At 36.8% G+C, this 125,396-nt stretch overlaps 2 protein-coding genes across 2 annotated transcripts; one reads left to right on the forward strand and one right to left on the reverse strand.

The window, feature by feature from the left end:
• The first annotated feature begins 46,283 nt into the window (after nucleotides 1–46,283).
• On the forward strand, nucleotides 46,284–92,398 carry LOC141406636 (cilia- and flagella-associated protein 61-like). Its single transcript, XM_073992468.1, has 17 exons — nucleotides 46,284–46,428; nucleotides 53,135–53,700; nucleotides 53,766–53,910; nucleotides 53,969–54,101; nucleotides 58,549–58,694; nucleotides 58,752–58,865; nucleotides 60,094–60,170; nucleotides 66,470–66,747; nucleotides 66,806–67,221; nucleotides 67,289–67,478; nucleotides 67,551–67,858; nucleotides 79,055–79,288; nucleotides 79,354–79,928; nucleotides 79,988–80,151; nucleotides 80,225–80,479; nucleotides 91,882–92,094; nucleotides 92,148–92,398. Coding segments are annotated over exons 1-17 (3,990 nt in total). The 5' UTR covers nucleotides 46,284–46,426; the 3' UTR covers nucleotides 92,322–92,398.
• LOC141406639 (uncharacterized) lies at nucleotides 92,337–121,530 on the reverse strand. Its single transcript, XM_073992476.1, has 4 exons — nucleotides 121,331–121,530; nucleotides 121,206–121,253; nucleotides 92,855–92,971; nucleotides 92,337–92,786 (listed from the first exon to the last, which is right to left on the reverse strand). Exons 1-4 carry the CDS (start codon nucleotides 121,409–121,411, stop codon nucleotides 92,430–92,432), a joined length of 603 nt encoding a protein of 200 aa, XP_073848577.1. The 5' UTR covers nucleotides 121,412–121,530; the 3' UTR covers nucleotides 92,337–92,429.
• Between the last annotated feature and the right edge of the window lie 3,866 nt (nucleotides 121,531–125,396).

The raw sequence follows: 125,396 nt of genomic DNA on the forward strand, positions 1-125,396 counted from the left end.
CCATGCTTCGGAGCCATACATTAGCACGTGTAGTATCAGCGTTTTGTATATTGTTATTTTTGTTTGACGAGATGTGGCTTCGTTTTGAAATTGCTTACTTAAACAATAGTAGCATCTGTTGGCCAATACAATTCTTCTTCTTATTTCACAACTGATGTTGTTTGTTGTGTTTATGGCAGTGCCGAGGTAGACGAAGTCTTTAACTACCTCAAAATTATAGGTACCAACTTCCACAGTTGGTCCGAGCTCTATGGACGCTTTGCGCGTCGACACCATCAATTTGGTCTTTCCGGCCTTTACCGCCAGACCCACATTCGCAGATTCTGCTTCGACCTTCCTAAAGGTATCAGTTACTTCCTTTACTGATCGTCTCATGATGTCTTTGTCATCAGCATAAGCAAGTAACATGTGGCTATTGGTGTAAATTGTGCCATTTCTTTTAACATTTGCATCTCATATTACCTTTTCCAGCAAAATGTTGAATAGGTCACACGAAAGGCTGCCTCCTTGTCTGAAATCTCTTTTGGTACTGAACTGTTCGGAGATGTTCTTTCCAATTTTAACTAAGGACCTAGTATCAGTTATAGTCATCCTACAAAGCCGGATGAGCTTTGCGGGGATACCAAATTCAGACATTGCATTGATTGGAGGGGACTGTCGAATGCTGCTTTATAATCGACAAAAATGTGATATGTGTCGATCTGCATCTCTTGGGTCTTCTCCAGGATTTGCCGCAGGGTAAATATCTGGTCAATGGTGGACTTGCCAGGTCTAAAGCCGCATTGGTATGGTCCAATTATTTCGTTGACCATTGACTTTAGTCGTTCGCACAATATCCCTGACACTATCTTATAGGCAATAGGGAGAAGACTTATGCCCCTATAGTTGGAGCATACAGTCTTATCTCCTTTCTTATGGACGGGACACAGGATGCTCAGGTTCCAATCATCGGGTACGCGTTCTTCCTGCCAGATGGTGCTAACTAGCTGATGCATACACCTTATCGGCGCGTCGCCTCCGGTTTTAAACAGCTCGGCTGGTAAGCCATCGGCTCCTGCTGCTTTATTATTCATCAGCCGGTTGATTACTGTTTTTACCTCATCTTTAAATATGAAAAATATTTCCCAGGTAATCTAAGGCGATATACATATGAAAATTAGACGACATTTAAAATAACATTTTCTAAAAAATTTTGTGATAATACTAAAAGTTTTGGATGGGGATTTGATGAGTGGGCTATAAATATAACATTTTAGTACAAAAGCTGACATTAACTGCACATGGGCAATGTACCGTTATCACGAAATCAAAATTTAAATATGATAAAAAAAATTCAAAATTATTAATATTTTGTAGAGCAGATCTTTTGATTGCTACCCATTTCCACCTTGGCTCCTGTTTTCCGTTAATTGGACATCTCTTCCAAATCAAAATGTGTAAATACATTCTGCCCATCCCTGCAACCTTCTGAGATATATCGGTTCAGATTTTGTATAGCCCCCATATATACCTTTTCCCGATTTTGCTACAACTCGTTAAATTTTTATCGAATAGCCTTCAAATTTAGTATGTGTTATTTTCTTAGGCCCCTGAGTAGCTACATCGGTTTTTACAACAATCGGTTCAGATTTAAATATACCTCTGTATATATGTATCTTTCCCCGATTTTGTTATAACTCGGTCAATTTTAATCGAATAGCCTTCAAATTTAATATGTGATATTTTCTAAGGCTCTTGAGTAGTTTCACTGATTTTAGCAAAAATCGGTTCAGATTTGGATACAGCCCCTATATATATCTTTCCCCAATTTTGCTATAATTCGCTCAATTTTTGATGAATAGCCTTCAAATGTAACATGGGATTCCTCAGGCCCCTGTTCAGTTTTACCGTTGACCTGTTCAGTTTTACCGTTGACAAGGCCTAAGAAAACATCCCATGTTAAAATTGAAGGTTATTTTTCAAAAACTGACCGATTTGTACCAAAATCGGTAAAAGATATATATGGAGGCTATATCCAAATCTGTACCGATTTTTGCGAAATCAAAACTGAACAGGGGCCTGGGGAAACGTACCATGTTAAATTTGAAGACTATTCATCAAAAATTGAGCGATTTATAGCAAAATCGGGGAAAGATATATATAGGATTTATATCCAAACCTGAACCGATTTTTACGAAAATTGGTGAAACTACTCAGAAGCCTAAGAAAATGTCACATATTAAATTTGAAGGCTATTCGATTAAACTTGACCGAGTTATAGCAAAATCGGGGAAAGATATATGGGGGCTATATCCAAATCTGAACCGATATGGACCAAAGCTGATATTTTTCATTCCTGCGCCCTCATAAGTACTTGTGCAAAAATTCATCAACCTAGGTCAACGCCTTCTATTTTTGGCGACAGTACAAGTTTCATCAGGGGCAAGTCCATACTTCCTGAGAAAATAGCCTGACACGGTGTGTAGTGGTTGGAGCGCAAGATAACTCTCGAACGAATATGGACTATATTTGTCCAATCCTTCGGGTACCTCCCACGCAAAATTTCGAATAAGTTCACCTGTTCTCGAATCACTTTGACTTTTGTTGAAGCAACTTGCGTTCAGTGCTTTAATTACGACGGTATTTTTTCAGGGGTAAGTCCGTATTTAGTGACTGCAGTGCACGATAACTCTCGAACTGATCAACCGATTTGGTCCAAAATTTGGTCTTCATATTTTTTCCAAACTTAGTTTCAGTTCAAAATGGGCAATACCGGTCCACAACTTCCAGTACTTCCACCCAATATTTAAAAAATTTCACTAAATGCACGATATCTCTTGAACAGGGCAACCAATTTGGTCCAAACTTCGTTGTGGTCCAGTTTACAGCGATATTATGTTTTCCGTGAACAAGTCCATGCTTCCTGACATACTGGTCCAAAAGTTATACGATCACCCACAGAAATGACTAGTGGGCGCGATATTTATCTAAAATATATGACTCGGAAAATAAGATCCACTTCCATAATAGACTATGTCGGTCCATTCCTTTAAGTACGTCCTCCGCAACACTTTTCAACTTTAATTCTGATCCACATTATTGACAGCAAGTTTAAATGTCCAAAAAGGGTCACAAAATTCTGAAAAGACCCTAAATTCATTCGATCTGTCCGTAGATGAAAGTTTCAATTCACATAGGCTGAGGGTATATGTATCTCTGTCGGCAAAGCCGACTGATACTTTTTAAGTTGTTCTTTGTTTTTATTCATAGTATTTTGTTTTGTGGAGATTTGGGTTACTAGCTCAACACCCAAACAAAGATTTTTTTTGTTCTTATGGGTGAACGGTCGGCACATGTTATATTTATATAATTGTTCCACAAACATCCCATACGGTACAAGGGAGACTTCTCTCATACCAATGAGTGCACCCCGATTCATATTAGCTCAATGATAAGGGACCTACTGTTTACTGCCGAGTCCGAACGGCGTGTCCTATGACACCACTTGGCTGAAATACTCAGGAAATGTCGCCAACATTACTGAGGGGTATTTTGCCACCTTTGAAATTTTTGATGTTGCCTGGCCGGGGAATCGAACCCACGACCTTTAGTGTGCAAGGCGGGTGTGCATACCATTGTACCACGGTGGCACCCTACATGTTAGCTTACTGAAATTAACGGATGTTATCCGTAGCTCCCCAGGTGACACCACGGGGAAGTCAGTGTCCACATGAGATTATAGAGGGGCTAATATAAGTCCTGGCCTTTGCCATGTTAAATCCGGTCAGGGCGGTTGCTTGTTATCTTTCATCCTCTACGTCAGCCATAAAGTTATTCGCCAGCAGATGACTTAAGGCTAACTGAACCAAAATAATTACGGTCGCACTACAGAATTTAAGGTATTTTCTATATTCCATATATGGATAACTAGAGTCAAGCTCATGCGACATAGGCCTGTACTGTACTATTTCACGCCAACTTTGCAGAAATTGTGCATTTCGGGTTGCCGAACAACAACATTGAGAAAAGTGGTGGAGATGGATAAGAAGTTCGAGACACTCAGGAAGATGTTCTGTTGGAAAGGTGAAAAAAATGAATAAGAATTAGTCAGTTTTAGTGACAGCTAAATACCTTCAGCTTATGACTGTGTAAAACCCAGTAACGGGTGAAGTGGATCTAAATGTACTATGAAGAGGTCCCTAATGTTAAAATTAAATATCATTTTTGTTTCGTAGGTGGCAATAAAAGTTTGGCAGGCGTACATTTGTAAAGTGACATCTACATTGCACAGCCGCCTCTTAAATATTACCCCTCATCAACACAAAAATATATATTTATACCACATGCATACCCAGCAAAATTTGAAGGAAGGGCTTCCATACGATGACGTTATTTCATGGCATCTTTTGCATTGCTTCACACGAAGTCGTGAAAGATCCGATCTTATCATTAGCATTTGAACCAATGCAAATGAAGTCGTGAAAGATCAGATCTTTTCATCAGCATTTGAACCCATGCAAATGACGTCGTGAAAGATCCGATCTTTTCATCAGCATTTGAACACATGCAAAGGACGTCGTGAAAGATCCGATTTGTGATTTTGTGTTTTTGTTTATACAATTTTTTCTAAATATATTAGATTAGTTGTCGGAGACTCTTGATGTTGTCGGAGACTCGAAATCACAACCAACGTTGTTAAAACTCTCGTCGAAAAGGGTTGGTGAAAATGACATGCCAAAGCATTGGTGGAAATGACATGCCAAAGCATTGGTGAAAATGACATGTCAAAGCATTGGTGTAAATGACATGCTTTGGATCCAAAAATGAATATCATCTTTTGGGGTCCACGCTCATATAATATTCATCGATGAAGATGCTAAAAAGATGACATGCCAGCTCGCTTGCACCCATGATTGAATGGCATCTTTGGCATCGAATATTTTGCTGGGTACATAATTTTTTATTTTATTTATTTATTTATTTCGTCTATGGAGTACAAATTCCTTACAGACTAATGCATTAAAAATAAATTAATTCTAACATATTTTTGAATTTTATAATTGTATCAGAGAAATCTAAGTTTGACTGTACATTAATTCTATTAAATTCACGAAGGATTTTTAAGATTGGCTCATTCATTGCATACATTGTTCTATGATAAGGTATATAAAAATATTCAGTATTCCTCAGAGAACGGATGGGAGTATTAAAACGTATTAATTTTAACTTCAATGCACACTCTATGAGTTATCTTCTGGTGTAATTCTCAATCACTTCAGACAACCAGACGGATATAATATCTGGTTTTGGTCCCCGAATTTGTCGACTGCTGGTATTTACCGAAGTGAAAGAGAAGACGTGTGGCATTGTCCGCAGTCCTATCCGATTCAACCGAAGACTGCATCAGCCATCGAAATTGCGATACCTTCGCTTCTGTCGATCCGTTCGCTCCTGTCGATCCATTCGCTCCTGCCGATTCGTTCGCCTCTGTCGATTCGTTCTCTCCTGCTGATTCGTTCGCTCCTGCCGATTTGTTCGCTCCTGTCGATTCGTTCGCCCCTGTCGATTCGTTCTCTCCTGCTGATTCGTTCGCTTCGGGCGATTCGTTCGCTCCTGCCGATTCGTTTGCTCCTGCCGATTCGTTTGCTCCTGTCGATTCGTTCGCTTCTGTCGATTAGTTCGCTCCTGTCGATTCGTTCGCTCCTGTCGATTTGTTCGCTCCTGTCAATTCGTTCGCTCCTGCCGATTCGTTCGCTCTGTTGTCTAACTATACCCCACTATTTTCTTTACAGAGCAGCACTCCGAACCGAACTCAACACCAGACGACTACCGAACCGAACTCCACACCCGAAGACTACCGAGCCGAACCCAACACCTGAAGACTATCGAGCCGAACCTCACACCCGAAGACTACCGATCCGACAGCAATCCAGATAACAACGAGCCGTGCGATACCCCCAACAACGGGGACTACCGACCCGAGTATTGCCAATCCGAGTATTGCCGAGCGATGATAGCCGATCTCACTATTGCCGAGCCGAGTATTATCGACTGACTCTCAACGACCAACCCCATCTGGTATCAGCCAATTACCGCCTACTTGATACCGATCAATTCGAAGCGATTCCACCCGAGGCAGTTCCCCAGCTTTACCAACATACACTGCAACATCAACTAATCTCCATACTATCTGAAACTTATGTGTCTCATCTTACTTAAGGTTTGTGGGTCCTTGAGTCGACCCTGGCAGAGAAAAAAAAAACAATTGCTTTTATTTAATAACAAGTAAGAACGGCGTTATGTTCGGCCCGGCCGAACTTGTTATACCCTCCACCACGAGTTGTATTGAAGAAAAATTGAACAATTAGTTTCCATTCGTTTATGAAGAAGACTAAATACCAAATACCGATAAAACAATGTGGCTTACTTTGAAAATACCGAAATTCGATACCGATCATTCTATGGGCGCTATTTGAAGGCGTTGACCTGTACGGACAAATTTCGGGGGAAAAGGCGTGGACTTATACCGACATATTTAGAGGGGAAAGTTGAATACACCCAACGAAGACTAAATACCAAATTTCATCCATTTCGATGGATTATTGTATCTCAGTAAGTATTGGTTTCGGTTGCTGCAGAAAAAACGTATATTGTAGTCATGACCACAACGCTGTTCAAATGACAACTCCATTCGAGAGTGGCCCTTAACTGGATTAAAGCGCAAATCTGTTAAACTTTTACGGATGAGGTACTGGAAGGAATGGACTGATATATGTAGATAACCGTAAAACTGGATCTATGTTTTCCTTTCGATAGTTATTGTACCAAAAGGCCATTGTTGTTGGTTACCGTAGGATTTTTAGCTTTTAGGCCAATTAATTCAGGAAGAATGGAGTTGCCCACGAAAAAAGTATATCGTTGTAAATAAAATCAAATGAAATATCTCCGATGAAAATTTCAAAACAATCTTCGAACAGCCTTTAAACTGCAGTTAAGAAAAGTTTTGAACTTTTGTGATGGAGGAACTGGAAGTTGTTTCCGCTATATACTTTCTTCGAGAGAAATATTAGGATGTGCAAAGGTTGAACCAATGTCAGTTATCGTGAACACCAGTCATTTTAATTATTCTCCGCAGAATTTGTACAGTGTTTTGGCAATTATATATGAAATAATGCACTTGCCCAAAAAAATATTATATCGTTGTACTAACAAAACGATCTTTGAACAGCCCTTGAACTTCACTTAAGCGAAAATTTTGAATTTTTGTGAGGAAGATAGCCGAAGGCCTTGTCCCATATAAACTTTCTTGGAACTCATGTAACTTTTGAAGAAATGTTGCAATGTGCAAATTTTGCCCAAAACGGATACTCAATTCATAAGTTTTCGTCCCCATCATTTTAATTCGTGATGGCAGAGTTTTTGGAGCTTTTGAGCCGTAATCTCACGAAGCAGCAAAGGCTGCGATTGTTCTAGTATATTTTAATGCAAAAGTTGTGAGTTTAAATGTCGTTTGCCCACAGTCGGCAAAGTTCAGCCTTCTATGCGTAACATTTAACAACGGATTGAGGCTGCTCGAATTTGAAGCGGCAAAAAACATGGTAGCAGCACCTTATTCCAACACAGCAACATACACAAGGTCAGTCGATTGTCCCCACATGGAAAAACAGACAACATAACGATCTGTATGGATAAACGAAATATATTCTGCCAGGGTGTTACATAACCGATCTAGTCGAGAAGCTAACATCGAATCTTGTCGCACCCAGGTTTGAACTCATCCTAATGTTGCGGCAAAAGTGTTAGATACAAATGACGGAAGCTGGATTTCGAGAAGCTGCAAACCCAACAGATTGTGCAATCCGATGTCAATGATGACTTTTAACGATATCGTAAATGAACGTGAAATAAAATGTTCAAACAGCAGCATGACTCAAACCGCCAAATAAGTCATCAGAAGCACAGTAGGTCCCACATCAATGAGTGGACCTCGACTGATATTAGTCTACCCTAGCGAAGTTTTTCCTATTCTTTCGTGTAATGTAGAGTTCAAAATATTCGTTTTCATCAATTGTAACTATTTGCAATAGTTTTATTTATAGCTTAGAAAAATAAATTACGGTCTAGCTTCCTTTTTGGATATAAATGAATTTAAATCCCTTAACAGCATATGTCTGATAGCGATTTAAACAAGTTTTAATGACTACTGAAAACCATTACCCAAAATGTATGCATGTATACATATTTATATGTTCATATGTATATACATTAGGGTTATGACATTTCGACGTTTTTCTCAAAAATTATTTCTTGTTGCACGAATGAATAAACTTGAGGCTACTAATAACTAAATTAACGTTTATTCCATTCATTTATTGAAAAAGGTCATGCACAAACCACTTTGAAAAAATATTGAACATTTTTATACCCTCCACCATAGTATGGAGGGTATATTAAGTTTGTTTTTCCGTTTGTAACGCATTGAAATACTCATTTGCGACCCTATAAAGTATATATATTCTTGATCAGGTAATCACTCTAGCATCCACAAAAATGGAGATAGGACGCTGAAATTTGAAAAATGCGTCTTTTGTTTACAGGCAGGTCAAGTTCGATGATGGGCTATAAGGGTCCACGTTTTAGTATAGCCCCCATATAACGGTACCCCCCGATTTACGGTATTTTGACGTTTTTAGCTACATTTTCAGACCGATGCAGCTATAATTTGACATTTAGGGTTCTTAAATGTCAATAAACATATATAACAAAAGTTGTGGACATAGGTCCACGTTATGGTATAGCCCCCATATAACGGTACCCCCCCCCCCCATTTCCGGTATTTTGACGTTTTTAGCTACATTTTCAGACCGATGCAGCTATAATTTGACATTTAGGGTTCTTAAATGTCAATAAACTTATATAACAAAAGTTGTGGACATAGGTCCACGTTTTGGTATAGCCCCCATATAACGGTACCCCCCGATTTACGGTATTTTGACGGTTTTAGCTACATTTTCAGACCGATTTGGCTATAATTTGACATTTAGAGTTCTTAAGTGTCAGTAAACATATATAACAAAAGTTGTGGACATAGGTCCACGTTTTGGTATAGCCCCCATATAACGGTACCCCCCGATTTACGGTATTTTGACGTTTTTAGCTACATTTTCAGACCGATATAGCTATAATTTGACATTTAGGGTTCTTAAGTGTAACTAAACTTATATAACAAAAGTTGTGGACCTAGGTCCACGTTTTGGTATAGCCCCCATATAACGGTACCCCCGATTTACGGCATTTTGACGTTTTTATCTACATTTTCAGACCGATTTAGCTATCAATTGACATTTAGGGTTCTTAAATGTCAATAAACTTATATAACTAGTGGACATAGGTCCATGTTTTGGAATAGCCCCCATATAACGTTACCGCCCGATTTCAGGTATTTTGAAAATTTTACCAACAAGTTTTAACCGAATTATCTGTAATTTGACCATTTGACATTTGAAATTCTTTGTGGTCACAACACCTCGCCACCAAAAATTGTCAAGAAAGCCCCCATATAACGGTACCTCCCGATTTTCAGTAATTTGATGATTTTAGCTACAATATAAACCGAATTAGCAGTAATTTGACATTTGAAGTTTTAGTGGTCACAACACTTCTCCATCAAAAATTGTCAACATAGGTCCATGTTCGGATATAGCTCCCATGTAACGGTACCTCCCAATTTTCAGTAATTTGGCAATTTTAGCTACAATTTTTAACAGAACTAACTGTAATTTGACATTTGAAGGTTGTAGTGGTCACCACACATCTGCATCAACAATTTTCAACATAGCCCCAATATAACGATACTTCCCGATTTTCGGTACTTTGAGGATTTTACTTAAAATGTTTAACCGAACGTAGGTCCATGTTTTTGTATAGCCCCAAAACAAACCTCCCGATTTTCCGTACCTTAGCTTTATTTTTTGGACGAACTTTCTGTAATTTGAAATTTAAAAGTCAACAAAAATTCTGCAACAAAAATTGTTCATTTAAGTTCATATTTTCGTATAGCCCAGATACCTCCGAACTAGCTGTTAATGACATTTGAAGTTCCCACGTTATGTACCGATTTTCGATATTTTGAGGATTCTAGCTAAATTTTTTAACCGAATTAGGAGTTATTTGAAATTAAAGGCTCCCATCAAAAACTGTCAACATAGGCCCATGTTTTATTATAACCCCTATATAACAGTAGCTCCCAATTTCTAGCCCACCAAAAATTGTCAACAGTTATATATAGGCACCATAAAAAAGGGCCTCCCGAATGAAGCATTTTATGTACATTATCTGAAATTTTAACGTACTCACTTAAAGTTGGGGACAGGAATGAATATTTCATGGTGGAGGGTATGAAAAGTTCGGCCAGGCCGAACTTAATGCTTTTTTACTTGTTTATTATAAAATTGTATTTTTGGAAAAAGCCTTTACGACATTTTATGATTCTTAGAATTAAAGAAAATAAGTGTATCATGTGAGACCAAAAATAAGAAGACACGTGTCCCGGCGTTTTTCCCTATCAGTTCAACTTTCGCGGTTATGGTCCACAGAGACCTGATGTTGGATGCTTTCTTGAATTTTGAACGGTTCAGTATCTATGGAGTGGAAACCAAGAAAAGAGGATAAAATTCCCTATTGTTTAGCTATTTTGTCCATTAAAACCGTTTCTACAGAGTTCGCATATTCTAGACAGTTGTTTATTGAAATCTAAGGAGCATTTTACTAGTCGGTTGTTTGCTTCAGTTTTGATCGGTTTGATATCTACAGACTAAAATCCGAGAAAAAATATAATGGAAATTGGACCTTGACGATTTTGACCTTGAAGATGATGTCCAATGGATTTTAAGTGTTCACAATTATTATTTTTTAGAGCGCGAGCTACAACTTTGCCCCCACTAGTAATCTCAAATTCCATACGGTTTAGAAGATATGTGCCTGACAAAATGACATCAAAGCCTCAGGACTCTGTGGCCATAACCGCGAAAGTTGAAGTGATAGGAAAAAACGCCGGGGCACGTGTCTTCTTATTTTTGGTCTTCTATCACGCTGCGGTGTCAAAATATGGTTAATAAATTTCGTGTCGCATAGTGTTATATATCTGCTTACAGTGACTTTAAATAATTCCCCATAATTCTGATAAATTCAAATTTTAAATTAATTTTTTGCGTGAGGCTTTTCACCGAATCACATTATAATTAAGATTTAATGTAATCAGATATAGAAACTCATCACGTTATTATACAGGGATATGAGGTTGTAAAGAAGTCATAGCCCTAATGTACATATATGTGTATTCAACATTCACATTACTTCACTTATATTTAATACTGTTTTTGTTGAAGCTTAATTTTGGTATGAAGTTAAACAAAATTTCTAACACCATTCAAAAAATCTGAAATTAAAGAATATTCAAACTTCTGTTTTGAGTTTCGAAGTGTTGCAATATTAAGTTACACTTTCGTCAGCTATATGGGTATACATACATAGTAATCCTGCAAGTAACACAATGGACATCATTTCCTTTAGCCAATAAAACAGCTAACAACAATAATAATATTGCTTAAGCCTCCAAATCATAACCAAACACACCATTAAAGGGTATAAAACAATTTCTTGCAGATTTAAATATACCAATGGGAATAATTTTCATAAGTTATGGAGTTAGAGTTAGAGGAGGATGCGTTAGTGTAGGCGTAGTCTCCACAGACTAAAACTACAAACTTTCAAAACTAATCATAAATTATTGTCTCGTTAGATGCTGTCTAACAATTGGTAGAATGTGGTAGTCGAATCGTTGCAATGGAATAAGAGTCATGTGGGAGGGTAACAATAATAGTTTAGATTCGTTAAAGTTTTTAATATTTCAAATAACTCTAGAGATTAGAATAGAAATAAGACAAGTAATGTTCAGAAACCGAATAATGGCAAAAAGATGAAAATATACAAAGTTATTCATTAAAAATGTGTTTTCACGATAACTACTGTCACGAATTAAGACAAATGGATGGGTGGAGTTAAGCTGTATGTGAATTCAGGAATGTACATAACTTGGTATCCATGTAGATAAAAAAGTTGGAGATAAAACAAACAAAGAAAAAGAAACCCCCTCTAAAAGTTACTACTCCCGTTTTAAGGATCATGATCCGTGATTCTGCACATGGAATGTTTGGATTCTTTATAGAGGAAGATCAGTTTACGGACTGGCAGATACAACGGGCGATCCAAGTAGACGTACTTCTTTCAATAGCCTTTTTTGACAGATCACGTTTGAGTCGTGTCATGTTATTTTTGTTTAGTACACTAAAACCTCGATTTGCTTTGCCTCGATTTGCCCTGTTTCGATTTGCGTTAATAAAGACTAGATTTTGTTCCGATTTGGGTTATAAAAAATAATATATGTGGGATTAAATCTCGTGAAGAGAAGCTCATAACGTGACACGATGAAGCAATTAGCAAACAATTATTCATTTTCTATGCCATCGGAACATGAATTCAAAGAAGAATCACCTGAGTCGTATAACACAGTGCTACAAAAAAATTCTTGAAATCGGACGGTACGGTTATATGGGGGCTATTACAAACCATGGACCTACGTCTAAAATTTTTTGTAGATAAGTTGTATAACCACTAGAAACCTTAAATGGCAAATTATAGCTATAATGTACCTAAAAACGTCAACGGGCGTAACCGTTATATGGGGGCTATTCCAAAATATGGACCGATTTAGTCCATTTTCGAACTTGACCTGCCTAATTTTCTTTTTTAAAATAAATAGTTTTAAATAGTTTTAAATAAATAGTTATACAGTTTATTATCTTCTAATCACCCTAGAACACGAGCAAAAGTATTTTCCTGTTTTTAATGCGTTTAATGGCTTGTTCGAAAAATATTATTTGCCCCTTTAAAATAAAGGAAGTATACACAGTTTATACAGTTGGCCATTCAGCCCAAACTAGTTAGCCCTGACTATTTAGTTTGCTGTCAAATACATTATTGTGACATAAAATACAAAGGAAATCAAATCACAATAATGAACAATCTATTATGTTTGTTGTCAAAAGTTGTTAACAGAACACTGAATGGCCAACTGTATAAACTGTGGAAGTATAGTAGAAATCCTTTGTGAAGAAACGAAGTTATGCCCATTTAAAGTTGAAAATCTAAGAAACCCTGTTTTTATACAATAAAAAAACGTAGTGACTCAAAGAAACCAAAGGAATTTTCGTTTTCCATGGACCCCAACAGGACAGAATTTTTGCATCAGAACCCTTGAATATTTTTCGTGTAGCACAGTGTAATGTTACCGCTGAAAAGGGGGTTTTAAGGTCACTCAAATAACTGAAGCTTATGCAACTTATAGCCAAAGCAATTTATATACTTGTAGACAACAATCCAGATGAAAATCGCAGCAGCCATCAATAAAGAAATGTATTTACCAAAAACAAGCAAAAAAGTATCGGTCGGCTTTGCCGACAGAGATATACCCCCAGCCTATGTGAATTGAAACGTTCACCTACGGACAGATCGAATGTGCTTGGGTCTTTTCAGAATTTTGAGGGCCTTTTTCGACATTTGTACTTGCCAACAAAAATGTGGATTAGGATTAAAGTTCCAAAGTGTTAAGGAGGAGGTTGAAGGAATGGACCGACATATTCCATTATGGAAGTGGATCTTATTTTGGAAGTCATATCTTTTGGATAGATATCGCACCCACTGGAAGCATTGATTGTCCTGTAAAAACATAATAATGCTGCAAACAGGACCACATCGAATAGCAGAGAACCGAAATGGGCCATTTTCGAAGCTAAATTAAATTTGGACAAAATATTTGGAGATCCAAAGTTTGGACCAAATTGGTTGCCGCGTTTAAGAGATGTCGTGCATACAATTTTAGTGCCACTACATATGGTGCCATAGGGTTCTTACACCTTCCGGGATTGTTTCTCAAGAAGTATGGACTTGCCCCTGGAAAAACTTGTACTGTCATAATTGAGGCAGTGAATGCAAGATGCTTTAACGAAAAGCAAAGTGATTCGGGAGCAGGTCTTAATGTGAATTTATCCAAAATTTTGTGTGGGAGGTACCCGAAGGAGTAGACAAATATAGTCCATATTCGAAAATGATCTATATCTGGTAAATATATAAGGATGTGTAAAGTATGGACCAAATCGGTCACTCCCATCAAGAGTTATAGTCTGCACAATTTTCCGAATATTTTTGAACTTTTTTAAGGGAGTTACCTGATGGTGTGGATCGATATGGCTTATTTTCGAACTTAAACTAAGTTTGCACAGAATATTACGAAGACAACATTTTGGACCGAATCGGTAGATTCGTTCGAGAGTTATCTTACGCTACAACCACTACACACGGTGTTATAGGGTTTTTTGCAACTTTCGGGCTATTTTCTCAGGTAGTATGGGCTTGCCCTTAATCAAACTTATACCGTCGTATGGGGGCAGTGAATACAAGTTCCTACAACAAAAATCAAAGCGATTCGAGAGCAGGCCCTAAACTGCAGTTTTCCGAAATTTTGTGTGGGAGGTACCCGATGGAGTGGACCGATTGAGTCCACAATGGAACCTCATCTAAGTCTGGTTCACAATGTGCAAAGTATAGACCAAATCGGTCACTCCCTTCAAGAGTTATCGTGCGCACACATTTTCTGAACATTTTCGAACTTTCGTGGGGGAGGTACCGGTAAACTAAGTTTGGACAAAATATAACGAAAGACAGATTTTGGACTGAATCGGTTGATCCGTTCGAGAGTTATCGTGCGCTCCAGCCAGCCAGACTCCAAATTGTCTGAAACACATTTCGTCCAAACATACTTGGGGTCTAAAACCATTACTTCGATGAGGCATATTTTGCCCCTATGAAAGTATATATACCCCCGTTAGCATAAATGGTGAGGGTATAATTAATTCAACCAAAATAAGAACAAGACTCTCGAAATGCAACACCAATTTCTTGCAAAGTACAAGTACGTCACAACAACGCCTAAAAGTGTATTATAGCTGCCATGGCAAAAGCTATGAGTTTGGTTCCGAACTTTTTCCAATGGAATTCTTGCATGAACATAGAGCTATTAGACCTCTCTTGGCACATTCTTCGACATTCCTTTTCCACGTTAATTGGTGGTCCAGAATAATAACAAGGTAACAGGCTTCTAAAGAGAGCTCCAAGGTGACTCCATTGGTCACCTTGGTAGGGTGAATGATTTGACTTTCCTCTTGTTCGTAAAAAGATCCAGCTCTGTCTTTGATGGGTGCACTCTAAGACCATTGTGGTGTACCCATATCAATAATTTGACTAGAAGGAACTTCACGAGATCGTTTTTAGTCGTATTTTTTCAAAATCTTTAAGTATTTCATTTATCACCAAGAGCCACAGCAGTGGCGATATAACGCAACCTTGTGGTGTGCCCCTGGTGACAGATGGAACCCTCAACGTTTTTTTGAGTTGATTATCTGGCTGCTAAGCATTTCGTCAATACAGTTGATCAGTGTATCCAAAACTAAGGAGGTATACAATGATACAACAGATCCAATTTCAGAATATACACGGTGCTCTTGAACCAACTCTAAATGTAAGGTCCTTACACCTGCGAAGTTTTTGCGGATTCTGAAACTACAATGTTTATAGATTTTATTAGGTTTTCACGATTTTGCTTGGAAACCGATCGAAATGGGATTAGAGAAAATATTGTAGCAAGGAAAAAAAAACAATCTTGTAGAGAATTTTAACAGCTATAATAGTCCCTTTCGATAACACCTACCGTTTTCAAGCCTTACAAAAAAACTAAAAATTTTGCCTGAATTTCTATATCTCAAAAATGGTAAAACCTAGGAACAAATCATTCTGGTCAATCCTCTAGAGAATTTTCACAACTACTAGATTTTCTTTAGTCCATTTCAATAGGTCTTGCGGTTTCCAAGCCAAATCGCGAAAACTTAAAATAAACCTAAAAATGAGAACTTTGACCGCGATTTATTTAAAAATCCCTTTATTGATTTTTTCTTGTTTTTGGATTTTTCTCATCTATGAACATAGCTGTTTCAGAATCCGCAAACACTTCTCAGATGTAAGCGGTTTTTATTTAAAGTTAGTTATTTTTTTTTATAAGGAGGCGAAGCCGTCAGTGAATTGTTTCAATTTGAACTTCTATATCTCAAAAATGGTAAAACCTACGAAAATATCATAAAGGACAATCTTGTACAGAATTTTCTTGTACAGAACCTTAAACAAACCCTAAATATTTGAACTTTGACCACAAATTATTCAAAAAGCGCTCCGGCTCGAGAGCAGACCTTAAACTGCATTTTCCGAAATTGTGTGTGGAACGTACCCGAAGGAGTTGACATATATAGTCCATATTCGATATATAGTCCATATCCATAAAAATATTACTATGTGAAAGTATGGACCAAATTGGTTACTGCGTACGCACCTTTTACCCGAAAGAGTGAATTTGAATTTGTCGGCATCATGCCCAACAGTGTAAAAACGGCCAAAAAGGCACAAAACTTTCATCAAACTGTTCGGCATGATGCCGAAAAATTCAAATACATTTGAAATATATGCCGGCAAACATATCAACGCTGGATTTTAGTGTCGGCGTCGCCCTGTTGTTGTTGTTTTTTCTCAACGCCCAACACAAAACTTTACCCAAACGTTGGATGTGTTTCCAGCTTAATGGCTGAGGGTACGATTGTACTTTGTTGATGATGATCCTACATATTGCAGATTTTAGCAGTTTTTGACGCACACAAATTCATTTTCTTTTTTTAGCCATAGGAAGAACGCTATTGCTTTTGGTGAAATCCGTTAAGATTTAGATATATCGCGCATATATATATTTTCGCCCGATTTCACGTATTTGCTGCACCAAACACGCTATATACGTTCAATTTTGATGAAATTTGGAATGTTTGACTGAATTCGGTCTAGAAATAAGTGTCTCTAATTATATCGAATTCGGTTCAGATTTGGATATAGCTCCCATATATATTTTCGGCCGATTTCACGTATTTTCTGTACCAAACACGCTATATACATAAGTTAGATTTCAATGATATTTGGGATGTGTGACTGAATTCGGTCGGGAAATAAATGTGCCAAATTATATCGAAATCGGTTATGATATGGATATAGCTCCGATTTATATTTTACATATTCACAGTGGTGTAGGGTATCATATAGTCGGCCCCGCCAGACTTTGATCCTTTTCTTACTAGTTTTCTTTATAGAACTGTCAAAATCTGCAACTTTAGTAATAATTATTACTAATTATCACGTAAAAAGACACATCTATTATTTTATCCTCATGTTTAGCAACAAATAACAACATTATGGTGAAGGCAGCGAAACAAATTTCTAATTGGCTTTCAATATATAGTCCACGAAGAAACCCCTGGGCCCAGGATGAGGTAAAGACATTATTAATCATAGTGAAGAGTAAAAAGGCCACAGAAGCCGATGTTTTAACAACCGAGCTGTTCAAAACCTTAAACGACACTCTGATAAGGTGTATTATTATAAGCTAATTAGCACCATCTGGGCGTGTACCCGATGATTGGAACCTGAGCATCCTGTCCACAAGAAAGGAGGTAAGACTGTGTACTCAAATAATATTTAGCTCCCTATTGCCTACAATATTGTGTCCGAACTATGGTCAATGAAATAACTGCTTTAGACTCGACAAATCCAAAAGTAACCAGGTATTCATCTTGCGGCAAATCCTAGAAATGCTTGATAAAAACTAAGGTGTGGGGTATAAAAATAAAGTGGCGAATATTCTACGGTATACAATTTATAGGATGGCTGCTGGCGTTGATTGTTGACAGTCGCTTTACTCGCAGTCTATTGTGTTCGTCCTGAAAATAGATAAAAAGGCGGTAGAAGGGGGAATGGAGAAAGAAAGACAGGAAATATATAGAAGGAGAGAATATATCGACACCTCCAAATAATAGTATGCTAAGTCTAAAAAGTGAGTTTTGCAGGAGAAGCTCTCAAAGTTTGGAAATTTTTTTGAACTTCAGTACTATGCTAAGTCAATATTTGTTTATAACTTCTGTTCGGATTGACCGATCATTACCAAAATTAGACAGAATTTAAGTAAAAGGACGTTCGACACCTCCAAATAATAGTTTGCTAATTCTGAAAAGCGAGTTTTGCAGGACAAGCTCTAAAAGTTTGGAAATTTCTTTGACCTTCAGTACTATGCTAAGTAAATATTTGTTCATAACTTCTGTTCGGATTGTCCGATCATTACCAAAATTTGACAGAATTTAAGTTAAAGGACGTTAAATATAAAAATGTAAAGACCTTGAAAACATGCTAAGTCGACTTAACATACTATTGTTTGGAGGCGTCGATATAACAGAGCGGGGGGATAGAGGAGGTTGTTGGTTGAACTTGCTTAGTCTATGATGATCAGGCCCAGAGCCACTTAAGGCTCCTGCAGAAGTTTAGTAGGGCTTATGAAGGAAAATAAGAGAGAGAGATACCATCTCATGACTTTTGACTGACAGACTCTTCACATAGCTTGTAACACTCAATGTTATTGTCTTCCCACTTACTTGTCCTAGATCTGAGGCAGCAATAACCTGTAATTCGATACCTTACAACCACACGCAAAAAAAAATCGGCCTCTCTAACATATGTCCCAAACATAGTTTGCAGCAAACATATATATGTTTGCAACAGTCCCAAACTAATATATGTTTGGGTCTGCAAACATATATATGTTTGGGTGGAAACAAATATATGTTTGGGTGCAAACATATATATGTTTGTGTGCAAAGATATATATGTTTGGGTGCAAACAAAGATATGTTTGGGTGGAAAAAATTTTATGTTTGGGTGCAAACATTTTATATGTTTGGGTGCAAACATTTTATATGTTTGGGTGCAAAAAAATACAAACCCAAAAGGCACAAAAAAACAAACACATGCACCAGTGGGCGCTTACTGAGAGCAAGGGAGCGTAAAATTCAATGTAAAACACTGTGTGCTCACTTGCTCTCAGTAAGAGCTCACTGGCTATCTCTATAGTATACACACAAATGTTGTGGTTTTTTATTAAAAGGCAAAAGAACAACAAACACATAGATACATACAAAATTCCAAAGAAATACATAACACACTTTAATGAAAGAAAAACTGATTGAAATAATTTGTAGTCACACTTTTGAAAAGGAAAAATATATAGAAACGTAGTTGAACGCTTCCCCTTAGTTGTGAAATAAAACAAATTGTCTTCTTAGTTGAAATCATCAGCAGGGAATCGGCATCTAGAATCAAATGATTATGTAATGTAATAAATAAATATGGATATGCCATATTTCAAATATACAAAAGTATGTATGTAATTACCCATATTAAATGCGATTTCTTCCTTGCCCAATAAAATAATTCCAGTCAACTTTCCGATTCAATTATAAAATGTATTGGGCATTTAATTTACTAAAAACACAATTTCTTTAAGAAAACACAAAACACTGATTTATTCACTCACTTTACCGTCTTGACTCTACAAAGGCAACTAAAACACTGAAGAAAGAAAAAAATAAAATTCATATCATTTCTTCTTTTCTTCTTCGTTGGTTAACAACAACAAAACAAGAAACACACGAGTTTGACGCATACATGCCACCAAAGCCCCCTTCTTCGCTTCTACGTCTTCTATTATACAATGCACACAACTCTTTATTATAAAGCAGCTTCCACAGCCGCGAGAGCACTGTTATTACTCTCGTTGACAAACATCCTCTCTCCACCCATGAAAAAAATGTTCTAACATAAAAAGTATGTTTTACCCAAACATATCAAATTGAGATATGTTACAAAATGTTGCAAACATATATTTGTTTGGACCCAAACATATTATGTTTGAATCCAAACATATATTTGTTTGCAACCGGTCCCAAACATATATTTGTTTGGATCCAAACATATTTCTAACATAAATTTTTCTGCGTGCAGGTATATCTTGCCAACTCCTTACGGTTAGAGCTTACTGACTTTGTAAAGGCAAATGCTAAGCGGAAGAAGTGTAAGTTTTAAAAACAATCTTAGATTTAATAGCGCCTTTAGACCACCCACGTAAACCGAGACTATCCTACCTGCAAGGTCTGTCACATCTTCTAGTAGTTATATGGCTTTCAGCACTGCAAAGATTTTCTTACTTAGGGTGTTCTGTGTGCATACAGAACATTTGCCACGTAATCCTGACTAAGGATAAATTTCCAACTTCCGCGATTTCTATGATTTTGATATCATCTATCACCCGTTCTTTACATCGAAGTCTTGGCCTATGTAACGTGGTTTTCTCGTCGGCTGGGGTATGTTCAGTCGCGTCCAAGGTCTCCATAAGGACCCACTAAACCTTACGAAATGAGAAGACTAGTATTCTCCCTTTCCTGGGGGTTAAATCGGGGATTTATCGATTGAATACTACTTTACAATCTACTTATGTTTAAATGCGATAAGAATGAATTCAGTGGGTATATATTTGGATTAATAGTTGGCGTGAGGATTATGCAGACTCGCTGGGGTTTGGCAGTAGAGGAGCTCGTGTTAAATTAGCGGGTTTTTCTTCGAGGAAAACGGTGTTGCCTGTGTTCGGGTGTGAATACGATGTATTTACAGTTCGGCTGCAGATGATCGGGAAGATGATGTATTCGGTGTTCGGCTGTAGATGATCGGGAAGACGATGTATTCGGTGTTTGGCTGTAGATGATCGGGAAGACGTTGTATTCGGTGTTCGGCTGTAGAGGATTGGGAAGAAGATGTATTTGGTGTTCGGCTGCAGATAATCGGGAAGACGATGAATTCGGTGTTCGGCTGCAGATGATCGGGAAGACGATGAATTCGGTGTTCGGTTACAGATGATCGGGAAGACGATGTTTTCGGTGCTCGGATTCAGATGTTCGGGAACACGGCGTTCGGGTGTTGATCCTCGATGTTTACACTGTGTATTCGTCGCTCGTGTATTATTATAGGGCTACGATTTAGTTTCTACAGGGAAGACGATGAATTCGGTGTTCGCATGCAGATGTTCGGGAACACGGCGTTCGGGTGTTGATGCTCGATGTTTACATGGTGGATTCGTCGCTCGTGTGTTAGTATAGGGCTACGATCAAGTTTCTACAGGGGACACGATAAATTCGGTGTTCGGATGCAGATGTTCGGGAACACGGCGTTCGGCTGTTGACACGATGGATTCGTCGCTCGGGTGTTAGTATAGGGCTAGGGTCTAGTTTCTACAGTATACTACTATTACCCAAACAGTGGAACAGCTGACCCGAAGGACCTATGGAACTGAAAAACCCGAAGGTTCAGTGCCGAATGGAACAGATGACTCGAGAGCACTGTTGAACTGAAAACCCCGAATTTCAGTGCCAAATGAAACAGGTGGTCCGAAGGCCTTGTAGAACTGAAAACCCCGAAGGTACAGTGCAATTTATTAGCCACCAAAATTTAATGGGTCGCTTCCAACAAGTATTCCTAAATCAATAACACCAAGGTGTACGTTGGCGGATTTAGAACAGCCTTTAGTTCCAACCCGTGTAGCTAACTCCCTGCAGTAGCCAGCTCTCCCACCAACAAATAACTTTGAAGTGAATGCGACTTATTCACCCTTAGCACTGACTACAATGGTTGCAAAAACACTAAAGTGAAATTTAGCAGTGTGTGGCTTGTTCTACCACTAGTGTCGTCGATACCATCAATTTCGTCTTATCGTCGTTTACGGTCAGCTCTAGAGTAGAGGTTCTTTTCTACGCTTCAAAGGTATTCACTACTACTTGCTTCGGTCGACCTATGTTATTCTTGTCGAATATTGTGCCATTTTTATTTTCCCCAGCATATCGTATGATCTTCTTCAGAGGATATTGAAGAGATCACACGAGAGAATATCTCCATTGTTAGTGAAATCCTCCTGCGAAGACTCCTACCACACCAGATACCGTGTCTTCTTCCATCTTCGATTCATCAGAGTAAATTAATTGGCTACCAGGAAGCAGTCTGCCCTGCTCCTATGGTAAAAAGTCTCAGTTTTATGTTCCTCATAATATTTTCAAATTTTCGATTACAACAAATTTCAAATCGGCAGCGTCCATTTATTGATACAATAACAATAAACATCTTTCACCGTTTGCATTCTTACAAGAAATTTAAAAACTAATTCGATTTGTGCCGTGAAAAAAAACACACTTCTTTACCATATGAAGTGATTGCCGGTTAGGTAAAGCTACGTTGAATGTTTTCTTGGCAATATTTCTCCTGCTAGACGCCATAAATAACAGCAACACACACTATTTCTTTGGCGATAAAAGAAAAAGAAACTGCTAGCATAACAATCAGCATTTGGGTATTGATATCGGAAGCTGGTAGAAAAAAAATTGTGTATGGCTTCACATTTGTCTTAGCATCACCAAGGAACTTCTTCCAAAAACATACGCACCACACATTCACCCTCAACCCTAAGGTTCATCAAGCAACTCGGTGAAAAACTACGTTTATTTTAAGAAGAAAATAAAGAAGTTAGAGAAATTTAGATAGCTCAGCTAGATGTTCAACTCGTTTTTCTATTTTTTCGGGGTATTTTCACATTTATATTTCGAAGGAGAAAAACTGTAAAACAACAACACCACACAACATGTGAAATTCAAAATTGGTTTTGGCCACCATACAACCAACACATACAACGAGAATGTCTATTCCGGAAATGAAATTGTATCAATTTAAGTGATAAATAAATCTGCTGAAGTTTAGAGAAATTGAAAACATAATTCTTACATCTGCTACATTTGAAGAATTCTTCACGTTCTGCTTGTGAATTCTAAACACCATACACTCCTCACTCATGGTGTGAAATACAGCTGTGATGTGTAGAGTCAAGTCAAACAACCAATGGCCACTTGAACTGTTTGATATCCTTAAGACGACAGCCATAAATTTGACTTTTCTCTGGAAAAAGGAATACCCAAGAAGCAATAGCTTTCAATAGATTTTTGTGCGCTAAGAATCTTATAGTCAATATCATCATTTGTACATGTTTTTTCTTGTTGTTTTTTTTTTTTTACTTCGTTCCTTACTCTGCTGTGTTGAAAAAAGCATTCAATTTTATTACCATTAATGTTGAAAATTATTACAAATGTCGAATATCAAATTTATTGGCAAAATATTTGTATTTCTTTACTGGTTTTCCATTACCTTACGGCCCGGGCGTAAAGTTAAATGGCCCACAAATATTCCTTATAATAATTTTCAATTGGCTGGACTGCTCTCATCGCTTGGCCGCCCTTTACGAAAAACGTTTCTGAAAGGAAGAAAGGTCCAGGCTGTTTCTTCTTTCCATAAACGTTTTTCGAAAAATCTTCTCATAAAAATTGCACATTTTCTTATTGAAAATATAAATTTCTTTTTAAGATGGTCATTTCAGTTTTTTTTTCTATTGAATACCTTGCGCTCTTACCTTTAGTTTTTGGACAACAGCATTGCATTACTTGCAATGATTCTAAGTTACTTTGTAGATTTTTTTCCTCTTCAAAGATTTTGTATATGACCAACAATAAAATAATACACAGATGTTGCATTCCGATAGTAGATGCTACAGTTTTTGAAATGGCAAATTAGGTAGTAGTAATGGTTTTGAAATTACAACGGATATAATTGGTGAAGTAGGACATCATTATTAGTGGCACCGACATATGTATATTTGGGCGGTCGTAATGAATGTAAATTAGGGTTATGACTTTTTGAAATTTTTTCTCAAAAATGATTTCTTGTAATGGGAATGAATGAACTTTTGCCTATTAATGCGTAAAATCACATTCATTCTATTTTCTTATAAAAAAAGATTCCAAACAAACCACTTTGAAAAAAATGAAAAAATATTATGAAATGAAAAAATGTCTTTTTGCACGAATGAATGGTCTTTTGCCTATTAATGACTAAAATTCCTTTTTTTCATTTAAATATTAAAAAAGGTCCCGCGCAAACCACTTTTAATTTTTATGATATATGAAATAAAGTTATATACCGCTACTTCGTACGCGGAAAGAATATAAAAAACAAATAAACAATATTTATTTTACACAGTATTAATCAATATAAACTTTTTTATATATTGTTCGTACCACTTCAGTTCGATTTTCAAAAAATTAGCCGTATCTCACCCTTACGAACAGCGAGACACATTTTTGAGGCATTTTAATTAAGGGTTTTTTGTCATCAGAAGGTAAAACTTTCTTGTAAACAAATAAATCCAAGACCAATTTAAGTACTTTTTGTAGCCTTATAGTAGGTATTTCCAATATCATTTTAGCCAATTTGTAAGCCTTTCAAAAAAACTGCTTATATTATTATTTAGGCAATAACAAAATGGTACCAAATTTACTAGTTTGCGTACACCTGAGTATAACTTAAAAAATTTCCATTTATACCAACCGTGAATCTTATTTCCAGCTCTATAATTTATTCCAAAACCATACAAATACACAAGTATGAATTTTCGAAAACTACTTTACACACAACAAACAAATTATACCAAATTCTGTACCATTTAGTACTTTTGATAGTATGCATTTCCAAAACCATCTTCATATCTTAACCCCACATACCAACAGTTACTTTAAGAAAAAATTTTAGAATTCCAGCTCTGTTCCTACACCCGATACAACATTTACACCGCTCAGGTACTTTTCGTCAATTTATGGTACCTATTTCTTAAATCACGTCAATATACCAACGTCACACTATTACTCACTTCAAAAAATAAAGGTTCCAGCTCTGTCCCTACACCCAACAGCAAATTGAGTACCATTTAGTAATTTTCGTATAATTATGGTACGTATTTCGACAACCACATATCTCAACCCTACACTGACATAAATACAAACTAAAACAGTGATCTTGATTTCAAATCTCAGGATTTCAGCTGTATGTGTTCACGCAATACCAAATTGTACCAAACTTAGAACCATTTAGTATACTTCGTACCCATAAGTACGATTTTCCAAAACTACCTCAATCCTACAGTCCAACAGTAGTCTTATTTCCAAATTTCAGGATTCCAGCTCTATCCGTTCAAAACTAAATAAATCCTACACTCCCACAGTAATCTTAATTCCAAATTTCAGGATTCGATCTCTATCCGTACCATTTAGTACTTCTCGTACCAATAAGTACGAATTTCAAAAACTACATCAATCTTACACCCCAATATCAATCTTTATTCCAAAGTTCAAGATTCCAGCTCTATCCGTTCGCTCAAATCCAAATTGTACCAAATTTAGTACCATTTAGTACGCCATAATTACGATTTTCCAAATCATTCTCAATCCTCTACTCCAACTTTAATCTTAGCTACCTATTGCAGGATTTTAGTTCTATCAGTTCACCCAAATCCAAGTTGTACTAAATTTAGGACCATTTAGTACTTTTCGTACACATAAGTACGACTTTCGAAAGCTACCTCCATATCTGAACTCTACACACCAACATTAATCTTGATTGCAAATTTTAGGTTTCCACCTCCATCCGTTCACGTAAATCCAACAACTAAATTTAGTACCATTCCCAACCTTGGTTCCCATAACCAAATATAAAAATTTTAGCTATATCCGTTGTTGGGAATCGACCCAACCCCTCGATGACATGGATGTGGATCTTATCGAACTCGATAAGTCTTTATCATCGCCGATACTCCCATCTCTTGCAAGGGAAAATTACTCTTCTTCTTGAAGTTTGTAGAGTGCGGATCGTCAGATCGAATTATTTTGTGGAAAATATATTTTGAATTCTTTTTTGAATAAATCATTATAAAATGACCGACTGCGTCAACAAAGTTGAATTTAAAAATCAATTTAAAGTGCGATCAACAAAACGTAAGTATCGTCAGAATAATTGTTGTGTTTATTGTAGTTTGCATATTGTTGTTCGTCTTTGTGCAACAATAATTTCGGTTCAAAATCTACTCTGTAGAATTTGAGCCCCTACAAGTCCTTTCGACAGTATTGGAACTTGTACATCCGTTAAAATACACAATTGATACAAAATTTAGTAAATTTTAGTACTTTTCGTACACTTGCGGTGCGAATTTCCAAAAACCCTTTGGTACTTCTTTTCAACTCTCCATTAGTGACCCTCATTTCAAATTTCAGAATTCTTCCCATTTGCCTAATACAAAGGGTACCATATTTAGTACCTTTTAGTACTTTTCGTACCCTTCCAGTTCGCATTTCCAAAAACCCAGCCTTATCTCACCCCTATACACCAACAGCAATCCACACTCAAAATTTCAAGCTTTTAGCTTCAACCGTTTCGTCTGGGCGATGATGTGTCAGTCAGTCATGAATTTCTAAAACCATTTCCTTTCATAAACACCACTCCTCAACCTTGATTCCATACTAAATTTAAAGATTCTGGCTATAGCTGTTAAAAATATACAATTAGTACTAAATTTTATAACTTTTAATACTTTTTGTACACTTATAGGTCGAAATTCCAAAACCCTTTTGGTACATCTTTCTAACTCTCCATCAGTGACCTTCATTCCAAATTTTAGAATTCGAGCTCTTCCCGTTTTCCTAATACAAAGTGTACCACATTTAGTACCTTTTCGTACCCTTCTAGTTCAAATTTCCAAAAACCAAGAAAAATTAAAACTTTAAAAGTTTTTTGTGCGGAAGTTTTTTTTTTATCGAGTCTCTTTATAATTAAGTTTTTATGTACGAGGATGTAAAAAGGTCATAACCGTAAGAAACCAAATCTATCAGTTTGTAATAGATGACGATACTAATATTGTTAATTCTGTAGCAATGCAGATAAGTTCGTTCGTATATTTGATTCGGTAACACCCGAGCAAGTACTGCAACGAATGTATCTCATTGTGTTGCTGTACTGGAAGAATCTGTACTTCCTCATGTATATGGTCCACTGAACACTTGAGGTGGCACCCTATTGCTGTTCTCAGAGCGGCATTCTGACAAGTTTGAATCTCTTTCCAATGCATATCAGCTAAATTCGGGGACCAAACTGGCGCCGCATAGCATATCACAGACCGAACTATCGCGTTATATGTGGTCAACAATGTTTCTTTATCTGCACCCCAAGTGCTGCCGGCTAAGGACTTGAGGACCGTGTTTCTAAATTTTAGTTGTCGCAGATAGCTGCGGCATGCGCGGACGACCTGAACGTAGTGTCGAATGTGACCCCTGGAATTTTGGGGCAGTTTGTGGTCGGAATTTTGCTACCATCGACCACGACATTCAACCCTCTTCTATACTGCGCCGTCGATGTGATGAACCGAGTGGCCGTAGATTTAGTGGCGGATATTTGCATATTCCTCGGGTGGAAAAAGATGATAAGATTGGCTAAATAGGAATTCAGTATTACTTAATCCACGCTGATGATCGGCAACTAGATAACTATTTCTGACGCTGGGGAGGACTAAGGGCTCAAGGGTCTTTGCTACAGGCGACAAAAGCGAAATCGGCCTGTACGACAAACTTTTGCTGGCATTCTTGCCTGGTTTCAGTAGCGGGACCACCCTGGCAATTTCCAGACTTCGGGGACAATAAGGGTGGCTAGCGACAGGTTGAGAACTTTAGTGATATTCTCCACTCCCGGCTCATCCAGCTTTTTCAGCAATGGAGATTCCATCAGGGCCCAAAGCCTTGGGATGATTTAGCGTTCCTGATGCATTCGCAACATCATCCATTGTAAACTGTGGTGGTTCATCTTCGGCAGGAGTAGATCAGATGCGAAGTAGTACCCTTCTCTTCGCCCTGTCACCCCCGTGGTACTCGTCAAACTGTCGATTGAAATAACTTGCGCACCTCTTCGGGTCAGTCAACGTAACGTCGCCAAACGTGACTGAGGTCCTATCTTTACTCCTTCCGGGTTTCGAGAGTGACTTAACCGTTTGCCACAATTCACTTAAACCGGCACCAATGTTGCAACTCTTCAGATGATTTAACCAATTTTCCGCTTATGCTCGCCGACCAGCCTGTAGACTTCCAGTGTCAGCTCTCTGTCTCTGAGTCACGGGGGTTGGCTCGACGAAGATCATCACGCTCATTTGCTAAACCCGTCGCCTCTGCTGGGAAGTTTCGGGTATTCGACCAGCAGGTATATGGCGAACGACTGCAGCAATGATGATGTCTCGGAACCTACATTCCACTACCGAAGGATTGGGCAGTTCTCTGAAGCGGTGATTAGTGAACTCTCTGAAACCCGGCCAATCAGCTTTCGTTTGATTGGCGAATGTGCGGCGTTCAGAGGTGATGAAAGAGGGTGGTTTGCTTACTTACTTACTTAGTTGGCCCATTGCAGAACATTTGTTCCATAGACCGAACTAAGAAAAGATCTCCATTCCTCTCTGTTTTTCGCTTGACTTTTTGGAATACCGCGCCTCTTCATTTCTTCATCCACTGGTATGCTCCATCGAAGCTTAGGCCTGCCGATTCTGCGTGCACCGCCATGTGGCATGTATTCATACGCCTTTTTAGCGGGTTCATCATCGCTCATTCTCATGATATGGCCAAGCCAACGCAATCGTTGCATCTCGATACGTTTAACTATATGCATGTCTTTGTATAGCTTATATAGCTCGTGGTTCATACGACGTCGATATTCACCGTCAACGCAAATCGGCCCGTAGATCTTTCGAAGAATTTTCCTCTCAAACACACCAAGCACTGCCTTATCTGCTTGTGCAAGTACCCATGCTTCGGAGCCATACATTAGCACGGGTAGTATCAGCGTTTTGTATAGTGTTATTTTTGTTTGACGAGATGCGGCTTTGTTTTTAAATTGCTTACTTAGACCATAGTAGCATCTGTTGGCCAATACAATTCTTCTTCTTATTTCACAACTGATGCTGTTTGTTGTGTTTATGGCAGTGCCGAGGTAGACGAAGTCTTTAACTACCTCAAAATTGTAGGTACCAACTTCCACAGTTGGTCCGAGCTCTATGGACGCTTTGCGCGTCGACATCATCAATTTGGTCTTTTCGCCGTTTACTGCCAGACCCACTTTCGCAGATTCTGCTTCGACCTTCCTAAAGGTATCAGTTACTTCCTTTACTGATCGTCCCATGATGTCTATGTCATCAGCATAGGCAAGTAACATGTGGCTATTGGTGTAAATTGTGTCATTTCTTTTGACATTTGCATCTCGTATTACCTTTTCCAGCAAAATGTTGAGTAGGTCACACGAAAGGCTGTCTCCTTGTCTGAAACCTTTTTTGGTACTGAACTGTTCGGAGAGGTTCTTTCCAATTTTAACTGAAGATCTTGTGTCAGTCAGAGTCATTTTACAAAGCCGAATGAGTTTTTCGGGCATACCAAATTCGGACATTGCTTGGAATACCTTCGAACGTAGCGGGCTGTCAAAGGCTGCTTTATAATCGACAAAAAGGTGAAATGTGTCGATCTGCATCTCTTGGGTCTTCTCTAGGATTTGCCGAAGGGTAAATATCTGGTCAATGGTGGACTTCCCAGGTCTAAAGCCACTTTGGTATGGTCCAAATATTTCGTTGACCATTGGCTTTAGTCGTTCGCACAATATCCCTGACACTATCTTATAGGCAATAGGGAGAAGACTTATGCCCCTATAGTTGGAGCATACAGTCTTATCTCCTTTCTTGTGGACGGGACATAGGATGCTCAGGTTCCAATCGTCGGGTACGCGTTCTTCCTGCCAGATGGTGCTAACTAGCTGATGCATACACCTTATCAGCGCGTCGCCTCCGGTTTTAAACAGCTCGGCTGGTAAGCCATCGGCTCCTGCTGCTTTGTTATTCTTCAGCCGGTTGATTGCTGTTTTTACCTCATCTTGGCCGGGCGGAATACATTCTATACCATCTTCTGGGATTGGGTCTGTGGTATCATCGTCTTCGCTACTATTGGATACCAGCAGATTGGAGAAATGTTCCTTCCATATCCTGAGCACGCTATCTGTATCTGTTACCAGATTACCTTGCTGGTCTCTACAGGAGCATGTGCCTGTACCAAAGCCATCTGTTTGATGTTTCACTCTTTGGTAGAATTTTCGGACTTCATTCTGGCTCCTGTACATCTCGATTTTTTTCACACTCTCGCTTTTCCATTTCTCTCTTTTTCTTGCGGAAAAGACGTTTCTCTTCTCTCCTTTTCTCCCGATATCTCTCTCGTGCGCTACGCGTTGCTACTGATTGTAAAGTAGCCCTATATGCCGCATTTTTCTCTTCGGTAGCAGCACGACACTCCTGGTCATACCATAAATTCCTTTGTGGAGGTCTCTGGAATCCAAGTATGGATTTTGCGGCTGTTTGCATGGAGTGGGCAATATGTTGCCATTGTGTTGTTATGTTATCGGGACAAGGAGTGCTCGCGTTAAGCAATTGGGCTAGTTGAGTGGAATATGCTGTGGCTATCTGTTGTGTTTGCAGCCTATCGATGTCCAACTTCCGCGTTGTGTCTGTTCGTGCTTTATTTGCAACGTTTAGACGGGTACGTACCTTTGTTGCAACAAGGTAATGGTCCGAATCAATGTTTGCGCCTCGTACTTCCAACACGCTGGATGAATGTCTTCCATCTATTACAACATGATCAATTTGATTACTTGTTCTTTGATCTGGAGACAGCCAGGTGCCCTTATGAATATCGAGATTATTAAATCTGGTACTGCTAACTACCATGTTTTTTGCAGCTGCAAAGTCTATCAGCCTCATACCATTGTCAGATGTTTCACTGTGGAGACTGAATTTCCCGACTGTTGGGCCAAAGATATTCTCCTTTCCAATTTTGGCATTAAAATCGCCTAGAATGATTTTAATGTCATGGGCAGGGCAACGGTCACATGTTTCTTCTAAGCGCTCGTAAAATATATCTTTGGTCTGTTCGTCCTTTTCTTCAGTGGGAGCATGAGCGCAAATAAAGTTGATGTTGAAGAATTTAGCTTTTATTCGAATTGCAGCAAGTCTTTCATTCACTGGGGTGAAGCTGGATACCAGATGTTTTAGTCTCCGACTAACTACATCCGCAACCAAACTCATGCTTTACGTCATTGCAGCTATAATACAGTGCGTCACCTTTAGGTGTTGTTGTGACGCCTTTCCCAATCCATCGTATTTCCTGTATGGCAGTAATATCGGCCTTGTACTTTTCAAGTACGTCTGCCAATGCGAAGACTGCACCTTCTCTATAAAGAGTGCGAACATTCCAGGTGCAGATTCGCAGATCATGGTCCTTAAAACGTTTGCGGGGTTCGTCAACTTTAGAGGGGTTTGTTTTTCTTTTCTTTCGTTTTTTCATAGTAGGATGTTTTTCTAGGGGAGGGTTACTAACCCAACGCCCAAACACAAGTTTTTAACGTTCTTATGGGTGAACGCGCGGCACATGTGAGCTCACTACCTTTAATGGGTGTTAAAGGCAGTTCCCCAGGTGATACCACGGGGAGGTCAGTGTCCACGTGAGATGAAAGAGGGACCAAGATAAATCCTGGACTTTGCCATGTTAAAGCCGGTCAAGACCGTTGCTTGGTATCATTCATCCCCTACGTCAGAGACAATATTGCTTACGGAGACAATTATGGGAAGATGGTCTTATTTGACGACGACTCACTGGGACCTGTGTTCGCGCAGCATGCAGCAACATAGTGCTTGTCGTAGTCCCTCGCATGGACAAATCCAGAGAAACCCTTTAGATGCACCCATCCTTAAAACATAAAAAAACTCAAAATGTGACCTTTGTGTGCCTGTGTGTGTTTTTATTTTTCTCATCTATGAACATTGTACTTTCAGAATCTACAAGAACTTCCCAGGTGTAAGCAGATTCCATTTAAAGTTAGTTAAGGCGCACCGTACATGGCATTGTTTTATAAAGAGGCGAGTTAGTAAAATTTGGTAAAACGTAGGAGAAGTTATAAAGATCAATCTTGTAGATAATTTTCGCAGTCGCAACATTTTCTCTAATCCCATTTCGATAGGACTTGCTGTTTCCAAGAAAAATTGTGAAAACCTGATTTTTTAATCTATGAACATTGTAATTTTAGAATCCGCAAAAACTTCCGAGGTGTACACACAGAGAAGAGATGTTGTTGGAACAATCATATTCTAAGAACAAAATAGTGTATTTTAAAAATCTGAAATATATATTGTTGTTTCAACCATATATTTTTTATTAAGAAACATGATGACACAAAATATATTGTTGGGCCAATAATACATATTTTAAGAATTTTAAAATACACTATTTTGTTCTTTGAATATGATTGTTCCAACAATATTTTTTCTCTGCGTGTACGCACCTTCCATTTAAAGTTGGTTCAGGCGCACCGTGTACACTCTTATAGCCTAGCAGTCATAAGGCTCAAGTCGCCCCCCATCTTATGGTGTAGAGCATAACAACTGCTATTGGTTTATAAAACCTTCTATCTGCGAACGAAATTTATTTCAATTTCCCCACCTGATCATTCTATGTAGGTGGTATGTTAAATCAAAAATATTGCATGTAGGGTAACAAATTTCACCATTATTTTATTTTGCTTTATAAGAAATGTTTTCAATTTGCTTTCCTCTTATCAAAAGTTATGGTGCGGAAAGTTTACTTTTTCAATTGACCGAATTTATTTCAAAGTAAAGAAACAATTTTTTTCTGCATTATATTCAGTAGCAGCAGCATCAGCAGCCGTAGTTACTCTCTTTAGATTTCTTGTCGTCGTAAACTTTATTGCGGAAGTATTAATAAATAAATGAATAAAAAGGAATGTAAGGCATGGCAAAACAAAGGGTAGGTAGTGAAGAGCAATGTAAGAAATATTTACGTCCTGAAACAAGAAAATGTGAAATACATTAAAACATCCTTTGGGGATATGCAAAATTAGTGTAGCTGCATATTTAATCCGGTTTCTGATAGATACAGTGGTGATAAAGAGGAATAAATTAATGGATGATAGTCATATGTATGCTAATTTATGTAAATAACATGTAAGTAGAACAAAGAAGGTAGAGTAAATACTACAACAAATACAACTCAACAACAAGCACATAGAAAATTGTTTTTGTTTGTAATGTTAGTGTCACCGGCACATGTAAACAAAACAAGGAAATGTCTATAAATTATTGGAATTTATAAAACTAATATTTTTTCACGTTTGATTGAATATTTTGAAAAACATGAATGAAAATTCGTTACATTTTCAATTTGAAAGTATCCATATCATTCCAATATATGGATAATTTCTCACAGAAAGTATAATTCTTGCAAAAGTGTTTGGGGTCGCTAAAAATTCATTGAAAAAGGAGAAGCTGTTTCAAACTTTTGTTTTTGAAATCAAAGAAGCACATGTTTATTAGGTTTTTTTTTCAAATTTAACAAAATACCACACATATTAACAAATATTGTACTGCTTCTATAAGCGTTGTTATAGTGTGCGGCACGTTGTTCGGACATGGAAGAGGTTACATATCATTGATATGAAGAAGACTTTACGGGAAATAGTTTTTTTCTGAATGATATATTTTTTTCCTCAAAAAAAGTTTGTCCCTAATATAAATACATCGAAAATAGAAATAAAAAAATAAAAGTTCGTGTGGAATTTGACGTTAACATTACATTGACTGTACAATATGAACGGCTAAATTATAGTTTTAATCAAAGATGTTATACTATTTTTATACCCTCCACCATAGGATGGGGGTATATTAAGTTTGTCACTACGTTTGTAACTACTCGAAATAATCATTGTAGACCCCACAAAGTATATATATTCTTGATCAGCTTGCAATTCTACATCGATATAGCCATGTCCGTCCGTCTGTGGTAATCACTCTAGCGTCCGAACGGATTGACGTAGGTTGATGCAATTTTAGGAAAATATGTTATATTTACGTATTACTTTTGGTATTGAAAGCGGGCTATGTAGGTCCACGCTTTCGTATAGCCCCCATACAAAATGACGCGTGACGCGTCGTCGTTTTAAGGAATTTTTAAGATATTTTGCCCATTTTACCACAGAATTGGTTGTAATTTGGTACTTTGTGTCTCCAGAAGCCAAAAAATATTCCTACCAAAGTTGGGTAATATAGGTCGACGTTTTGGTATAGCCCCCATATAAGGCCCCATATAAAGTACGCGTCATTTTAATATATTTTGAATGTATTAGACCCATTTGACCACAGAATTGGTTGTAATTTGGTATTTTGTGTCTTCAGAGGCCAGAAAACATTCCTACCAAAGTTGGGTTATATAGGTCCACGTTTTGGTATAGCCCCTACCTAAGGGCCCTTATAAAGTACGCGTCATTTTAATATATTTTGAATGTATTAGACCCATCGGTTTTAAAGAATCGGTTTTAACTTTGTATTTTGTGTTTCCAGAGGCTAAGAAACATTTCTACCATAAAATGTTTATATAGGTCCACGTGTTGATTTTCGATATTTTGAACGTTTTAGCCTCATTATCACACCGAGATGGCTGAAATTTGGTATTTAGTCTTCTTTAGGCGTATAAAACTTTCCCCCAGAAATTTGTAGGTATAGGTCCACGCCATCATATAGCCCCCATAGAACGGTACCTTCCGAATTTCGGTATTTTGAAGGTTGTGGCCACATTAATCCACCGAAATGGCTGAAATTTGTGGTGGAGGGTATAAAAAGTTCGGCCCGACCGAACTTAACGCTTTTCTTACTTGTTTCTATTTTCTTGGTTCAAATATAACGCAACTTAGAAGGAGCCCTAAATTGTTTAGAGTTTTTAAGAGTTAAGAATGCGACTTAATAATAGTGCACAAAAGAAGACACCGACAGCTGGGTCGACCAAAATACATAATCTGTATATGTATGTATATATCGACGCCTCCAAACAATAGTATGCTAAGTCGACTTAGCATGTTTTCAAGTTCTTTACATTTTTATATTTAACGTCCTTTAACTTAAATTCTGTCAAATCGGACAATCCGAACAGAAGTTATAAACAAATATTGACTTAGCATAGTACTGAAGTTCAAAAAAATTTCACCACTTTGAGAGCTTGTCCTGCAAAACTCACTGTTCAGAATTAGCAAACTATTATTTGGAGGTGTCGAACGTCCTTTAACTTATATTCTGTCAAATTTTGGTAATGATCGGTCAATCCGAACAGAAGTTATAAACAAATATTGACTTAGCATAGTACTGAAATTCAAAAAAATTTCCACACTTTGAGAGCTTGCCCTGCAAAACTCACTTTTTAGACTTAGCATACTATTATTTGGAGGTGTCGATATATGTTGCTTAAAAGTGTCAAAAAACTATCATGAAATGGAAAAACACCTAACTAATATTTTTCTTTAGTTGTTATCTCTTTCTATTACTGTATAAACTATCGAGCAACAACAAAGCAATGTCCCTAACAATTTTTCCATCTTCACCCTGAATTTCAACAAGCAAAAACCATGGAATCTTCTCAAACCTATCAAGTATGAACACTATGTACCAAAGGTATCCGAGTTAAGCGGTCGCTGCTTATTAGGGTTATGACTTGTTGAAATTTTTTCTTAGAAATGATTTCCAGTAGTGAGAATGAATGAACTTTGTCCTTTTAATGCCTAAAATAACATTCATTCCATTTTATCATAAAAAAAGTTCCGCACAAATCACATGGAAATTTTTTTTTACATTCTATAAAATGAAAAAACAAATTCTCAAAAAATTATTTCCTTTTGCACAAATGAATGACCTTTTGCTTATTAATGAATAAAATTACTTTTATTCCATTTAAATATAAAAAAGGTCCGGCACAAACCGCGTTTAATTTTTATGATATATATTATGATATGATAAAGTTATATATAATATTAGATTATATATGTATATGTTATAAAACGATGATAAAATTAGTGAGAAACAAACGGTTGTCATTTTGGTTATGTCATACATTGTTTTCAGTGAAATATCAGCTTATAGTGACTTCGAAATACTGTCAAAAGTTTTGACGTAAGCTTTTTTATCGAATCACTTTTTAATGAAGATTTTATGCAATCTTAGGTAAAAACTCAACAAAATATCATACAGGGATACGAAGTTGCAAAAAAGTCATAACCCTACTGCTTATATGGTGGCTGTATGTACTTGAACCTAAGAGTATAGTGACGTAGTTAAGGCGAGACCAAGTTAGAAGCAAAGGAACGGACCTGATCTGATTCAACATGACGAAGTCCAGTGTCTATCCTTTTTCATGTCCCGTAGTCAGTGGATTCCTGAGGTGTTACCAGGAAAACTAAATCAATTTTACATAAACATCTTGATGAAATCAATTTTACAAACACATTCTGTGATCCTAAACACCACAAATAACAACGTGAAGGTTTATGACCGAGACACGAGTTCGAAGCGCACAGCCATTGAAATCACCGGGTGGTTCCATTATATGGGGTCCATACTAGGGCTATAACCAAAAAATACCACACCAGTACTCGTATCATATGCAGTATATTGTTCTGATAACGAAAACACGTGTTTTCATTCGATTCGGTGAAAAAGTTTCCGAACCGACTAAGATTTCTAAATGCCTTTTGAACAGTTATATAAAGAAAATGTTTGATTTTAGTTCTTTGAACATGTGCTTTGTTTATGTTATGTTATGTTGTTTATGTTAGTTGGCCCTCTACAGAACATTTGTCATATAAGCCGATCTAAGAAAAGAATTCCTCTATATTTGTCGCTTTACTTTTCCAATTTGACATACCGTGTTTTTCGATCTCGTCTTACACTTGTTTAACCCATCGAAGCCTTGGGCTTCCAGTTGTGCGTGCATGCATGCGCCTCGTACTTATACGCGTTTTTAACGGGCTCATCATCGCCGATTTTTATGACAGTGCTTAGCCAACGCAATTGTTAAAACTCGACACGATTAACTGTACCGATGTCGTTGTATATCAGGTATAGCTAGAGGTTCATACTACGTCGATATTTTCCTTTAACGCATATTTGCCCGTGAATCTTTCGAAGAATTTTTCTCTCAACTACACCAAACACTACATTATCTGCTTGCGCAAGTACCCAGGCTTCGGAACCATACATTAGGGCGGGTATTATTAGTGTGTTGTAGAGTGTTATTTTTGTTTTAGGAGCCAAAGTAGCATCTGTTGACCAATACTATCCTCCTTCTAATCCCACAACTGATCTTGTTTGCTGTGTTTATAGCGGTGCAGAGATAGACGAAGACTTTAACTACCTTAAAATTGTAGGAACCAACTTCCACAGTTTGTCCGAGTTGCCGGTCTTGTCGCCGTTTACTGCCAGACTCCTTTTAGCAAAATCTCCTTCGACCTTCATAAATGTTTCAGTTAATTCCTTTACTTATCGACCCATGATGTCTATATCATCATTTCTTTTGTCGTTTACAACTCGTATAACCTTTTCCAGCGGGATGTTGAAGAGTTCACATGAAAGGCTGTCTGTCTCCTTGTCTAAAACCGCACGACTGGAAAGCCATCGGCTCCTGCTGCTTTATTATTCTTCAGCCGGTTTAATGCTGTCTTTACCTCATCTGGGCTGGGCGGTACACATTCAATACCATCTTCGGGGATTGGATCTGTGATATCTTCGTCGTCTTTGCTAGTATTGGATACCGAAAGTTTGGAAAAATTCACTTTCCATATTCTGAGCACACTATCTGTATAAGTTACCAAATTACCTTCCTCTCTCGACAGCAATTTTCGTTTTGGCACATCTCGATTTTTCACACTGCCGCTTTTCCATTTCCATTGGGCCAGTAGATTGGAATATATTGTGGCTATCTGATGATGATTACAGCATACCGATATCCAAGTTCCGTGTTGTGTATTTATTTGTTACGTTTAATCGGGCAAGTTTCTTTGCTGTAACAAGACGGTGATCCGAGTCTGCACTCAACACGCTCGACGAATGTCTTCCATCTATCACAACGTGATCAAATTGATTTTTTGTCTGGAGACACCCAGGATCACTTATAAATGTCGTGATGCTTTAATCTGGTACTGCTAACTACCATGTTCAACGGCCCGGAAATGCACCATTCCTGCAATTCAATTGCAACGGTCTCCGCAATAAGGTCAGCAAAATTGTGGATTTTTTGAGTCGGAAAACATCATGGTCACCGCGATCCTGGAAACAAAGCTCACCCCACCTGTAGCTTGCAACGTTGTGATGGTTACAACGTTTTGCGGAAGGATCGCACAAGAAGCGGAGGAGGAGGACTTGCCTTCCTAATACATCAGTCTAGCAGTAAAGTGTGGTACTGTCGAGAAAGAGCTGCTTAATGTGTACATACCGCCGATGAATAGCTGTACCCGGCGTTATATACCCGATATTAGTTCGCTTTTAGGGGGCAATAACAATCTGGTGCTAGGGGACTTCAATGCTCATCATGAGCTTTGGAATTCTGACCTAGGCAATGGCCACAGGGCTGCGGCGCTGGCCGAGAAAATTGCTACCTCCACGTTTTGCACGGTGAATAAAGACGCTCCTATGAGTATTGGAGGAGATTGGCAAAGGTTCAGAGATTTAACCAATCACCGCTTTAGAGAGTTGTACATCCCCTCAGATCCTCGGGTAGCTAAGAGAACTTTCCGGGACGTCATCACTGCAGCACCCGCTCGCTACATACTTGTTGGTCGAATACCCGAAATGAGACGAACTTTCCCAGCAGAGGCGACGGGATTAGTAAATGAGCGTGATGAACTTCGTCGTACGAACCGTGAAGACCCGAAAGTTAGAAATCTTATTCTTGAAGTCAATAGATTAGTAGGCGAACATAAGCGGAAAAACTGGCTAGATCACCTGAAGCAATGCAACATTGGTACAGGATTAAGTAAATTGTGGGCAACGGTTTAATTCCTCTCGAATCCGGGAAAGAAGGATGACATAACGGCAGTTCATAGAGCACCCCGAGAGTGATAGGGCGAAGAGGAGTGTGCTGCGCTCCCCAAGGAGGAGTGGTATCTCCAGAACTGTTTAACATCTACCTCTCTGAAATTCCACACCATCCAGACGGCATAGAGATCGTAATGTTTGAGGATTATTGTATGATCTTGGCGTCGGGTCCTATCGTCGATGACATATGTGATAGGTTAAATGTCTACTTGGCTGACCTAGTGCTGTTCTTCCATTCGAGGAATATGAAAATATCCGCCGCTAAATCCACTACCACACTGTTCACCAATTGGCCGGCAGAAATGAGGCGTCCACTGAACATATTGTTCGATGGTGTACTAATTCCGACCATTAAATATCCCAAAATATTGGGGGTAACGTTCGATAGCTTGTTTAAGTCGTCCGCGCAAGCCAGAGCTATTTGCAATAAGATCAGAAGTAGGAACAAGGTCCTCAAGTCGCTGGCCGGCAGCACTTGAGGTGCTGACAAAGAAACCTTGTTAACCTCTTATAACCCAATAGGCCGGTCTGTGGTAAGCTATGCAGCGCCAGTGTGGTATGCAAATGTTAGTGCTTCGCAGTGGAAATAGATTCAAACCTGCCAGAATGCCGCCCTGAGAACTGTAACAGGTTGCCTCCCCATGACACCAGTGGACCATCTTCATGAGGAGAAAAAGGTTTTACCGGGGCATCAGCACAACAGGATGCTGTCGATGCAGTAACTGCTTGGGTGTTATCGCAGTGAGCATCCCTGTCACGATTTAATTGACAGGCTTCCCCCAGAGAACATGTCAGGAGACATTTTCTAAATGTATAAACGAGAACCTCTAGATCAACGAGCCTATCAGGCAGGCCTGGATAGCATTCACACATACATGGTTGCGCAGGCAGTACAGAGTTACAGTGTGAATACCATATTTGGAGACCACCCTCCATCCATCGCAGCAGAAGAACGCCAGCTGCCCAAGCAAACACGAGTGATTTTAGCTCAGTTAAGATCCTGACGATGCAGCCGCCTCAATTCGTATTGGGCCCGAATTGATGCCACGATACCCAACACATGCCCGGCATCTGAATTGGGATCTCACGACACACTGCATTTGTTTAGGTGCCCAGCTAAACCCACTCACCTGTCTCCTGATTCTCTATGAACGCAACCAGTCCAGGTTGCAGAATTCTTGAGTCTGGATACAGAGGAACCTGATAACTGAAATAATACACGAACGAACATAAATATATACGTTACTGTTGGCAATAAAATCGCCTAGAATAATTTTAATGTCATGAGCAGGCCAACGGGCATATGTTTCTTCTAAGCGCTCGTGAAATATGTATATCTTTGGTTTGTTCGTTCCTGTCTTCAGCGGGAACATGAGCGCAAATAAACCTGAAATTTGAAGAGTCCCCATACTTACTTTGTTATGCTCTTTTTGTACATTCCACCGTATAAAGGAGGGTATTAAGGTTGTGAAGCAGATCGGCACTTATCATATTTTAGTCGATTATAATGCTACTTTCGACAGGTACGTCAAATTATAATAATTGAATGTAATTCGACATTTCACATTTTCTGGGTAGTGGAAACCTTCTTACCAAAATTTGTGGACATGGGTATACGTTTCAGAATAGCTCTCATAAAACAAACCCCACATTTCAGTATTTTTAATTATTTTTGCCAACAAATCAACCGCAGTACAGGTCCACGTTTTACGATAGTCCCTATTTAACGTTACCGTTGTTTTTTTTTTCAATTTAACAAAATAATTGATTAAATACCCTAACAAAGATGGGTTTATGGCCTTTTCGGGGATTTTCTGTCCACATGAAATGCAAAATTATGGCATAGCCAAAAACATACATCATACGTGACCACTGTTCTTTTCTATTTATATTTATTACCTCTGTTGTCAAAACTTTTGTTTGACCTCCTCAACTTAAATGAAGAAACATTACAATTCCATTTTTGACTCATTTTACAATTGGTTTTGTTGGTGAACCAGCAAACTCTCAAGCGGGCAGCATCTGCACAGCAACCAATCAGCCCACTCAACCCCAACAATTTGAACGTCATTTAATATTCTGACATTTAAAATAGTTTGAATTGCACTTAATTGACCCAAAAATTACTTTCAACTTTCAAGTAGATAACTGATGGTTTGTTGAATAGTCGACTGAATGAATGAATGAATGAATGGCCGACCGGTAAGTTGGTTGTTGAAAATATCGGTCAACCACCGGAACAAAATAAAAACGCAATGAAATGTAATTTCTCCAAACAAAAGTTTCATGGGTTTTAATAAATTATTTTGTTGTTGTAATTGCATTACAATATATGCACAATAATAATAATTTCTTACAATAGCAGTGTTTTTATTTAGACCACAGATTTGTGCTTTTATAAAAGAATATTTATAGGAAATATTTTATTTATTATTTGAAAATTTTGCCTATTAGGCGAAGGTCATTTTTTATTAATTTTTTTAATTAATTTCTCGTTAGAGACGAGCTTACTGACCAAGATGCTTTTTGAAAAAGGAAAGCCGACGATACGAACCCACACAATCACCACTGTGTGACATGCATGTTTCGCCTTTGGTTTAGGAAGGCTCCTCAGACACATCGACTGTGGGGCGGCTTCGCTATCCTCTAACTTATTTCCTCTTTCAAATGCAAGTTGTTTTTTTACAAAGTGGAATTTTTTGTTCAAATCTTTGTATGGCTTTCATGACAAACGCTTAGCGTAGCCTTTGAAAGTTATGAGTTTGGTTCTGAACACTAACACGCCGTGACAACACTTTTTTCCATGTGTTTTTCAAGGAAATTTTGTGTCTGAGGAGCCTTCCTAAACCAAAGGCGAAACATGCATGTCACACAGTGGTGATTGTGTGGGTTCGTATCGTCGGCTTTCCTTTTTCAAAAAGCATCTTGGTCAGTAAGCTCGTCTCTAACGAGAAATTAATTAAAAAAATATTTTATTTAGTTTAGAATAAAACGTCTTTAAATACGAGTATATTCGACTCTATTTAAGGTTGAGGGTCTTATGACTAAGTAGGATATAAAAACGTTCATACCATAAACACTCATGTGAACCCCAGATCTCATTTCCCCCAAACATTGTACTTGTACAGCCTGATATTTATTAGGTCGAATATGGACTATAACTCCTTCTCAAAAAATAATCCAAAATCCCCGGGATGGCGTTAATTAACTGATATTTTCAGTTCTCATTAAATTTACTACTCCCCCCGTGCATTATGCGATAGCATTGTGATTAGGGGTTCGATTTTGTCGTTGGTAAGCTGTTTTTTTCTGCCAATATTTCTTGGATGAAAGCAGCGTATTTTCTCCATTACTTCTTTAATACTAGTTGTTACCCGAGGATCAACTCCATGTAAGGATCTCTTTGTTTCCCAATATTTAAACATGAGAAGTGCATGTTCAACGCTGTCTTCATTTTCGCAACAAAGTTCGCATGTTGAAGTATCTTTTATTTGGAACCTATGAAGATAGACACCTTAATTTCAATGCCCGCAAAAACGTAGAGTAGACGAAACCTACAGCCTCAAGCTATAAGGTGGAGTCAATTTCTGTTCCGAAGTCCAACCCAGAAGGGAATGAAGAAGAAGAAACTGCCCTTAAACGGCATCAGTAAAGGAGATCAATTGACAAAATGATCAGCATCTAAGCCCGACACAAACCCGAAAGGCAAAGGTAAAGCGGAAAGACAATCAGTTCTGGGAACTTCTACAGGCTGTAAAGATGTCAAGGTGTTTGGACCGACTAAAAATCCATCATCTTCTGAGAAGACGACAGCAAAATAAAACTGTGAAACGGGTTCGATCTTTCGCCCAAGAAGAAGAAGATAGTTTCTCAGGCATTCAACCCATCGACCTACTATGCAGCTGGCCTTAAACAGAAAGCCAATTAGAATAAGCCAGTAATGAGAAGGTAGCCACCTCCTCGGGAAAAGCCACCTTCAAGGACATGAACAAAGGCCCAAAAAAACCTTACGCCCAATGATGCCCGCTAACGACATTCAAATACGCTCCTACGATGATAAGAGGAGTTGCCACAGTTCGGCTTACATCACCATTGCGGCACCCTGTTTGATAAATGACATGTCCTGGCATCACATCATTTCTATTGACTACCTCACTATTATCGTCTCTGCTAACAGACCATCCGACTTCATAAACTCTGACTTTTCTAAACCATGGAAAAGCTGATGGGCAAGGGTTCAGAGAGTTTACAAATCGCAGCTTCAGATATCATATCCTGGGTTATCTGAGAGAATTTTCCGTGACATCACCGCTGCACCCGATCGCTACATACCTCCTGGTCGAATACCAGAAATCAGATCAAATTTCTCAGCAGAGGCTATGGGACTAGCATATGACCCTGATGAGCTTAGCCGTACGAACTCTGAAGACCCAAGAGTTTGGGAACTTATTCTTGAAGTCAACAGGCGATCATAGGCGAATAATGTGGATAGACCACCTGAAGTTGTTCAACATTGGTACAGAATTAAGTAACTTATGGGCAACGGTTAAATCACTCTCGAATCCGGGAAAGAAGAATTATAAAACGGCTATTAATTTCAACAGAAGAAATGCGTGTGTTATTTTAACCGGCAGGTAATAGAGCACTCCGAGAGTGATAGGTCGAAAAGGACGTACAATGTGCGATGTTGCAGACGTCTATCGAAACGCGATGCCTGTACGATCTTGGCGTCGGGTCCCATCGTCGATGACATATGTGATTGGTTAAATATCTATATATCTGACTTAGTGCGGTTCTTCCATCTGAGGAATATGAAAATATCCGCCTCTATATCCAGTGCCACACTGTTCACCACCTGAATGGTATAAATGAGGCCCCCGGGAACATATTGGTTGATGATGTCCTGAAATCCGACCACTTACTTCACCAAGATATTGGGTTAACGTTCGTTAGTTGTCTACGCAAGCCACAGCTTTTTGCGACAGAATCATAAGTAGAAACAAGTTTCTCAAGTCGGTGGCCGCCAGCATTTGGGGTGGTGACAAAGAAAGCTTGTTGGCATTTTGAAAAGCCATAGGCTGATCTGTTGCAATGCAATGCAACCTAGTGGAAGAATATTCAGACCTGCCAGAATGTCCATATGATGGCTGCAACAGGGTGCCTCCTCATGATGAGGAGACGAAGATTTTACAAGTACGTCAGCACAACAAGATGCTGTCGATGCAGTACCTGCATGGACATATATATCTTCTACGATCTAGAGGACAGGCTTGACCCACCCATTCACGTCAAGAGAGATCTTCGTGATGTAGTGAAAGAGATCCCAATTAATGTCACTATAACCAACACATGCCTTGTATTCGGATTAGGACCACATGCCACACTGCTTTTGTTTAGTTATCCAAACCCACTCTCCTGTCTCCTCATTCTTTATGGACGCAATCAGTCCAGTTCGTATAAGAACGAAAATATTTGTGTTACTACCACAACAACTACCTTATTGCAGCAAAGATATGTACCTGATTAAACGCAGCAAATAAAACATTGTTCCACAACATCCCATACGGGACAAGGGAGACTTCTCTCATATCAATGAGTGCACACCGATTCATATTTAGCTCAATGATATGGGACCTACTGTTTATCGCCGAGTCCGAACGGCGTGTCTTAAGACACCACTTATGGAGAAGTTTTTCAAGGCTGAAATACTCAGGAAATGTCGCCAACATTACTGAGGGGTATTTTGCCACCGTTGAAAAATGTTTGATGTTGCTTGGCCGGGGAATCGAACCCCCGACCTTCTGCGTGCAAGGCGGGCGTGCATACCATTGCACCACGGTGGCACCCAGGTTATGTAAAGAAAAATTTTCCAATGTTATGATACCCATTTACTTTTAGTCTTTAACTAGAAATGACAAGAAAACCAGCCGATTATGTAGCAAGACCTCAACGAACCGCAGGTTTACAGCCGAGCTGTTTAAGACGAGGCGACACTCTGGCATGGTGTATGCATTAGCTAGTTACCACCATCTGGTATGAGGAACGTGTACCCCATGTAAACGTCCTATGCCCCGTCTACAAGAAAGGAGATAAGGGCTTCTTTCTTCTATGGGACTATATAAAAACGTAGGCCTGTACTGACAAATTTCTTGGGAAAAGTTAGCCTCGACAAGGACCAAATTTCAGCCATTTCGGTGTGATCATGAGGACCTGAACTTACAAATTTCTGGGAAAAAGTTTTGTAGCCCCACTGAAGATTAAATACCATTTTCAGCCATTTCGATGTGATAATGAGGCTAAAACTAATAAAATGGCGAAAATCGGGAGGTACAGTTCCACGGGGGCTTTATCAAAACGTGGGCATGTACTGAAAAGTTTCTTGGGAAAAGTTGTGTAGCCCCAAAGAAGACTAAATACCAAATTTTAGCCATTTCGGTGTGATAATGAGGCTAAAACTAATAAAATATCGAAAATCGGGAGGTACCCTTCTACGAGGCTTTATCAAAACGTGAATCTATACCGACAAATATCGAAGGACAGATGGTTGTATCCGCTTAGAATTTTATTCTGACCATGAATATATATACATTCTAGGATCTCCGACGAATATTTCGACGTGTAACAAACAGAACGACAATGTTAATAATTATGGAGGATTTATCAGCGCATCTGTTATTTAAGTTTGCGTCAGCATAGAAGTGCAAAAAAAACACATCCAATATTAATTTTTCTTAATGAAATAATGCATCAACTGTTGCGAATAAGCAATACATTTCCGGTGAAAACTAATTCAAAAAGTTTTTTTTTCTGTCCAAAAATGAAACGACGGAAATGGAAGTTAGCAAAATGCATTTACAAAATATTTTCAATAAATAAATAAAACTTAACTAAAATGTAGGTCAGTAACTCAAATGTCGTATGATTTAGTCAATGACTACGGGACTCACTCAACGAAGGCGAAGGTGGCTAGACCACCTGAAGTAATGCAACATTGAGGCAACGGTTAAATTATTCTCGAAACCGTGAAGAAGGATGACAGAACGGTTGTTACTTTTAAGGGCCGGCAGTTCATAGAGCACCCCTAGAGTGATAGGACGAAGAGGAGTGTGCTACGCCGTATAAAAAGAGCCCTCCCAGCCGAGGAGATACCACCACAATTTACGATGGGCGATGTTGCAGATTCCATCCTAAACGTGAAGTCATACAAAGCGGTGAGCCCACATAAAATATCGATGGTAATGCCTTAGCAACTGGATGAACCCGAAGTTGAGCATTTAACAATTGTCCTCCTATCGTTAGCCACCCATTCTGTACCAGATGCCTGGAAAGTAGGCAGTGTGGTTCGCAACTGAAGCCTGGCAAGGATACCAGCTGAGAAGAATCGTACTGGCCGATTTCACTCCTGTCACCAGTAGCAAAGATCCCAGTGGCACTACTCCTCCCCACGATGAGAAGCTATTTTCCAGTTGGCCAATATCAACATGGATTTCGGAAAATGCCTCGTACTACAACAGCATGTAAGTAGAGGACTGAACCGGAACAGCGACCGAACAGTCATGGTGGCTCTTGACCTATCGAAGGCCTTCGATGCCTTCAACCATGTCAAGCTGTTCAAGAGAAGACGACTATCCAACCGTGTTTGAAACATTGGGCCTCCGGACCTGTTTAACCTCCACCTTAGAGATTGTAATATATGTGGATGATTGAACGATCTTGGCGTCGGATACTATCGTCGATGACATCTACCTAGAGCAGTTCTTCCACCTGAGGAATATGCAAATATCCGCCACTAAATCCACTGCCAACATATTGGTTGATGGTGTACTGGGGCTCAATTTTGTTTCTATGAAAATGTGAAATGAAAACTTTTATAAAGGAGAAAACTGTCAAATGAAAAAAATTGTAAAGGAAATATTTTTCATTTCAAATTTTCAAAAAAACAAGAATCCAGCCGCTGATTCCGACCACTAACTACCCCAAAATATTGGGTGTAACGTTTGATAGCATGTTTAAGTCGTAAGTAGGAATAAAGGCCTCGACACATAAGAAGCATGGCATTCTTGCTTAAGTCATATCTGGTAAATGACTAAAGACCAAGTTCGACCAAATTCAAATGTGATTCTGAAATCTTTTTACTAGGTCGAACTTGGTCTTTAGTCTTTTATCAGATATGACTTCAGCAAGAATGCCATGCTTCTTATGTGTCGAGGAATTAAAGGCCTGCGTACATAAGCTACCTCGCCTGTTTACCTTGCTTTCCTGCTTCATTTCTGACATAATAAAAATAAAAGAATAAAGAAGGCCGAGGAAATTTCGAACTGGGTTGCCCTTTTCTTTTTTATTCTTTTATCAGAAGTAAGCAAGGTAAGCAGGCAAGGCAGCTTATGTACGCAGGCCTTAAGGTCCTCAAGTCGTTGGCCGGCAATACTTGCGGTGCTGTCAAAGAAAACTTGTGTACCTCTTACAAAGCAATAGGACGATCTGTGGTACGCTATGCGGCGCCAGCGAGGTATGCAAATGTAAAGGCCTGGGTACATACACAGAAAAAAAATTTACTGTATTATAGGAATAGAGTTCATAAAGTCTTGCCAAAGTTAAAATTTCTGCATTTCAAGAACGCCTCATAAAGCAAAAAAATACTGGTTTCTTCTGAGAGATTGATTGCAATGTAGTTTTTTGGTTTGTTAGTTACCCAGCTAACAATTTTTTCCGAGGGCTCTGATATCAGATTTTTTCTGAGATTTTCTGATTTTTTTTTAGAAATGTTGCCGATTTCTCTAATATTTTCCTAGAAATTGGACCGATTTTCTATAAGTTTATTTTAAGAATCTCTGCACATTTTCTAAAGAATCTTAAGAATCGTCATTCCGAATTCGTTCCGATTTCTAATGGATTTTCTAAGGAATTTTTTTTTCGGTTAATGTCGAAGAACAAAATGACTGGTCATAAAATTCGCATATACAATTTTACAATTTTTTTTAATATAAATGCAACATATAATTATTCAAGCTAGTGTTGATAGCTCCAACATACTTCTGCACATTGTTCTACTGTTAATAATAAAATGATAACAACAGGCAAAATCATTAGAAAGTTTGAAATTATAATCTTCCATAAATAGTACATTAAAAAAAATTGTCTCTGAGTGGGGTTTGTTCAGTACAGTACGACACGTGTTGTGTCAATATCAAAGGCTTCAGCGTCAGAATTGTTTCCGATTTTTCAGAAAAGCTGAACTTTTCTCCGAATTTTTCCCGAATTTCCTTCCGAATTCGGACGGATTTTCTTAAGAAAATCTAAATTTTTCATCGAATTTTCCAGAATTTTCCAAGAATTTACTTCCGAATTCGGACCGAATTCGTTGCGAAACTCTAATATTTTTTAAGAATTTCCTTAGAAAATTCTTTCCGAATTCGGTGACCACGTCCATACAACTTTCGTACCGAATTCGATACGAATTCGGCATCAGAATCGGATATTTGTTCAAAAATTCAAAAATGTTAGCTGGGTAACTAACAAAAATTGTTGCGGCAGTGGTAGTTGTTGGGTGTGTGGTGGCAGTGGTAGCTACCACTATTTATGGAAGATTATAATTTCAAACTTTCTAATGATTTTGCCTGTTGTTATCATTTTATTATTAACATTTATATTAAAAAAATTGTAAAACTGTATATGCGAATTTTATAACCAGTCATTTTGTTCTTCGACATCAACCGAAAAAAATTTTCTTAGAAAATCCATTAGAAATCGGTACGAATTCGGAATGACGATTCTTAAGATTCTTTAGAATATGTGCAGAGATTCTTAAAATAAACTTATAGAAAATCGGTCCAATTTCTAGGAAAATATTAGAGAAATCGGCCACATTTCGAAAAAAAAATTAGAAAATCTCAGAAAAAATCTGATATCAGAGCCCTCGGAAAAATTTGTTAGCTGGGAGTTGTCGGGTGTGTGGTGGCAGTGGTAGTTGTTGTGTTTGTGCGTGGTTTGTTGATAAAGTCTCAATGTGGTGGTGAGACGATGGTGGGGGTTGTGTCGTGGTTTTTGGATGGTGGGACGATGAGACCATACAAAAGAAAACGAGAACAAAGTAGAGAGCATTTACCAAACAAGAGAGAAAATATGAGAGAATATAGGGAAAATTAAGAAAGTGATTTTGCATCTCATGAAAATCTTACATACTTTTGAAAAAACTAGTGGCTTTCGGGTGGATATAAGAAAGTGCACATGTATCTTATGTGAGGTACCTGTACAGTATGAAAATACTACATCACGAACGAAAATATGTACAAATTCTTGAAATATTTTTTTTCTGTGTAAGCTGCCTCGCCTGCTTACCTTGCTCACCCCCCGTTTACACATGCAAGTGGCAGTTCGAAAAACACAAATACACTCACACATATTCATTGCCACACCAACTAACGATCTCACTGCCGACAAAATTTTCTTGTCAGTAATCAATGTAAGTGCTTTGAAAGTAACTTCAATTTTTTTTCCGAACGTCTACACATGCAAGTGTCAGTTCGAAAAAATTGAAGTTTCGACTATAATATGTATACACAACTGTCTGTAAGTTACTTGCATGTGTAATCATTGGGTTACTTCTAATAAAAGAATAAAAAAGAAAAGGGCAACCCAGTTCGAAATTTCCTCGGCCTTCTTTATTCTTTTATTTTTATTATGTCAAAAATGAAGCAGGAAAGCAAGGCAATCAGTCAGAGCAGCTTATGTACGCAGGCCTTATCTGCTTCATTTCTGACGTAATAAATATAAACAAGTAAGAAAAGCGTTAAGTTCGATCGGGCCGACCTTTTAATACCCTCCACCATAAATTTCAGCCATTTCGGTGGATTAATGTGGCCACAACCTTCAAAATACCGAAATGCGGAAGGTACCGTTCTATGGGGGCTATATGATGGCGTGGACCTATACCTACAAATTTTATACGCCTAAAGAAGACTAAATACCAAATTTCAGCCATCTCGGTGTGATAATGAGGCCAAAACTTTCAAAATATCGAAAATCGGGAGATATCGTATTATGGGGGCTATATCAACACGTGGACTTATATAAACATTTTATGGTAGAAATGTTTCTTAGCCTCTGGAAACACAAAATACGAAGTTACAACCAATTCTTTGGTCAAATGGGTCTAATACTTTCAAAATATATTAAAATGACGCGTACTTTGTAAGGGGCCTTATGTGGGGGCTATACCAAAACGTGGACCTATATAACCCAACTTTGGTACGAATGTTTTCTGGCCTCTGGAGACACAAAATACCAAATTACAACCAATTCTGTGGTCAAATGGGTCTATTACATTCAAAATATATTAAAATTACGCGTACTTTATATGGGGCCTTATATGGGGGCTATACCAAAACGTGGACCTAAAAATTCCTTAAAACGACGACGCGTCACGCGTCATTTTGTATGGGGGCTATACGAAAGCGTGGACCTACATAGCCCGCATTCAATACCAGAAGTCCTACGAACATATAATACATTTTCCCAAAATTTTATCAACCTACGTCAATCCGTTCGGACGCTAGAGTGATTTCAACAGACGGACGGACAAGTCTATATCGATGTAGAATTGCACGCTGATCAAGAATATATATACTTTGTGGGGTCTACAATGATTATTTCGAGTAGTTACAAACGTAGTGACAAACTTAATATATACCCCCATTCTATGGTGGAGGGTATAAAAAGGACATTTTCTCGGCAGTGAGGTTGATAGGTGGTGTGGCATTTAATATGTTGAGTTGATTGGTATTTTTCGAACTGCCACTTGCATGTGTAAACGAAGGTAAAGAAATAAAGGCCTGGGTACATAAGCTGCTTTGCCTGGCTGCCTTGCTTTCCTGCTTCATTTTTGACATAATAAAAATAAAAGAATAAAGGAGGCCGAGCAAATTTCGAACTGGGTTGCCCTTTTCTTTTTATTCTTTTATCAGAAGCAAGTAAGGCAACCAGGCAAGGCAGCTTATGTACGTAGGCCTTAAAGGACAACCTAGTTCGAAATTGGCTCGGCCTGGATATTCTCCTTTTCTTCTTTACTTCCGTTTACACATGCAAGTGGCAGTTCGAAAAATACCAATGTACTCAACATATTAACTACCACACCAACTATCAACCTCACTGCCGAGAAAATGTCCCTGTCAGTAACCAATGCAAATGCTTTGAAAGTAACTTAATTTTTTCCGAACGTTTGCACATGCCAGTGTCAGTTCGAAAAAACTGAAGTTTCGACTATAATATGGATACACAACTATCTGCAAGTAACTTGCAAATGTAATCGGGGGGTAACCCGATAATTACAAATGCAAGTAACTTTCAGACAGTTGTGTATGCATATTATAGTCGAAACTTAATTTTTTTCGAACTGAAACCTGCATGTGTAAACGTTCAGAAGAGAATTGAAATTATTTACAAAGCACTTGCATTGGTTACTGACAGGGACATTTTCTAGGCAGTGAGGTTGACAGTCGGTGTGTCAGTAAACATGACACAAATTGCATATATCATTATAACAATTCTGACAAGAAGCGGGCATACGTGTAGGGTTTAATTTTAATTGTTTTTTTCAATCCTGAAGCTGGATTCTGATTCTATGAAAATTTTAAATGAAAATTATTTTTTTTTTCAAAATAGTCTGGCTTAATCCCATTGTTGTTGTGTTTATATATTTGGTCTGTTCCAGTACTGCAAGAATCTACTAATTTTTAATATTTTTTTCGATAACATAAAGGAAAAAATGTTATCGTAGTACAAAATAGTAGCCTCTTGCAGGTTCTGGAACAGAGCATTTAAAACAACTAATTTATTAGTGGAGAAAATTTGGCATTGTTCGCCAAGGGGTAAGGCAGGGAACACTATTTCGATCCTCGCCACAGGATCTCACCAGTTCCCATGTTTCTTGTTTGTGGACATTCTCCACCGAAGTTATTTAACTTCTTCAACAAAAAACTTGTTATACCCATGGTTTAATAATAAAGGTTAGCTAAAGCTTCCTATCAATTTAAATTTTTTCTTTCGACTGTTCCTAAAACATCAAAACAATATACACAATCTTTGTATGTGTGTGTGATGTTTGAATAATATGCCAACAATTTTAAAAACAATCGAATTCAATGATTTTCAGAATTGTTTTTAGAGCATTTGTATGGAAGAAATCCTTCAGCTTATTATTGAAACAAACATTTTATCATATCCACAACTCGATTATGTGTAGAAATCTTGGCCTTTCATACATTTTTCGCGTTTTTAATAAAATGTTCAAAATTGGTATTTTGTAAACAAACCCACTTGTTGCCTTTTGTTTACTAATTTTGAAGTTTTATGAATTCAGGAAAAACTAGGATTCTATAGATTTTTTCATTTAAATCTACCTCTTTACTTATACCATGGTTATACCCATCAATCGTCAGCTCGAAGTAAAAAGGCGAACAAAGAAAAAACGTCAATGAGAAGTTTTTCTTTGGCAACCTCACACAACCCAAACGAAAATTGGAACAGCTTTTATAATAAAACAACGCCGCCAATCTTCCGAAAAAATATTTTCTTTATAGAATTTTTTATTTATTTCCTTAACCCTGGGTTTACACATGACAGGACAGTTGAGTTCATGTATTGATAGTCAAAAACCCAAAACTTGCCGCTGTGACGTAGACGTCCAGACAACTGAAAAAGAATTGTAAAATTATGAATGAAAATCATCGATTTCTTTTTATTCCGTTCACATATTTTGTTTTTCTTCATGTTCTTTTGTTTTCAACATATTTCAATTACTATCTCACTTATTTTTACAAAAATTTGTTAACCCGACTGTCTATGAACAAATGATGGACAGCTGGAAGACAGCCGACAAATGTATATATGTATGTGTTAGTAAATCAGAGTTGTGTTTGAAGACAAACTGTCTGGTATAAACGCCTAGTAATAAATGTTTTCATTTAAAATTTTCATAGAACAAGAATTGAGCCCCAATTCTTCCTTAGTCCATATTTACATTAGGCAATTTTCCTTGTGGCAATTTTCAATTTGATGGAGAGAGGGGTGAGGCATTTGGCGACCCTTTGCCTCTCAACACCCGCTCTCACCTACAAACTGGCAATTGCCACAAGGAAAATTGCCTAATGTAAATATGGACTTTCCGATAACATAAAGGAAAAAATGTTATCGTAGTAAAAAATAGAAACTAATATTTTTTTCCAGGTTCTGGAACAGAGCAATAGAGTCATCACCCAATTTGGTAACTCTAGGCTCTATTTTTCTCTCTGACAAAACTTTGACACAGTTTGTAATTCAACAAAAAATATGTAAAATGGAACAGTCATTTTATATAACTGAAGCTACAGTCGAAGATTTTGAGAAGATTACTAAATTGCTGAGCGCTGGAAAAGTTCGTTATTTCGGGGCATCGAAACGTAAAATACGTTCAGCACAGGCATTCTTTCAGAACTATGTTACTCATCGTTTTCTCGTGGAAGTTATTAACAAGGAACAACAACGCATTATTATTGGTTATGCCGAAGTAAACAATTCACCGTATATACCAGCATTGCCTGAAGATTGTTGGGAGACTTGGCTGCGTCATCATTATTGTCCACAATTACCTCTCAGCCAGGGAAATACTTTTTTCTTTAATAACTTTATTTATCACAAGGATTACAATCCTCAGCTGGTACAAATGGTGTTGTGTGAAATATTTCAGCGGGAAAATAAAATACGTTATATTATAGCGGTGCAATGTCCGGAATATGGGTTTAAATATGAAAAGGGTTGGTTCTTCAATTTTTCAAAAAAACAAATGAAGCTAACATTCGTTCATTGGTTATTTTTTCAGATTATCCCAATTACTATTGTCTGGAGCAATTTTCAAGTATTTATTATCCAAAAAGTTTTAGTGCAATATCCTGTCCAAATACCCAACAAATTTATGTGATACGTCGTGACGAAGTCATACCAAAAATGCGCTATCGCCGTGCCTTGTAGGGGCGTTCTAATGACATTTTGAAAATTATTGTTAATGGCCGTTTTTCTTTGTAGGCCCGAAGACAATGATGACATTGTGGAATTGGTAGATCGTGATCGACCAGATGTCAAACATCAATTGGGCGAATATTATATAGCCGAGGAGCTTTTATCGGAGACTTCCAATAGCGTTCTAGTGATAACAGAGGTATGTGGTGAGGACTTACATGTTCGTCGTATGTCTTTTTCAGATATCTGGTTCTTCCTCCTCGACATCGACTGCTGTGTCAATAAAGAACCGTGAGAGAGGTGAGTGGACATAGCTGGGCAGTTAAACAGATGCACCTGTCAATTCGGGCCCAACACGAATTTAGGATCTTAACTAGTCTAAAACCCTTCGTCTTTGATGGCTGCTGACGTTCTTCTGCTTCTGATGGATGGGTGTGATCTCCGAGTACTGCAATCCACTATACATTTGAACTGCAAACGCAACTGCATCAATGTGAATGATATTCATGCCCTGTCTGGTAGGCTCGTTGATCTAGAGGTATAATGAAGATCTCTCCTGACGTGCCTGCGTAGGAAAAGGATACTCACGGCTTGTGGCAAGGATACTCACGGCGATAACACGCAAGCAGATACAGGTTAAAATCTGTCCTCATGAAGATGGTCCACTGGTCATGAGGTGGCACCCTGTTGTAGTCCTCAGGGAGCATTACTGCAGATTTTAATCACTGTGTAGCGCTAACATTAGCATACCACACTGGTGCCGCATAGCTTATCACAGACCAGCCGATTGCTTTATAAGAGCCCAACAAGGTTTCTTTTTCAGCAACCCAAGTGATGTCGGCCAGCGACTTTAGGAACTAGTTTAACATATGATCTTAAACATGCTATCGAACGCTATATACAATATCTTGGGTTAGTTAGCGGTAAGAATCGGAAAATCATCGGTCAAATTGTTCAGGGAGAGCCTCATTTCAATGTTTCAGTTCATTTGGCAGCCAACGTTTCAAACACGGCTGGAGGAAAGTTGTTTCTATGTCCTCTAACAGTTTGGCATAGTTGACGGCATAGAAGGCCTTCTACCGACCTTTCACGTTATATGTGGTTTCTTTGCCTTCACCCCAAGAGCTGCCGCCTAGGGATTTGAAGACTTTGTTTATACATCAGAAATTATAGCAGATAGCTATGGAATACGCGGACGACGTGAACATGCTGTCGAATGTTACCCCTGGTAATGGGCCAACCATGACATTCAATTCTGTATTCATATCCACAGCATGTGTGCATGTGGTGAACAGAGTGGCTGTGTGGCGGATATTTGCATATTATTTTGCCAGAAAATTCAACTCTGGGCTCATGTGGTGAACAAAGTGGCCGCTATTTCCGATGCTGGGAAAGATTAAGACCTCAAGAGTCTTAGCTTACTTACTTACTTAGTTGGCCCATTACAGAACGTTTGTTCCATAGACCGAACTAAGAAAAGATCTCCATTCCTCTCTGTTTTTCGCTTCACTTTTTGGAATACCGCGCCTTTCCATTTCTTCATCCACTTGTGTGCTCCATCGAAGCTTAGGCCTGCCGATTCTGCGTGCACCGCCATGTGGCATGTATTCATACGCCTTTTTAGCGGGTTCATCATCGCTCATTCTCATGATATGGCCTAGCCAACGCAATCGTTGCATCTCGATACGTTTAACTATATGCATGTCTTTGTATAGCTTATATAGCTCGTGGTTCATACGACGTCGATATTCACCGTTAACGCAAATCGGCCCGTAGATCTTTCGAAGAATTTTCCTCTCAAACACACCAAGCACTGCCTTATCTGCTTGCGCAAGTACCCATGCTTCGGAGCCATACATTAGCACGGGTAGTATCAGCGTTTTGTAAAATGTTATTTTTGTTTGACGAGATGTGGCTTTGTTTTTAAATTGCTTACTTAATCCATAGTAGCATCTGTTGGCCAATACAATTCTTCTTCTTATTTCACAACTGATGTTGTTTGTTGTGTTTATGGCAGTGCCGAGGTAGACGAAGTCTTTAACTACCTCAAAATTATAGGTACCAACTTCTACGGTTGGTCCGAGCTCTATGGACGCTTTGCGCGTCGACACCATCAATTTGGTCTTTTCGCCGTTTACCGCCAGACCCACTTTCGCAGATTCTGCTTCGACCTTCCTAAAGGTATCAGTTACTTCCTTTACTAATCGTCCCATGATGTCTATGTCATCAGCATAGGCAAGTAACATGTGGCTATTGGTGTAAATTGTGCCATTTCTTTTGACATTTGCATCTCGTATTACCTTTTCCAGCAAAATGTTGAATAGGTCACACGAAAGGCTGTCTCCTTGTCTGAAACCTCTTTTGGTACAAAATTCTTCGGAGAGGTTCTTTCCAATTTTAACTGAGGACCTAGTATCAGTTAGAGTCATCTTACAAAGCCGGATGAGCTTTGCGGGAATACCAAATTCAGACATTGCATGGAATACCTTTGATCGGAGGGGACTGTCGAATGCTGCTTTATAATCGACAAAAAGGTGAAATGTGTCGATCTGCATCTCTTGGGTCTTCTCTAGGATTTGCCGCAGGGTAAATATCTGGTCAATGGTGGACTTGCCAGGTCTAAAGCCACATTGGTATGGTCCAATTATCCCGTTGACCATAGACTTTATTCGTTCGCACAGTATCCCTGACACTATCTTATAGGCAATAGGGAGTAGACTTATGCCCCTATAGTTGGAGCATACAGTCTTATCTCCTTTCTTGTGGACGGGACATAGGATGCTCAGGTTCCAATCGTCGGGTACGCGTTCTTCCTGCCAGATGGTGCTAACTAGCTGATGCATACACCTTATCAGCGCGTCGCCTCCGGTTTTAAACAGCTCGGCTGGTAAGCCATCGGCTCCTGCTGCTTTATTATTCTTCAGCCGTTTGATTGCTGTTTTTACCTTATCTTGGCCGGGTGGTATACATTCTATACCATCTTCTGGGATTGGATCTGCGGTATCATCGTCTTCGCCACTATTGGATACCAGCAGATTGAAGAAATGTTTCTTCCATATCCTGAGCACGCTATCTGTATCTGTTACCAGATTACCTTGCTGGTCTCTACAGGAGGATGTGCCTGTACCAAAGCCATCTGGATGTTTCACTCTTTGGTAGAATTTTCGGACTTCATTCTGGCTCCTGTGCATCTCGATTTTTTCACACTCCCGCTTTTCCATTTCTCTCTTTTTCTTGCGGAAAAGACGTTTCTCTTCTCTCCTTTTCTCCCGATATCTCTGATTACTGATTGTAAAGTAGCTCTATATGCCGCATTTTTATCTTCGGTAGCAGCACGACACTCCTGGTCATACCATGAATTCCTTTGTGGAGGTCTCTGGAATCCAAGTATGGATTTTGCGGCTGTTTGCATGGAGTGGGCAATATTTTGCCATTGTGTTGTTATGTTATCGGGACAAGGAGTGCTCGCGTTAAGCAATTGGGCTAGTTGAGTGGAATATGCTGTGGCTATCTGTTGTGTTTGCAGCCTATCGATGTCCAACTTCCGCGTTGTGTCTGTTCGTGCTTTATTTGCAACGTTTAGACGGGTACGTACCTTTGCTGCAACAAGATAGTGGTCCGAATCAATGTTTGCGCCTCGGAACGATCGAGAGTCTTAGCTACCGGCGACAAAAGCGAAATCGGACTGACCGAATCATTCACAGGCTAGGCACAATGTGGGTATACTCAAGTCCCGGGTCATCCATTTGTTTCGACATTACCATGGAGATACCTTCAGCGCTTAACGCATTGGATGCAGTGGTAAGCACGCCACCTTGCACTCTGAATATCTGCGGTTCAATCCCTGACGAAAAAATCTAAATTTTCGGCGGTGGCAAATCCCCTCAGTGTAATGCTAGCGTACATTTCCTGAGTATTTCAGCCATGAAAAACTTCGGACCCGGCGATAAAAAGAAGGTCCAATATCATTGAGCCAATATGAATCGGCATGTACTCATTGAGATGAGTGGAGTTTTCATTGTCTCTTCGAGGATGTTGTGGGAACATAAGTATGTTTGTATGTAATGGCATTAGCAACATCATGCAATGAAAAGTGCATTGATTCCACCTCGGCTGGAAGAAATAAAATGCGATGTAGTACTCTCTTCTTTGCCCTGTCACTCCCGGGGGCTCGACAAATTGTCGACTAAAATAATTTGAGCTGCTCTCCGAATAAGTCAACGTGACGTCGCAAAACGTGATTGAGATCATTTTTCCCTCCGGCTGCAATGTTGAAACGCTTCAGTCTCTTGTTCCGCTTGTGCTCGCCAACCAACCTATTAACTTTCGATGTCAACTCCATAACTCTGGGGTCACTAGGGTAGGTTCGACGAAGCTCATCACGCTGTTTGCTAGTCCCGCCTCCGCTGCTGGTAAATTTTTTCGCATTTCAGGCATATCAGACATATCGCCTGTGGAGAGGCTTCGCTATCATCTAACTTTACCTCTTTCAAATGCAATTTATTTTTTACAACGCTGAATATATGTTCAATCATTGTATGGCTTTCATGGCAAACTGAGGTGGCAGCCGCTGGAATGCCGACTGATACTTTTGTACTTGTTTCACATGGAAGTTCTTCAATGTCTTTTTTCTATCCTTCTCTTAGATTTTCAATATGACGGCTGGTTTTATTTGGTTAAATGGTCACGTCGACACCTTGTCGCTATTGGAAAATTATGATCTCGATGTATTTGGCAATTTAATAAAATTCAATAAGAAAGATATGTTCAAAGAAAAGCAAATAGTTGTTAAGTGAGTTTTAAATACTGCGACCATTATCCGATATAATTTTTATAAATCTAATTACAGCTCCATACGAAGACAACCCATAAACAAACTTTTCACTCATCTCGAAATTGATGTTATTTTCAAAACTATCAATGAAGAAATTTCTAAAAATTTTAAGAATATGGTTTCGCAAATGTAAGTTTTTATGTTCGCTTATTTATTACAATAAAAATGTGTATTAGCAGAAGAACAACAAAACTCCAAAAAAAAAACACGTGTTAGTTGCTCACGGTTCTCTGCTCAAAATAGACAAAAGATTGTGAAGGTATTGCTTTCTTAATAAATCACAATTAAAAACGTCAATAAAAAATGTGTGATAATGTTCTTAAAAGCCGAAAAGGATGTTCATTCTAGTGTAAAATAATTGTTATTGTCATAAATAATTTTAATTATCATAAAAGAAATCTGCAACCAGATTAAATTCGTAAATTTACTTTTATAAGTCTTAATTACATAACGGAAATAAGCTAAGTATTATTATAAATAAGCTAAGTATTATATTATTATAATAAAACAACAACAAAGTTGTTGAAAATTACGCATTTTTGTGTCGCATCTTGTTGCTATCATTCTCATTGTGAAATTCAACAGAAATAGTTTAAAGTGTACATATGTCTATGAATAAACCCTAAACTTTTTCTGTTGAATTTCAAAATGATAATGATAGGCAACTAGATGCGTAATTTTCAATAGATTTGTTGTTGTAAGATTTTACGTAAAATGTATTAAAAAATTTTAATTTATATAAAAACAACTTATTTCATTTATTTAATTAAAAATACTAATAAAAGTAAAAATATAAAATCTGGTTGTAGACTTCTAAGCCTTAATTAAAATTATTTATGACACTCAAAAACATTTTACACTTTAATGCACACACAACTTTTTCAGCTTTTAAGCATTTTGTTAAAATTTTTTATTGACTTCTGATTTTAAAAAACAATATCTTCACAATCTTTCGTCCGCTTCGAACAAAAAAATGCGAGCACCTAACGCATGTTTTTGAGTTTTGTTGTTCTTCTGCTTGAATAATGCAAATTGTTGTTGTGCAAAAATGAATTTGCTACTGTTTGTGTTTAATTTCAAGCGCTTTCTGTTGCAATTACAGTTTTTGCAACACCTTATGTTTGAAATTAAGCATTTTGTGTTTAATTTCAGCACATTCTGTTGAAACTGCTGTTTTTTTTTCAATAATTTGTCTTTGAAATTACGCATTTCTATAAATTGCACTATAATTTGTTAATTATTACGCACCTCCTAAAAAATCAACAAAAATAACAGTGATTTTCATTGTAATTTTCAACAAATAATTTAGAGTGTAGATATGAAGATTTCCAGAATCTATAGAACTTCTTTATTCTAGCAAACCTTCGTATGAAAGCATTGACGTTGCAAATGTCCAAATGGAATTCTTTGATAAATTGGTGAAATTTTCAGAACGTGAGTATGAGAACGTATAAATTCTTCTATTTGTATACCCTACCACTATATCAAAATATTTATGGCCTGTTTTACTAAGACTATTCGAATACAAATTCGTTCGAACTACTGTCATGCCTTATATGCCTGATATTAGTTCGCTTTTGGAAGGTAGGGAACTTCAATGCTCATCTTGAGCTTTGACACTTTGTACTATGTGTTTATAGCTCCACGTTTTGCACAGCGAAGGAAAACGCTCGTGCGAGGATAAAAGAATATTGACACAGCTTGTCAGACTTCACCATTGTGGCATCCTTCGTTATTTTCTGAACTATGGATAACCCGATTGGCAAGTGTTCAGATAATTTAATAATCACCGCTTCAGAGAGCTGCGAATTTCCTCAGATTCTGGATAGCTGGGAATATTTTCGGCGACATTATCACAGCTACATACCAGGTTGTCAAATACCTGAAATTATAACAAATTTCCCAGGAGCATCCCGAATAGCGCGAAGAGGAGTGCGATACTCCATATAAGAGCCTCCTAGCCGAGGAAGTACCACCACAACTTACAATGATCGATTTTGCAGATGTCATCCAAAATGCAAAATCAGCCAAAGTATTGGGTCCACGCCCAGGCAAGGATGCCAGCAAAGGTGAATAGTACAGGCCGATTCTCCACTTTTAGCCAGAAGAGTAGATTTTAGAAGCGCTATTCCTCTCCATGCTGTTTCCCAGTTGCCCAATGTCAGCATGGATTCCGGAAAATGCATATGATTACACGTCATATCCACACGTATCAGTCGAGGTCTGAACCAGAACAGGTCGTGTGAATGAACAGTCAAGGTGACTCTTGACCTGTCCAAGGACTTCGATGCCGTCAACCATGCGATGACATGGAAGACTTGTCTCCATACGTGGCTGGGCGTGGTGATATCTCCGAAACTGTTTAGATTCTACATTTCAGAAATTCCACACCTTCCAGTCGGCATAGAGATCACAATAGCTTCGTTCCAGAACTAAAAAGTTTTTACACATTTAACACATTTTTACTCGAAATGCGTTCCCGTACACCAAAAAAGTTGCAAAATGTTCACTTCTCTTTGAAATCCATGACATATTTGATAGACTAAATATATCTACATAGTTGACTTAGTGCAGTTCTTCTACTTGAGGAATATGATATGATATTGCCGTGAGCATCCATGTCACGATTGGTAACCTCAAGTACTATCGAAATCTCTAGAGAATTGAGCGTTATGACTTGTTACTCAAAAATGGTAAAACCTAAAAAATAACATAAAGGTCAATCTTGTAGAGAATTTTCACTGCTACAATACTTTCTTCATTTTTCCAGCAAAATCGTGAAAACCTAAAAAATATGAACTTTGATCGCGATTTTTTTTAAAAATTGCTACGGCTATTTTTTTTTTGATTTTTCTCATATATGAACATTGTAGTTTCAGAATCCACAAAAACTTCCCAGGTGTAAGCTCCTTTCATTTAAAGTTAGTTCAAGAGCACTGTGTACTGCGACCAGGGCTTCGGAGTTGGAGTCGGAGTCTGGAGTCGGAGTCTAGCAAATTTTGCTGGAGTCGGAGTCGTGAAAAAAAGCTCGGCTCCGACTCTTGGCAACAATCTGTTTTACATTTATCAAAATTTGTCAAATCAATTTAATTTATTTAAATGATCATAGTTTAAAAAAACTCTTAATTTCTATTTTGACTACAAAATGCATATCGGAAGCATTTTTGGGTCATTTGATTGAAATAATGTTTGCATGCTCCAAATATACTTGGGTAAGATCTTTTAGAAGATTTACAGGTCATTTTAAGGAAGACTCACTGGTCTTCTCTTGTTTTTTTATTAGAAGTAATTTATGTCTGCTGTAAAAGAACCTGTTGGACTTCTATGAAAGACCTTGTAGTACTTTAAGGGAAATCATACGAAAGACTTACCACGGTGCCCCTTAACCAAATTTAAATGGAAGGAGCTTACACCTGAGAAGTTTTCGCGGATTCTGAAACTGCAATAGCCGGAGGGCTTTTTAAGTAAATCGCGGTCAAACTTCACACTTATATGGGTTTTTTAAATTTTCACGATTTTGCTTGAAAACCGCAAGTCCTATGGAAATGATGTAAAGAAAATGTTGTAGCAGTGAAAATTTTTTCTGGACTGACTGTATCGCCTCTTTATAAAACTATGTCATGACTACAATTTACCAACTTAAACTTATATATCTCAAAACAAGTAAGAAAAGTCTATAGTCGGACGGAGCCGACCATGGGATACCCTATACCACTATCCCTGGACAATCGCTCTCCACTCTCTTTTCAATGATTGTGAAAATTTAATTATCAAATATCAGAGATGTAATGTATAATACTTATGATCAAAACCAAAAAGTTATCTAGCATGACAAACACATTTTTGTAGCAGGAAAGGAAAATTTAGTTCACACAAACTAAAATGTAATGAAACCCACTTATGTAGTACTACTACTTCGGTTGTTTAACCGCTACGTTATTGAAATTTTTACCAATTTCATACAAAAGTTTCAGTTCATTTAACCCGCTAAGTATTATCTGATCTTCACGTTGGTTTGTTCGCTTCTTCTACATCATAAACTCAAACTTTGTTTAAAATTTTGCGGGTTATTATTTTGACCTACAGAGCCGCTACAAAATTGGTTAAAATTTTGTTTTTGGTCCATTTCATCCCCTGAACATTTTCATCCCCTCAACATTTCACGATCATCACCAAAAACTAACCATTTCTATTATGGCCCGAACCCAATCTCCTTAAAAATTTGTTACAATCGGTCCATAATTGCGGCCTTAAGCTTGTTTACAATTTTTAATGGACTGACACACATCGCTAAATCGCTTTATCTCGTCGAGATATGAATTTTGGCATACCAAATAAGGGGTCTAGGACGAATATTTCGTGGTGTTACATAAACTTTTGGAGAGACAATATCTAGCATATCTACACAGAACCCATTATATATTAGGCAGTAGGCCCGTTATCTAGCAAACACTTTATTGCTATTTACATCAGAGGAAATGTCAGTAGTTTTTTTCCATATGTAGGCTACTTTGCGAAATATATATGTCCTCAAGGAATTAAAATATCGACCGAAAATAAAATTTTTATATTTTTCATACAAAAGTAATGGTCCATTTCACCCGCTAAAGAATATCAGATCATCATTCAAAATTGTAGGCATCTTTTTCGACTTATACTCTTACCCGGTGCAAAATTTCGTGACTATTGATGTATAATTGCGACTTCTAGCATGTTTATTATTACACTACAAACAAATAACGGGATATATTAGGCTGTAACTCTGTTATCTGATCATGCACACAAACATAATTGGCATCAATTGAAAGGTCAAGCGTTCCACTTTCAAGTATATCTCACTTGTCCGGAATGTCCTTCCAGGAATTAAGATATAAGCTGTATATTAAAATTTTTCACAATTTTCACACAAAAGTTTTGGTCCATTTAACCCTCTAAATATTATCCGATCGCCATCTCAAATTGCAAGCTTCTCCTTTGTGATATACTCTTACCTTATTTAAAATTACGCGTTGATCGGACTATTATTGAGACTTACAGAGCCGCTAGAAAATTGGATAAATATTATGTTTTTGGTCCATTTCACCCGCTAAATATTTCACGATCATCACCAATAAGAATAGGGATCTATTCTGATCTGAACCCGACCTCCATACAAAATTTCGTGACGATCGGTCCATAATTGCGGCCTGGAGCGTGTTTACAATTTATAATGGACAGACGGACGGACGGACACACATCTCAAAATAGCTTTATCTCGTCGAGATATGAAGAATGGTATACCACATTGTGGGTCTCCGACGAATATTTCGCGGTGTTACATGAATTTTTTCCAAAACAAACTTATAATACCCTTTTCCACATTGTGGTATAGGGTATAAATAGTAGAACCTAGGAAATTATTGCAAAAGTCAGTATTGTAGAGAATTTCCACAGCTATATGATTTTCTCCAGTCCCATTTCGATAGGACTTGCCGTTCCCAAGCAAAATGGTGAAAACATAATAATAAACACCTAAAAATGTGGCCTAAACTTCTATGTCTCAAAAATGGTAAAACTTACGAAATTGCAAAGGTCAATCCTCTAGTGAATTTTTGCAGAAACAATATTTTCTTTAGCCCTATTTCGATAGGACTTACCGTTTTCAAGCAAAATCGTGAAAACATAAAAGAAACCCTAAAAATGTCAACTTCAAGTAACCTTAACCACGAAAGTGTATGTTAAGGGAAAATAGGCTATTTTGGTCTTCTATCACGATGCGGTGTTAAAATATCGTTAATTTTCCATAACTCAAAAAATTACAAAGAGTGTTACCGGACAGTAATTATGGTAATTTGATATTTCGAGTCTCATTGGGTACATAAGTCAAATTCGGAAAATTGTAAATACACTCGTATGTTGGTGTTTAGGTAGAGAAACCTTGTAACGATACCGTCCGATTGCAGTTGCTTTGAAGGGGTTTGTTACATGTTCTGAAGTGCTTGTTACTTTGTATTCTGTATTGTCAAAGAAAAAAAACGAACAACTATGTTTTGGTATCCTCCCAATGTAATGTATCTTGAAAGTTCAAACTGAAATGACTGTAATTTGTGAATTTTATTTTATCTATTTTCGGAGTCGACTCCGGAGTTGGAGTCGGAGTCGAGAAAAAAATTGGACTGGAGTCGGAGTCGGAGTCTGCCCAAAAATGGCTCGACTCCGAAGCCTTGACTGCGACAATGGGTTTCGTCGGAGATGCTACACAGCAGGAACGAAAAAAATGCATTCCCCATGCCCCCCTTGCGTATGTCACTGCTATACAGTATATATGTATGTATATTCTTGATCAGCGCAAAATTCGAAGTAGATGTAACCATGTCAGCCTGTCCGACCCTCAGTTGGAATCAAGATGCAGCTCGCAATATTTCAGATAGAGCTATATAACTTGGTACAGAAAATTATATAATAGAGTGGTACCTCCCGATTTTCGGTATTTTGAAGGTTTCTGCCACATTATCTTACCGAAATATTTGAAATTTGGTATTTAGTTTCTTTGAGGCTACAAAATCTTCCCCCAGAAATTTGTCAGTATAAGTCCACCTTTTGATATAGCCCCCACAGAACGGTACATCCCGATTTTCGGTAATTGAAGGTTTCAGCTTTATTATGGTATTTAGGCTTTGATAAAGGTATACAATATTCCAGAAGTGCGTTATAAGTGTAAGTCCACGTTTTGAACGGTGCCGCATGATTTTCGGTATTTTAAACGTTGTGACCTCAATATCCCACCGAAATGGCTGCAATTTCGTATTTACTCTTAGTTGGGTGTACAAAACTTTCGATCAGGTATTTGTCGGCATAGGACCACGTCTTCGTACAGCCATCATAGGTCCCTTCCGATTTTTGGTATTTTAAAGGTTTTACCGTCATTTTCAAACCGAATTGGCTGAAATTTTGTATAATCTTGTAGAATTATCAGCATATGTCCACGTTTTCAAATAGCCCTCGGTATCGCCTGATTTTCGGTATTTTGAAGGTTGAGCTCCCATAGAACGGTATTTTGAAGGTTTTAGCCGAAATGACGGAAATTTGGTACTTAGTCTTGTACAGGTCCTGAAATTTGTCGGTACAAGTCCACGCCTTCATATAGCCCCCATTGAACGGTACCTCCCGATTTTCAGTATTTTGAAGGTTTTGGCCTCAATATTCGACCGAAATGGCTGAAATTTGATATTTAGTCTTTGTTTTAGGTATTCAACTTTCCCCTCTAAATTTGTCGGTATGGATCCACGCCTTAATATAGCCCCAATAGAACGGTACCTCCCGATTTTAGGTATTTTGAAGGTTGTAAGAATTATCAGTAGCGGTCCATGTCTCCCTATATCCCTCATAAAACCGGCACCTTATCTTACCGAAACATCGGAAATTTGGTATTTAGTCTTCTTTCCGCCAGAAATTTGTTGGTATAGATCGACGTTGTGATATAGCCCCCATAGAACGGTACCTACCAAATGTCGGTATTTTGTAGGTTAGCCACATTGTTTTACCGAAATTGCTGAAATTTGGTATTAAGACTTATTCATAAACGAAAGGAAACTAATTGTTCCATTTTACTGCAATACAACTCGTGGTGGTGGGTGTAACAAGTTCGGCCAGGCGAACTTAACGCCGTATTACATGTTTGGATTTTGAAAGTTTTAGCAACATTTTTCAACATGAATGGAACAAAGCAAACTAATGCAATTTTAAACTCCTAGAACTAAAAAGTTATGACTACTATGTGAAATTACGAAAACAGCGGAAAAACATTTTATATAATGTGTCAAATGATCAACTAAACTCCGATTTTGATGTCCAAACTAATGTATTTGCAATTCACCTATTTGGTCTGATGCAACCCCATGATCTACGAAGGTTGTTTCGTTATCTTCTAACCGGCTTTGCAGCATTTCCCGAAAGAGATTATTGCCTGCTATCAATTTCCGTTGCACAGTCTATGACACCGCTTCTATTTGAAATGTTGAAATATTTTATTGTAAGTCGGAAGATATTAAGTCGCTAAACTTTAAAGATAACTCCTCAATATTCCCCAGCCTGTCACCCCCCGACCTGGTTGTAAAATCGATGAACATCTCTTTATAACACATCGTAGTGCCATTTATGGTGATATCACACTATATCCTGTACAGCCGGAAGATATTGTGGACATTAAACAGTTGCTTAGTGATGAAGTACCCACGATAATGGCGATACCAAGAAGAACCCGCCAATCTCGTCGTGCCACCATTGCGTCGAAAATGACTTTTACAATTTCTGCCACAGACACTTCCCACATTTCCATTATCGCTGATGATGAGGATCAGCTGCAATATGATTTGCGTGTGGTCATGGCCATTGTGGAGAATATCTTCTCCGATCCCTTTAGTAAATATCAATGTTTTACCATTAAGTGTGGAGATTCTACACAAAGCAAGGAGCAAAATGTCACTGTGGGTTTTGTCATTTTGAGGTGAGAGATTAATTCGTAATATAAATAGAAATTTAGAAATAGAAGCGAACCCACTTTACACTTGAAGGCCCTTTTCTGCCATTGCCAATTTGGAAAAGCATTTCTTGGTACCGAAACTCAGCGAAGATCCCACACGAAATGTTGCTGAATTGATGATATTGAAATTACATCCCCTTTTCCATTTTCAAGCGGATGTGGTATTCCGTGAACTGGCACGACAATCGAACTGCTGGCATTTTTATCACTTTCGTCCAACGGTAGGTATATTTAAATCATTATTAAAATCTGCAACTGTGTAATATAATTTCTGTCGTTATTATTATATTCAGCTTTATCATACCCTTTCGAATGATTTGCTAATGAACATGGAACCATTGGAGCCTAGACGCATTAAAAAACTTTGGTTCAATAATGTTACATCGGAGACGCACTCTTCACAGCCAACATTTCAAACATTCTCTATGCATGATCTTCACATACATCCCATTGATTTCTTTCATGACCACTTTGCGGCATATCAAAATAATCTTTCGCACTCGGCCTATTTTGGCCACACCATGAATATTGTGATTTTGGGATTTACGGATATCTGCAAAGCCTTTTTACGTTTAATGATTTTCAGTTGGCATGGAATGCAGTAAGTATTATATTTATTTAAAAAAATGTTCATAATTTCCTCTCGGTTTGGAATTGGGAGGTTTAAAGTACACGCATAAATCACTGTTTCCTATCCCTCTCGTTTTGCCTGATGTTGACTGGCTTATTCATTCTCCTTGTCAGCGTGTACTCCTCTCTCTCAAACAGCTGGCTGCATGACTCTGCGTTCGTATATCTTTTTATTTATCTGGTTTCGGTTTTTACGTCCACATTCAAGAATGCTGTCACCTGGACAGACTATAATAATAATTGTACCACAAACATCCCATAAGGGACAAGGGAGACTTCTCTCATATCAATGAGTGCACCCCGATTCATTTTAGCTCAATGATATGGGACCTACAGTTTATTGCCGAGTCCGAACGGCGTTGTAGAGGCGCTTGCAACGCTTGTTATTTTCCCTTCACTAGTTCATATCATTCAAATTTGAAATTGGTTAATTTGGTAACAGTTTTCTTTTTACTTTGAGCGACCTCTATTTATGAGTTGTAAGATACGAAGCGGGGGGTTATTTATCAGTTGTTGACGTTTTCCCTCATTCACCTTAGCCATTTTTTTAAGGTTTTTGGAAAACTCAAGTTAACTAAAAGCTTTTTTTCTGATTTCATCCATCCTAAAAATTAAAAAAACCTGTCCATTTGTGAGCGTACAGTTCTGCAGTTAACATTACTTAATCAAAACAGTTTGTAACAGGCGACTCCTTTTAAGCCTTTTTAACTAAATATCAATAAAAGTCAACGATTTTTCTCCCGTGGTATAATTAAGATTTAGTTTGTTGAAAAGTGTTCTGTCACATCCGGATTTATCTTTCTTTTAACAGAATTCGTGAGTAAATGATTAAAACGCCGGCATTGCATGGATTTTCCATTTAAGATGTTCATTTTCCTTTTAAGATGTTGCTTTCCTGATCTTTTCCCCTACTCGCCGAAAGTGTTTGTAAGCAAGCCATAAATGTTTGGTTTTTTTTTCAACACATAAAAGGGGAACGTTCTGTTTCAATCATTCATTTTTGCATACTTCTCCTCGTTTGCATTTAAAGGTAATTAACTTATGCAGCTATTATTATTCTCACTGCGTTCCTAACCTCTCGTTATTTTGACCCATAGGTTTTGTCATAATTGCGTTTGAAAGCAACATACGCAAAATTGAGACGAATCGATTGCATATTCTGTTTTGTCTCCATCCACTACCGCTCCTCTAGTCGGCAGACCAGCCTGGTGATCAGTTTGTTTGAACTTCTGTGAGGTAAAGATTGACAGGCATGTACGAAAGTATTTATTGTCTGTCCTCTATTACCGTAAACTGTACTGCATTTTGAAAGGCGAGAGCGACGTGAAGTAACAGTGCGGGGAAGAATCAGACAACCATCATTTACACTGCCGCGGAAAGAAGTTCGGTTTTGATCAGTGAAGAAATTAATGACTTTCTCTACACTGACATCGACCATCTTTGAATCCATTTTTGGATTGAGTTATATGCTACAGAAAATAAATGGCGCCCAACGTGGGGCCCGAATATAATATATGTATTTTCAATGACACCTAGCTATATGCTATTTTTATTCGGATCCAACTAAAACTTTCTAACTTTTAATTCCTTGTGTTCTTGTTTCTATGATTTCTTAAGGAGCGTTGGTAAATTCATTGGAACTCATTTATGGTCAGATATTAATCCTGAAATGACCATGAATTTTCCATGCTTCACACTTCTATTTATTTATTGTTTTGCTACTCCGAAATATTATGTTGGAATGCAGATTCTGGATTGTTAAATTAAGCTAGTTCTGTCCTCATATATAGTGGTTTGGTAAATCAGTGAATCCTCTCATACTTTTGGACTTACAGGTCATTAGCATCTGTACCGGAGTTTGAAATCTTTTGTATATTCTTTTCTATCATTCTGTCAATCAAATGTTGCTTTTGCTAAAATTAACCTTGCTTACTCTTTTTTGAGATCAAACAGATAGAGCTGTCTATAAATTTTGGTATTCCGAATTTCTTTTTATTTATTGTAATATTAAACATATATTTTTTTTTTGTTTGTTTAAATTTTATTCATTGATTTGAATGAATTACTTAAATATACTTCTCAATTTTTGAAGTGAAATAGAGGAGAAAGTTATTGTTTTGAATTGTTTCCTTAGAGGATTTTTATTCCCTTCTAATTCATTTGCATTCTTGAAGGAAGAACTTGTTCAAAGTTCCTTGGTATTTTTTTAGACATTTTGATCCGGTTTTGTCTATGGGATTTAGTTGGTTTATTAGAGTGGTTTATTTCTTGAAATTTTCATTTGGATGAATTTGATTCCTATTGTTGATTTTGGATCATATTTTCAGTCGAGTATACATATATTTAAATTTTTTCTTTATTTCATAACTATTTTAAGATTTGCTTGTGGAGGTAGATTATCTTATTTTGAATTTCTAAACCACCAGCATTTGGTTGTAATTATCACTTATTGCGCGGCAGGAATTTTCAGCAATTTGTACCTTCTTCTATAATTGAGACACATATTGTTTATTTACTTGGTTGTTGTGCTTAAGGGATTTTTTATTGGAATTTTGTTTTGTTAGTGATGGCCCTGCAACGAACAAGTGAGGATGAGGACATTTCGGATGATGCGCAGCCACGGTGTGGAGCATGTGCTTTGTTGATATCTGCTAAGGCTCAATATGTTAAGACGAATTGTGGTCACACTTTCCACAAATCTTGCCTTTCGAAGGCTGAGAAACTTAGACCATATTGTCCGGTGTGTAACTGCAGATTGTTGTCTGAACCGCAAACTCCATGTACGTCCGGTATAACTACTAGAGCACAGGCTAAATCTGGTTCTTCTCAGGTACCCCAAGGCGGAGTACCTGAAGATGCTTCAGCTTCTGCCGCAGCAGCTCTTGCCTCTGCGAATGTTACTGAAAGTCATGTCAGCATTAGGTCAAGTGAATTACAGGAAATGATAACCTCTGTTGTATCTGCTAAGCAGGCACAACTGTTAGCCGATTTGAATGACCAGATATCGAGGTTAGTGCAGGCCAATGTTACGTCCCAATTATCAAGGTTGAATTTGAATAACCATTCGACTTCTCCTGCTGCAAATCATCGACCACCTCAGAACCCGTTGCCCCCTCAAATGAACACCCTACCCGCTGTAGAAGAACAAACATTTAGGGATTTATTTGGCATTTCACTTAATAACTCCCAAAATCAAAATAATGTTCCGCTAAATACGAGTCGTTCTGGCAATGCTTCTACCAACAATTCTTCCTCATCTGACTTAACAACCAGACCAGATAAGGTATTGCACATAATTTCCAATTGGAGAATCAAATTTAGCGGAAGTTTGAGTAGTATATCCGTGGAAAATTTCATTTATCGCATTGAAGCGTTGACTTCGCAGACTCTTCAAGGGGATTTTGATCTTCTGTGCCGAAACGTTAGCTCATTATTCGAAGGGAAAGCCGCAGACTGGTTTTGGCGTTACCATCGTTCGGTTGACTCAGTTTGTTGGAATGGTCTTTGTAGGGCTTTGAGGCAGCAGTACAGCGATTCGAGGTCAGATGTAGACATCAGGGAACTAATACGGGACAGGAAGCAGAAGCACGGTGAAAGTTTTGACAACTTTTACGAGTCAATTGTGGAGCTTACTGACAGATTGAAGGAGCCTCTCTCTGGTAGCATGTTAGTCGAAGTGCTGAGACGGAATTTGCTGCCGGAAATACAGCACGAAATACTAAATTTGAAGATAACATCACTGCAGGAACTGAGGAATATTTGTAGACGAAGAGAATTCTTCATGCAGGACCTTCGTCGCAAGCAGGGTTTAGGGTTCTCTAAGTCAGCTTTGGTCTCCAAACGAGTCTCCGAGTTGGATGAGCTTGTAGTAGACGAGGACGTGGAGCAGAGGTTGGACCCCAACGACCAAATATCGGCAGTTGGTTTCATTTGTTGGAATTGTCGTCAATCTGGTCATCGTTACCAGGAATGTTTGGCTGATAGGACCGTATTTTGTTACGGGTGTGGCAATCCGGGTACCTATAAGCCAAACTGCAAGAAGTGCAATCCAAAAAACTAGGAATCGAGTGCACAAGCGAGTGCACCGATAGTAGAGAAGCAGGATGTGGGATGAGAATCTTAAAAAGAGAAGGAGTACAATATCCAAAAAATTTACCGGATATTGATAATTTGAATAGGGTCTTCATTAATGAAACAACGAATAAATCCGATAATTTGAATAGGGTCTTCATTAATGAAACAACGAATAAATCCGATATAGTAAACAATGAGTATTCACATATATTCAAACCTTTGCATGTTCGTATTAGGGAATATAATGAAGCTAGGAGGAGGATATTCAACGACGAGCCTAAGGTAAAAACAACTAGATCAGCTAATAGGATGCGTCATTTTTGGAAGAGAGTTAAGAGTTTCAGAGAAAAGTTTGTGTGTTCCGTTCTTGATAATCCTTCTGACATCAGACCTTGTGCTGAGGTTATACTTTTTGGAGAAAGGTTTCTAGGCCTATTGGACACAGGTGCCTCATTAAGTTGCATTGGATCGAAGTTGGCCAGGAATTACATGGAGTCAGGGAAACCATATAAAGCTTTGAGATCTTCAGTACGAACGGCCGATGGAAATAGTCAAGATGTGGTAGGATATGTTGATACGAAAATTTCATTTAAGGGATCTGAGAAAGACATTTCTATTTTTATTATTCCCAGCCTAGATAGGGATTTGTTCCTTGGCGTTGACTTTTGGAACTTATTCGATCTTTTGCCTCAGGGTCTGGTCACTAAAGATTACGTATCCGACAGTGTATCATGGGTTTCCGAATTAGCTCCTCAGGTTACACTTAGTGCTTCCCAAAAGTATCATCTTGAAAAGATTATTAGTTTGTTTCCATCCTTTGCCAAGCAAGGACTTGGAAGAACCCATGTTCTCCAGCACTCTATTGACACAGGTACAGCTAGGCCGATCAAACAGAGGCATTTCCCTGTTTCTCCGGCTATTGAAAAGCTAATTTATGCCGAGTTAGACCGCATGTTAGAGCTTGGAGTCATAGAGGAATCTAACAGTGCGTGGTCCTCGCCAGTGGTTCTCCACCGAAAGCCTGGGAAAAATAGACTGTGCCTGGATAGTCGTAAGTTGAATTCTGTCACCGTTGGTGACGCATACCCTCTTCCTCACATTGATGGTATACTGAGTAGGTTACCCAAAGCCGAATTTATTACTGCCTTAGATCTGAAGGATGCCTTTTGGCAGATTCCACTAGATCAGCAGTCTCGAGAAAAAAAAAATTTTCAACCGATTTCCTTTTCCTATTTCATCAACCGTCGTTTCCGTTTCCATAGTAATTTATTCATTTCCAATTGTTCCCTCACTCACAAGCACGAAAAAATGTATGTTTCCTGTGGCTTGATGGTATTGAGAAATGGTGGATATGTGAATCCCCCCCTCCAACGAGCAACAAGGCCGGAGTCAAAGCGTGCTTGGCCACCAATGACTTTCTCTACACTGACATCGACCATCTTTGAATCCATTTTTGGATTGAGTTATATGCTACAGCGTGTCTAAGACACCACTTTTGTAGAGAAGTTTTACATGGCTGAAATACTCAGGAAATGTCGGTGGCACCCCACCTGGACAGACTGCGTCCGCAAAATTAAACAAATGTAGAGTATCGTGCAGTACATATCCACATGCATGTGTTAGGTATCGTGCTGTTAAGTCAAACCAATACGACTTGAGGCGACGTAGCCCGGATCTCGTGTTTGTCTTGCCAGCTGGTATTCTTCTGCTGCGATGAATGTGGGATGATGTTATCCAAGCCTGCCTGATAACCTCGCTGATCTAGAAGCTCGATTTTGTACGTTTGGAGATACCTGTCTACAAGATTGTGGCAGGGTGCACGGCGTTAACAACCAAGCAGGTACTGCATCGATAATATCCTATTGTGCTAATGCACCGGTAAAATCTTCGCCTGCTTATGAAGATGGTCTACAGTGCTCAGAGAGGTATTCATGCATGTTTGCATATTCTACCACTGTGTAGCGCTAACATTTGCCTACCAACCACATTGGCGCCGCATAGATTACCACTGGCATCAAGAAGGTTTATTTGTCAGCTCATAAAGTTCTCCCAGCCAGCGACTTGAGGTCCTCGTGTCTACTTCTGATCTTGCCGCAAATAGCTGACTTAAACAAGACGCCATCTACCAATACCCAGCAAAAATTTGGATCCGTTAGTCATTATTTAACCCATTACAAAGTAATGTAAACAAAAATAACTATTTATATTAATCCTTACTAAGTTATGAGTACGGTGACACGGAGCGTGTCGGCTACAAATTAAAAGTTCGCATGATCCAAATCAGCAGGGAGTGAAATAAAATAAAACAGGTAAAAAGGGCGTTAAGTTCGGCCGGACCGGACTTGTTATTGTGTCCACAACCTTCAAAGTACCGAAAATCGGGAGGTACCGGTATATGGGGGCTGTATTAGGGCGTACACCTGTACCCGCAAAATTCTATGGCAAAGTTTTATACCCCGAACGAAGACTGAATATATATGAAGGCGTTGAACAATACCGAAAAATTTCATCCGCAAACTTTTATACCCCAAATGAAGACTAAATACCAAATTTCAGCCATTTAGGTGGGATATTGAGGCCACAACCTTCAAAATACCGAAAATTTGGACGTACGGTTCTATGGGGGATATATTAAGGCGTAGACCTGCACCGACAAATTTCTGGAGGGAAGTTTTATACCCCCTCACGAAGACTAAATACTAAATTTCAGCTATTCCGGTGGAATATTGAGGTCACAACCTTCAAAATACCGAAAATCTGGAGGTACCGTTCAATGGGGGATATATTAAGGCGTGGACCTGCACCGGCAAATTTCTGGGGGAAACTTTTATACTCCAAAGGAAGACTGAATACCAAACTTCAGCCCTTCCTGAGGAATATTGAGGCCACAACCTTCAAAATACCGAAAATCGGGAGGTACCGTTCTATGGGGGCTATATTAAGACGTGGACCTCCACCGACAAACTTCTGGGGGAAGTTTTATATCCCCAACGAAGACTAAGTACAAAATTTCAGTCATTTCGGTGTGATAATGAGGCTAAAAACTTCAAAATACCGAAAATCGGGTGGTACCCTTCTATGGGGTTATATCAAAACGTGGACCGATATAGCCCATTTGCAATACCAAACATCCTAGGAGTAATAGAAACTTCTGTACCAAATTACAAAGCTCTATCATAAACATTGTGAGCTGCATCTTGATTTCAACGGACGGACATGGTTATACCGACTTAGAATTTTACCCTTATCAATTTTACCCTTATATATGCTTTATAGGGTTTGCGATGAACATTTCGATGTGTTACAAACGAAATGACAAATTTAATTATACCCTCCATATTATGGTGGAGGGTATATAAATATTAAGTGTGTTGAAATTGAAAAAAATCCAACTTAAATGTTCTAAAAATAGAACATAAGTTTTTAAACTTATTCTTCAACTTCTAGTGACCAAAGAGTAACTTGTTATTTTAGTGATCGTAGAATAACTAGTTATTAATTGTGGCATGCCCTGGTTAAAATAATAGGTTTGATAGGGGGTTTTGTAACTAGTTACTACTGCCAATGAGTACTATAAAACCCCATTATTTAGCAAGGATTTTTTTGCTGGGTATGAACAGATAGGAGCACTGCTATCAACTCTGGACGTGGGCGGTCTGCGAAAAGAGCATTCACACTGTATCTTTGTACTGTAGCCTAGCTTACCACATACCGGCTTATTGCTTTAGAAGAGGTGAACAAGGTCTCTTTGTCAGCACACCAAGTGTTGCCGTCCACCCGGTTTCCTTTCAAGCACCCAAGTGCTGCCGACCAGCGACTGGAGTACATTGTTCCTACTTCTGATCTTGTCGCAATTAGCTGTGGATGAGTTAAACATGTTATTGAACATTACACCAATTAACTTGGTGTAGTTAGTAGTGGAAATCAGGACACCATCGACCTATGTATATGTTCAGGGGAGTCTCATTTCAGCCGTCCAGGTAGTCAACAGTGTGGCAATAGATTTAGCTGCAAATATCAGAAATGTAGAGACTTAATCTATCATATATATTTGTCATCCACAAAAGGACCCGACGCCAAGACCGTGCAATCATTGACATACATTACGATCTTTATGCCGTCTGGTGGATGTGGAATTTCAGTAAGGTAGAGGTTAAACATCTCCGGAGATATCACACACACCCCCTTGGAAAATACACCAGCTCTACGGGGTTTGGACTTCTTGTTTCTGAATTCTATATATTACTGGCGATCACACATATAGTTGGTCAGCAAAAATTTCAAACAATGGCGGAGTATAGTATTCTTAACATCGTCGAACAACTTAGCACAGCTGACCGTATCAAAAGTTTTAGTCAGGTCTAAAGCTGCCATCACTGTTTGTTGGAACCTCCCCTAATACGTGTGGAAATGACGTGCAGTACTGTTGTAGTACTATGCTGCTTCCGTAACCCATGTTGATGATAATCAACCAGCTAACATGTTCTGTATCTGTATAGGAGTAACGCCTCAAGTATCTTTGCTACTTATGACAAAATTGAGATCGGCCTGTAGGATTTTATAATTTTTTTATCGAACTACCTGCATTTGACAATTGAGTTTCCCCGTGGTCACAAAACTGAGTAACCGTCCAATTGGCATTTCTAACATAATTTAGAAATTTGGAATATCCGTGGTTTAAAAACTTCTTCACCTAAAATTGTGGGAAGGAAAGAAACTAATTATTCCAATTTAGTTCTGAATATTTTAAGGTATAAAAAGTTCGGTCCTCCCGAACTTAACGATTTTTAAAAATCGTCTTGAATAATTTTAATGTCCTCCTTAAATATGTAACTTGTGTCTGGTTGTCCTTGTTTCCTGATTGGACTGATTTTCAAGAATGGACTTGGACTGATTTTCAAGAATTTGGTGTTTACCCGGATTTTCGCTGGATGAATGAATCAGGAGACGAATTATATTAGTTCAGACGAACATGCAGGGGGATGCTTGCCTTACTACAATGAGTGCAGCCAAATTCTTGTAGTCTAGGTTTTCATAGCAAAAATACTCAGATAACGTTGGTGGAATTTTAGTGAGTGGCTGAAAAGTGATCTGATCTGGGATTGATCTACAGAACTTCTGATTGAAATGTTTAGCAATTTGTTAGGATTTTATTTATTTATTTATATGACTATCCTACATTCCGATATCTTCCCTCTCTGATATTTTTATACCCTCCACCATATGGAGGGTATAATTAAATTTGTCATTCCGTTTGTAACACATCGAAATATTCGTCGGAGACCCTATAAAGTATATATACTATTGATCAGCATAAAATTCTATGTCGATTTGACCATGTCCGTCTGTCCGTCCGTCAGTCTGTTGAAATCAAGATCAGCTCGCAATTTTAAAGATAGGGAGTCAAAATTTGGTACCGAAGTTTTTATTACTTGCAGGATGGTTGGTATTGAAAATGGGATATATCGGTCCACGTTTTGATATAGCCCCCATAGAACGGTACCTCCCGATTTTCGGTATTTTTAAGGTTTTAGCTTTATTATTCTACCAAAATGGCTGAAATTTGGTACGTAGTCTTCTTTAGGGGTATAAAACTTTCCCCAGAATTTTGTCGGTATCGGTCCACACCTTCATATAGCCCCCATAGAACGGTACCTCCCGATTTTCGGTATTTTTAAGGTTTTAGCTTCATTATCCTACCAAAATGGCTGAAATTTGGTACGTAGCCTTCTTTAGGGGTATAAAACTTTCCCCCAGAGTTTTGTCGGTATCGGTCCACACCTTCATGTAGCCCCCATAGAACGGTACCTCCCGATTTTCGATATTTTGAAGGTTGTGGCTTCATTATCCTACCAAAATGGCTGAAATTTGGTACTTAGTCTACGTTGGTGGTATAAAACTTTCCCTCAGAACTTTATCGGTATCGGTCCATGCCTTCATATAGCCCCCATAGAACGGTACCTCCCGATTTTCCCTATTTTGAACGTTGTGGCCTCAATTTTCCACCGAAGTGGCTGGAATTTGGTATTTAGACTTCGTTGGGGGTACTCAAACTTCCCCTTTTAATTTGTCGGTATAGGTCCACGAATTCATATAGCCCACATGGAAAGGACCTCCCGATTTTTCGTATTTTGAAGGTTGTGTCTTCAATATTCCACCAAAATGGCTGAAATTTGGTATTTAGTCTTCAATGTGATATGTGTCTGTACAGGTCCACGCTCATATTGCCCCATTTCTGACTAAAATTCGTCGGTATAGGTCCACGTTTCGATGTAGCCCCCATAGAACGGTACCTCCCGATTTTCGTAATACTGAAGATTGTGACGTCAATATCCAACCGAAATGGCTGAAATTCGTTATTTCGTCTTCCAAGAGTTATAAATTATTCCAGAAGAGTATTAGCAGTATAGGTCCACCTCTTCCTATATCCCCATAGAAGCGTACTTCTTGATTTTCGGTATTTTTTAATTTTTAGCCACATTCTCTTACCGAAATATAGGAAATTTGGTATTTAGTCTTCTTTGAGCCTAAAAACTTTCCGTCAGAAATTTGTCGGTATAGATCGACGTTTTGAAATAGCGCCCATAGAATGGTGCCTCACATTGTTTTACCGAAATTGCTGAAATTTAGTATTAAGTCTTCTTCATACACGAAAGGAAACTAATTATTCCATTTTACTTCAATACAACTTGTGGTGGAGGGTATAACAAGTTCGGCTCGGCCGAACTTAACGCCGTTCTTACTTGTTCATTCCTCTCATTTTCTTGCTCAAAAAGAGTTTCTCTTCTCTACTTTCTTTAAAAAGTTTTCGTGGCGGAGGCCTTTAGGACTAAGGAACGGATTTAGCGGCTGAAATGGAGTTAGTGAAGCAAAGAATATTTTCATAAACTGTTGTAGAGTAAGTGGTCGGTCAGGACCTTTTATCTTTCAGAACCTATCTATCATCTCCTACGACAACCTTGGGTAGAAGAAGTTTGGATTAAATATGTAGTTATATTTTCTCCCCATAGTTAGAAGACTTAAAAATGCTTCAGAAACACTTTAATTATCCCATACTAATTGTCCAATTTGTAATAATTCTCTATCCTCCTAGAAATATTTCAGACAATTCCAATTGTTTGCCTCATGCCCGCATAACTATTATTTGCAATCCGGGCGTTATGGAAGCTGAATATGAAAGTTCTTTTCGATGTGATACCTGTGAGAATGATGAAGATTGTTGGGCAAATTATCGCAATTGTGATGCTTTTGTTCGAGATGTTACCGAACGTATGGATATCAGGAATTGGATACGATTTGTGAGCGGTAAAGTTAAGGCAATTGATACGTAAGTTCTATGCTCCCAATAATGCTTAAAACATATCAAAGATAAAATGTTTAATTTCCCAACAGAGATAATCACCTGGTCAAACTGGAGTCAGAATGTGAAATTTATTATGAAACTTTGTTACTCATGTGTCACACGGAATATGGTATACCAAGGGGAATACTTGATGCCGATCAACGGCCAGCAAATTACATAGAAATCAATAGTCGTTTTGATAAATTGTTATTCTACCATCAGTTGAGAATGTTTAGAGATAATGTCACACAAAGTCCGACTATTGTGGTTTACGGACTTCATGTAAGGGCCTTTGAGTTTATCAACTTCTTGTTGAAACATGGCGTGGAGGGGAAATTCATAAGTCTGGTTATGCCTCATGAGGTAGCCAATTTACAAATGGGTCTAATGTTAAATGATTCCAGTATTGATGTGCGCATAGAAGGAATTCTCCGAGAAATGGTTGAAGACTTAGGTGTAATCATATACGAGAGAATGAATATATCGGAGATTCATTGTTCGCAAGATGCAACAGTTATCGAAAGTGTGGAATTTTTAAGATTCTTTGGTGAAGAGACATTATCTCTGCAGTGTGAATTCTTTGCAAGTTTTTGGGAGAAATACATAAGCGATGATATGCTGGAGGGTATGTGAAGGTTACATATTTAATTTCCGATGTAATCATTAACATGTGCTTTCTTTCAGTTCTGGAAGAAGCTGAACTGGATACTGAGGGTTCCTATGTTTTGATAAATGACAATTATCAAACATCCGATCAATGCGTCTATGCCATTGGAAATTTTGTCAAACATTGCAGCGAACCCAATCATCAATATCGTTTTGTCAGTCCACAAGAGGCAGCTGAAAAGGTAACCAAACCATAAATACATTTATAAATTAAATATATTATAAATCATTCATCGTTTTTCTAATCAACTTCAGATAATCTCTGCCTTGGAACTCCAGATACCTGACATTTCCCTCCGAGAACACAAATTTTCCAAACCAAATCTCTTTCAAGCCCAACTACCCATGGATCATTATTTCTTTAAGGTGACTACGCCGAAACGCTATTTGGCAAATCATTTGGACAATGAATATGGCTTCCCCTTAGTGACTTATTCGAATGGCGACTTTAGTCGTGTCCGGCTCAATGAACATGGGATGATCGAAGAAATTGTCATTGTAACAAAGAAGGTAGGTATTTGAACGCCCTAAAATCAGTTATAGTTATTTTGAATGCTTTAACCACGTTTTCCTTGAAAACGTCAATGTAATAACCAGGGTTTCGGAGTCTACGAGTCTGAGTCGAGCAATTTTGCTGAAGTCGGAGTCTGAGTCGAAAAAAATAACTCGACTCCGACTCCGGGCAATTTTTTTTACATTATAGAAATATAAAACTAAATTCGGCACACCAAATTTTTTTCAAAAAACATTATGAATTTGAAAAGAAATCTATAAGAAAACATATAGGCGAACGGTAGTTAGAGGACGATTCACAGGATATTTACTATCCTTTGAAGTCTAGACTTTTTCAACTCTATTTTGATTACAAAATTCATGAGGAAAATATTTGTTCGTCCAATTAATCCTTTAATTTCTTGCAAGCAAAAGTAAAGTTGTATAACAATCGAGTTATAATTGAACATTTTGCGTCTTCTATATAAGCCCTACAAGTCTCTTGTCAGAAGACCTATTGGTTTTCTCACAAAGGTGTACTGGTTTTTTCATCTTGCGTTTTGGTTTCTCAGCCTTGTCTTCTATTAAAGGACCTGTTAGACTCGAAAGACATTGTGTTCTCTTCGGATATCCTACTGATTGCACTGTGACACCAAATGGAAGTCAAGGTCTAGGGGTGAAAATTTCTCACAAAAAATCCGTATGTTTATGTATTTCCGTACATTTCGTATAAGTTAGGATGGTCGTAGAGATAATCTGATTAGACAGAAACTCGTTTTATCACTAAATAAAATGAATTAGGCATATTTTGACATATTTGCATAAAATTAACATATGCAAAAACATATGCAAAGATTTGTGATCTGAATATCCCACCGAAATGACTGAAATTTGGTATTAAGTCTTCGTTGGGGGTATGAAACTTTACACCTGAAATTTGTCCGCATAGGTCCACGCCTTCATATAGCCCTTATAGAACGGTACCTCCCGATTTCCGATATTTTGAAGGTTGTGGCTTCAACATCACATTGAAATGGCTGAAATTTTGTATTAAGCTTTCGTTGGGGGTATACAACTTTCCACCTGAAATTTGTCGGTTTAGACGAGCGGAAGGGAGTCTTTATAGACGATCGGAAGGGAGTCTCTATAGACGAACTGAATGTATTCTTTATAGGCGAGAAATGTTCTATAGAAGCACCCTATCTTACATACAGGGTCTATAGAAGCGCCCATTTGAGAATGGGTCTCTGGAAGCACCCTTTCTTTTAGAATGGTTATCTGGAAGCAACCTTTATTTCAGAAACGATCTCTGTGAGCACATTTTCTTTAAGGAAGAGTCTATAGAAGCGCCATTTCTTTCAGGTAAGGTCTATAGAAGCAAGTTTTCTTTCAGGAAAGAATCTGCAGAAGCACCCATTCTTTCAGAAAGGGACTATAGAAGCACCATTTCTTTCAGGTATGGTCTATAGAAGCACCCTTTCTTTCAGGAATGGCCTAAAAAGCGCCCTTTCTTTCAGAAAAATTTAAATTTATATAAATCCTTTTTTAACATTTTCTTTCTCCATTCCTTTTACTTTCAGAAATTGTTTACATACCTATTATTGAAATATAGGGTTTGCATAAAACTCCGCTGTCTAGTTATTACATATGTATGAAATACGGCTGGTTATTATGATTATGATTTTTTACAACCTGATATTCATGTATTATATTTTGAAGAGCTTTTACATATGATTAGATAAAATCTTTATTCCATAAAAATCTAGTAAGGACATCAAAATCTAGAAATTCGTTGATCGAGTTTATTTTTCATTTTTTTGCCCGCCTTATGATCAAAAACGTCAGTTTTTTAAACCAAAAATTAAAATTCTGACTTTTTTTGTCCACCGCTTCAGTAAAATCTAAAACTTGTTACGAAATGGATGGATATTGGACTAGATTTGTATGTCCTTGATAAGCCTACAAAATATATACAAACGGTTTATTAGTTTTCGAGCTAGAGTTGGCACCACAAAACGCTTTTATAAAAACAGGTTTTCGTAGACGGCGATTTGTCAAAAAACTTCGCTTATATTTTTCAACAAAAAATTCAGGGAGCATATTAAGTTATACTCCTTTAAATGAAGAAAAAAATCTACCAAAAAAAGTTTTACGAAATATGGCTTTTCAACTGGGGATCATCATTAAGGCTCCAGAAGCACTGTAAAATGTTGGCTTACAGCATTTTTAAATCCTCGTCATGAATTGCTTATGATTTTGGCGGCATGCAGTTTTTCGATTTGTATTTCCCTTCATTTTCCCATATTTTGAAGGCGTAAAGATTCTCGCACGGGGAAAAGTTCCATCTAGAATATACTCGGGAAAGGTAAAACTGACTAAGACTTTCTAAGTTGTATTTTATTGCTATATTTCAATATAAGATTCAGTACAAATAATATATATATGAATATGTTCTGTAGTTTTGTAGTATTGATGCCATTTTTAATGGTATAGGAATTTACCCTCGGAGTCGACTCGGAGTCGGAGTCGTGAAAAAACTGGCCTGGCAGCAAATCCAGGGGAGAGTCTTGGAATAAAAATCCTTAGTTGACGATTTGAATCTTTAGCGCTCCTTGAACAGCCGAGCCTTGTTAGCCTTTGAGAACGTTCAAACCCCATACAGAACTTATGATCGATGCCATTACTACGACATTAAACTTTTTCTTGTCAATATTATTAAGAAAGATAGGTTAGGTTAAGTTAGGGGATGTATAGTCACTTATGTGACTACGACACTCGTAGACCTTCCGCGCCATTATGATCAAGTAAGAAAGGTATTAAGTTCGGCTGGGCCGAACTGTTTATACCCTCCACCACGAACTGGATTGAAGTAAATAGCAACAGTTAGTTTCCTTTCGTTCATGAAAGTACGAAGCTCTTCCCCCACTTTACAAACTTATTCCTTGGAAGAGCAGAATATCTTAACTGATGATAATCTATTTATCTTGATACGTTTATGAGTTGAGGTTTTCTACCTATTAGGGCCGGATATATGTACATGGATAGTTTTTTGCGAAAAAGTTTTCTATCTTCAGAGAACACAAAATTCCAATTAACAACCGATTATTATTATTATTATTATGACATGTTTATAAATGATTTACATATTACAAACTTAGTCTATTTACAAAGTTTCGCCATGTGTTTCTATCGTTCGCTAAATACTGTAATTGATCAAGAGTTTGATTAGTTTCTGACATGATTGTTCTTCTCCATGTAGTTCTTGGTCTGCCTCTATTGCGACGTCCTTGTGGATTCCATCTAAGTGCCGAGTGGGAAATTTCGTCCTCGCTTTTCCTTAAAGTATGACCAAGCCAACCGTATTTTCTTCTGGTCATATCGGATCCTATTCCATGCTGCCTTGTAACTATCCACAGTCGCTCATTAGATATGGTTTGCGGCCACCATATTTTCAAAAGTCTACGAGGGCATCTGTTTATGAAAACCTGCAATTTGTTAGTGATGCTGCTGGTGACGAGCCAAGTTTCGGAGCCATATAATAGTGTAGATTTTACACACGCATTGAAAATGTCTATTTTTGTTTTTAGATCTATCGTTTCCGAAGACCAGATATTAGCAAGAGACGCAAAAGTACCTTGCGCTTTTCGTATGCGGCTTTCAACGTCTTCAATTGTTCCTCCCGATATAGATAAAATGCTACCGAGGTATTCGAATCGGTCTACATTTTCAATTTCATTGTCATAGATTTTAAACGGGGTATTATTGTTTGCGTTGACTCTCATCGTCTTTGTTTTTCCGCAGTTTATCCTAAGCCCGATTTTGAGAGACTCCTCAGATAGTGCATTTAACTTGGTCTGCATATCCGAAAATGTTGTTGTCAGTAATACGGCGTCGTCTGCATATTCCAAATCACCAAGTTTGTCAAACATTCTCCAATTAATACCAGTTGGGGCGGAATCTAGGTTTTCGAATATTGTGTCAAGAACTGTTATAAAGAGTAAAGGTGATAGTGTACAGCCTTGACGTACTCCACTGGTGGTAACGAAGGCTTCACTCACATTGTCATCGTGCAAGACTCTAGACGTTGTTCCCTCGTAGCTTTTTTCTATGATATTCACAATTTTCTTGGGTATTCCTTTTGATGAGAGTGCTTCCCAGATATAGCTTCTATTAATGGCATCGAATGCTTTCTCGTAATCAACGAAGGCCAGATACAAACTTGCATTGTATTCAATCGATTGCTCAATTATAATCCTGGTTGTGCATATATGATCTATGCATGAGTTACCAGCTCTGAATCCTGCTTGGTTTTTTCGTAGAATTTTTTCCAAGGGATCTGCTATTCTGTTCAATATTATTTTGTTGAATATCTGTAATATTGATGGTAGCAACGATATGCCTCTCCAGTTACCACATTTAGTCTTAGGACCCTTTTTATGGAGTTTTACTATTATTGACTCTTTCCAGTCCATAGGGATACTTTCTTCCACCCATATTTGTTTGAATAGAGGAAATAATGTATCCGCCATTATTGTGCTGCATGCCTTATAACATTCTGATGGTATACCGTCATTTCCGGGGGCTTTTCCATTTTTTAGGCTATCAATAGCTTCTTTAATTTCATTTCGCGTAGGATTTTCAATATTAATTTGCGGGTTTGATGGATGGGATCTATATATGTGAAATTGTTCCTGATGATGTTGACTAATATTCAAGGTTTTTTCGAAATGCCTTTTCCAAATTTTTATTTGGTCGTCTTTTGCTGTAACAAGACATCCCGTTTCGTCTTCTACCGGAGTACGATTAGTCTGAGAAGTAGCTTTTCCACTTAGCTTTCTAATGACATTGTATAGCTCTTTAGTGTGTCCACTGTTTGCTGCATTTTGGGCCTCACTACCCATTGTATTGTAGTAATGTCGTTTGTCTCGTTTTATCTGTTTCTTTATTTCCTTACTCAATTGTTTATATGTTGCTTTGTATTCTTCCTGTTCATTGAGCATTTTAAGCTTTAGGTTCTTCCTTTTGTCGATAAGATCCCAGGAGAGATTGGTCATCCACTCCGCATCTTGTTGCCGTTTCTTGAATCCTAAGACTTCCTTGCATATATCTGTCATCTTGTCTTTAAACCGCTTCCATTTTTCTTCCAGTGTTTCATTGGTATTTATGTTTATTTCTCTCACTTTGTTTGAAAATATACTTTTCGTTTGGCTCATTTTTAGTTTTTCAATATCAAATTTTCTCACCTGAGGTGATTGATTATTATGTTTATAAAATAATTTTAGTTTTATCTCCGCTAAAAGTAGGTAATTTCTGCGCTTCTTTTGTTACGAACATCGCATAATATGTTGCACCATCTCTTTGAGATACATATGTGGTCTATTTGATTTTCGTAATTTCCACTAGGTGCTTTCCATGTTGTTTTATGTTTCTGCTTATGGGGGAATAACGAACCACCAATCTTTAGGTCAAAGTTCATACACAACTCTAACAGCAATTCCCCGTTTATGTTGCGATTTCCTAGCGCATGAGCCCCAATTACATGTTCAAAACCATCAATGTTTGAGCCTATTTGAGCGTTAAAATCCCCAAGTAGTAATATTATGTTTTTCTTAGGTATATTTGTCAGTACACTGCTCAACTGACTGTAAAAACACTCTTTCTCAGTGAGATCACTCTCCTCCGTAGGGCCATAGCACTGAATTACTGTTATATTATTGCATTTTGTTCTTAAGGTGGCTGTAATAATTCTTTCGGAGATACCTTTCCAATTTATAAGTGCCTTGTACGCTGCTTTTTTTAAGAATATGCCTACACCTCTAATATGTGGATCATCCTGGTTCGACATACGAGAATATAACAGTACATCACCTTTATTGTTCCGGACTTCTCCGCTGGAGTTCCATCTTACTTCGCTCAGACCGCAAACACTAATATTTAATCTGTCACATTCTCTTGATAATTCGGCGAATTTTCCAGTTTGATAAAGCGTCATCACATTCCATTGTGCAAATCGTATCCGTTTAACGTAGCGTTTATTCGTCATCAAATAATTCCGATCATTTTTTCTCTTTGTAAATACTCGAATCAGTGAAATTTCAGTAATCGATGGTAGATTAGACCAACGATACCTAGTTCGGTGATAGGGCTGCTATCTTTGGTTTTACATTTGCTTGGAAGTTCTGGCCTCCGAACATGCCATACTTTTGCTGTTGTTCCTAAACATTTCCTCTTAGAAACAGGTGTTATGGTACAACCGATTAGGCAGCAAAATGTGACTAATATCTTCAAAAAAATCTTAAATCGGGTGGTACCCTTATATGAAGGCTATACCAAAACGCGAATATATATACAGTCGAACTTCTCTATAACGTAGCAGTTGAGGACCGACGAATTACTACGTTATAGAGAAAAATCGTTATAGAGAAACCTGGCAAATTGTGAAATGAAACTATGCATAGTAGTCATTGGGAATTTAAAGTAATTTGAACAAAATTTTTATTCTAAGAGCGTTGATAAATAAGTTTTGCATTAAAAAAGCTTGGTTATAGAGAAATAATCGTTATAGGAAAATTCGCTATACAGAGGTGAAAATGGGTGGGAAAAAGTTGTGTTTTCAATATTTATTCGTAATGGAGAAAAATTCGTTATAGAGAAGTTTGACTGTACTGTCAATTTCAGTCAGAAATGCTTTTACCTCCAGCCATTTCGGTGGGATCTTGAGGCCACAACCTTCAAAATACCGAAAATCGTCCTCCCAAAATCATGGGTTTTGTAAGGGATTTTTGGCAGCCGTAACTACTCGCAAACCCCCTTTCTTCCCCATTATTTTTACAAGGGCATGTCGCACTCAGTTTGTACTTATTTTATGGCCACTAGAATAACTAGTTATTCTCTTCCACTAGAAGTTGAAAAGTAAGTTGAAAAAATTCTATTTTTAGAACAGTTGATGTAGATTTTTTTTTTAATTTGATCACTCTTCTTCTTACTTTTATTTTACTTTATTTTATTTCGCTCGCTGTGCGAGTTGAACACACAAACCCTCTGATTTCTAGCCAAAGACACTACATACTATGCCACGCACACGAACGTTAAGGGTTGCTTAAGAACTTAAATGTGCAGTGCACATGTGCACCACGAACTGTTATTTTTTAATTAAAAAAACTCGCGTGCCGACAGTGAGCGTTGAACACACAACCCTAGGATTTATAGTCGGACACACACTCACTGTGCCACCGTCCTCATTACTTAATCAGGACCAAAGTAAGTAGGTTCGCCTTGTAATTTTTTTAAGAAGTATCCCATTACTTTTCAGATTACTTGTAATGGGAAAAGAAGCTTGTTTACATTACTTTGTAATGGGTTACGTAATGTCTAATGGATCCGAATTTTTGCTGGGACCAAACTCGTAACGAAAGATGGTATTAAAAGCCACGTTTAACTTTCTTCTACTCACGGAATCGCAGTATATGTAGAGTTCCGATCCATATATCAAACCCGGCATAAGAAAGGTTTTCGCCAGAAGTTGTCTTATTGGGAAAGGGGGAAACGGTTGCGTTAACCATACATAAAGCGCGTAATTTTGAGTAAGTTTGTCCAACCGCTTGGCTTATATGATTTGACCTACTTAGTGTGGAGTTAAATATTACACCCAGTTTTTTTTTTTTTTTTTGCTTGAGAAACAATGAATTTTTCGTTATTCACCAATATGTCAGTGTTTTCAATTTGCATATTTTTGTTTTTATGTATAATTAGGCATTTAGATTTTTTTCGGGTTCAGAAGAAGGCCATTTGCGTTAGCCCACTTACATGTTCTTTCAAGATCAAAATTTAGTTTAATTATGAACTGACTTACATCTTTGACATGTGTGCTTAAAAAGACTTGCACATCATCGGCATACATATGCACGTTGCTCTGGACTAGTTTGTTGGGAAGGTCATTTGCATACATGCTAAATAGTAAAGGGCCTATTATAGATCCCTGCGGCACACCTTTGCGCACAGCAAATGGCTTAGATATATAGGTGGAAGGTTTTATACCACCAACGATGACTCAATACCAAATTTCAACCATTTCGGTTGGATATTGAGGCGATAAACTTCAAAATACCTAAAATCGGGAGGTACCGTCCTATGGTGGATATATAAAAATGTGAACCTATACCCACAGATTTCAAAGTTGTATACCCCCAGCGAAGGCTAAATACAAAATTTCAGCCATTGCGGTGTGATATTGAGGTCTCAACCTTCAAGATACCGAAATTCGGTAGGCACCGCTCTATGGCGGCTATAAGAGAGCGCGGATATATAATAATTCTGATAATTCTCTTCTGGAAGACTAAATAACAAATTTCAGTTTTTCGGTAGGATTTTGACGTCACAACCTTCAGAATTAAGAAAATCGGGTGGTACCGTTCTATTGGTCTATAGCGTGGACCTACACCAACGAATTTCAATCAGAAAGGTTTTTACCTCCAACAAAGTCTAAATACCAAATTTCCAGCCTATTCCGTGTGATAATGAGGCTAAAACCACCAAATACCGAAAATTAGGTGGTACCGTTCTATGGGGATAGTCGTGGTAGTCGTGAAGGCGTGGGCATATACCGACAAATTTCATATGGAACGATTAATACCACAAATGAAGACCACATAATACACCAAATGAAGACCAAATACCAAATTTGAGCCATTTCGGTGGAATATTGAGGGTACAACCTTCAAAATACCGAACTAGGGAGGTACCGTTCTATGTGGAATATACTAAGGCGTGAACGTGCATCGACAAGTTTCTTTGGGGGAAGTTTTATACCCCCAATGAAGACTAAGTACCAAATTTCAGCCATTTCGGTGGATTATTGTGGCCACAACCTTCAAAATACCGAAAATCGAAAGGTATCATTCTATGGGGGGCTATATGAAGGCGTGGGTCTATACCGACGAATTTCTGAAATACATTTTTTTACCCCCAACGAAGACTAAGTACCAAAATTACAGCCACTTCGGTGTGATAAAGACGCTAAAACCTTCAAAATACCGAAAATCGGGTGGTGCAATTCTATGGGGGCTATACTAAGCAGTGGATCTATACCGACAAATTTCATATGGAACATTTAATACCCCAAATGAAGACCAAATACCAAATTTCAAGCATTTCGGTGGAATATTGAGGCCCCACCCTTCAAAATACCGGAAATAGGGAGGTACCGTTCTGTGGGGGCTATACTAACGCACGGGCCTGTATCGACAAGTTTCTGGGGGGACATTTTTACCCCCAACGAACCCTAAATACCAAATTTCAGCCATTTCTAAGGAATATTGAGGCCACAACCTTCAAAACACCGAAAATCAGGAGGTAAGTTCTATGGGGCTATATGAAGGCGTGAACCTATACCGACTAATTTCATATGGAACGTTAAATACCCCAAATGAAGACCAAATGCCAAATTTCAGCCATTTCGGTGGATTATTATGCCCACAACCTTCATAATACCGAAAATAACTAAGCACCAAATTTCAGCCATTTCGGTGTGATAATGAGGCTAAAACCTTCAAAATACCGAAAATCGGATGGTACCGTTCTATAGGGGCTGTATCAAAACGTGGACCGATTTAGCATTTGCAATACCAAACATTCTAGGGGTAATCCTAAAACTTCTATACCATATCGACACCTCCAAATAATAGTATGCTAAGTCTAGAAAGTGAGTTTTGCAGGAGAAGCTCTTAAAGTTTGGAAATTTTTTTGAACTTCAGTACTATGCTAAGTCAATATTTGTTTATAACTTCTGTTCGGATTGACCGATCATTACCAAAATTGGACAGAATTTAAGTTAAAGGACGTTCGACACCTCCAAATAATAGTTTGCTAATTCTGAAAAGCGAGATTTGCAGGACAAGCTCTAAAAGTTTGGAAATTTCTTTGACCTTCAGTGCTATGCTAAGTAAATATTTGTTTATAACTTCTGTTCGGATTGTCCGATCATTACCAAAATTTGACACAATTTAAGTTAAAGGACGTTAAATATAAAAATGGAAAGAACTTGAAAACATGCTAAGTCGACTTAGCATACTATTGTTTGGAGGCGTCGATATTACAAAGCTCTATTAAAAAAAATTGGGAGCTGTATCTTGATTTCAACAGACGGACGGACGGACTTGGTTATATCGACTTAGAATTTTATCCTGATCAAAAATAAAAAATGTAAATATACGATAATCCGGACAACGCGGTAATCCGGACACTAGATTTTTTTGGTGAGCATTACATTCTTTTTTATTTCAACGTCGGTTTCGTTCTTAGCCATAACAATTGGAGTATAAATAAGAAACAAATAAGTTTTTCAAAGTTGTTGGTCCAAATTTCGACTTTCTAGATAGCAACTGTTGACTCAGTTATACAGTCAATATGGAAAAATGTATCTGAATCCGTCGAATAATTTTTCTACCGTTCAACCATTGAGGGCTGGTTATGTGCGATAAACAACAGTATTTAAAACATGGTGTTGGGAGCCTAGTTCCATGAAAAATCGATGTTGATAGTTACATTCCTCAAAAGGGATTAATTCATTAGCCCTCCGATTAGTGAGAATGTCCCTTGGGAGCGTGTAATGTATTCTATTTAAATTCAAAACATTTAAAGCGTTGGGATTAATTACCTAGTTTTTATTGGGATTTAAAGCTGAACGAGGAAACCTGTAGAGACCTTTTATAGAATTTCAATAAATTTTTAAAAATTCGTATGGCTCCTCTTTTTTCTTTCTTTCTTATGCAACCAATAGAATTAAATTCCATCTTGTCTTATATTACATTTACAATATCTCTTTTAGGTTTTGACGATGAGAGGAAGTAATTTTCTGATGTTCATAGAAATGGGTAAAATATATACACATAATGAGATGAGTGCATGTCCCACGGACACATGAAATCAATGGTCTACGAAATTTATATCTTCGAAAAAACATTTTGAATAAATATACATCAATTGTGTTGAGGTTTTAGACGACAAAAATACACAGTAAACAGGAAAGGGGCTCCCAGTTTTAAAATGGTCGCAACCCGTGATATTTGCTTAAAATGATTTCGTTTACCTTAGATGTCAGGTTTTTATCTATCAAACATCCGTTATCAATGATTTAAACTTACAAAATTATATGTTTTGTTACTACTCGGTTATCCGGACAATTCGATAATCCGGATACCGCCGAAACATGTGGTGTCCGGATTATCGAGATTATACTGTATATACTTTATAGGGCCTCCGATGAATATTTCGATGTGTTACAAACGGAATGACAAATTTAAATATACCCTCCATATTATAGTGGAGGGTATAAAAATTGTCTCAAACATGGTTTTATCTTGAATAACACACATATTTAACTACAAGCACACATTTCTCATACATTTTTTTTCTTATCTCAGAACAAGGATTACGATTTCTTGAAATTCTTCTGCGGTCGTCATGAGCTTTTACTCAATAATTTACGATCACGTTGGTATTTAAAAGATATTGAAAGTTTTTTGGACTTTTTCCAAGAACCATGGGTGGAATTGATAATGAATGACCATTTCGAAGAACTGCAAATGCTGAATAAGCAACTAATTACACCAACGGCACAAGAAGTTATGAAAATGGTAAGCTAATTCCCTGCAGCAAGTATTCATCTGATTTCTAACTCTCTTCTCAGAATGTCGATCGTGAATCTCGTCACAAAATAATGCGTAGCTATTGTCAAGATTTGGGAGTTACAAATCAATTGGAATATGCCGCTTTGGAGTTCCTAAGAAAATATCGTTATGAATTTTCCAGTGACATAGCCTTACCTGAAGATTTCCCAAAACCACACACAGAAAATCAATGAATATTTGGTGATATATTTTGTGTTAATTTGTGAAGTTTTTATTTCTTAAAAAAATGTATAATGAAGATAACTTTGGAGAAAATGCAATTTCTTTGCGTATGACTCTTCTCAGGCACCCAATGAACACTGGGTTACAAATTGTTTTGCTAGCGAACATTCTGCACTATTGGTCCATCGATTCGCTGGGCAATTCTTAAAGTATTCCATGTAAGTGCAGCCCAATAACATTCCAGCAAATGGACTGCAACCTCTTTGCAGAGCACTACGACCTATTGGCAGCTGTTTAAAGGCCTGTAATTTCCTCTCGGTATTTGGTTGACATTTACGGAATGCTTCCAACATTGCACTCGCATATGCTGAATCATCGGAGAACTTTGCTTGTAAATCGGCACGTATGGCATTTAGATCAATGGTATCTGCAGTTGTCATATATTTTGATTCCGTTAGAATACATTGAGCTAAGCACTGCAAAACAAGTTAAAGGAGTTGAATTTGAATAATTTTTATTTGTTGGACATAATTTATTAACTTACGGTTGCAGTTGCTACACTGGGTTGTGGATCTGTGGGCTGTCCTGTTATACCCATACGTAGGGCACATTTTTCCGTTACATCATCACGTCCACCATCCTTGCAGCATTTTGCAGGATCCTGAAAAAAAAAACAAATCATATAATGTATTTTTAATATAATGCTAAAGTTCGCTAAAATGGAGTGCACAATAACTCTGGAAGGGACTAAATGGTCTAGTCCAAATATTGCATACAAAAAACATTGTTCCACAACATCCCATACGGGACAAGGGAGACTTCTCTCATATCATTGAGTGCACCCCGATTCATATTTAGCTCAATGATATGGGACCTACTGTTTATCGCCGAGTCCGAACGGCGTGTCTTAAGACACCACTTGTTGAGAAGTTTTTCAAGGCTGAAATACTCAGGAAATGTCGCATCTCTGCTTGTGTGCAAGTGTTTTTGGCGAGCTCTTATATCGATTTAAAAAAAATAATTAATTTCAATAGTTTTTCGGTGTTTAATAAAGTGTTAATAGTGATAATTATACTAATCATTTATTACTTCATCGAATTTCCAGTCCCAGTCCAAATATTGAACATCCTAATATTTCTTCTAGGTTCGAATATCAACTTTATTGATTCCCCTTCGGGTACCTTTTTTGAGTTTTTCATGCAGGTTGTACGGCCCCTACTTTGGGAGCAAGTCAATATATCCTGAGACAATGACTCAAAAACATAAAAAGGCCCTAACGGCACAAATGCCCTGGCGGCGGGTCCTTTCGTACCGGATTGTCAGTAATCAAAGTGTTTCGGCCAGTGGCGGCCAACCCAGCGTCAAACCTATGCTGCTACCTAGGTTCTATGCTGCTTCAACAACAACTGATCAGCACTATAACTTATGAATAGAGTATCCGATTTGGGCGATACTTTGAACAGTTTTATGTCTCAAAACGTTCCAAAAAGGTCTATATCTGACAACACCTGCAAGTGTCTCCTTACAATAGTTAAACTTTTTCCCTTTAGTGAGAGATTGTTTTGTAGCTTTCGTCGAAGGTAGTCACTGCTGTTTTATTACAATCCCACGGTGGCGGGCTCTTCAATACCGGAATGACCCGGACCCATACAACATCCGTGTTCTAGCGCACTGTGGGCGAAATTCAAATCTAGCGGAGCAAAAGTCCGAAAACTGACCTTATGTTATATGGAAATAATTAATGGCGTCCTGTTGTAAACATCTTGCGGCACCCGAAAACAATAAACAAATTTGTATTTTATTGTAGTTGGCTGTTATAGCGGTACATACATTGGGTGTTTTTATTCGTGATTGCTAAATCGACTTTTTTGGTATTTGTTTTGATCGTCAAAAATTGTGGGAAAAATTAAAGTAAAGAGTGCATAATTGAATTTTTTCCAACAGTTTGGATGTGCTGCTTTAAAAAGAAAGCGATTGCTTAATTGTTTACTGTTGTAAATATTCAAAAAAATAATCTTTAATTATTAAGACAAAACTTTTCGACTTTAAGTATCTTATATAAAGTACAACTAACCGGGGATAACCGGGGATCACTTCCGAATATTGTTTTTCTTAAAATACATACTCCGAGGTAATGACTCCGAAAATTCCGACTGCTACTATTTGCAACTCTTCATTTTATCGCCATTTTATTTTGAAGTAAAAAAGTCGTTTAGTTTGGATATCATTACATGGAACCTATACCAAAAAGTGAAGCTATGCCTCCACTTTTTTTGGGAGAAGTTTTTTTGGCCACTGGTTACCCTAAATGCCAAAATACAGCTAAGTCGGTCAGAAAAATTTGTTAAAAACTTTAAAATAAGTAAAATCGGACAATACTTATATATGAAGGCTAAACCAAAACGTGGATCTATGTCCCCAATTTTTGTGGAGAAGTTTTTTGACCTCAGGGAATCCGAAATGTCAAAATACAGTTGATTCGGCCAGAAAATTTAGCAAAGTTATTCAAAACGCCAAAAATCGGGCGGTACCGCTATATGGGATCTACACCAAAATGTGGGCCAATATAGACCATATTCCATAACATGGGGCCTACGGTCATAAAAAACATATGATCAAAATTTCAATAGTCTATCTTAACTAGTTTAAAAGTTATTAATTTTTCCCCGCTAGATTTGGTTTTCACCCACAGTGCAGCGGCTGCCATGTTTGTATTTTTTATCGTTTTTCTGTGATGGGAGCAGCATATCCCGGAATGACTGCTTCTTTTGGTCCGTGGTCCGTACCGGGACCCAAGACCAATTTATATGTGCTCGGTTTATCAAGTCCGCATTCGCCGCACTCTAACTTCGGTGAGATGCAATAGATGTCGGGAGTGGTTGCATCTCAGGGTTTGTTCTAGACTCTTCCATGCGAGAGACAACGACAGGGACCATGTTGCTGCATGCTGCGTGAATACAGCCCCCAGTGAGTCGTCATCTGATAACGCGTCTCCCACGCAGTCCCCCCAATAGCCGTTGTTGTCCCAATACCTGAAAATGCATCCATTTTGCAATTTAATTGCAACGGACTCTGAAGTAAGATTGCGGAAATAGTGAAAGAATATCGCGGTCACGGCGATGCAGGAAACCAAAGTCAAGAACAACTGCAGCTTATAGCGTAGTGATAGTCACAACGTTCTGAGGAAGGGTCACACCAGAAGTAGAAGTGGGAGATTAGCTTTCCCTTTGACCAGTCTTTCACCTCTGCTTGTAACAGTCGCGGGACCATCCTGCCAACTTTCCAGGCTTCTGGTACAATATGGGTGGCTAACCATAGGTTGAGGACGCTTATTAAATACTCAACTCCGGGTTCATCCAGTTGCTTAAGCATTTCCATCGATATTCGGTGTGGGCCCAACGTTTTGGATAATTTCGAGTTTCGGATGACATCTGCAACATCGCCCATCGTAAATTCTGGTGGTACCTCCTCGGTTGGGAAAACTTTTCTTATACGGCGTAGCACACTCCTCTTCGCCCTATCACTCTACCCTATGAACTGCCGGTTAAAATAACACGCGCACCTCTTTGGATCAGTTGCTGTCACGCCGTTAAAAGTAACATCCGTTCCTCAGGCTCATCACGCTGATTTGCTATTCCCGTCGCCTCTGCTGTGAAATTTGGTCTTATTTCGGGTATTCGACGAGCAGGTATGTAGCAAGTGGCTGTTGTAGTGATGATGTCCCGGAAAGTTCTCTCATCTACCTGAGGATCTGAGGGAATGGACAGCTCTCTCTTCAAAGTTTGGATAGGTTGCTTCGTTCAAAAGATATCGTGCGTACCATTTTAGTGATTTTTTTTAATTTTGGGGTGAGGTATGACCATCTTTGAACTTTATCTAAGAAGAATTGCAGAAATATTATTAATTTCTAAAAATTCAGTGCGCACCAGCAACTACCCATGTTGGCCGTAGGAATTTTTACACTTTTCTGGTCATTTCCTCCGGAAGTATGAACTTGCGCCTGAAAAAAAAACTTGTACCGCCGCAATGGAGGTAGCAAATACGAGTTGTTGCTGAAAAATTAAAACGGTTTTAGAGCAGCTCTTAAATTTTGTGTGGGAGGCAGTGCAGTTTAGGGGTTGTTTGAAGAAGATTTTGAAATATTTACCGTAGATAATCCTTGTGGTCCTGATCACAACTATACAACTATTTTGTTGGTTAAAAAGTTCATACTTCCTGAGATTATGGCAAGAAAGCTTTAAAAATGATTGGTTGTCGGAAGAAGTTGTCAATTTTGTACAAAGTTTGTAATTTTTTTTCCAAACTCAGATGGAACTTGAAGAGTTTAAAATCTGTACTTAGGTACCTGCGGGACCATCCTGTACCTATTGGACAACGTAAGTAGGATGAAGACCTCTATATCGCATATAACCATAATTACTAATCTTAAATGATGTTTAATTTATTTTTAATTTTTTGGTAGCAATTAACATACATTTTTCATGAAATCGTATATACACACATACATACAGTGAGTCAATTAAGTATTTTGCCTCTTTAGAAAATTGAAAAAATATAAATAAATTCGTTTAAAACCATCAAATTAGTATTCAGAAAGTCGAATATTTGTATGTAGTATGTTTGTGGATATTTTAGTATCCAAAATCTGCAAAAACCGCTGCGAAAGGCATAATGGTCTTCTAGATATTGGCAAAAAACTATAACAACACAAAATATTTTACCTCAAAAAAGTATGTTGCCTTTTGCATATTTTTTGAGAAAAAGACATTTTTGTTACACGCTAAAGATTTTTATAGTAACCGTTGGAGATTATCACATTATATATATATACATTATATATATATATATATATATATGTATGTCCAGGGGCAATATTAAAGACGGTAAAATAATTCCACTTTGACCCCATTTTTAAAATTATTTAGACCTGACTTAAGCATATTACTCGAAAATCGGTCTTTTCGTCAAGCAATATTACGTCTGCAATGAATTTTGTACATACCGATTAAATCAAGTACTTCATAAAAGCTGCGGCAATTTCGAAGCACTGTTCTCAAAATTTTCGCAACATAAAACGCAAAAAGGGTTGCCACCACTTTGCTTAATTTTTAATCGAATCCAACAATCAATTGATCCGCGTCTCTTTTGTATTAATCCATTCATTTACCAAATCATTTACCCAAATGTGCCTAAAAAGGGTAAACAAAGTGTTTGGTCAAAATATAAAAAGAAAACTGTGGTGATAAAATAAAACATATATGACAAAGTAAAGAACCATGTCAAAGGAAGTATGGACTTTCCCCCGAAAATAAAATAGCGTTGGACTACCTATGCCAATTTTTAACATTAAAAATTTCGTTGACCAGATAAAATGGCTGGGCAAATCTATGCTTCCTGACATAATGACCCAAAAGCTCAAAAAACTATACGTTTAAAAGCAAAACGTCTGTTTCACACCATAACTATAGAAAGGACAATGGTCTTTATCTATTTATTTAAGAATCTTCTAATAAAAAGTTCAATACTTTTGCGGTCTAATGCTAAGTATACATTTACGAAATCCACTCGATTTCAACTGTCAATTCCATAGCACAAACGTCAAATGAAATCTCACCTGGATTTCGTAAATGTAAACAAAGCACAATGCGGTTAAAGCCTATCGTTTTCACCAATTTAAGAGTGGAAGAATAGAAGACGACACATGTTGTCTTCTATAGAATGGACGACGACTCATGTTGTCTTCTATAGGATAGAAGACGACTCATGTTGTCTTCTATAGAATGAAAGACGACACATGTTGTCTTCTATAGAATGGAAGACGACAGATGTTGTCTTCTATAGAATGGAAGACGTCTCATGTTTTCTTCTCTAGAATAGAAAACGAAAAATGTCGTCTTCTATAGAATAGAAGACGACACATGTTGTCTTCTGTAGAACAGAAGACGACAGATGTTGTCTTCCATAGAAAAGAAGACGACACATGTTGTGTTTTACAGAATAGAAGACGACACATGTGGTCTTCATAGAATAGAAGACGACACATGTTGTCTTCTATGGAATAGAAGACGACACATGTTGTCTTATATAGAATAGAATACGACACATGTTTCTTCTATAGAATAGAAGATGACACATGTTGTCTTCTATACAATAGAAGACGACATATGTTATCTTCTATAGAATAGAAGACGACACATGTTGTCTTCTGTAGAATGGAAGACGACATATGTTGTTTTCTACAGAATAGAATGCGGCATATGTTGTCTTCTATAGAATAGAAGACGACACATGTTTCTCCTATAGGATAGAAGATAACACATGTTGTCTTCTATAGAATAGAAGACGACACATGTTGTCTTCTATAGAATAGAAGACTACACATGTTGTCTTCTATAGAATAGAAGACTACACATGTTGTCTTCTATAGAATAGAAGGCGACACATGTTGTCTTCTATAGAATAAAAGACGACACATGTTGTCTTCTATAGAATAAAAGACGACACATGTTGTCTTCTATAGAATGGAAGACGACTTATGTTGTCTTCTATAGAATGGAAGACGACATATGTTGTTTTCTACAGAATAGAATACGGCATATGTTGTCTTCTATAAAATAGAAGACGACACATGTTGTCTTCTATAGAATAGAAGACGAAAAATTTTGTCTTCTATAGAATAGAAGACAACGCATATTTTCTTCTGTAGAATAGAAGACGACACATGTTTCTTCTATAGAATAGAAGACTACACATGTTGTCTTCTATAGAATAGAAGACAACGCATATTTTCTTCTGTAGAATAGAAAACGACACATGTTGTCTTCTATTGAATAGAAGACGAGATATGTTGTCTTCTATAGAATAGACACATGTTGTCTTCTACAGAATAGAAGACGACACATGACACACATGAAAACTCATCTGAAATCTATTGGATTTCAGTTGAATTCAAGTGGATTTCGTAAATTTAAACGTACTATAAAAGAGGTTTAAACGCCTGTTAGACTTACACTTATAACATGTTTAATTGCATTATCTCGATTTATTTGACATATATTGTATGAAAATGGCAATTTATATCGACTGGATTTGCTAAATCCAGCATAGTCCAAATGGGTTATTAAGGTGAAGAATCATTTCACCCAATCTCTCAAATTCATTGTATACAACAATTCTTTTGCGTATACACCAAATGAAAACTGATCTGAAATCCATTGGATTTCATTTGACGTACACGCAATGGAGCTGACACTTCAAACCAAATGGGTTTATTAAGTCCGGTTATATGTAAACGTACTATAATATGATATTGTAAAACATGACGTTTAATTTATTTTCACCTGCGTAGAAAATCTGTCAAATAAATTGTGAAGAAATGTGTTTTCGTATATTTTAAGTCTTATAGTGCGTTTATTTATAACCGGATTTAACAAACCCACTGGGTTTTAAATGTCAATTCCATTACATAGACGTCAAGTAAATCCTCATAAAGAAGGTTAACCCAGCAAAAACCAATAATATAAACCAAATAGGTATATCTATTTACCGATATAATTAGCTACGATAAAAACATGACTTTTAATATATGTTAACATTCGTAGCGGATTTTTGTGAAACGGATTTTAATAAAACACATCATTAAAGGCTTCAACTGAATTGAAAATCTGTCAAATAGATGACCAAATTCCTGTTTACATACATTTTACATCAGATAAATCGAGATATACCTGTTTATCGGATAATTACCTGCAGTTGAAGCATGGCGTTTTATTTATTTTGACATTTGTAGCGGGTTTACATAAAACGGTTTTGAATAAATCGCGTCATTTAGGATGTCAAGTGCATTGAAAATCTGTCGAATAAATAACGAAGAAACGTGTTTTCGTAAATCGAGACATACCTGTTTATTGAGACAGTTAGCTACGATAAAAACATGTCTTTCAATTTATGTTAACATTCGTAGCGGATTTATGTGAAACGGATTTTAATAAAACACATCATTAAAGACGTCAACTGCATTGAAATTCTGTCAAATAAATTACCAAACCCCTGATTACATACAAAATACATGACGTTTAATTTATTTTAACATTTGTAGCGGATTAATACCCCGATTACAATATTGAAGGTTAACCCACTGGGTTTAATAGATCCAGTGGTTTAATCTTTGCTGGTTACACTTAGCTTTTCAAGGATATAAACTGTCAGCTGGTGTTTGTTTACGTATACATACAAAATAACTAATAAAGTCGTGTTTTACACTTTTACAATTTCTCGTATGAGATATCGTCCCCTTTTTGCTCATATTGGTATATTTTACACACAGGGATACATTTTTGTATCATGGTATCAAGCGTACTTTTTGTTAAAAAAGTGTCTAATGTAAAAAAATAAATAATTTTATGATTTTCAAATAACTTTAGATTTATTAACTCCATAAAATCTCATGCGACCAATCGTAAACGTGTAAAACGTGACAAACTCTGTTGCAAAAACAGTTGCAACTTTTGGTACTTTTTGAGTAGAGTTGGATTTTTTTGCACAAATACCGAATACAACACTGTATTTTTGGTGGATTTGTGCCGGATTTAAAATAAACCCAGTCGTGAGAGGATTTAATTTTTGTATGGCAAATCTGGTCAGATTTGACCAGATTAAGCAATAAATCCTCATGAAGTGGGTTAACCCGGCAAAAAGCTGTAGTGTAACCGTACTATTACTTCAAACGGATTTGAATAAATCGCGTCATTTAGGATGTCAAGAGCTTTGAAAATATGTCAAATAAATGATGAAGAAACGTTTTTTCATTCATTCTACGTCAGATAAATCGAACTATACCGGGGTAATTAGTTAAAGCAAAAACATGACGTTTAATTTATTTTTACTTATATAGCGGATTTACATAAATCGAATTTTAATAAATCTCGTCATTTAAGATGGCAACTGCGTTGAAAATGTGTCAAATTAATGGCGAAGAAACTTGTTTTCGTATATTTTAAGTCTTATAAATCAAGATAAACCTGTTTATCGAGATAATTAGTTACGGTAAAAACGTGACTTTTTAATATATTTTAACATTTGTAGGGATTTTGATAAGACGAATTTTAATAAATCGCGTCATTTAATATATCAAGTGCATTGAAATTCTATCGAATAAATAACGAAGAAACGTGTTTTCGTAAATCGAGACGTACCTGTTTTTTAAGATAAAAACATGTCTTTTAATTTATGTTAACATTCGTAGCGGATTTATGTGAAACGGATTTTAATAAAACACATTATTAAAGACGTCAACTGCATTGACAATCTATCAAATAAATAACCAAATTCCTGTTTACATACATTTTACATCAGATAAATCGAGATATGCCTGTTTATCGGATAATTAACTGCAGTTGGAGCATGACGTTTGATTTATTTTAACATTTGTAGCGGGTTTACATAAAACGGTTTTGAATAAACAGCGTCATTTAGGATGTCAAGTGCATTGAAAATCTGTCAAATAAATAAATCGCGTCATTTAGGATGTCAAGTGCATTGAAAATATGTCAAATAAATGATGAAGAAACGTGTTTTCATTCATTCTACGTCAGATAAATCGAACTATACCGGGGTAATTAGTTAAAGTAAAAACATGACGTTTAACATATATTATAACTAAAGCTGAAAACTCATCCAACGTTTGGGTAAAGTTTTGTGTCGTTTTCGCCGTTTTTACATTGTTCGGCATGATGCCGAAATATTCAAATTCATTTGAAATATATGCCGGCAAACATATTGTTACGGAATTAGATTTAACTAATCTCCGTGTAGACGTTGTTTTATTCCCCGATACGATTTGTACCAAATAAAACAGGGTTCGTTTTAGATTACGTTTCTACAATGCTTTATTTACTTTATTACACTTATTCGGAAGCGACTTTAATTACTAAGCACGCAGCTTGTCTATAGTTACCACGCAGCTATTCTTTATCCGATCTGTTCAGTTCAACGCTTAAAACACAACTCACTCGTCATTGCCAGTTCCCCTGTATTTATACCCCAAAGTCTCCCTGTCGGAGAAATATCTAGAACATATGGCAACACCTCGAATCTGTACAACGAACACACAGACGCACATTCGCACTAAGCGAACAACCAGACTCACATACATGGGGAAAGATCAATACAGTGGACAAACACAGTAATGACGTAATTACAACAACAAACAAATGCAAGAAATAAAGAAGTAACAAACTAAACGATAATTACATGATTATGGCAAAACAAAACAAATCACATTAATGAAAGGTAAAGAACTAGAATGATGAAAAGAGTTCTACATGGTAGTTGTTGTTGCTTAAAAAAAGTAACTGCGTAATAAAAACTTTACGCTACAATTCAAATTTTTAAATTAACGGAAATTAAACTAAACTAACTTAAACCTATTAGTTACATTCGTAACAATATCAACGCTGGACTTTGGTGTCGGCGTCGCCTTATTGTTGTTTTTTCTCAACGCCCAACGCAAAACTTTACTCAAACGTTGGATGTGTTTTCAGCTTTATATAGCGGATTTACATAAATCGAATTTTAATAAATCTCGTCATTTAAGATGGCAACTGCGTCAAATTAATTGCGAAGAAACGTGACTTGACTTTTTAATATATTTTAACATTTGTAGGGATTTAGATAAGACGAATTTTAATAAATCGCGTCATTTAGGATATCAAGTGCATTGAAATTATGTCGAATAAATAAGTCTGTCAGGTTACTTTCCCAGCATGAACTTTCTCAGAGAGTCAGGTGTTTTTATTCTCTTTTGCTAGAAATTTGTAAAAAGTAAAAGAAAACAGAACAATTTGTCCGCCAATAAAGGAAGCAAACACGTTGTATTTTATTAAAAATAAAAAAAATGAAACAAAAAAGTATTTTTCCACTTTACAAATTTGTTTTCCATAAAACAACACAATTACAGGGTGTTTTTGTAAAAATGCTTGTCTGTCACACGAACAGTTCGTACTAAAACGTATACGTTCAAAATTTGGTTCTTGTAAAATTTTACGAACCATTCGTTTTTATCTGAAAGCTTTCGTCTATTTCATAAAAGCTTTTATATTTCAGGGTTTCCATGATACTTATTTTGTGAATTTTGCATAGGCATCTGCACGTAAAATGTGTTACTTGATGGCAACCCCGATAAACAGATGAAAAACCAAAAATAAGAAAAAAATGTAATCAAATTTGTCCAAAAATAATTGTGATAATATGAATAAACGGATCTACGTATACGCTCGTGCTTCTATGGAAATAAATAAAATTGCATTCTTTCCCGTTTTCGTGTGTTTTGTGCCATTTATTACTCAAATTATTTAATTTTCATCCAAAACGATGGGTCTTTTCCATTCGTTTATTTTTGACGTATTCGTTCGTCTGATTTTGTTACGAAAACCAAAAAAATTACGAAAATAAAAAGCTTTCATTTGTTTGTCACACGAATACAAACGTCAACCGCTATGAAAACCAAATTGTGTCTTCGTTCATGAAATCGACGAACGAATGGGCAAAAACTTTTTACAAAAACACGCTGTTAGACTATGTTATTTCCACAATAAAATGGTTTTTAATTTTCACAAACATAAATCAACAACAAATTAAAAACAGATGATTGATTGTTTTCAGGAAGAAGAAGAATTGCTAGCTGCTGCTAGAAGAAATTTGTCCAGCAAGAATTTGCAATCTCTCAGTGAAAGAACTGTCAAAATGTCTCTCTCGAATCGCTCTCTTTTGCTGGTTTTTTGTGTTAACAGACGACTTCCAGCAACAATTGGTACAAATTGTTACAAATTTTAGGGTAACCAGACAGACCTAATAACGAAGGAAGGTGTTTTCGTAAATCGTGACATACCTGTTTATTGAGATAATTAGCTACGATAAAATATGACTTTTAATTTATTTTAACCTTAGTAGCCGATTTATGTGAAAGGGATTTTAATAAAACACATCATTAAAGACGTCAACAAACATGAGGTTGAAGCATGACGTTTGATTTATTTTAACATTTGTAGCGGGTTTACTTAAAACGGTTTTGAATAAACAGCGTCATTTAGGATGTCAAGTGCATTGAAAAACGTCGAATAAATAACGAAGAATAAATAAATCGCGTCATTTAGGATGTCAAGTGCATTGAAAATATGTCAAATAAATGATGAAGAAACGTGTTTTCATTCATTCTACGTCAGATAAATCGAACTATACCTCTTTACCGGGGTAATTAGTTAAAGTAAAAACATGACGTTTAATTTATTTTAACTAAAGCTGAAAACACATCCAACGTTTGGGTAAAGTTTTGTGTCGTTTTCGCCGTTTTTACATTGTTCGGCATGATGCCGAAAAATTCAAATTCATTTGAAATATATGCCGGCAAACATATCAACGCTGGATTTTGGTGTCGGCGTTGCCCTGTTGTTGTTTTTTCTCAACGCCCAACACAAAACTTTACTCAAACGTTGGATGTGTTTTCAGCTTTATATAGCGGATTTACATAAATCGAATTTTAATAAATCTCATCATTTAAGATGGCAACTGCGTTGAAAATGTGTCAAATTAATTGCGAAGAAACGTGTTTTCGTATGTTTTAAGTCTTATAGTACGTTTATATATAACCGGATTTAACAAACTCACTGGGTTTTAAATGTCAATTCCATTGTTTATACGTCAAATAAATCCTCAAAAAGAAGGTTAACCCTACAAAAGGCTATAATATAAATATGGCCTTATAAATCGAGATAAACCTATTTATCGAGATAATTAGTTACGGTAAAAACATGACTTTTTAATATATTTTAACATTTGTAGGGATTTATATAAGACGAATTTTAATAAATCGCGTCATTTAGGATATCAAGTGCATTGAAATTATGTCGAATAAATAACGAAGGAAGGTGTTTTCGTAAATCGTGACATACCTGTTTATTGAGATAATTAGCTACGATAAAACATGTCTTTTAATTTATTTTAACATTAGTAGCCGATTTATGTGAAAGGGATTTTAATAAAACACATCATTAAAGACGTCAACTGCAATGAAAATCTATCAAATAAATTACCAAACCTCTGCTTACATACAAAAAACATGAGGTTGAAGCATGACGTTTGATTTATTTTAACATTTGTAGCGGGTTTACATAAAACGGTTTTGAATAAACAGCGTCATTTAGGATGTCAAGTGCATTGAAAATCTGTCGAATAAATAAATCGCGTCATTTAGGATGTCAAGTGCATTGAAAATATGTCAAATAAATGATGAAGAAACGTGTTTTCATTCATTCTACGTCAGATAAATCGAACTATACCTGTTTACCGGGGTAATTAGTTAAAGTAAAAACATGACGTTTAATTTATTTTAACTAAAGCTGAAAACACATCCAACGTTTGGGTAATGTTTTGTGTCGTTTTCGCCGTTTTTACATTGTTCGGCATGATGCCGAAAAATTCAAATTCATTTGAAATATATGCCGGCAAACATATCAACGCTGGACTTTGGTGTCGGCGTCGCCCTGTTGTTGCTTTTTCTCAACGCCCAACGCAAAACTTTACTCAAACGTTGGATGTGTTTTCAGCTTTATATAGCGGATTTACATAAATCGAATTTTAATAAATCTCGTCATTTAAGATGGCAACTGCGTTGAAAATATGTCAAATTAATTGCGAAGAAACGTGTTTTCGTATATTTTAAGTCTTATAAATCAAGATAAACCTATTTATCGAGATAATTAGTTACGGTAAAAACATGACTTTTTAATATATTTTAACATTTGTAGGGATTTAGATAAGACGAATTTTAATAAATCGCGTCATTTAGGATATCAAGTACATTGAAATTATGTCGAATAAATAACGAAGGAAGGTGTTTTCGTAAATCGTGACATACCTGTTTATTGAGATAATTAGCTACGATAAAACATGTCTTTTAATTTATTTTAACATTAGTAGCCGATTTATGTGAAAGGGATTTTTATAAAACACATCATTAAAGACGTCAACTGCAATGAAAATCTATCAAATAAATTACCAAACCTCTGCTTACATACAAAAAACATGACGTTTAATTTATTTTAACATTTGTAGCGGATTTACATCAAACGGATTTGAATAAAGCCCGTCATTTTGTGCATTGAAAATATGTCAAATAAATAATGAAGAAACGTGTTTTCATTCCTTCTACGTCAGATTAATCGATATATACCTGTTTACCGGGGTAATTAACTAAAGTAAAAAACATGACGAACGAATGGGCAAAAACTTTTTACAAAAACACGCTGTTAGACTATGTTATTTCCACAATAAAATGGTTTTTAATTTTCACAAACATAAATCAACAACAAATTAAAAACAGATGATTGATTGTTTTCAGGAAGAAGAAGAATTGCTAGCTGCTGCTAGAAGAAATTTGTCCAGCAAGAATTTGCAATCTCTCAGTGAAAGAACTGTCAAAATGTCTCTCTCGAATCGCTCTCTTTTGCTGGTTTTTTGTGTTAACAGACGACTTCCAGCAACAATTGGTACAAATTGTTACAAATTTTAGGGTAACCAGACAGACCTAATAACGAAGGAAGGTGTTTTCGTAAATCGTGACATACCTGTTTATTGAGATAATTAGCTACGATAAAATATGACTTTTAATTTATTTTAACCTTAGTAGCCGATTTATGTGAAAGGGATTTTAATAAAACACATCATTAAAGACGTCAACAAACATGAGGTTGAAGCATGACGTTTGATTTATTTTAACATTTGTAGCGGGTTTACTTAAAACGGTTTTGAATAAACAGCGTCATTTAGGATGTCAAGTGCATTGAAAAACGTCGAATAAATAACGAAGAATAAATAAATCGCGTCATTTAGGATGTCAAGTGCATTGAAAATATGTCAAATAAATGATGAAGAAACGTGTTTTCATTCATTCTACGTCAGATAAATCGAACTATACCTCTTTACCGGGGTAATTAGTTAAAGTAAAAACATGACGTTTAATTTATTTTAACTAAAGCTGAAAACACATCCAACGTTTGGGTAAAGTTTTGTGTCGTTTTCGCCGTTTTTACATTGTTCGGCATGATGCCGAAAAATTCAAATTCATTTGAAATATATGCCGGCAAACATATCAACGCTGGATTTTGGTGTCGGCGTTGCCCTGTTGTTGTTTTTTCTCAACGCCCAACACAAAACTTTACTCAAACGTTGGATGTGTTTTCAGCTTTATATAGCGGATTTACATAAATCGAATTTTAATAAATCTCATCATTTAAGATGGCAACTGCGTTGAAAATGTGTCAAATTAATTGCGAAGAAACGTGTTTTCGTATGTTTTAAGTCTTATAAATCGAGATAAACCTATTTATCGAGATAATTAGTTACGGTAAAAACATGACTTTTTAATATATTTTAACATTTGTAGGGATTTATATAAGACGAATTTTAATAAATCGCGTCATTTAGGATATCAAGTGCATTGAAATTATGTCGAATAAATAACGAAGGAAGGTGTTTTCGTAAATCGTGACATACCTGTTTATTGAGATAATTAGCTACGATAAAACATGTCTTTTAATTTATTTTAACATTAGTAGCCGATTTATGTGAAAGGGATTTTAATAAAACACATCATTAAAGACGTCAACTGCAATGAAAATCTATCAAATAAATTACCAAACCTCTGCTTACATACAAAAAACATGAGGTTGAAGCATGACGTTTGATTTATTTTAACATTTGTAGCGGGTTTACATAAAACGGTTTTGAATAAACAGCGTCATTTAGGATGTCAAGTGCATTGAAAATCTGTCGAATAAATAAATCGCGTCATTTAGGATGTCAAGTGCATTGAAAATATGTCAAATAAATGATGAAGAAACGTGTTTTCATTCATTCTACGTCAGATAAATCGAACTATACCTGTTTACCGGGGTAATTAGTTAAAGTAAAAACATGACGTTTAATTTATTTTAACTAAAGCTGAAAACACATCCAACGTTTGGGTAATGTTTTGTGTCGTTTTCGCCGTTTTTACATTGTTCGGCATGATGCCGAAAAATTCAAATTCATTTGAAATATATGCCGGCAAACATATCAACGCTGGACTTTGGTGTCGGCGTCGCCCTGTTGTTGCTTTTTCTCAACGCCCAACGCAAAACTTTACTCAAACGTTGGATGTGTTTTCAGCTTTATATAGCGGATTTACATAAATCGAATTTTAATAAATCTCGTCATTTAAGATGGCAACTGCGTTGAAAATATGTCAAATTAATTGCGAAGAAACGTGTTTTCGTATATTTTAAGTCTTATAAATCAAGATAAACCTATTTATCGAGATAATTAGTTACGGTAAAAACATGACTTTTTAATATATTTTAACATTTGTAGGGATTTAGATAAGACGAATTTTAATAAATCGCGTCATTTAGGATATCAAGTACATTGAAATTATGTCGAATAAATAACGAAGGAAGGTGTTTTCGTAAATCGTGACATACCTGTTTATTGAGATAATTAGCTACGATAAAACATGTCTTTTAATTTATTTTAACATTAGTAGCCGATTTATGTGAAAGGGATTTTTATAAAACACATCATTAAAGACGTCAACTGCAATGAAAATCTATCAAATAAATTACCAAACCTCTGCTTACATACAAAAAACATGACGTTTAATTTATTTTAACATTTGTAGCGGATTTACATCAAACGGATTTGAATAAAGCCCGTCATTTTGTGCATTGAAAATATGTCAAATAAATAATGAAGAAACGTGTTTTCATTCCTTCTACGTCAGATTAATCGATATATACCTGTTTACCGGGGTAATTAACTAAAGTAAAAAACATGACGTTTAATTTATTTTAAGTAATGTAGCGGATTTACATAAACCGGATTTGAATAAATCTCGTCATTTAAGATGGCAACTGCGTTGAAAATCTGTCAAATAAATTACGAATAAAGATAAACCTATTTATCGAGATAATTAGCTACGGTAAAAACATGAGTTTTATTTATTTTAACATTCGTAGCGGATTTAAATAAGACGGATTTTTAGCACGGTTACACTACAGCTTTTTGCCGGGTTAACCCACTTCATGAGGATTAATTGATAATTTGTAATAATTATTACGAAATGTTACTAAATGCTGTCTTTTTACACAAAAGTTCAGTAAAATAGAGCGAAGTGAGAGATTTTGACAGTTGTTTGCTGAGAAATTGCTAAAAGTTACTGAAAGAATTTTTCCCAGCAACATTTAGTAAGTTCGATCAGTTGATTTTCAATCATCTGCTAATGGTCAGCTGCGCAATGTTTATTTTTTTTTTGTGTAGAAAAATACAATAAATATTACGATTTAGCTATATTTATTGATAATTTTATTAATATTGTTAAGAATGTAACTGATAGATTTATGTTAAATTACCCAGCAAAAAAGTTTGGAAGTAGTGCAATGCAGAGTTATGATTTCGATGCAGTCCACACGGAGTTATGAAAAATGCACTCCTCTCGATAAATTTTAGAAGCACTCGCTTATTGATCCCTAGCCAAGCACGCCAATTTTTTGATCCCTACAGTCGCAGTCTTTTTTTCTGAACACAAGAAAGAGTGTGTAAAATTACAAGAATTTGTTAAAAAAATAAAGAAAAATAAACTAAAGATACGAACATTGCTGTAATTCACGAGACGCAAATTATTTTTGAAGTGGAGTTAGAGTTTTTTTTTTGGAAATCTGAACTGGAGTTGGAAGAAAAATGAAAAACTATTTGGATGATGAAGCAATATCAGTTGCGGTGTCACAAAAAGCAGAACAGAGGAAGTAAACTCAGTTATGGTCAAATTTAATGGAGAGTTTTTATAATTTGTATTGTATTAGTGTAATAAAGTTAATATTCTTGTTTACACGAATAAGCAATGTATTTTATTTATTTTGGGATATTTGCAATGGCTTGCATTTTATAGCATCTTTAGACTGCATTTAAATTCAATCCAAAATACTACATCAAAGGCTGTGATTTGGATCGAAAATTGAGTGCACCCTAGCTGTGTGCCGTGGAAGCAAAATGGAGTGCATCCTAGCTGCGCGCTTTCTTGTAAAATTCATAGGCGAATTCATAGGAAAAGATGTACTCCAGCGGCAATTGTTCTAGTGGTTTAGTTTTCGTAAATCGAGACATATCTGTTTATTGAGATAATTAGATTATGTTTACATTTACGAAATCCACTCGATTTCAACTGTCAATTCCTTTGCGTATACGTCAAATGAAAACTCATTTAAAATCAATTGGATTTCATTTGACGTTTAAGCAATGGAATTGACATTTGAAATCGAGTGGATTTCGTAAATGTAAACTTACTGTAAGCGTAGTATGAGACGGATTTTAATAAATCGTGTGATTTAGGATATAAAATGCACTGAAAATCAGTCAAATTAATGACGAAACGTGTTTTCGTACATTTACGTCAGATAAATAGAGCTATACATGTTTATTGAGATAATTATAGTACGTTTACACATCATTGGATTTAGTAAACTAGGGATGTCCACGCCTGCACGTTGTCGTAACAACAGAGAGTAACGAATTCAAATGAGAGCATGTCACCAATTGTTTAATAAAGGTACATTACTCCTCCATCAATTTTCTCTCATTTATTTTGGACACCGATGTAGTAAACCCACTGATTTTCAAATGCCTATTCCGTTGCATACACGTCAAATAAATCCTCATATCCCGGCAAAAAGCTGTAATATAAATATGCTATTACAGTACGTTTAGAATTATAAATCCACTCGATTTCTAAAGTCAATTCCATAGTATATACGTCAAATAAATCGAAGTTCTAAATGCACTGAATTTTATTTGACTTATATTCTATGGGATTGAAAGTTTAAATCATAGACAAGTTCATACTCTACGAAATCCACTTGATTTCATCTGTCAATTTCTTTGTGTATACGTCAAATGAAAACTCATCTGAAATCGATTGGATTTCATTTGACGTTTGAGCAATGGAATTGAGAGTTAAAATCGAGTGGATTTCGTAAATGTAAAAATAGTATAATTATGTCAATAAACAGGTATATCTCGATTTATTTTTATCTTTCGAAAACACGTTCTTTCGTTATTTGTTCGGCAGATTTTCAATGCACTTGACATCCTAAATGACGCGATTTATTAAATTTCGTCTTACATTACATTTACATTCGGCGGCGTTTCGTGATTTCGCGCGGAATCATGCAAAATTTATCATGATTTCGCATACAAAAATGATAGTATCTCATTTCGTGATTTCAGCGAAATCAACATCGAAATCACAGTACAAATGACATACAACCCTGTTTTTGCCTAAAAAAGTACCAAAAGTTGCAACACTTTTCACGCATTATGCTGAAAACACATACAACGTTTGGGTAAAGTTTTGTGTCGTTTTGGCCGTTTTTACACTGTTGGGCATGATGCCGAAAAAGTCAAATTCATTTGAAATATATGACGGCAAACACATCAACGCCGGACTTTGGTGTCGGCGTCGACCTGTTGTTGTTGTTTTTTTGTCAACGCCCAACGCAAAACTTTACTCAAACGTTGTATGTGTTTTCAGCTTTACAATAAACAAGGTAGATGGTCAATTGCTGCAACAAAAATCTTTAGTATCAAAATTTGTAAACAATGTGAAAAAAATATTAAATTACTTTGTTACAATGCTATTTTTCATTGTACTCAGGTATTTTTTTAATGGTAATGTTAGAAAAAGAGCGAATTATCAAAAATTGCTTCCCCATACAAATTTCTTAAAAAAATACGGGAATGGAAAAAATGACGGAAGTTGCAAAAAGTCCAGATTTGGGAGTACGAGAACGCATTTTTAATACTAAACGGGAAAACTACTGCAAGTAGTAATATTTTGCAGGTTCTGAAGACAATTTTTATCTATCAAAATTTATTATTACGATGTCTCAACGATAAAATCATTTTTTATTTTATCATTTGTTAGTACTATACACAATAAGATTTATACATAGATAATCTTACGATAATTTTCGAAATAATGTTGTAAAGTTCTATATTGTCGTATATTTTTGATGAGTTTACAAGAACTAGTTTTGAAAATTCATGTTCGATCAGCTGCGCATATACATCTACCTTGATTATTTTAATATGTTTGAAATCAACAAAAAAATAAGTGTAAACACCGGGGTGTATTTCAGGATTTCGTGAAATCCAGTGGATTTTGGGGCGCAAGTGTAAGCAAGTGTAATGTGCTTTTTACACTACCAGGAAAACAGGTTTTAAGGCTGTTTCGTCATTTATTTGCTAAAACAGGCAATATAAAATTTAGAGGAATTTATCTCTAAACAACGCACGAAAACACCATACTATTATAAGAAACCCTGTTTTTTGTCATAAACTACCGAAAAATGCAACTGTTTTATGTTGTCGTTTTATGGTGGGGCAGAACAAAAATAATCAAGCAACTAAAAAATGGAAATAAATTACTAAATAAACTTGCAACAATGATGTTTTTGTTTTAGAATTAAGCTGATAAGTCCCGGGCCACACTAAGAGAACTTTCCCCGAAATCTTGACATGAAAGTAAAGGAAAATGTCAAATAAAACTGTCTAATTTTTTCATACGAATATTGCAACAAACCAAAATTGCAAAACACATGAAACCGTGTACAATAGTTTCTTGAAATTATGCGTTTATGCAAATTTCCTATCTAAACTTCAGGAACAAACTTGGCATCACTTACACATTTTTCATGTGGACCGACTCATAACGGACAGTATTTGCCGAGGCCTTAAGACTTAAAATATACGAAAAAAGTTTCTTTTACCGTAGCTAATTATCTCAATAAACAGGTATATCTCGATTTACGAAAACACGTTTCTTCGTTATTTATTCTAAAGATTTTTAATGCACTTCACATCCTAAATGACGCTATTTATTAAAATTCGCCTTATCTAAATCCCTACAAATGTTAAAATATATATATTAACAGCCTGCTTCTGTATGTCGAAAGAAGAATGTGTGCGAAAGAAACACGTCCAAACTCTTGTGTGTTTTTCAAATTTGTTTTTTGTTTTGAAGCAAAGGTAAAGGTAAAATTATTTCGAAAACTAAAGTTCGGGCGTGTTTCATTCGCACATATTCTTCTTTCGACATACAGAAACTGGCTGTAAAAGTCATGTTTTCACCGTAGCTAATTATCTCGATAAATAGGTTTATCTTGATTTATAAGACTTAAAATATTCGAAAACACTTTTCTTCGCAATTTATTTGACAGATTTTCAACGCAGTTGCCATCTTAAATGACGAGATTTATTAAAATCCGCTACATAAGTTAAAATAATTTAAACGTCATGTTTTTACTTTATCTAATTACCACCGTTAAACAGGTATAGCTCGATTTATCTGAGTAGAATGAATGAAAACACCTTTCTTCATCATACATTTGAAATATATTTTCAATGCACTTTATGTAAATCCGCTACATAAGTTAAAATAATTTAAACGTTATGTTTTTACTTTATCTAATTACCCTCGTTAATCAGGTATAGCTCGATTTATATGAGTAGAATGAATGAAAACACGTTTCTTCATCATATATTTGAAATATATTTTCAATGCACTTGACATCCTAAATGACGCTATATATTTATATCCGTTTAATGTAAATCCGCTAAAAATGTTAAAATAAATTAACCCTCATGTTTTTTGTATGTAATACCCCTGTTACACTTAACCGGATTAACATAGTGGGGTTGGGTCTCTAATGTCAATTCCATAGCGCAAACGTCAAATAAATCGTCATCAAGTGGGTTAATCGGCAAAAACTCTAGTGTAACCGCGCTATAAGCCGGGGTTTGGTAATTTACTTGACAGATTTTCAATGCACTTGACATCCTAAATGACGCGATTTATTCAAATCCGTTTTATGTAAACCCGCTACAAATGTTAAAATAAATTTACCGTCATGTTTCAACTGCAGGTAATTATCCCGATAGACAGGTATATCTCGATTTATCTGACGTAAAATGTATGTAAACAGAAATTTGGTCATTTATTTAACAGATTTTCAATGCAGTTGACTTTTTAATGATGTGTTTTATAAAAATCCGTTACACATAAATCCGCTACGAATGATAAAATATATTAAAAGTTATGTTTTTATCGTAGATAATTATAATAGATTGTTTATATTATAGGCTTTTGCAGGGTTAACCTTCTTTATAAAGATTTAGTTGAAGTGTACGTAATGGAATTGACATTTAAAACCCAGTGGGTTTGTTAAATCCGCTTTTATATAAACGTACTATAATAGCACGGTTACACTACAGCTTTTTGCCGGTTTAACCCACTTCATGAGGATTTATTGCTTAATCTGGTCAAATCTGACCAGATTTGCCATACAAAAATTAAATCCTCTCACGACTGGGTTTATTTTAAATCCGGCACAAATCAACCAAAAATACAGTGTTGTATTCGGTATTTGTGCAAAAAATTCCAACTCTACTCAAAAAGTACCAAAAGTTGCAACTGTTTTTGCAGCAGAGTTTGTCGTGTTTTACACTTTTACGATTGGTCGCATGAGATTTTATGAAAATAATAAATCTAAAGTTATTTGAAAATCATAAAATTATTTTTTTTTTTTACATTAGACACTTTTTTAACAAAAAGTACGCTTGATAACATGATACATGTGTGTAAAGTATACCAATATGAGCAAAGAGGGGACGATATCTCATACGAGAAATTGTAAAAGTGTAAAACACGACTTTATTAGTTATTTTGTATGTATACGTAAACAAACATCAGCTGGCAGTTTATATCCTCGAAAAGCTAAGTGTAACCAGCAAAGATTAACCCACTGGATCTATTAAACCCAGTGGGTTAACCTTCAATAGTGTAACCGGGGTATAACCCAGATAAAGCCACTGGTCGTTTAAACGCCACAAAAAATGGTTGCAAAAATTGACGTAAAACTCTGGCTTTTTCGAATATTTTTGTGGGGTTTTTTGCATTTTGTTATAGTATTGTCTGTTATCTGTCATTTCACGCTTATAACGCTTCAGTTGACCTACGTATTTCCACGCAATTGGCCCAAAACCCAAGCTATTCAAAAAAATCGACTTTTTTGTAATTTTCGACTTTTGATGAAAAATTTAAATATGCGATAAAAAATTAATCATAAATGTTGGAATCATACAAAGTCAGGGATTTGTTAGGAATATAGTAAGAGTATTTTCTCAATCAAAAACCAAGGGATTGCCATGTAAGGATACCCCAATATTGCCCTCCAAAGTGTTTGTCACTTTTAAAAGAAGGCCCGATTGCAGGAAAACTATACGTTTTAGAGAAAAAAGTTATTTTTTAAAAAATGCTTAGAAAGTCTCAAAAATATAATTTTCATAAACAATTTTAAGTTTTCTGGCAAAAAAATTTCTCGGCGCTAAGTGGGATACGAAGACACGTTTCTTCGCAATTTAAGCTGAAAACACATACAACGTTTGGGTAAAGTTTTGTGTCGTTTTGGCCGTTTTTACACTGTTGGGCATGAGCCCGAAAAATTCAAATTCATTTGAAATATATGCCGGCAAAAACATGAACGCCGGACTTTGATGTCGGCCTCGCCCTGTTGTTGTTTTTTGTCAACGCCCAACGCGAAACTTTACTCAAACGTTGTATGTGCTTTCAGCTTTATTTGGCAGATTTTCTACGCAGGTGCAGTCTTAAATGACGAGATTTATTAAAATCCGGTTTATGTAAATCCGGTACATAAGTTAAAATAAATTAAACGTCGTGTTTTTACTTTAGCTAATTACCCCGGTAAACAGGTATAACTCGATTTATCTGACTAGAATGAATGAAAACACGTTTCTTCGTCATTTATTTGACATATTTTCAACACACTTGACATCTTAAATGACGCGGTTTATTCAAATCCGTTTGAAGTAAATCCGCTACAAATGTTAAAATAAATTAAACGTCATGTTTTTTGTATGTAATCAGGGGTTTGATAATTTATTTGACAGATTTTCAATGCAGTTGGCGTCTTTAATGATGTGTTTTATTAAAATCCCTTTCACTTAAATCCGCTACGAACGTTAACATAAATTGAAAGACATGTTTTTATCGTAGCTAATTATCTCAGGTCTCGTATGTCTCGATTTACGAAAACACGTTTCTTCGTTATTTATTCGACAGATTTTCAATGCACTTGACATCCTAAATGACGCGATTTATTCAAAACCGTTTTATGTAAACCCGCTACAAATGTTAAAATAAATCAAACGTCATGTTTCAACTGCAGGTAAACAGGTATATCTCGATTTATCTGATGTAAAATTTATGTAAACAGGAATTTGGTCATTTATTTGACAGATTTTCAATGCAGTTGACGCCTTTAATGATGTGTTTTATTAAAATCCGTTTTACATAAATCCGCTAAGAATGTTAACATATATTAAAAGTCATGTTTTTATCGTAGCTAATAATATCGGTAAATAGGTATATCTTGATTTATAATATGTTGTTTATATTATAGCTTTTTGCAGGGTTAACTTTCTTTATGAGGATTTACTTGACGTGTATGTAATGGAATTGATATTTAAAACCCAGTGGGTTTGTTAAATCCGGTTATAAATAAACGTACTATAAGACTTAAAATATACGAAAACACATTTCTTCGCAATTTATTTGACAGACTTTCTACACAGGTGCAGTCTTAAATGACGAGATTTATTAAAATCCGGTTTATGAAAATCCGCTATATAAATCAAAATAAATTAAATGTCATGTTTTCTCGATAAATAGTTATATATTTATATGACCTAAAATGTTCGAAAATACTTTTCTTCGTAATTTATTTGACAGATTTTCAACGCAGTTGCCATCTTAAATCACGAGAATTATCAAATCCGGTTTGTAGCACGGCTACACTACAGCTTTTTGCCGGGTTAACCCACTTCTTGGTGATTTACAGCCAGTTTCTGTATGTCGAAAGAAGAATCTGTGCGAATGAAACACGCCCGAACTTTAGTTTTCGAAATGATTTTACCTTTGCTTTTGCTTCACAACAAAAAACAAATTTGAAAACGCACACATTCTTCTTTCGACATACAGAAACAGGCAGTTAGTTGCTTAATCTGGTAAAATCTGACCAGATTTGCCATACAAACATTAAATACCTTTCACGGCTGGGATTATTTTAAATCCGGCACAAATCCACCAGAAATGCAGTGTTGTATTCGATGTATGTGCAAAAAATGCAACTATGCACAAAAGTACGAAAAGTTGCAACTGTTTTTACAACAGGGTTTGTCGTTTTTACACATTTACGATTGGTCTTATGAGATAGTATGGCCTTTATAAATCTAAAGTTATTTGAAAATCATAAAATTATTTATTTTTTTACATTAGACACTTTTTTAACAAAATGTACCCTTGATACCATGATACATAAATGTATCCCTGCGAGTAAAATATACGAATACGAGCAAAGAGGGGAGAGAAATCGTAGAAGTGTAAAACACGACTTTATTACATTTGCGGTAAATGTTTTCTTTGCTCATTATTTATGCATTTTGTCCCATATTTTTTGTTTTCCAATCAATCACAATACATTTTAAATACTTGTTGTAATGCATCAATAGTTACCATTTTAATTTTTGGGAAGTATTTTTTTGATACTTATGTGTTACTTCGTATGTATACGTAAACCAACATCAGCCGACAGTTTATTAAACCCAGTGGGTTAACCTTCAATAGTGTAAGCGCGGTATTATTTCTGCTACAAAAGGTAAAATAAATTAAACGTCAAATTTTTTACTTTAGCTAATTATCCCAGTAAACAGGCATATCTCGATTTATCTGACGTTAAATAAATGAGAACACGTTTCTTTGTCATTTGACTGATTTTCAATGCAGTTGACATCATACGTTTCATGTAAATCCGCTACAAAGGTTAAAATAAACGCCACGTTTTTACTATATCATATTATAGTACGTTTATATATAACCGGACTTAATAAACCCATGGGGTTTAAAATGTCAATTCCATTGCGTGTACGTCAAATGAAATCCAATGGATTTCAGATCAGTTTTCATTTGGTTTATACGCAAAAGAATTGTTGAAATCCACTCAATTTCGTAAATGTAAACGGACTATGCAATGAATTTGAGAGATTGGGTGAAATGAGGTGGTCGACGGAATTCTTCACCTTAATAGCCCATTTAGACTATGCTGGATTTAGCAAATCCAGTCGATATAAATTGCCATTTTCATACAATATATGTCAAATAAATCGAGATAATGCACTTAAACATGTTATAAGTGTATAGTCTAACAGGCGTTTAAACCTCTTTGTCGTCTTCCATTCTCGAATTCAAGTGGATTTCGTAAATTTAATTCGAGAATGGAAGACGACAAATGTTGTCTTCAGTAGAATAGAAGATGACACATGATGTCTTCTATAGAATAGAAGACGACACATGTAGTCTTCTATAGAAAAGATGACACATGTTTTCTTCTATAAAATAGAAGACAACACGTGCTGTCTTCTATAGACTAGAAGACTCATTAAAAAAATGGAACGAAAAATTCTTTAAAAGTTTAAGTTTTTCTTAATTAATCCTGCCAACAACGAAAACGTCTCCTTTTTTAAAGAGTCCATAAGCGAAAGTCTTAAAATCCCGGCCGAAGGCCGTCCACCCCAAAAACTCATCCACCCTCATCACAAATTTTCAAATTATACCAATAATGCCTTGGTTGGCATACTAAGCCAATAAATAACCACGTGCTGCACAAAAAATTTTCAAGGGTTCTGATGCACAATTCTATCGTGTTGGGGTCCATGGACAACGAAAATACCTTTGGTTTTTTGGGTCAATTTTCTTTTTCTTTTATAACGGTAAATGTAGTAAACAATTTGGTTTTGAAATTTTCAAATTTAAACGGGCGTAACTTCTATTTTTCACAATGGGTTTATTATGAAGGTATGAATAATATTTTTCGAACAAGCCATTAAGTTTTGAAATCGGATAATAAATTGCAAAGTTATAGTGGTTGAAGTGCGAAAAAACGCATCAAAAAACGGGAAAATGCTTTTCCGCTTGGTCTAGTTTGCTTAGAAGATTCTCGACGTTGTTACGGTTTATAGATACCAAAAGGAAATTAAGTTAGCTTCCAAAAACGGGAAAAACTAATGAAATCGGTTGAAAAATAAATAAGTTATGCAATTTGTTGTGTTTTTACTTTTTGTTTTTTTATGCAAGTCCGTCCGTCTGTTGTAATCACTCTAGCATCAACCAAAATTGAGATAGGACGCTGAAATTTTGGAAAAATGGGTCTTTAGTTTCGGTGCACGTCTAGTTCAAAGATGGACTATATAGGTCCACGTTTTGGAATAGCTCTCATATAACCGTACATCCCGATTTCATGCATTTTGAAGATTTTTACCATATTTTCGGACCGAATTAGCTATAGTTTGACATTTAAGGTTCAAATTGACCAAGAAGTTTCTACACCAAAAATTATTGACCTATGTAGGTCCTCGTTTTTATATAGCCCCCATAAATTGATGCCTCCCGATTTCTGGTATTTTAACGTTTTAGGCTACGTTTTTAGACGAATCATCTTTAATGTAGCACATAGGGTTCTCCATGATCCATAATTCTTTATATGCTTATAATTTGTTTTCGGTCTGAAAATGTAGCTAAAATCGTCAAAAAACCTGAAATCGGGCGGTACCTTCATATGGGGGCTATACCAAAACGAGGACTGATCAATCTTCTAGCTTGACCTGCCCCGAAACAAAATTCTCATCGTTGCCAACATTCAGCGTCCTATCTCAATTTTTGTGGATGCTAGAGTGATTACCACAGACTGACGGAGGGACGGCCTTGCATAAAAACCAAAAAGGAACAACACCAAAAAATTACATAACTTATTTATTTTTCAACCGATTTCATTAGTTTTTCACATTTTTGAAAGCTAACTTAATTTCCTTTTTGGTAAAAATAAATTATTATACTGTTTGGTATCTTCTGTGCCGACAAAAGCACGCAGAAATGTATTTTCCCGTTTTTTGATGCGTTTTTTCGCACTTCAACAACTATAACTTAGCCATTTATTAACCAATTTTAAAAATTAATGGCTTTTTTGAAAGATATTACTCGCCCCTTTAAAATAAATTCAAATCCGTTGTGACAAATAGAAGTTATGATCGTTTAAAATTGAAAAATGTTAGAAATCCAGTTTTTCACTACAATTTCCGTTATAAAACACAAAAACGAAGCGACCTAAAGAAATCAAAGGTATTTTTGTTGTCCATGGACCCCAATACGATAGAAATTTTACATCTGAACGCTTGAATATGTTTTTAGTTAAATTTTGTTGCACAAGACTTGACAGGATATTTATAAGACACGGCAACCCTGTCAGAAATAAAAATTTTATTTTTAATCAAAATTCGAATTTTTAGGCTGTGTATATCAAAATATGAATAAAAAATTGATTTAGACAATCGAAATGTTCATATTTAACATGTTGGCTCATATTGTAAATTTAAAGTTTCCAATATTCTCAAGTCTTTAAAATTATCACTGGACATATACAATTTCGAAAACCGTCGTCATAAAACGAAAATGTCGTCAAAATTCTCACTGTATCGAAATTTCGTCTTTAATATTGCCGGTGGACATATATATATATATATATATATATATATATATATATATATATATTTGCGTCTTAAGTCAACATGAGCAATCTTCCGTTATAGAGTTTATGTCTTAAGTCTTTCTCTCATATTAATACATAGTTTGTGTCTTGAGTCTTTCATAATTGATAAAAGAAATACGTATTATTAATACTCACCACTAATTGAGGCGGCCGTTGACAATCTATAGCTGCCATTACTATCAACTACAACAAAAAGAAAATATAAATTTACACTTCTCCTTTACTTTCTTCGTAAGACACTTGTAAATATCACAACTTACTTTATGGCAACAACTGATCAAAACCATCAAGGATATAACTCTATTTTGATAGGACAACATTTTATATAAACGATGTTTCATTTAACACAAAATTTTCAAACAAGTTTTAAATTATAATTGACAGTTAAACACACAAGTTTCCAACTCAAACTATCTAAGCGTGTGGTGTGGTATGACCCTTTCAATAGATTCCCAAACGTGTAATAATGTGATAACGTTAGTAGTTTTTTGAATTTATACACAGACGGTGAAATGAAAAGCTATGTGATTGACAGTTGACATCTAAATATATTTTCAAACAAGTGTCACAGTCATTTGCACACACTCGCACACACAGCAACTCATTTGTGGAAAATATTTATACATAGCGGGAAACTCGTCAATAGTAGTAGTTTAGTATTGTATTTGTTTAGCGAAATATTTTCAAAATATTTACTTATAGAACAACAACTAAACATAAATATATAAATTGGGGATAAACTCATCAGAGTGAAAACATCAGTGACCAGCATTTAATTGCTTTAGCTTTGACCATTGCGCCAGAAAAATGACGCATCGTCGCCTTGCAACATTGCCCACCAATGAACCAACCAGACAGTCAGCCAACCAGTCAGCCATGATCATAATTATGACCGTGTTAACGATTTAATCAAACACACAAATTTCACCAACTGACAAGTGCAGAGCTTAGTTAGTTTCCTGTTTGTATTGGCTTTTCCCAAAGCACCATCACCAGTAGAGGGAGTTAATTGCGGAAAATTTAAAAATAATAAATTTATATTATAAATGGATTAGTTTGGAGTGTCATCTGCAACATTTGTCTAAAATGAAAAATCATTATTTTTAATAGATCTTTTACGCAGTTTGATTAGATCCAATATAAATAGATCGCAGACCCATCGATTCATAGATGAAGAGAGCGGGGGTATGGTGAAGCTCACACCGAAGAGTAACAGTGGGAAAAATCCTACAACCGTATGCTACCAAAGAGGACTCTGTATACAGCCTTGTGAATAACCGAAAACTGCAAAGTTCCACAAAAGAGTTTTCTGTCAAACGATGGCTGATCGATTACCTTCTGGCCCAGGCAATATTGCGTGTTTCCGGGCGAAAGTTGACATACTTTTAATAAGTTTGACAATTTTTAGCCTAAACGTACTCAGGACAGTTTGACATACGACCATGTTCATCGAATTAAATATTTGCATGTCGATAAAGGACCATCCAATAGACTATGAAAATTTGGTTTAATGAAAAATCGGGCGTTGTGCCAGTGAAAAATTAAGCTGTGCGTGTACAGATAATGCAAGATCGTCATGTTATATACCGTGAGATCCTTGAGCATTTCTTCCACCAACTAACATTCGATATTGCCGCAAAAACGGGGGTTTCCCGTTAGATCCAGCACAATTTGACAATCGCTCAAAAAAAGGCTCTTGTTTATTGGTGCAAAGAAATTGTGAATAAACTGACCATGTGGTAAATATACGGCTTTAGCCACGTAGGACGGTTAATTCTGAGTGGTATACTATAATTTGTTTGCCTGAAGTCTCATGAAAAATTCGAAAACGAACAAGAGAAGGCGAATCGTTCTGCATCACACATCGATTCAAACCAGCGCATTTTTGACCGGACAAAACATGGAATTGATGGATCATCCGCCGTTCCATGTCATCCCTGACTTGACATCCAATGACTTAATTTGATTCCCGCACGTCAAGAAAAAGGCGTAGTCAACGGTTTACGCCCCCAGAAGATGCTGTTGAAGCATTCAAAAACCATGTATTTGAGATATCTCAATCGGAGTAGAAAAAGTGCTTCAACAATTGATTTTAGTGCATGAAAAAGTGTATAAATCATGCTGGGGACTACTTAAGAAAACAAGGAAACATCTTTAGAATATTTTTGGGAAGGGCGACCGAAAGTGTGACATTACCCTACCTTGCCCGGGCGCGGAATCATCTGCAAATGTTGCAGTAAGGACGGGGAAGGGGAAACAATGTATCGAATATACTAGGATATACATATAAATTAGGCCGTGGCGATTTGTATGGAAGGAAAAAACTTTAATGAGCCCTTCGCGTTTCTGATTCCTGGGATTGAACTGAGGAAAAAAACACTAGAGCATAGATCTACGGTGAAAATCGAGCCTCCCGATTTTGAGTTTAAGTTTTTTATCCACTTTTTTAGACATTTTGGCATATAGCAGCCAAACCATTGAGATTTTCGATCCAACACAAGCTCAAAACTCTCTATTTCTCTCTAATACCTCGCAAAACCATTGGTATGCTCCTTCAGGCAGTTTTGGCCTTGAGAAGGTGCAAATTTTTCGAAAAATGTCGAAAAATGGCACTGTGCTACAAAAGCTGACCAGTCGTGTTGGGTTACATGGACAACGACAATGCCTTTAGTTAATTTGGGTCAATTAGTTTTATTTTTTATTACGGTAAAAGTAGTGAAAATCTGGGTTTCTTACATTTTCAAATTTAAACGGGCATATCTTCTTTTTTTCAACGGATTTCTATTGATCTTTCTTCCTTTTAAAGGGGCGAATAATATCTTTCGAACTAGTTAATATTTTTTTTAAATCGGTTAACAAATGGCCAAGTTATATCGGTTTAAGTCTGAAAACCCCTACAAAAAACTATAACTGAAGAAGATATGTCCGTTTAAATTTGAAAATTTAAGAAACCCAGATTTTCACTACTTTTACCGTTATAAAAAATAAAACGAAGTGGCCCAAACGAATAAAAGGCATTGTCGTTGTCCATGGATCCCAACACGACATAATTTTGCATCAGAACGCTTGAATATTTTTCTGGTCAACTTTTGTAGCACAGTGCCATTTATCGACATTTTTCGAAAAGTTTACCTTTTCTCAAGGCCAAAACTCCCTGAAGGAGCGTTTCAATGCTTTCGCGATGTATTAGAGAGTTCTTAATTACTGGTTTGGCTACAATTTTTGTCATTGTGTTCGATCGAAAACCTCAATGGTTTGGCTGTTATATGCCAAAATGTCCAAAAAACGTGGATAAAATACTTAAAGTCAAAATAGGGAGGCTCGATTTTCACCGTAGACCTATGGTCTAGGGGACTTTTTGCTCATTAAGGTTTTCAAATCTCCCCCGCCTAATATACATAGTTCCCTAGCCAGTTCAGGGAGTGAATGTGTCCAAACAAGTGAAAACGGCGTTGAGTTCCGAGCTGAACTTTTTATACCATCCAACAGAAATCATATTGAAACCAAATTACAGCCATGAACAATGTGGCTTAAATTTTAAAAATAACGAAAATCGGGCGGTATCGTTCTACATGGGCTACACTACAAAATGGACCTGTGCGGACTATTCTCTGACGGAATGTTTTAATCCCCCAGCGAAGGCTTTATAACAAATTTCAGCTATTTTGGTTTTATCCACTTTTTTTAGACATTTTGGCATATAGCAGCCAAACCATTGAGATTTTCGATCCAACACAAGCTCAAAACTCTCTATTTCTCTCTAATACCTCGCAAAATCATTGGTATGCTCCTTCTGGCAGTTTTGGCTTTGAAATGGTGCAAATTTTTCGAAAAATGTCGAAAAATGGCACTGTGCTACAAAAGCCGACCAGTCGTGTTGGGTTACATGGACAACGACAATGCCTTTAGTTCATTTTGGTCAATTAGTTTTATTTTTTATTACGGTAAAAGTAGTGAAAATTTGGGTTTCTTACATTTTCAAATTTAAACGGGCATATCTTCTTTTTTTCCAACGGATTTCTATTGATCTTTCTTCCTTTTAAAGGGGCGAATAATATCTTTCGAACTAGTTATTATTTTTTTAAATCGGTTAACAAATGGCAAAGTTATATTGGTTTAAGTCTGAAAACCCCCACACAAAAAACTATAACTGAAGAAGATATGTCCGTTTAAATTTGAAAATTTAAGAAACCCAGATTTTCACTACTTTTACCGTTATAAAAAAATAAAACGAAGTGACCCAAACGAATAAAAGGCATTGTCGTTGTCCATGGATCCCAACACGATATAATTTTGCATCAGAACGCTTGAATATTTTTCTGGTCA

This window comes from Musca autumnalis, unplaced genomic scaffold (genome assembly GCF_047663935.1).
Source record: "Musca autumnalis isolate F117 unplaced genomic scaffold, ASM4766393v1 scaffold_5, whole genome shotgun sequence".
Lineage (NCBI taxonomy): Eukaryota > Metazoa > Arthropoda > Insecta > Diptera > Muscidae > Musca > Musca autumnalis.

Bases quoted from the DNA above. Each gene is read 5' to 3' on its own strand.
- LOC141406639 (XM_073992476.1), bottom strand. From the start codon at position 121,411: ATGAAACATCGTTTATATAAAATGTTGTCCTATCAAAATAGAGTTATA. The intron at 92,972-121,205 runs GTGAGTATTAAT...TTTTTTTTTCAG, and splicing joins AACGGCCGCCTCAATTAGTG to GATCCTGCAAAATGCTGCAA. The intron at 92,787-92,854 runs GTAAGTTAATAA...CTTGTTTTGCAG, and splicing joins CCAGTGTAGCAACTGCAACC to TGCTTAGCTCAATGTATTCT.
- LOC141406636 (XM_073992468.1), top strand. The intron at 53,911-53,968 runs GTAGGGGCGTTC...TTTTCTTTGTAG, and splicing joins ATGCGCTATCGCCGTGCCTT to GCCCGAAGACAATGATGACA. The intron at 92,095-92,147 runs GTAAGCTAATTC...CTCTCTTCTCAG, and splicing joins CACAAGAAGTTATGAAAATG to AATGTCGATCGTGAATCTCG.